Genomic DNA, 144,179 nt, shown 5'->3' with positions numbered 1-144,179 from the left:
TCTTTCCCACGGGCTGCAGTTCTTCAAGGACTGTTCCAGTGTGGGTCCTTCCCATGGAGTGCAATCCTTCACGAACAGACTGCTTACTCTGTGGAGACCCATGGGGTCACCTGTCCTGCCAGAAAACCTGTTCCTGCATGGGCTTCTCTCCACAGGCCACAGTTCCTGCCAGGAGCCTGTTCCTGTGTGGGCTCTCCACATGCTGCAGCTTCCTTCAGGGCATAACCACCTGCTCCAGCACGGGGTCCTCCTTGGGCTGCAGTGTGGATATCTGGTCCCCTGTGGATCTTCATGAGCTGCATGGGGACAGCCCGTGTCCCCATGGTTTCCTCCATGGACTGTAGGGGAATCCCTGCTCTGGCACCTGAAGCACCTCATCCCTCCCTTCACTGACCTTGGTGCCTGCAGGGTTGATTGTCTTACTTTTTCTCACTCCTCTTTCCCAGATGCTGTTGTGCAGCATTTTTTACCCTTTTTATATATGTTACCATAGAGGCACTATCAACATCACTGACTGGCTCAGGTTTGCCCAGCTTCAGGTCCATCTTGGAGCTGGCTGGAACTGTCTCTGTCCAACATGGGGGCAGCTGCTGGTGTCTTTGCACAGAAGCCACACTTGCAGCCCCCTCTGCTACCAAAACCTTGCGACGTAAACCCAATACACCAGTACACAAAAAATTATGCACAAAGCTGTACATTTTACACTTAATCTTCTATTTTTGATCTATATTCTAAATTTTCTTAACCAGAAATTCTAGACTTTCAAATGCACAGTTGGGATTTAGAGCCTAGTTGTGCTAAGCACTAAATCTATATAAACAAAAGTCAAGTGCTTGTTCCAGAGAACAATTAGAAATCCCAATCCGTCAGAGTGTACTACATTCCTCACAAGCTTCAGTGCTTAGCACCTTCAACAGCTGTTTTGATGATGCATGTATTATGAATTTTTTTACCTAATGGAGATTTTTTAGTGGGATTTTTTGTTGTTGTTTTAGGGGGGTTTTTTTGGTTTGGGTTTTTTTTTTTTTTTTTTTACTTTTGCAGTTTTCTATAAAGCAAAAGAAAATCAGAAAAAAGAATTACTTCTGAGCTGAAAGGTACACAGCTATTTAACACAGCTATTTGGCCCAAGCTATAAATAACTTTTCAGGAACAAAGAGTCCATAATATAAGTTCAACTTCAACATTTCTTATAAGAACAATAAAAAATAGAAGGAGTAAATACTTCATTTGGCAGTTTCAGGCTGATGAACAAATGTGTAACATCAGAGGCCATAAGATCCATGATGGATTTAATAAAAGCAAACATTTAGCATCCTCTAGAATGCTTTCAGCTGTCTACTGAGAAATGGTACTATGTCTCTCAGAAAATACGAGCCTGCAGATATGAGAGATGACTTTGTAAGTAGTAACAGCTTCCCTGGACTTTAAAAGGAGCACTCATTTTCTTTTTTTTTTTTTTTTCTTTTTCCTTCCCCCTCTCCCTTCCCCACAGAACAGTGGCATCAGATTATTTTATTTGCTTCCTTTTTGTTTTGTTTATTTTTTTTTTTTGGCCGGGGAAGGGGGGAAGGAGTTAATGAAATGAGATTTGGATATTTGAGTTCTTCAACCTAATAGCTTACAGCCAGAAACTATTGAGATTTGCACTCAACTTAAGTGTATTTGATCAAGGCTTCTCTGGGATGTTCAGCAGTTCTGAAACAGCTAGTGAACACAAGCACATCCAAAGAGTCATGGTTCAATGTTTGCTTGATAGTCCATTGCAGAAATCAAAACAATGAAAAGGCTTATTTTGGGTTTATTGTTGTGGGAAACAAGGAGGTAAAGAAGGCAGGAAGCAAGAAAGAATGAGGGAGAAGGAGGGAGAGGAAAGAAGGCGGGAAAGAGGGAGCAAATCCTGATGAGATTATTATTTCCGAGGTTATAAATCAAATAAAATTATGTTAGTTGTTAATAAAGTTACTACACTAGGATAGAGCTTAGATTATTATATATATATATATAAATATATTAAAGCTGGTACATTCTTACTTTTAATCAAAAACTTACAAGATCCCTCTCCTGATACCCAAGTTCTCATAGTGTTTTCCTTCCCAAAGGCAACACAAAGAAGGACTGTAGCTTCATGAAGCACGAGCATCCTGACACTGTTGACACTACTGGAGTTGGAATATAGTGCTTCCAGGTCCCAGAGGCTGCCATATATAATGATACAGGTTCACAGCTGCTGGAAGAAATATCAGGTTGTGTTCTGCTTCGCTTTCTGTTTTGGCTTTTCAGAATTTTGAAACAGGTCTATATTTATTTGGCTGAATAAAAAAAACCAAAACCAAAACCAAAAACCCCAACCAAAAAGCAAACCAAAACAAACTCAAAACCAAAGAAGCTAAGATTTCCCTCAGGGCCTATGAGTTTGCTGCTTCCTCCACTTTTTTTCCCCCTACCCAAGACTGAAAAGCCTAATGCTGTTTGGTCAGGAACATGCTGGACTCTGTATGGCATTTATCAGGTGGTAAGCTAAAGGCAAGAAGGATCAACAATCTTGCTCCTGAGAATCCCAAATCTGTGTTATATACTTGTGATGTATTTTAACTTTGACTACCTGCAATTTAGGCCCATGAACTGAACAACCACTGGGCACAGGAGCACAGATCACAGAGATGGAGAGTACAGATAGGGTTACACCGGAGACAAATCCAGTTTGCGTGTTTCAAGACTATTCAATGACAAGAACCAAAGGATGCTGTGTGGGTGCATTTGGGAGTCGACTTCTGACCCAAATGGAAATGCTCTTTTAGACCATGCACAATCTCTTTTTTTCATCCCAAGGGTAAAAGCTAATCAGCTTCAAAACACTTGCAAAGTACTTTCTTGAAAGTAAGGTCCTATAAATTGCAGTTGATCCTAGCAACTATTCTTTTGGCCTTTTAGTCATGTTTGCCTGCTTTTCGCCTTTTCTTTCTTTCTGCTGTACATGACCTGTTCTTAAAAACCTTACATGATGGGGATTTATTTCTTAGTTTACCTAAACAATATCTTCAGTCACTGTGAGAAAGAATAACACCGCTGAATTATGTATTAACTGCTACAGGAAACAGAGTTCTGTCAAAAAAGAAGAAGTAGCAATCTGAACAAATACTTAAATGAGAAACTATTTACTCCTGTCTAGGTTCTTTTTGAGCGATTGAAATCATAGCTGTTACTGGTATCATTACGCTGTAGCTGGCTTCAGAGAAAAGTGTAATATTTAAATTGTTTTTTTGCATCATGAAACCATGCTTTAAGAAGCTCCTGAAAGACAGCCTTAAGCTGTTTTCACTATTATAACAGTTAGAAAATAATGTTAAAAGGAACCTCAAGGGGTCATTTAACTTCAAAGGCGAGATCAAGTTTGCCTATACGCACAAATACTTGCCTGGTTAATACTTACAAACCTCCAGCAGTGGAGGTAGAATTTTATTGTTCAGGCTATGCTAAGAATTAACTATTTTTAACCTTAGAAAAATTCCTAACATTTGAAATGTCTTCACAAATCCCCTACCTAGTTCATTATCTCTGCTTAGGAAGCTTCCTTCTGCTCAGTAAGCAAGGGGAACAATAATTCCTTCCTTTGGGAGATGGCTGGCAAAAATATTTGAATATAGCTGTTGAATGGCCTTTGATTTTCCATGGACTATGAACTCCAAATTCTTCAGTCATCCCTAGCTGATCATATTTCCCACATTATTCTCCAAATATGTCCACAGCTTTCTGATAGTTGTGTCCTGAAACAGAATATTTTACTAGAAATTTTCACCAATACTGAGTAGAACAGGAGGATTACTTCATGAGTTCGGCAGATGATTTACTATATTGCAGGAAGATCTTTAGGCTTTCTTGACCAGCCTCCGTCAGATGGGTCTTGGCCTTCATGATCAGCCCACAGTTGAATGGAATGACCGTGGAGGACATACAAACCTGCTGGGTTATTAGTGAGGAGATCATTACCTTAGCTTCTGGGTTAAAACTGAAAGAAGTCCCAGAGAGGTGATAGTTCAAAAATTAAGGAATTGTTGCCAACATTGATTACAGATGTATGAGCCCTCAGTGATTCAGGATCTGATGATAACTGGGAAAGGTGATGTATTACTAGTTTCCAACTAGTCTGATCAATAGATCAGATTTACATACAACAGTACCTAGTTGTTTTTGGAGTAATTTTGGTTAAATGTATGTTAATGAAGATGCAATACATGTTGCATATCCTAGCAGAGACCAGGCTTTGTACTTCTCATAACACTGAAAAGTGTGTGAGAACATTCTGGATCCTGCTTACACACAACAGGCAATTTCTACGTGATTTCAGTTTTAGCTGTCCTAGAGTTAACTGAGCAGCTTTGAGTGCCTGTCTTGTCTTTATTGTTTTTAAAAGAAAAGAACCACACAACAAACCTTATAAATGGGTTACAAACCACCCCTTTCATTGTCAATCTGAGATGCTAGCAAGAGTGATAGTCCAGAGGTATTTTTCTGTGACTGATTCACACAAGATTCACGATCTTGTCAATCTATAAATGCCCTTCACTTTCTTTCCTGCATTAAACAGGTTTTTGGAAAAGTTATAGCTGGGTCTCCAGCCAGAATAAGAAGTCAGAAAGAAAAATTTAGAATCTAATCTAAAATCTGCCAAAAGATGGGAGGATTGGAAATCCTTCTTAGTCCTGCCTTTCTGATACAGTTTCTTGGCCTACTGTGAATATAGTAGTGACCTTTTTAAGCATATGATTCATATTTCCAGGCTTATCTAGAAATATCATAATTTATTTTGATTTAAAAAAAAATAATAAAGCAATCATCATATTTCCTGGTCCTTTCAAAGACTACACAGATTCCAAAAGGCAGTTTACTTCTGATAATTCTATTCAGCATAGAAAAAAGTCAACTGTTAGTAAATATGTTACTGAGATTTTTTTTTTTTGAGATTTCAACATTATGAATATTGAGATGGGCTTATAAGTTCAACATTACTAGTGATGTATTAACATAGGAGCTTTTGAATTTAATCCAATCAAGGAAATACCTCTGAAGTGTTACTGGTTGTTTGCTATTTATCTTAAAGTTTGCATTTAAATAAAACACAACAGTAAGATCTAGCAAAAAGTTTTATTTATCTTAGTTTTTTTTCTAACATATTTAGTATAGCATGAGTAAGTATAGAACCTGGATATTTTCTGGGTTAGCTTGTAAATTAAGTGATATGATTTCTGTTAATGGATTAATGGTAGAAATTAAAATTGTAGAAAATAATTTGTGATATATTTTAAATAGGTTTTTTTTTTTCCTATTGCTTACTATTACACTGGTATCATACCCAAAGATGCCACCTGTGTACAGGTAAAGTAATAGGATGTTTAGAATTCAGTACTCTGCTAAGCAATTAGTGAAATCACAGTAGGTTGACATCAATGCTTTATGATACTTGCAAAGAAAAAGCCTGACAGCGTTAGGACTTAAGTAATGTAAAAATACCTATTCCATTGCACATTATTATCTTTGTATTGAGGTAGGTGTTTCATGCATACAAATAAGATTATCTAGAGGTTATAAAGATCTTGTTAAAAGAGGAGCTGTTTTCAAGAGATGAGACTGATTTATCTCTTGCTTTGTTTTTGCAAAACCAGAATGATTCTGAGTATTCCAATGGGCAGAGCTTTATTTCAAAGTGAGCATTAGAATATATACTTGAATAGATCTTAAAGATTGTATCTTGTTGCTTCCATTGTGCAAGTATATTGTACATTAATTTAATTTTAATATGACTGATTAGAATGCCAAAACTAACACAGAATAAAATATAGATCAGTGTGGTGGGTTTACCTGGGCCAGCAGCTGAACACCCACGGAGCTGCTCACCCACTCCCCAACCTCCCCCACCCACCATGGGATGGGGGAAAGAACAGGAAGAGCAAAGTGAGAAAACTCATTGATTGAGAAAAAGACCATTTACTAAGCAAAGGAAAGAGGAAAACGGGCAAGCGATGCAAAGGCAAGCACTCACCACCTCCCACAAGCAGACTGATGCCCAGCCAGTCTCCAAGCAACAGCCACGTTGGAAGGCACAACACCCCCTTTCTCTTCCTCTGTCCCAGTTTTATTGCTGAGCATGACGTTATATGCTATGGAATACCCCTTTGGCCAGCTTCGGTCAGCTTTCCTGGCTGTGTCTCGCCCCTGCCCTCCCACTCACTGGGCAGGGGTAGGGCCGCGTGTGCGCAGAGTTAGAAAAACAATGCCTAGAGTCTGTGTGAGCACTGCTCACCAATAGCCAAAACATCGGTGTGCTACCAGCACTGGTTTAGTCACAAATGCAAAGCACAGCATCATGTGGGCTGCTGCGAAGAATGCTAACTCTATCCCAGCCAGACCCAGTACAGTCAGTTCAAAGCTATTTAATTATCAACGCTATTAATGTGTAAAATATGTGATTATTGTGTGAACATTTTAGGGGGTTTTGCACACTTTAGCACAGAAGTAGAATAATAGTATGTGCCAGTATTCATGTGTCAGATGCAATCAATGCTGACAAAAGTTATGTTACCAGTTGAAATAAGTGATATAGCTTAAAGTAAAAGGCAAAATCAATTCAATTCCCATGGAGCGTCACAACTCATTTGAAATTAGAAAATGAGTTTAATTATAGTAGACTTCCTAAAATCAAAATAAGTCAAACTAGTTAATCACCACGAAGGACTTAAATTCTGATCACACATTCATTCATTTAAAATAGCAATTCTTCCTTTGACATTGCTGAACTTAGGTTAGTCATCTGTGTCACGCTTATTTAATATCAAACAATGGATTGGGAAGTATTAAAGGATCATAGGAGATGTTTTCCATTCTAATCTTGTCAATATCCTTTCATTAGACAGGAAAACTCTTTTAGCTAGAATATTAACAGTACTGGTATTTGCTGAAATTTGGAATACCTAGAATTTTACTTTGATTTCAGTGCTTCTCATGTTTCTTATGAAACTCTCTCCTTTCTATATTTCCAGTTCATTTTGATATAATAAGAAATTAAAGATCATCCTTTCAGACATTGAAGAAGAATGACTACACACACACAAATACACACATAAAGCCAAAGCTTCTTACCAGTTAATTGTTTTCCAATGCTCTTTAGATGCTGTATTCATCTTTGTTTTTCAAAGAATGAGAAGAAATGTAACCAGAACTTGTAAAAAGGAGCATTAGGACTTGGTTTGTCCTGAAGTTACACTGTAGCAGAGTACATTGCAACAGAATGGAGAATAAGGTCCGTAGGGAATTAGCTATGGCAGCTGTGTAAACAAGATAACTGTAATTCTCAGTTTAAAAGGGAGTGATAATGAGTTTCTTTATGTAGACTGAATGAACAAAACAAAATATTTGTGCAAATCGTTAGAGCCATGTAGCCACCCAAGCAGACAAGACTATGAGGCGGAGTTTGCAAGAATTTCAGCAGAACTCTGAGCCAGGGAGCTATGCTGCACTGACAGACCCATCAGTGTGGTATCCCGCTATTGTTGACATTGAGGAACACCTTCTAGGGCAGCCAGTAGACCAACATTATCCTTAGTGCTAGACGTGTGAAATGGATTGGCCCAGCTACCTGCACAAAAAGTTGTGCCTGTTCTTTTCCTTGTGCTACACGCAACTCAGTAGATCGTCTGTGTGTGAGTGAAATAATAAGAATTCATAGGTGTTAGGGTGGTGGCAACTCTTTGGAAAAGAAACAGAGGACGTACATTCTTACATCTTAACCCCATGAAAACCACCCACCTCACTCTCTTTCTTCTATAGAGAGAAGGAAGATTTGTAGTTGTGGAAAAAGAGTAAAAAAATTATTGAAAGTTTAATTGCAAGAAGTTTTTGAGCTAACCTACTAATTTTGAGCTAACCTGCTGCTGCTTTTACAGGAAGACTTCTACACTATGATGCTCTTCCACTGAAGCCAAAACACCATATTCTAATACACAGTTAAGAAGTGGCCAACTGAATACTTGAAAAATCAGAAAGAGTGGAAGATTGATGTAGTAATTTAGGAAAACTATGCACAAAATATAAACCCTTAAATTATGAGCTATCTGGATACTAAAACATTTCCACTATAAACTAACTATCTCTTAGGACTGCTTTTAATCCAGATCATTTCAGCGATCTACTTTAAACAGCTATGCAAACAGTCTTGATGGGATGTAAAGCAGATGTGGAAATCAGTGGCCAGAATCAAGGGAAGTGTCCAGAATTTCTCTACTTTTCTCCATTGCTGAAGCCAGCACATTAAGAAACCATAGTATAATTGCTTGCTTTATGTGAGACTATGTACATCCTTCATATTCATTCTGTAAATGGGAAGAGAAAGAGAAGTCTCTTCATACTGGGACTATGGAAATACAATATGAAGAATCATTACTGCATAAATGGATCTTTGATGACAAAATATTAAAGGAGGTCTTCACTCCTTAGGCTCTTCAAAATTGGCTCTTTCTACATAGAGAAATTAACTAAAAGTGGCCTTACCAGGAAATTATTCCAGTGACTAGCAAAGAGTCAGTAGTTTAATAATATAATTTATGTGATCCATTAGTATTTTTTTTGTGCATAATAAAATAAATATATAGAAAAAAGGGTGTGTAATAAAATTCTATGTCTTTTCAGTTTCTTCCCTGTAATAATTCATTGCTAATCTTTCTGTTTAATGTGATGGAGATTCTGTTGACTAAGTGGGAAAATAATATCTATAAATATCATATACACAAACAATAGATATGATTGTCATATGGACAAAATCTCTTTATAAATCACAGTTGTTGCTCTTTTCGTGCTAATTTGCCAGATACCTTGTCAATGCTTGGCAATATTATTAATTTGAAATTTTCAGGGTCACCAGTATTTCCTTTGAGTTATAATTCTCACCATTTACCAGTAAATATACTGCCACAGATTGTGTTCCAAAAACGTTTTAGATCCTCTCTGTTAAAAGTTAACCTTTTCCATTTTTTCTGGTTTTTAATAACATCCATCTGAAGGTTTAGAGTGCCTCCCTTTTCATCTCCTTTCCTTTCCTTCTCTTCTCTCCTCATCTCTTTCTGACCCAGAAACAGTAAGAGCACCCACGGCTGGTATTCACACAGGGAATTTTCCATTTTGTTGTATCTGTCTCTACTGGATCCTAAATGCCTCAGTAAAAACTCAGGTTGTTTTTACACCTATGACTAGCACCACTAAGGGACTAATGCATGAAGATGTACTTAGAGCAGTTCAAGAAGTCCCTTTCAGTCGCAGAAAGCTGGCTGAATGAAATAGGGGGACATCAATTTCCATACAGACTGCATTTTCTGCTAGCATTAGTAGGGAGGTTTAGCACATTCTTATAGAGGATTTCATTTGGATAAAAACTCCATACAGAGCAGAAGGCTGTTGTAGAAAAAAATAGTTAATAAATATGCTGGAATAGCAAGTTATATGAAGTTATGAGATACACCAAAGCACCAAGCTAGTTCCACTGTCTCAGCGCTGAGGTACCAAGCACGGCTGCTGTTGCTTAGATACACTCAAACTCACTTGAGCCAGTTTTTCTCGCTACTGATCTGGCCACCTGATTTAGCGTAACTATTTCATTACACAGACAGACTCACTGAAGTGTAGCCTTTGGAATATATAATTTTTTGGACAATATTGTAGAGAACAATCAGAGGATCTTTGGTATATAAGGTCCAGATTCAAGAACACTAATAGAAGTGCCAGCTAGAACATCTGTTTACAGTAATTTATATATCTTACATCTTAAACAGAGCATTTTTTTTTTTTATTTATATCTATGTCTACCTATCCTCCCATCCACAAAGACACAATTTTAGGAAAAAAAAAATTGATTAAGAGGATTTTTTAAAAATGGTTTTCAAACACATCTAATGAAATTTCTGTCAGTTATTGTTGCTGTTGAACAGAAGAACAAAATCTGTGTGATTCCTAATCTATGGTGCAAATATCTACTATTGGGTAGTCATAATTCACAGGCTGAATACTATGGTAAGGCTGTGTGGACAACTAAGGAATATTTCGTATTCTTGTTGCAGTTCTAATCATCTCAGATACAAGGTTACTATATTTGTGCAATGTATGTATTGTACACACAGAACAAAGAAATGGGACGGAGAAAAAAGTGAGCTTTGGAGACTGCCACTATGAAAGCAACAAAATGGACAAAGCCAAAGAAAGAGAAAATGTGGCCCAAAGTAAAGACTTTCTCTTCCCATTAATTGTAGTTAAAGAATGTAAAAGGCAGTGGTCCAGAAACAGGGGAGAGATTTCTGGTGATCAAATTTCTAACTGCAAATCTTAGTGACTGAGAGAAACAAGCAAAAAAAAAAAAAAGAAAAATTAGAAATAGAAAAAGTAAAATAGAAAATAGAAAAATAGAAAAATAGAAATAGAAGGTCATAGGAGACCTTGAATAGATCAAAGGTATGTTAAAAGATATATGATGGGAAGGGAAAAGAGTAAGCTTGAATCACGTTTATCCTAGGGCTATAAAAATGAAGAGAGACATTGCATCTGGCAGTTTCTCAAGCAAATGGAAATGCACAAGGGCAGGGTGGCTAAAAAAGGTAGGAAGGAAGATATCACTAAATACTTTCATTGAGTTAACTAGAAATGAGGTGGAGAATCACCAATGCTTTGCACCTTTGACCATCTCCTAGTTCCCAGCCTACCTAAGACCTTGAACCAGAAACAGCATTTATAATTGCAACTGCTGTTCTACTGCTTAAAGCCAGAAAACTGTATTTCCACATAAAGACCAGATTACATACCACAGCTGCAACAATCTTTGGGAGTTCACTGCCAAAAGAAGTCTTATCTGACCAGATCCCTCTTTGCTTACTCCTCTTCTTACCTCCAGATACATATTCCTGCCACCTCCCTTCTGCTGGATCTGGTGTTTGTTGGACTTTCAGTGGGCTGATTCACCTCCCTGAAGAGAAAATCAATCCAGCAATCATCACTATTTTTACGGCATGCCGAGTTGCTGATTTCAGTAAAGGATCGCACAAGAGCCAGAGCAAGGAGGGAGAGGATCGATGTGCTGGAAGTGCAGAGGGCCCTGTCAGCTGCCTTGTGTATAGTAACATCTGAGTAAATACATTCTGCCATTTTCTTAGCTAATTACTGAGAGCAATATTCAAGTTTTGATGGGTTTTTTGTGATGAGAAATGAAGAATTTGAACTGAAGATAATGCCTGTGATAAGTATTTAACAACAGCAGGCATAATGAGAAGCAACCATGCAAAGAGTCCCCTCTTGTTTCAGAACAGGCTTCATAAAACAGATGGACAATAGGAACTCTGCTGATCTGATGGCCTACTTCTTCTGTAGAAATCAGTGCCAGCTACAAATTCCACTGTATAGGTTACGTTTGAATGGATATGAACATGAAAAATGTACATCATATCTGTTTCTGTCTGCCACTTGAAGATGTAAAGTAGGTGTGGATTATAAAGGAAGGGAAAGGAGACAAATGAGTCTGGGGAAAATTTTCAATTCATGAGACATAGGCCCATTCCTTAAATAATTCAGTGTAAGTCTCTAGCAAAAGGAAACAATGCCAGAGCTGATATGCATGTGGTGGAAAATGGATATTCTAGGAAGAAGTCTGACATTGCTTTGCTCTTTTCAGGAACTAAGGGAAAACAGATTCTGGTTTAAAAAATTTAAGAAGTATATTCCTTCTTATATTATACTCTCACAAACAATACCAAGATAATTTTATTGACAGGAGTCCTTTCCCTTAAAAGAAATAATTTTTATTAACTTTATCTTCTTGTCCAACTATCCATAACATTATCAGTTCCTGCATAACACTGCGTAAATTTGCTGCATAAATTTGAAGTGTTTAAGTAATATCCAAAGTTATCAGTAAATTCTGTCATTACATGATGGTCTCAGATGAGATCTTTTCAGTACCAGTTCTTTTATAATGGTATCCAAAAATGATTCCTTAATCACTCATTGGTCACCTGATACATGTTCTGTCAATTTCATATAGAACTAAAATGAAGGTAATAAAGTAAAAATGTTTGAAGCTAGAATTATAGATTAAAAATGGCTTTATTTCAATAAAGCCATAAGCTGCTCAGAAACTTCAAGAGCTCTTATGCTTTTTTTTTTATCATTCATCATCACAGAATGCTTCAAACTCAAAAGTTAACAGCACCAACTGCCTCCCTAGTTTCAAAAGTGTTATAAACCATATTTTAAATAAAAATGGAGTTATTGGTTTTGAGTTGGGATTTTTCGCCACTCATTTTGAACTTTCTGATTTTGACAGGACTTTCAGAGTGATATGGAAGGATTTATATTGTTTATAGTCCACCCAAAGCAGAACTCATGTCCTAGAACTCATCCCAAAGGATGATCCGGTATCTAAAATTCCACTATGGATGAGATGAACCTTCAACTTTTTAAATTCCCACCTTAATAAGGAATCTATATGTCATCTAGATATTTTGGGGAATTGTCAGCTGATGTAGTCAAGGTATTTATTAATGAGTGAATCAAATGAGAAATCACCTCCTTTTATTTTAAACTGTCATTGATTTTAGCATGCTTTGAGTCAAGAAATTGTAGGACATTTGTCTCTGTTAAAAAATGAAATATTCTAGATATGTTAACTCGTGAAAGAAAATCAAGACTGTGATGTAAAACAAAATAGAACCCTAATATCTATAGTTCTCTTGAATACTCACAAGACAGTTGGTGGGGTTTTTTTATCTGCACATATTTCCACACCAGACTGCAAAAAAAGAGTTTGTAAATAAAGATTGTGATTGTAGACCAAATCTGAGCTCAAGCCTTGTTTTCTTACTTTGAAAGCTCAGAAGTTCATGACTGGCTAACGGAAACTTTATCTCTTTGCCTTTTGAAAATGTAGACCTTTCAAGGGCTCCAACTCAGTAAGAATTCAAAGCAGTTTATAATTCTGTAATAGTTACAACCTGTGTTACCGACCCTGTAGTGAGAGTAGAAGAATGCAGTTTTATTAGGGCCGGCATCTTTGAAAGTGAGTTTCTCAGTGCCACCAGAAGAGAGGTGGTTTGGTGCAACAGTATTGCTCTACCTTTGCACTCTCCGACTTTGATTTCTGACTTTTGAAAAACCTAAATGATACCAAGATATTTGCTACTACTGTATAAAATGTTCATCTGGCCATCTCATCTGGATTAAACCACTTAACTGGAGAAATTTTTAGAAACATGCATAAAAAAAAATAATGTGATTTTAAAAACATTGCATTGCAAGATCTAGACACAGACTTTGTATTTGAGGTAACAGGAAGGAAGACTCAGAAAATATATAAAGGCTGTGGAAACTAGTGGCAAGGAGGTTAGTGTTATCAGCCACCAGGAGGGCCAAGGGGAATTAAGTAAGAAAAGGACTTCAATCCCAGAACACAAGTTTCATCTCTTAAGTTTAAAGTTTGTCTGAACATTCTGTGTTAACCACTCTGAATCAATGAGTTTCTCTTGATAGTTCTGAAAAAGGATTTACTTATTTTCAAGCTAGTCAAAAAAGATCCATAGACCATTTCAGCCTGACATTGAATCTTGGCAATTAAATTTTTTTTGCATTTTTATCCTAAGTCATTTAAATCCAGACTTTAAACAAAACACCAGAACTAGGAATATAACAAGCAAAGAGATTTGATTGAATTGCATAGTATAACTTATACATGAAGATTTTACAATTTCTAGTCATGTTTCTTTTTCATGTGCGTAGGCAACCACTAAGCAGAGAGGGTTCAATTAAAAGTATGTCACTGTCAAAGTGGTGGTGCAAATACTAACCTGAAAACCTGAGTTACTTTCTCATTAGCATGCCTAGTTTGAGATGTATTTCTCTAAATTGGGGTAGGGTTAAACTGGTGAAAGTTCTTAATCAGTGAACAGAAAAATCTTGGATTTTACCTCCACCATCCTGAGGCTTGAATGGTTTTCAGAACAGTCACTCTATATTTTAGTTCAACTATATCTTGTCTATGAATTTCCAGAGGTCTGGTCACCAGATTGTCTTGTTTGGGATCAATTTCTGCAAGGAATGAACACCCTCTGCCAATTAGTGGCTCCCCAGTTAGATTAATATTTTGGATATCTGCTGAAGATATTATGCTTGACATTTGAACAGTGTCTTTATATTGAATGTAAAAAGTGTTTTGGAAAACTAACTTCACACAAGTCAACAAAAAAATCTTCTAAAATATAAGAAAGTCCAGTGCAAAAGGACTTGAACAGTAGACCTAGGCACTGGCAGACATTCCTTTGTATGATCTGGGATACCAGCCTGGATGCTCACTCTCACTGGTAGATATAGTTTTGAATTAGGGAGAATGTTTTCCAGCTGACTAGCATTCCAATTGCCAGATATCTTTATCAAAAGAAGGCTATAAACATGGTGTGTTTTAGGGTGCTGGAAAATCTGGAAGTTGTTTGTTTCCATCCTTGAGGGAAAAAAAAATATCTGTAAAGAACAGTTGTCAATTTTATAAACACAAACAAACCCTTTTTGCTGCATTCTGTGTAACTGCATAGCTGATGGGGTTCAATGTTCAGATTATTCTTGTCAATATCCAATGTTAAACAGTGAGGAACATGATCTGCTCTCCTTCCTCTTTCCTCGTGTGATGCTCATCTATCCTGATAGACTGCTGCTCTCACTCAAGTCAGCTATAAATACTGTTGGCATCCTGCCTTGCTGATAGTTCGCAAATCCCCCCCCCCCTTTTTTTTTTTTTGAGGATCACTTGACCTCATAACATTTATTCCTTCAAAAATTTCTGGGTAGCTCTAATGCTATCTAAATTATAGCTGTTTTAAATATTTTATCAGGTTATGCTCTAAAAAGTCCAGTCAAATTAGATATCTTTGTCTTTGGATCTGTTGTTCCCCTGTGCAAAAGACATACTTTTATCATTTCTGTTGAACACTCCATAATTTGCTTTACTCCTAGCCAATATCAGTTAAAAATAATGTCTCATACAAGATTCAGCCTACGTACTATCAATTAGAAAAGCACGTTTGCAAGGCTTAGTTAATTGAAATTTGCCCAGCAGGATTACTCTGAGAACAATGATATATTTTCACTCTCAGTTCTTGTTAATTAGTAGGCCATAAAACAGTTCTTACTCACCATAAGCTCTTTGAAGTTCAAATCACTGAGATAAATTTAATTCAGCTCATTGTTCTTTCAAGTTTTAATCAGCTAAAAATGCTGCTTATTATTTTCCTTACCACAATGTGTACTTATTTCTAACGCATATTCATATTCATTTGCATATCACAAGGATCTGTTTGAATGATACTTTATCATCCTTTTACAAATATGCCACTTCTGTTAGCAGGTAATAAATTACATTAAAAGATGTACTTTTTCTGATACAATTATTTTGCAGGGAAAAAAATAATGAAGTGTCCTGCCAGTGGTGCATAACCCCCTCTTACTTAGCACTCCACATAAGTTTGAAACTATTTTTCTTTTTTTATTGTATCAAAAAGAAAAAAAAATCTTTTATCCAAATCAGTGCTTTAAACACAGCACTGCTGTGAGCCTTGAGGATAACACAGGCTGGCACTGACTAATACATCAGCCCACATTTTGCAGCGGCAAGGTTTCTGTGTCTGAGAGGGCTTCAGTAGAATTTCCACATAACTTATAATACAATAAAATATGAATGATTTTCTGAAATTAAAATGATTAATTGTATTGCACAGAGTGATACAGTATCATGATTTTACTTATTTTAATACTAAATACATTTGATTTGATTTTTACTTCAATTTTTTTAGTTTGTAGAGAACAACAGATTTTTGAAAACATGACACAATTGCATGGCTGATGTATTCAGAAAAGTTGCTGAAGTTTTGGTGTGTGGAGAAAAATTAAGTACATAAAGAAGCTGTGGCCAAGAATGGAGTAGAGATAGTATGGAATTAACACATCAGCTACAGGATTGATAGCTTGACCAGTTACCTCAAGAAGCACAGAGGGAGTAGTATCATACCAGTAATATCTACCATGGAGATTCAAATACTCTACAGTTTTGTCCAGTAGTAGATTTTTTTCCAAAATAGCTATTACCCCTGCTAATCTTACTGTAAATCTCACAAAAGGTCTTGCCTATGCTTCATCCATAAAGTTACTTACTTATGTCTTTGAAAGCTGGACAGACTTTAGAACAATTGTTAACAATTAGTTGAGTAAATTAACTACTCTTCCTCCAGGGCAGAATTTAGGGTTATTGAAACTTTACAATTTAGTAAGATCACTTTAGCAGAGCATTTAGCACAGACTTTAGTTCACTCGGGAAGAGTGACAGCATTAACACCTGCTCAGCCAGGAAGAAAGTAGGTTAGTAATATACTGGAATCCCCACTGATACTCTGACAGTCTGCTTCCCTTCTCCAGTACCAGCTCTTTGGTTAGAATTTTCATTAACTTGTTGAAATTAGGATAAAAAGTTTTCCTGGCGAAAGAATGTCAACAAGGACTCCAAGGTTTCTTTGCCTTCATTTTAGCACCTTCACAGAGGTCCATTTTTCTTTCCCAGCCTTCCCAACTTCTTTTCCTCATTTTACCCACCACTGAAGCAAAACACAGAGACATTGCATTTCATGAAACATATGCTAGGAATATTTCACGTGCCCTTTTAGCTGGAACATCTCTCTGTTTCCAGGACTCTCACATCTGTCACAAGCTGAATCATCATCCTTTGGCTGCACTTGCCGCGCAGGCACCTTGTAAATTATGTCAATAAAACTCTGCAATGGGATTCTCATAGCCCTCCCAAAAAGTGGCCTCACTTTGGCTAAGCTGGTAAGAAATCCATGTATTTCTTAGCTGTCAGCTACTTTTCGCCAAGGTCCACAAACTGCAGCTTAGGAAGTGACGCGTAAGATGGCCTTTGTGCCCTTCTGATCTCAATCCACCTGGCTCCAGGCTGTTTCCTCATGTGACCTGGAGGTTGTTACCAGTTGAGCCAGCTGGCAATGGCCTCAAAGAACTGGTATTTTTTCACTTTTAATTAGATCTGAATAAATCCCTTGCCAAATAGGCCTCTATCCAAAACCATGGACATTCTTTGAAATGTACTTGAAAACCCAGTTTACCAGCTAGACGAGATAGAGCAGTGGTAGGAGAGGCTCCCACCAACAGAGGTTTCCGTCAGGAGCTAGGCCCCTGTAACATGTTCATCTGCATAGCACTGTAGCAGCTCAGTGCCTCTGTGGCATTTCCTTATCATGATAACCTAAAGATAGTGAACTGTGTTTTGTACCAAAGGTTTTGGAGAATACTGTAATTCCTTATGACATGAACAGGAGTCTGAAAGAAGATGGCTCCTATTTGACCTGGTGTTTGAGCTGGCTTATGACTCTCACAGATTTTTCTACATTCTCCATAACTGACTGCCATGCACATGGCTACTGATAGCAACGACCTTCTGTCTAGAAGGATCTATAAAACTAGGAAAGATAGTGGAGCAGAGACACGTGAGATGCATGTTGAATGACTGTGATTTATCTATCTATTACATCCACAGAAGAAAAGAGATTGTTATATCACCGGTACTACTGCTACTGATAGTCTTAATCTGTCTTGATAAATAGGGAATAATTTTCTCCTATCAACTTATAATATAAATAGAAAATAAAAAAAGTAGTATCAAGTAATCTCACAGGTGCATAGTATCTTACATACAGCCCACACATAAATGCAGAGACTGGAAGTACTTTCCTGTCTGTACATCACAGCAAACACCTCCACCGATTTCTGACTTCATGCCAGTGGACTTTCACCGGTCCCAGCCCATTCCCCATACAACAGGGCGCTGGCAACAGAAGTCACTCAATATATTCCAACACACATTTTTTTGTTGCCTACACTTCATCCAAGAGAAAGGTTTATATGTCTTGTTTGTGTATCTGTTTCCTCTAGCTATATGTTTTGGTCTAATAGGAGATATTATCTCTCCCTACAGTTATTCTGCATTTATATTCTCAATGATTGCAGCTAAACAGTTGTACTGCGGGTGTCATGACAGATTTGGTGCACGAATGTGTGACTTTTTTGTGAAATACAGTAAAGCCTTTGTTTTTCAGTATAGCAGTTTGTTGAACTCTGTGTGGAGTAGAAAGTTTAACTTTATTTAGATCTTATTGGTTCAGAAATGTAGAGATGAACATCCAGATGGTATAAAGGTACATTATACATTAAGTCTTTAATACTGAAACTTAATGGCCCGTCAGCTTTTCTTCAACCAACAGATTCTTTCGATCACCCCAGATGCTTTTCAAGTAGGGCTCATGCCACATCTCTAGCTTTCTCATGGGGCCTGTCACATATTCACATTTAATTATTTTCATGCTGGTTGGCTTTGGCTGTGGGATGCCCTAAGCAGTGGGAAGTCAGTAGGAAGCAGCAGCTGAGGACATTTGTGCTGTATGGCCTGTTCCAGTGATGTGCTGTTGATTGCCTGTTGTTTGGCAGTGATGGTGTAAACACGCTCACTCCAGCTGGAATCGTTAGGGCATCTTGTACCCCATGGGAATGAGCGTTTAAAAAAAAAAAACCTGTGCTGTTCTTTGATGAGGTTGCAACTCCAGCTGATAAAAATAAGATCATTTTAGCTATGTTCTTCAACTTCTCTAAGGTATTTAATTTATTACAGGATGATAATTGGGTTAGAAAGAAAAACAAGGGCTAAAGAATATAAAACTGGGACACATGAAAGTAGATTAGAGGCTGAAAGAGTCACAGGCTGCAAACCATAACACCTTGCTGGGAAATGTCAACCAGTTAGAGACTTCATGTATTTTTCTGAAAGCAGTTCTTGCCTCATTTTTACTCAGTATTTTAATTCATAAACTGGAAGAAAATCTGAAATAAAAATAAAGATTGTAGATGATAGATGGTGGGGCTTTAAATTATAGTTGTGAAATGTGATAGAAGATAAAAAATATTAAGTCTTTCTTCTTACAGTCTTACATTAGGACAGATATGGGCGGGGCAGAGCTGGATCATAGCTCATAGGAAGGAAAAAAATGTATCTTGCTTTGTTTCTTACTATCGGCTCAGTGGAAATGTTCAAAATTCAAAAAGCTAATGTAAAATATTTTTAAGTGGATTAATATTATCTGTTAAAAAATTTAACCAAAGAAAACATTCAAATACTTACTTCTTGTATAAATCTTCAGCATTAGACATTTGAAAATATATTTTAGAATAAAAAAAAGACAAGAATTTCAACACTACAAGTGATTTCTGACAAAAAAATCCATAATATCAAAATATGTTTTCATTTTTGCAAGTGAATTAATCTAACACCTGATTAATTAAACTACATCAGTGAAAATAGTGTATATTTGCAAGATATTTTACTAGCATAAAATCTAATTTTTCCTAGATTTAAAATTATGGGAATTATAGGTATTTCACACCTTAAAAAGAGCATAAAAACTTATTTTCAGTAGGAAAAATACTCTCTTGAAGAACTGCCAGCAATCAGTGATACATTAGATATGTGTTTAAAAGTGAAAGAAAATATTAAGTAGTAAACAGGTTAGAAACTTCTTTATGAAAGAAATTGTAATGCTCTTAACCTTAAAAGTTTGTGGAAAGGTAAGTAATTTCTTTGAAGTTATTAATTTTGAGTCCTACAGATTAAGTACCTGGTACCTACTTTAGGAACTTTTTTTCAATTATTTTTTTGTGTGCAATGACATTTTTTTCTGTATACAGATTGTCAAAATGTGTTGAATACTTTCATAATCTGACAAAAATCCAAAGATCTTACAAAAAAGAAGATGGTATTTCTGATATTTACCTTACATTTTGAACCAGTGAAGTAACACACTTGAAAATGATGTGTATTTCAACATTAAATCAAAGTGACACTAATGTTACGTGTTGTCTTTCAATGTGTTCCATGAAAGAATACGTTATGTCTGCTACATACTGCTGTATAAGCTTTTAATTTTCCATGAGTTTCAAGGAGATACAAGACTTCTATTTAATAGAAAACACCATTACATTACAGTTTCCATTGACTAGCAATCCTACTATTTCTTAGACTGCTGGAAACTTTATGTTAACTTTATATTGGCATCACTGTTTAAGTTATGAAGTCAAATGGTCCAATTTACAAGTCAGTTAACATTTAGCTACGTAGATGTTACAAGCAAATCGCCTGTTCAGTAGGGCACATCAGATCGGAGCAGGTAGAGCTGTAAGGGACCCGAAGGGGTCACCTAGACCTTTCTCCTGCTCCCCTGAGCAGAATCAGCTTATGTCATTCTTAGCAGGTGTATATACATCTACTATATCCTTAAACACTCGATAAGTGCCATAGGCAATCTGTTACGGTGTTCACTTTTTTTGCTGATAGATTCATTTTCCTACTGCCTAAATTAAATCTTCTTTGCTGTAATTGTGTGACCGTTACTTGTTGTTTTATGCAACTTAGACACACAAGACAGACAATTCCTTTATTTTCTGCAACAGCCTACTGCACATTTGAAGACAACTGTCCCCCTTCTGGAGGTGGATGCATTTTTGAACTGACATCTATGCTACTGTTTCTAGTGCTTTTCAATACTAGTCTCATTTTTCCCACTTTAGTAGACTTATGTTATAAAACTGATGGTTGACTAAACAGTCCTATATTTATGTCTTCAAATATGATTCATTACTCCACACACCCACATAGCCATTGGCATATGAAATTAAATATATAAACCGCACTACTATCAGAACAGTTTGAGGAAATGTTGCAGAATAATGCGTCCATTTGAAGTGTCCCTTATTAACAATATATGAAGTTGGTGGGGTTTTTTAATAGTTTACCTCTCTATAATGTCATTTGTTACATTATCCAATGCATGGTTTTCTATGCAGACAGAAGTATTTGTCTTTGTTATAATCTTTCTTTCTGTCTCTAGAGAATAGATTTCCTGAAGGATATGTCAAAATATATGTCAAACTATTTATAATATCAATATATGAAATATGGACTTTTTATTCATAAGTATACTTTTATATACACCTTTTAAGGAATTTATTTTAGCCTTCAATGAAAAACAGAAACACAGGCCTGCTGCAAGATACAGAGAAATTTATGCTGAAATGTGCATGGTCCCTGTGATCTAGAATGTAGAGTGTTTCTCATATGTATAAGGACCTCTATATCGATAAAACAGTCTTCCAGGGTTTTTTACAATATTTGTGATCCATGAAACAAGCAAAAAATATTCCAGTTTAAGGCAGTACTCATGAGCACATGTGCTCCCCTTCCTTTTTCCCTTCTCCCACCCCATTAGATATGATGTCTGTAAAAGAACCAGAAATGACAGGGGACACTGTTATTGGTAGTGTAGAATTTATTTATTAATATAGAATTTAATTCCATAATTTAGTTACTGAGAGATAATATGCTGCAGGAAGAATAGGATTTTTTTGAACTATTAAGACAATAAGAAGCACACAGAAGTATGTGAAAAAATGCCTTTACAGATAAAAAGATCAAAGTACTAAATAGAAAAAATCTGGTTGTCAACTTAAATGATCTGATATCTTGTCTTTATCTTACTACAAATCTTTTCTAAAGGCAGAACCTATTAGATTTAAAGTTGAAAATAAAACCCCAAATAGTTTTTAATGAAATTTATTCTAAAGGACAGTTTTTAATGAAATTTATTCTAAAGGACCTTCCTTCCTTCCTTCCTTCCTTCCTTCCTTCCTTCCTTCCTTCCTTCCTTCCTTCCTTCCTTCCTTCCTTCCTTCCTTCCTTCCTTCCTTCCTTCCTTCCTTCCTTCCTTCCTTCCTTCCTTCCCAAAGATCTAAACATGATCCTGCAGGGTGAAAACTTTAAGCATCTCGCGAAGTTTCAAAGCAACCGTGAGTGTATGCGATAAGTCTAAGTGTCTTCAGAGTAAGAGCAGTCACAGGTATGTATATTATATAGTATGTTATATTCCTGAGTTATGCATATATGCAAGTAAATGAGGGCTTTAGGATGATCAGATGCTTACCTCCAGGTCCATTTACTCTAGTAGTCATAACAACAATAACATTTGAATTCTTCAATTAAATATACCCCACTATAAATATACAAAGCACTATTGTACCTGAAGTAATTTAAAGAGCCCGTACCTTCTCTAAAATCCTTGAAAACTCTATGAACAAAACCTACTGTATTGACTTTTAGCTCCAAGACAAACAAGGTGTCCTGTATTTGAGATACTTTTCTTATCTCTGTTGAATGTGAATTAAGAAGACAGAAAACAGTAACTGAAAAATACCCTTGAGATCAGTTTTCAAAATGTGGCAGTTCCCTTCTGTTGTAAACAAAACGTGCTTTTACTAGCATTTGCATGGGCAAATTAAACAACTTTATGCCCAAAGAGATATATTCATGAGCAGAAACTAACTTCCATCTGTTAGGGGAATCCAGCTGAATCCAGAAGCCTGAGAGAGGTGATGCTGGTGCAGCTCCATTCCCCAGGTCCAAACAGTAGCGAGGCTGAGCACGGATTCCCGGTAAGCACAAACACGCATGTATGCACACACACTTATGTATATGCACACGTACATACATGACTGGCCATATTAATAAGATACAGACATACACATCATTCATATGAACACCAGCAACATAAGTAGTGTCATCCTGTTCCTCTCTCTGGCTGAGCAGTGGAAGAGAATATATATGTACGTATGTACAACATGCACATGCAGTAAAGAGTCCCTTACTGGCAAATAAGGAGATGAGACAGATGGTGGTTATCATCAGACACAGGGCATGGCCAGACAAGCCTGTTCGCTAGGCCCTGCTTCTGCACAAATGGACCTTTTTATTCCCCTATCCCTCTGCTTCCCACACTTGCTCTTCTCCAAATCACCTAAAGCCCTCCCTTTTCTTGCCTTTGGTTCGTCCCTTTAATATCCTATAATAAACCCTGAGCAATCCCAAGCTGCTCTTCCCCTGCATTCCATGTGTCCCACATAGCCCACACTCCTGGGCAGTGACTTCCCTTTAGTCCGAAAGATGAACCAAAGAGCTGCTCCTAATGACTCAGGGTGATGGGCTCCACACCTGGACACTGGCACAGAAGATCTCCCGGGACAGTTTGGGGAGGGGCCTGGACAGGGTGTCCATTCCTCAGGAGTCTGTAATTTGGGTTCCTCTCATGCCACTGTGCCCCTGTGCTCCTCTGGGCTTGTGGAGATGGGCTTTTTTATGGGCTGGTGGCTCTTAGGATGGTCCTGGGAGCAGCTGGTGCAGGTTATTGAGTTACTTCTGCCATCATTATTTCTGTACCCTCTTTGTGTATGCAGATGAACTTCTTGTCACTTAACCTACCACCATCCATTAGGGGTTGTATCATGTTTTGACCTTAAAATGTGGGTGAACATATATGTGCTTAGTTTTTCACATGTAACTCAGCTATCAGAAGAGTTTTTCTAATTTTCTCATGAAATGTGCCATAATTTATGCAGCTGTAAAATTTCTTTAAAAAAAAAAAAAAAGAAAAAGAAGCAGCAGCTTATCCAAGACAATGCAAAATATTTCAGGACATTCAGATGGAAAAGTGGAGGGAGGACAGAGGACAAAGGAAGTGGAAGTGGAAAAGATATATATATATATATGTAAATGTAAAGGTCAATTACCATTTTTAAAGTATCCCTAGTATCTAAAATATACCCTAGTCAATTATTTCTTTATTTCTCCCCACTCCTATCTCTAGTGTTCTCCTCTATCAAATTACTATCATTTGCCAAACTGAAGTTTCTAATACACACGAATTTGTTATCAATAACCATTATAACCATTGAGAAAATATCACAATAACATCTTGATTAAAATCACCTCTGCAAAAAATATTGTGTAGTCCAGTAAGGGATATTGAAATGTATGATTAGGTATAGAAAGGAATGAAGTATTGAAAGATGATGATATATTGTTACAGCCATTAACTTCATACAGAAACAAGAATACAGTATTTACCAGAGCATGATTTCAATTTCAATTTGCTTATCCTAAAATGAGCACAAATCAGCAAACTGGGAATGTCTTACTGAAAAGTGTTCATGGAAAATACTGGTTTTGTGTAGGAAAGTTTCTAGTAAATATGTTTTTTTGCCATCTTTACCATTAGGGCTGAAACAGGATACTTTGCCTTAGATCAATCCATGTCTCTGTGTCCATCAGAAATTCTGTGCTGCCTTAAGGAATTTTCACCTTGGATATTTGATCTCCTAATATTGTTCATTGACTTTTGCAGGGGTGTGAAGGAGTCCGTGTTAAGATTCACACATAACTCATTTCTGCCTAAATTAAGAATTTCAATGGCTGAATGCATCTTCTTTTGTCGTTTATGAGTGGTAAGTTAATGCAATTCATAGTGACCAACAGTTTTAGAACTATTCAAAATGGCATTTTTTCAGAAAAATGATAGCTGTGCAATAGAAATCTTCAGACATAAGGTTCAATATTCATGTGTGCATCTTTTGTTTTTAAATGTAAGTAAGTAAAGTCATATAACTCAGTGAAATATAATACTCTGATATTAAATTTGGATAATGCATACTTTATCAAATATCATAACGGATATTTAATCAAATGCAAGTTATTTCTTAATTCTTGTAGAATGTGATATTGTATGAATTTTGGAAATGGGAATGACTCGAACTCTGCAGCTCTTTTACCTCTGTTTTTTAGTTCAGTAATCTGTTTTAGCTTCATAACAGAAAAAAAAAGCATCTATCTGGACAAAAAATCTTCAAATGCTAATTTTTCTTTGAACAAGGAAGTCTCAAGTGCATTTGCTGCTTTTTTGTTAATACTACTTGCAAGACAGAACCTCCACCGTGATAAGGATACAAGATTCAAACTACAGGAGGATAGGTAACAAGGGTGCTTAAATTCAGTTTTTGCCTTTTTTTTTATGACTATGGATAAAGTGAATCATGAAAGTGAGCTCTAGAAGAGAAATTATGCAAGGGATCACCTTATATTATCAAATGTTTAAACAATATTCTATATAGTTAATACAATTTTTTTTCTTCTTCTTTTCTTTCTTTTCTTGAATAAAAGTAGCACCTGTACAAAGTCACTTCCCCCACAGGACTTATCTTTTGAGGCCCACATATTTGGCTTATATGTAATGAAAATTAACTTCTTTATGGAGTTCTTCCTTTCTTCCTCTGTACCATAGGTGAATTATAGGAAACATCCTGAGACCTTGAGTTAAGAAGCAATAAAATATTTTGTTATGACCTCCTGAAATGAATATGCTAGAAGATAGCCCAGTTGGAGCTCTGAACTAATAAAGAGCAACAACTATGATAGACCTTTTAATGTGGAAAGAGAAAGACATAGATAAATTATTTTAGAAAAGGAACTGAAGAGAAGATAACGTCAACATTTCTATCTGCCAAAGATCCTTATTGAATACATTATATTGCATTTTGAATTAGTGTATATAGTAGTCATTGTTATTACTGGTGTGTCAACAGTTATCCTTGAATAGATAAAATGACAATACAGTTATGTATAATGCTAGAGGTTTTTAGTTTATTAGATAGATGTACAGTAAAAAGCAGGCTTGAAGTAGCTCATGAGAAAATTAGATCAAATGGAAGTAAAGCTATTTTTCTTTTTTTGCTTCAAGTTCTTTTGCAAAATTCTATCAGAAATGCAGCCATTTGCAGTTACTGTCTTTTTTGCCTCCAATAAAAATATAGCAGCTGTCAATAAAATGTAAAAAGTTCAGGAAATAAAAAAAAAAGGTGCAAAAAATTCCACAGCAGAGAAAATAAAGGAGCTGTAAATGAACAGACTTAAACTTGCATAAAAGATTTGGAAAATGAATCCTGCATTTTACAAGAGCTGGTCTTCCAATACATATTGTTCAGTGACAAATGCACTGTATGGTTCCTAATAAGCTTTTAGTACTACCTGTGCCAGCTGAACCCTTTCCTGTTTAATACAAAGTTACGGCAAAGCAATTTGCTTTGTGGAATAAAAAGGAATCTGAAGAGCCCAGACAGAGAAATCCAATTTCATCTCCAGACAGCCACAGCGCTATATGCCTTCCATTTTAATGACTGACGGATTCTATTTCTCCTTTCCTGGCATCACAGAAGAAAATGGCTTTCCTGCCTAGTGAAGAATCAGTTAAAAAAATCAGTGCTATAGTTTTGGGGTTTATTTGGTTGCACCATGCACATACATTTATTAATACCTCACTTTCTTTTCATTAATTCAGCTAAAGTACAGTTGCCAGGTTAATCAACTGTAGGCTTATATAAATTCTCTCTATTGCTCCATCAGCCTTTTCTGATACTATGCCATCGATCCATCAAGTGTGAGCTGATTGCAGATTTCTAAGAAGTAAAGCATCTTTTACTTTAAGATTAAAGCTGTATCTAAGCCTCTGAAACACCCATGAGGTTCTCTATCAATCTATAACACATTTTAAAAAGTATATTTTTTATTTTTCCTCCTTCTGTCATAGAATGTCAAAGTCGAGGGTGGGGGGTGGGGGTGGTGGCGTGATGTGATGTGATGTGGGGGGTGTGTGTGTGTTAGGTTGATCAAAGTCTGTCCTCAGAAGAATGACTCCAGTTTTGTATGCCAGCTACAACAAAAGAACCAGATTTGACCTGATGTTGGAAACAATTTTTTGGAGGAAAATTTACAGATTTAGGAGGCAAAACATTCCTTTGATTTACATATACTGAAGTCTCTTTATCTTGTAAGTACAATAAAATTGCATTATTTTATTCCTAAATGTTTGAGGAATTTTTTATTCTTTTTAAAGGTGTTGTTCAACTTTATCAGTAGTAAAGACTCTATTTTGCTACACACTTTACTATTTACATATACACCTGTATATGTGTTCAGACCAGAAATAACTGGACTCAAAATTTCCATTGCATGGAAAATTAAAAAATTCTAAAAAAGGCAAAAAGAATTGCCCTATTAAAAACAAAAAAGAAAAAAAAGTAAATTTTCTCTTAGTGAACCGTGGATGACAAGGATTTAATTAAGCAATAATTCAAACTGGTTTGCATAGAAATGTTCTTAATGAAACAGAACCTTAAAACCTAAACTCATAGGCTTTGATCTATGATTTTTAAAAAAGGATTTCTAAACTTCTAGCTACCATTGAAGTGTCTGAGCACTACTGCCAAGAAACTCCTGGATCCCCCCAAGGATTTCCAGATCTCCAGATTCAGTGGCACCAAGTACAATTTGATATTTGGAATTCAAAGCCCTGGGATTTTGTGGCAATGAGCCTGGAGCTTCTGGCTTCTGAGCCCCAGCCCCTGCATAGCTTTGACCCTGGCAGCCCAGAGAATTAATAAGTGATGTATCCAGAAAGCAGGCAATGGAAAATTGGTGGATTTCTTAGAACAATGTTCCACTGAACATGATTCCTTCAAAAATTTAAATGAAACTCAATTTTGCAAGCAAAATAGAAGCTGAATAATGTGATTTTAAATAAATGAACATTTGCTACAATTGTGGTCAATGTAGTATTACCTTTCTCCTTTTTCAAACTGTTCATGAATACTATATCACTTATTTCTTGACTGCAGAAATTGTCTTAACTTGCATACTCACCAGTTGTTTTTTTTCAGACTAAGATGACTAAAACCTCATATGATATTTAAACTGAACAGTTGCTATAGTTCAGTCTTAAATCTTTTTCTAACCTGACAGTAGAGATCCCTAACTTAGTAACAACTTATTAGTCTATCAGGAAAAAAAAAATTGGGAATAAAAAATAAAAATTGGGAATGTCACAATACACTTTTTCATTCTGTAATATATTTTCTTTGTATTATATTTGTTTTATTATGCAATGCCATATGTTACAGGAAGAAAAACACATGAACTTACAAACCTGTGACACATCTAGTTAAATGCCAACGTGGAAAGAAGTTGAAGTTTCACTTGCTCCACTTGCTCATATGCATTTTCTGGAATTTCCCACTATTAGAGAGCAACTGAGTACAAATTAAATGGGTTTTTGTGGAGGGTTTTTGTTGTTTGTTTGGTTGGTTGGTTGGTTGGTTGATTTGGGGAGTGGGGTTTGGTTTAGGTTTTTTTCCTACTGTTCTTCAGTTTCCAATGAGAAAAAAGAAAAACTAGAAATCTATCGATGATTCGCTCACTGAAGAACTTTTCTGTTTTTTCTAAAGGTTTCACTTTGAACTACATCAGTATGAGTGATAAGCAAATCTCTAACTATCCCTAGCCACCTTCCGCACATGCAGAAAGTAATCTGGTATCAGGTCGTATGCAATACACGTATCAATATTTCATTGCTCTTGTTTTGGGACCTAAAACTTAGGTCAACATACTCCCAATGGAATCCTGGAGGATATCATTAACATTCTGAATGTTATTTATTGACTATTATACACATGCGAAATGAAACTCATTCAAGTTAGTAGAATCTTAAGGGATGTCAGGACATTTGGGTTTGAGCAAGCCAAGAAGTGTTTATATTTGAAACGAATCCTGTGGTTGTACTCTATTTCACTCCTTATTTCTTCTTCTGGTTTTCTGTTCCACTTCCTGCCTGATAATTTCTTATTTTTTTCTCTTTAGCTGTAAGGAATGCACTCTGCGGGTCATTGGTGGTGTCCATTTGATAGCTCACCATGGTATCTGCCTGAATTTTCCCCTGTATATTGGCTTCACAGTATATAATCTTTGAGCATTTTATTTTTTGCCCTGGCAGCTGATTGCTAGCACTGATAACTTTCAAAAACTCTTTCTTATCTTCTCAAAGTCTTCGAAGTCTTAGGAAAACCTTTTTTTAAGTAACATTGTCTCTTTTGGCATATTCTTCAATAAATCTTGAACTGTTTATATTATTTATTGCTTTTATATATCTTTGTGGCCATCATCTGGAAAATGCTTAATCTTATCAGCTTTATTTTATTGCCAAACTCTAGTTCCAGTGAAATTAATCAGGGCTTTGTTGTTTTAGTGTACTGGGACTGAAAATTGACTTTTAGTTGAAAAATTTTGGCAAAAATAGAGGTACAAGAATGAACTCCCAAGTTAGTGCAAGTTTTCCTAACACAGCAACTTAGATTCTGAACTCAGAGCTCATCAATGCCTAACACAGTTTTAGGACTAATCAAGCTTACTATGAGTTAGTGAGACTGTGACTCTTAGAACAACCTTTTGTTAGCAACTTGAAGCACGACTGTGATCACCATAATGCGGTCTGATGAGAGTCAAGAAGTGGGCTGACCAGATATACACCAATCGTGGTCCATGTAGCTGGTGCTCGTATTATCGCCACTTTTCCCACATTAAGATTTTGAAATGGGCACAGTGGTACGCAGTATCTCAATGGAGCTAAGGATTACTGTTATAATTAACAGACTGCTTGAACTGCCAGTAATTAACAGACTGCCATTCCAAATTACCTTTTACGAAGAAGCCTGCGCATAATACTGTTATAATACTGCTAAAATTGCTATATAGAATATCTGTGTTATTAAATCCCTGATTTGTGTAAATAGGTGGCTCCTTGACAATAGTGAAATTATGGACTTGCAGTAGCTGAGAATCTTATCTAACATGTTTTCTAAATTTCAGACCCGTGCTCTTTGCTGAGTCTCATATCTCTTAAGTGGCGTGATGTGTCCAGCTCAGCTTGTTACTTAATATCATCCCTATATTTAACAACCTACTGACATCCTTCTACGATATCTTAACATTTATGCATTTCAGAAAGTGCTATTTTATGATGGGAGTGTTAAACATGCCATAGAGGAAAAAAAAACCAAAACCAAACCAAAACAAAAAAACCCAACAAAAAAAACCTCAACCACAAAACCAAACAAAAAAGCCAACTCCCAAAATAAAGAAAAAAACCCCTCCTACCCTGACCTCATCCACAAAATGTTGCTAAAGTGTATGAGAAGTATTTTAAACACTGATGAAGTGGCCTTCTGCAAACTTGCTTCTGATTTCTTCTTCTTTGGATGGCTGGTGAGGAGACCTTTTTTGCTTTAAGATACTGTGAATAAAATACAAGACACTATCTTATGTTTTATTACAAGTGTAATAATGACAATTTAAAGGTGGACACATTTTTAACTCGCTAGTTTTGGCAGTTCTGAATATAGCAGTTCTTAAAAATATGACCATTCCTGAGAAACATTCATCACAGTGTTCATTTCCAAAATGAGTTCCAAGTGATAGTGGTTATACTTATAATAACATTTTAAAGCTATCTGCTTTTCAGTTCCAAGGGAATAAACTTCATGCTGGCATCAGTCTAAAAGATGATTTGAGAGTTCATCCTTGTTTTCTTTTAAAATTGTTGCTTCTTCAGTATGACTTTTCTAGAAACGAAGCAAACAGGATACCTTTACCTCATTTTATACTTTGCTAAGCACATCTTAAATGTAAAATATGAACGCTTGAATTTGCCAAGAGCAACTCCTCAGGTCTAAGTGGTAGAGCATGGTTCCTATTGTACACAGAGTGCTATGTCAGAAAGCGGGGGAGTAAATTTGCAGACAATTCCGGAGACAGGCTGGATACACCTTAGTTTGCAAACTAAGCTTTGCATAGACTGTGAAAAGTTCATGTGCCCTAAGCGTTTGCGGTTAGGTCTGTTGTTTTCAAAAAATAATCTTTACCTGAGCTTCCTACACCCAGTTCAGACTTGAGGATATGTGCTTTGGTTTCAGTCTCTGGCCTTGATCCAGCTACAACAGTTTGAAAGTGTTTCATTCGAGGGAACGCAAACCAATTCTGAAAAAAATTGGTCCAAAAATTTCATTGTCCGCTATGGTCTGGTCCAGAAATACAATTCTGGTAACTCTTCAAGACTCCAGAGAGCTGAAGGTGACAAGAAACACAATTTAACTTTCAGACTTCCCTTGCAGTTCTTTTTCTTTTGCCCAGCTTGAGCTCACTAACTAGAGTCTCCAGGTGTCTGAGTTTTATAAAGAACAGAAATGAACATCTGTTTAGCATGTCACAAATGTAACGCTGTTTCTAATAACAGGCCTATAAAACAAACAAACAAACAAGTTCAAAGCAAACAAAAAGATAAATGAATGCATTACAAGACTGAGTTGGCACAAGTGATGCGTGTTCTAAGAAATCTTTTTCTCATAACAATCTTGAGTAACTTCTTTTCATCTTTAGAATCTGAGAATTTTGATCCTTAATTTTGCAGGCCTTATCACTGCACATATTGTTGGCCCTAAGTACTGAGTGGTCCTGCTCAAATCTCTACAACTGTAACTGGCGTGTTAATTCTCCTGCAAGAAAACATTCAACAAAATTCAATAATGTGTTTCCTGTTTTTATTATTTTTTAAACTGGAGTGAGTCTAATTACTGTAAAATATTTCTATTGATGTAGCTTCCAGCTGTTAGTTCTGGGGAATAGGTTTTTACTGAGTAAATAAAATATAGGAAGTACCTCTGATTATCTTGGATGTTGTGAATTTCATGCTATAGCTGTCAGTTCTATGAATTCCAGTCCCGTATACCTGAAGGTTGAGACTGACTGTATAGTCAAATATCTATGTAAGTGATGAATTACTCCCCTCAGGGAAAGTTTTCCTTCTTTTTCTTTTCTCCTTTTCTTTTCTTTTCTTTTCTTTTCTTTTCTTTTCTTTTCTTTTCTTTTCTTTTCTTTTCTTTTCTTTTCTTTTCTTTTCTTTTCTTTTCTTTTCTTTTCTTTTCTTTTCTTTTCTTTTCTTTTCTTTTCTTTTCTTTTCTTTTCTTTTTTCTTCTTTTCTTTTCTTTTCTTTTCTTTTCCTTTTCTTTTCTTTTCTTTTCTTTTCTTTTCTTTTCTTTTCTTTTCTTTTCTTTTCTTTTCTTTTCTTTTCTTTTCTTTTCTTTTCTTTTCTTTTCTTTTCTTTTCTTTTCTTTTCTTTTCTTTTCTTTTCTTTTCTTTTCTTTTCTTTTCTTTTCTTTTCTTTTCTTTTCTTTTCTTTTCTTTTTTCTTTCCTTTTCTTTTTTCTTTCCTTTTCTTTTCTTTTCTTTCCTTTTCTTTCCTTTTCTTTCCTTTTCTTTCCTTTTCTTTCCTTTTCTTCTCTTCTCTTCTCTTCTCTTCTCTTCTCTTCTCTTCTCTTCTCTTCTCTTCTCTTCTCTTCTCTTCTCTTCTCTTTTCTTCTCTTTTCTTTTCTTCTCTTCTCTTTTCTTCTCTTTTCTTCTCTTCTCTTCTCTTCTCTTCTCTTCTCTTCTCTTCTCTTCTCTTCTCTTCTCTTCTCTTCTCTTCTCTTCTCTTCTCTTCTCTTCCCTTCCCTTCCCTTCCCTTTTCTTCTCTTCTCTTCTCTTCTCTTCTCTTCTCTTCTCTTCTCTTCTCTTCTCTTTTCTTCTCTTCTCTTCTCTTCTCTTCTCTTCTCTTCTCTTCTCTTCTCTTTTCTTCTCTTTTCTTCTCTTCTCTTCTCTTCTCTTCTCTTCTCTTCTCTTCTCTTCTCTTCTCTTCTCTTCTCTTTTCTTCTCTTCTCTTCTCTTCTCTTCTCTTCTCTTCTCTTCCCTTCCCTTCTCTTCTCTTTTCTTCTCTTTTCTTTTCTTCTCTTCTCTTCTCTTCTCTTCTCTTCTCTTCTCTTCTCTTCTCTTCTCTTCTCTTTTCTTCTCTTCTCTTCTCTTCTCTTCTCTTCTCTTCTCTTCTCTTCTCTTTTCTTCTCTTTTCTTCTCTTTTCTTCTCTTTTCTTCTCTTTTCTTCTCTTTTCTTCTCTTTTCTTCTCTTTTCTTCTCTTCTCTTTTCTTCTCTTCTCTTTTCTTCTCTTCTCTTCTCTTCTCTTCTCTTTTCTTCTCTTCTCTTTTCTTCTCTTCTCTTCTCTTCTCTTCTTTTCTTCTCTTCTCTTTTCTTCTCTTTTCTTTTCTTCTCTTCTCTTCTCTTCTCTTCTCTTCTCTTCTCTTCTCTTTTCTCTTTTCTTTTCTTTTCTTTTCTTTTCTTTTCTTTTCTTTTCTTTTCTTTTCTTTTCTTTTCTTTTCTTTTCTTTTCTTTTCTTTTCTTTTCTTTTCTTTTCTTTTCTTTTCTTTTCTTTTCTTTTTTCTCTTTTCTTCTCTTTTCTTTTCTTCTTCTCTTTTCTTCTCTTTTCTTCTCTTTTCTTCTCTTTCCCTCTTTCCCTCTTTCCCTCTTTCCCTCTTTCTTTCCATGGTCTTCATCTTCAATAAGATGAGATTGCTAATACATTGATACTGCCATGGCCTTTCAAATGTAACTTACTGCAAGCAGGGGATGATCAAGAATGATTCTTCTGTGAAATGGAAAAAGACTCCGCACATTATTGATCAACAAAGTTAATCTTTGTGGCTGAAAGCACCTCTGATATATGCATGTATATATATATCTTCTCTTGAATACTAAATTAATAACTCTGGTGTTTCCAGAGCAACAGAGGTGATCTCCTTGTCTTTGTTAACCTGTGCTTACAACTCACTGATATTTTTCTACAGGGATATCATATATGCAGCTGACTGTATGGATGTAAATCATATTATGTTGAAACTTTTAGTTCTATGAAGTATATTCCAGGCTGGGAAAAAACAGAGGGTGCAGTTATATGAGTCAGAGAACTAACTTTTAAAACAAACAAACGAAAAGGCCAGACTAAATGAATTTTAAGTCTCAAGCTAACAGGCTCTCTTTTTGTTATTTCACATTTCTGAGGTGAGGTAAATGAAAGCTCTTTGCAAAACCCAGATAGTAAGGATGACAGCTTCTTAGGATTCTTTTTTTAAATAGTTGCTTTCTGGAAAGTGCTGATTTGACAAAACCAAGCTTTTTATGGGGACCTGCCAGTTTTGATGAATCTTCAGTTAGAAAACATTTCTCAGATCCAGGAGATTTCTCTCCAAAATGAGAGGACCAGAACAACAAATCAATTGTGGAACTCACCTGACTTTGGCAATCAATCTCAGCTACATCTCTCTCACTGCTTTCATTCTGGTCCAATTCCTCTCTGCCTCATCTCCCTGTTTTCTGATTCATGGCTGAGTCTAGAAGGATGTTTTAGGAATTCCTCTATAGGAATACCTAAGATGTTTCCATAAGGGGAACTTTTTCACATTGATTAACAAGAGAAAGAAAACTGCCTTCATTTTTTTAAAGGAAGAACAAAAGAAAGTTGCCTTCTACATGAAATTTTGAGATGTTCGTATGCCTCTTGGATTCACATCTCTAGTTTCCAACTACCTCTAATTATGTGTTCACAAGGGAGATTTTGGTTACACACAAATGGGGATAGACAGTAGGCGGATGGTCATAAGTCTGTGGCAGGCAACTAGTTTGCTTTTGCAAACTCATGACAATGAGGTCAAGAATTGTAATAACTCTCCTTAACAAACAATGGTTGGGGTTTTTTTTCATTATTAAAATAAAGACTATAGAAAATCAACCACTTCCTCAACAGACTGCATATCATCTATCTATAGGGTGGATACTGAGCCTGGATGTTTTTCAAATAATAAAAGAACCAAAACTGACTCCAGTCAATATTTTAAAAAGAAAAAAAAAAGTTTAATATCATGAGATGATGTAGCATACAACTACTTTTTTACCTAAAGACTGTAATGGAAAAAATTTTGGGAGACAAATATTTTCCAACAACATGGAAGGCTAAATATCCAGTGTCTATCTGTTGCAGAAAATGAAAACTTGTTTGAGAAAGAGCTACATTTACCACAAATAGAGTACTCTTTTTTTTTTTTTTTTCTTTCTTTTCTGTATATGTTTAAACAATTTTTGGAACTGTTACAATCCAACATCTGTGCAGGACACAGAATTGTATGACTCAGAGGATGAACTACAGTGAAAGCTGCCTTAAGACACCACCAAGCCCCTGCTGCAAAGACAGCTATGTGGAGACAAAGCCAATTCTGGACTGACTTATAAGACCGCTAATCTGTGCAGAAAAAAAAGAGGAATGCTGGAGAGGAAAAGAAAAATGTGGTTATATATATATAGACACGGAGAAAGAAAAACAAGATAAACACCTTAATTTGGATTTTTCCTTTAATTTAGGAATGAGAGATTGAGTCCATTATTCACAGAATGAAAGCCATATTCAGTCAGCCAGAGCTTCAAGACGGTTCCTGATATAAGCTAATTAAGATGTTGCCTAAAGTTTCTCATGTGATGGCATCATGCAAACCACTGCTGAACATACAAATGTTGCCACATTTATCTGTTAGTGAATGGTGTTAAGACCAGAGAAGCTATAAAGATCGTAGAATACAGTTGTATACCTCTGCAATAAATAACCTTTTAGAGTAATAGAAGGTAATGAAAGGTACCTATCTAAATAGATACATAAAACCTATTCAAGAATTCCCAATCAGGGGACTGGTCTGCAAAAGCGGATGAGATATGCATTCATTTATGAATAAGTTAAAATATAAAAGTAACTAATTGTGAGGTGGTAGGAATTCAGTCTTGCTTGCTTTCCAAGAATGGAAAGCTACTCATATTAATGTAATTGGTAATATGAACAGTAATAGAAATACATGATGTTTCAGATAATTGTTTTTGGATTTCTGAGGTACCCTATGCTCTTTTCTGCTTAGGGTGGTTCAATTATGCAATTGTTTTGATTTATATTAGCAAATTTCTATCTTGATAGAATAGTATTTTTATTTGAACTGTGTTATAATAGGAAAAAACAATATATTTTGGAAGCAAGAAGAAAGTTGAGAAAATTTCAGATTAAACTAGGGAGGATAAAAATATTAAGCTGTTAATAAAACTCTTATGTAATAAAATGGGGAAGTGGTGACAGAAAAATATGTGGGTAAAGTTAATTTCTGTTATTTCCCCTGGGTAGATCTACAGAACAGAAAGCATATGCTAAGAAACAGCTAAGTAAATGAACTCAAAGTAATGGATTTTCTCCAGGAATCTGAACTATCATGAATATTTCTCTTTACTACAGTATACTAAACCCTTTATTACTTAAAACAGGAGTGGTATGAACCTCAAATGACAGAGAGCATAGATGATCCCAGGAAACTTAACTGTGGTTTGAAGACACATGCCCTTTAGAAGCATGTTAATCACTGAGTATTTTTAAAAACGAAACAAAACCCAACCAAAAACCAGGCTTAGAAAAATTATTGTTTCAACTTCTACATTCTCTGACTATGTACTCTGTACTTTACAGAGTCACTGAGCTGATGTCAGTTAACATTTGAGCAGAGAGTGGTCATGGCACCTCGCCCTACTTCAGCTAACTGGATTGAACAAAAAGATAACCTTAGTTGTCTTGGCAATATCAAAAGCCCTCAAGAAAATTCTACAAATAAAATTCTGTAAATAGGTCATTCTGCAAATCACAGTGGTTAGAAAAAGGATTTAGCATGGATGCTAAACATCTCGGAGTTTTCTATAGAGCCACTTACCACTGATGCAGTTTGAGTTTTTAACTTCCACCGTATTGGCTGCCATTTTTCCTAAGCGATATAGTAGCCTTTTCTTCTTTTAAATAGAAATTTCTTGCAAAGGAAATAGGCAGGATGATTAGCCATTTCAATTTTGTGAAATTACACATCTGGTTTACCTAGATAATGCCTCTCTCTTGAGATACTGCAAATCAGAAATAGATTTTTAAAAGTAAATTATTTCTTTCGGTAACTTATTTATTTTCAAATTACTAGCAATAAAGTTAATAATGGAAAGGCATTTTTTTAGTTTAATTTTTTTCCTCCTAGCTCTAAATTATTCTATATTTTCTGAATGGCATACAGGAAGGATATGGTGGATATGGAAGGATAATTTCAGTTGTTTAATTTCAAATGGACAAACATTTTAAAAAATATACAGTATATTATAATCCAAAAAATGAGAAAATATAATCCAATAAATGAGAAATATTTATGATATGGCCTGTATAACAAGGAAGACATTCTCTTACATATTTTGCAAGTACATCTTTGGTGAATTGTTGCATCAGAAATGGTGCTGCAGAAATTAGAAAGTTACTGTAGATATTTGATTATCTTATATATCTAGGCATTGTATAAATAAACTAATGATAATTTCAGTGCATTTTTACATAATAATAGTTGAGTTAGTACTTCATTGTTTAAATCAACATGGCTTAAGTGGTTTCAATAATTTGTTTGATGCCTTCAGTGATGCCTTCTTTCAGCTGCTTTTCTTCAGATTTAAATTTTGTAATTAGTGTCCATAGTTGCCTCTACCCTCTCTTCTGGAGTCCAGGACACACACACACACGCTTTTTTTTTTTTTTTCTTTTAAACACAAGCTACTGGACAGTCATGCTTCCTTTTTTCAATGTCTTAAAATGTACTTTCTTTACGTCAGTTATCGTGGATAGATTTTACAGTACTGTATTGGCTTTCATCTCTTCATCCAGCTGGCAGCTCTCTCAGCATCTTTAAACAATGGCTGTGTAGGATACACACAAATATTCCTATTTACTGTTTGTCTGATGTTCAGCCAGTTGAGTTATTGGAAGGCTTGTAAAGGTGCAGTACTTCAGCTTCCAGAAAAAAATGCCAGCACATTCCTTCACTCAAAACCCAGCAATGTAAATTGTCTGTAGTAGTTGCTCCTTTGAGTAACATTTAAAAATTGAGTGGAGCATTCTTATGTTTTACAACCATGTGGTGTACAATTTGGCAGTGTTTATGGACTTCTTAGCATTTTTATTTGATGAGCTTCCAAAAATTTTCATAAAAGCAGATTCTCTTTGTTATCTCTTTCATATTGGTTTTCTTATAGTGTTCACCAACATCTTCCAAGAGCATGTTAAGTTGCATTGTTGGTATATGTCACGTGTTGTTTATTCTCTCCTGAGAGAGAAGGATGAACAGCATGGGTATTATTACAGTGTGTTTTATAAACACCTATGTCTATACGTGTATGTCCATACAAACAATGTGTTTATGTATAAGTACGCATGTTGCTGAATTTTATGTTTTAATAATGCTGGAGCAATGTGCCTTGCCCTTGATGCAGGAGTCAGGAGATGCTCTCTGTGTGTGTGTGTGTGTATGTGTATTGGCTGGGTATGACAGTGGTAAGAACAGAGGGGAGGATGAGGGAATGGAATATTTATTTTACACTCAGTTAAACCTGGAACAGATGTTGTCTACCACAGATGACCGTGATCCATACCACAGAGAGTTCAACTTTCCACAGAAATCAAATAATCTATTTTGGTTTTCACTTCCTAACCTTTTAAAAGGTGTTTTAAGTTGCCATGGAGGACATAAAGACTGATTTTGTATTCCATGGAAAACAAGTGTGTAGATCAGAAAAGAGGCCAGATAGGTTTGTTATGTCCTGGACCATTGGAGTAAGATATCAAGGTGTTCTGTTCGTTCTCAGAAGCATCAGTAGATTCCCATCCACAACATTACCAATATATACAACTGCTTCTCTGTCTTAGACTTCATCAGTTAATTTAATCTTTCTAGTATACTTAAAGTGACATTATTAACTACTTGTCTGCATTGCTGTTTGGGTTTTTTTACTGTTTGTCATAATAAATAAATAAATAAATAAATAAAGCGCATATATGCTTGATTACAGTAAAGTACAATGAAGTACCAAAGAATGACATAATGCAAAGTGGTTAAAAGAACTGTTGACTTTAACTTTTTAAATGCTATATAGAACTCTATAAACCTTTTTGCACATAAGGACATATTAAATTGACGTGTTTAAACTTTGCATTTAAGCATTTGCTTTTACTCCTTGGAACTGTGGGCACGGTATACGAAAGAACAGGAATATCTGAATATCTTTTGATTCTCAAGGTTTTCTATTCAGATTGTCACATCTTAGACAAAAATAGAATTAGTAAGAATTTTAACATATAATTTTCTGAATATCCTATGAAAACTTTTAAAAAGTATTCTGAAGTAGCACAACCTTTTCTTTTTTTTTTGTCATGTGCTTTGGGGCATATTCATCTCTGGATTGTATTGCTTCTATCTTTATTGCAACTGAATTCAGGGTTTAATTTTTCTTAATCCTTATCTTTTCAAATGTTCACCTATTTCATTTTTTTCCCTAGCAAATAATGATCAAAAATGCATTACTTTAAAATACTTATTTAAAACCCTAAACTTGAAGTATGTAAGTATTTACTTGTAAGGTTGTCTGTGTATAGAGTTGTTTAGTCAAATTAATGCATTTGCAGATTTTTGAGTTTCATAGGATAATATGTAGCCTGATCTAATACTTTTACTTTAAACATTTTATCTGCACTATGTTTGTCTGCAAATAGTTCCATTCACTTTAGTAGCTCCATGAGACACATAAACGATAATGAATTGCTTTAAAGAGTCACCGCCTCGTTTCCCATTCTCCTTTGGAGTAAGTAAAAATGAGAGCTAGTGTGCCCAGCAGTGTATCAGATGTTGTATTTTAGTTGTAAATCCCCACACACTACCACTGGCACTGCAGAAGCTGCTACTCAACGTGCAATGAGATATTCCAAAGACACAACTGGAAATCACAGACCAAGTCGATTTTGGCCTCTCATCTTTGCTCACCATAAGAAAGCATAAGAGCTGTGTTACAAGCTAAAGTCTTAATGCCATAACACTAACAGTTAACTTATAAACCAACTTTTTTGAATTGCTCAAGAGACATCCAAAAGAAAAAAAAAACAAACCCAAACCACAAAACAAAGCAAAAAGCCCCTTGTGCTGTTGGAGTCATATAGTTGGGAATTATAATGTTCTCCGTTCTCAGCAGTCTAAGACTTAACACAGAAGCGCTAACGTATGCAACATATTCTGGTGTGAAAAAGAGTTTGCACAATTTAAATGCTGAGCGTAATGCAATTCTTTCACAACTTGTGATGTTATTTTGTTCAAAGGAAGCCTAGGGAATATTAGAAGGCATTCTTTTTCATTGTGCAAAATAAGATCACTGTAAGAGTGTCGCCATTTCTTTGACAGGAAGGAAAAAAAGAAAGAAGCTATATTTAATGTGTTCTTTTAGAACAAGGTCACTTTCAAAATGTGTGATTTCACATAGGCACGAGTTCACCAGTTTCACCTCTGGCAGCTGAGGTTTCCTGATGGATTAATATCTTCCCTTTGCTTACATTTCTTTGGAGATTGCAGGAGTCATGTTTCCTGTGATGCACAAGAAAACAATTTCAAGGCACAGGGGATTGTTCTGTTCAGACATAGTGGTCAATTTAAAACATATTTTCATAAAAGTTTCTGCCTGCTTTTTATGACCCACGTAAATGAAAAGCATGCATTGTACACACCCTTAAGGTATTCATGATAAGGTTTTATATATCAAGATGAAAAATTTACCTGTTTAATTCAAAATCCAGTTTTATTGACTTCACCTGTGTAGAAAACTTATTTGTAAAGTACAAAAATGCATTATTCTAAGGCCAGTTGTCTATTTATAAAAATACTTAGAAAAGTTGAAAAGTTTAGTAAAAATGTTGATTAATGTACTGTAAAAAAGTTGTTTGAAACCAAAACTGTTTAAAGATTAAGATAATATCTAGTACAGTGTTTTCTAGCATTCATAAGATATTACATCACATTGCAATTTTTCATTCACACTAGAACTTTGTGGGTTCTTCTGTGGTTGGATTTTTTCTAGTGTGGCTAGAAGATGGACTAGGGCAACAATACAGAATACACTGTAAGTATGAGAATAATGTAATGTAGGGTAAACAGGAGCAGATACAAAAGTAGAAAAATACCTGTCGAATGAAGAGCACTGTGGGACCTCATGGGATGCCTTTAACAACTTGCAATATGTGAGCTACTGATAACCATAGAATGTACTGCTGAGGATTTATTTCACCCTAAGGCAGTGAGCAAGCCAGAAGATTTTGTTTTATAAGGTTGAAGGACATCTTATTTCTAGACATTACACTGGACATCATTAATTATAAACTGGTAAAAGAAATTAAAATTCTTTTTTGACATTCACAATAGTGCCTAATTAGAAAGGATTTTCCATAAAGAATACATTTAAAAGTTTTGACAAACATTAATGAATTATACTTAATATCAGATTGTGAGGAATGAAACTGTACTTTTACTGTTGTTCTGAAAACCCTAATCCTTATTTTAAACATTTATTTTCAGGTAAGGCTTTGCAGTGTAAGGTGACCACAAAGAAAAAAATTAATTTAGGGAAAAATATCATGTTCATAAAGTGATAGCTTATTACAAAACACTAGCTCATAAGTATTTTCTAACAGAAAACTTGTTTTTTCCTCCCCACCCACCCCAGTTTGCTGGTGAAGTTGGCAGTATTTTGTGATTTGTCAGTGTAACTATAGGTAAAAAAAATTTCTTCTTAGATTATTTGAATGCTTCTTTCACAAATGCATTAAAATTCATCAAAACCATATAAATATGAATTTTTCTTTAAGCTTGGCACATGGGGTAGAGAAACTGAGGTGAACAGGTTGGAAACAGTATTTTAAATTCTCTTAAGCTTCTTTTTAAAATAATACTTTACACTCATTACACAGCCTGAACAAATCATAACATTAGTGTTGAAACCCTATATAGGAAGGAAGAATACAAAACAAATCTTTAATTTTTAATGATGAAAAAGTGTCTATACAAATAGCACACTTGTTCAGAGGAGGTAGATGCCATAACCATAGTTAGCAAGAAAAAAAATCAAAATTAGGTATACAAGACTGTGGAAATAATGGCATAAATAAGGTAAACAATATTTATTTATATGCTTTTCATCCTCAGGGGCATCAAGTCCTGCTTCATTGGCTGCTCAGGAGAGTCAGAAAAAAAAAATTATTTCTATGCAATAAGCATGAAGTTTGATCCTAAATGGCTAAATAAAAAAAAAGTAGTGTGCTAAGGAAGTCTTTGTGTGAACACAAAATCTCAACTACTTGTTATGTAAAAAGATGTTGAGGACATATTAAAATGATTAAAAGCAATGAAAAATGTACTAGTTATTATTTTTAATAGAAATGTTTGCAATTTTAAAAAAATATTTATAAAAAATGAAAATGAAAATGTAAAGTCTAAGCGTTTCCCAAACATCATCTGGCTTAGCTTCTTAATAATACTAATAAATGTCTGTAATGTGGTTTCTAAAAGTTTCTTAAAAGAGATCTTCATTAAGCAAAAATTAATTGAATCTCTTAAGAATGTATTATATCAAAAAAAGCCTTCAGTGATCACAAAAAGCAAATACATAAACAGTGTAAGATTTCCTACACTCTAAAGTACTTAGTTTTGATCATGCAAAATGTGTGTTCTAACGAAGAAAGCGAAGGTTTTTTCATTAATTTAATTCTCTGTATTTAATTGATAACTTGATAATAGGCTTTCTTATAATGAATATATTTTAAGGCTAAAAAACCAAAAATGAAGGTTTAGTATTAGTTATAGAGGGACCAGATATGAAATTCAAATGACTGAAATGAACAATTATGAAAAGTTATCACAGATTTCAAATTGCTATTATTAATATTTTAATTGATAAACTTTTTTCACTTCATCAGTTAATTTAATTTTGTGACTCCTTACAGGTTTATAATATCCTTTTTTTGTTGGTTTTGTTCTCCAGTGAAATTCAAAGACTTTTTGAGACACTTTAGATGGTAGCCTAGAAGTCACCTAAGCCAGTTCCTTTTTGGCATGGGCATAAAAGTGAATGTCTACAGAACTTTTGGCAAAATGGAATGGAGAAATAATGTGATTATCTTGGGTAAGACTTTGGTGTATATAAAAGAAGCAGGGTTCATGGATCCTGGCTCCATCATCTTTGTACCCTCCCTTCAGCTGTTTATACACATTGTTGACGTTCCTCCTGCGACTTCTTTTCTCTGGGCTGAATAGTCACATATTTCTCAGCCTTCCCTCACAGGAGAGATGCTCCAGTCCTTAATCATCTTTGTGGCCCTTTGTTGGACTCTCTCCAGTATGTCCTTGCCTCTTGTAGCAGAGAGCCTAGAGCTGGACACAGCGCTCCAGATACGGCCTCACCAGTGCTGAGCAGAGGGGAAGGATGACCTCCTCAAATTGCTGGCAATACATAGCATAATGCAGTCCAGGATGCTATTAGACCTCTTTCCCATAAAGACACATTTCTGGCTTATGTTCAGCTTGGTGTCCATCAGGACCCCCAGCTCCTTTTCTGCAAAACTGTTTTCCATCTGGGTGCCCCCCAGTATCTGCTAGTGCATGGATTTGTTCCTCCCCAGGTGCAGGACTTTTTGTACCTCTTGTTGAACTTCATAAGGTTCCTGTTGGCCTGTTGAGGTCCCTCTGTATGGCAGTACAAACCTCTGATATATCAGCCGCTCCTTCCAGTTTTGTACCATCTCTTGTATCATGCAAACTTGCTGAGGGTACACTCTGCTCCATCATCCAGATGTTGAATAGCGTTGCACCCAGTATTGACCTGGGGTACACTGCTAGTTACTGGCGTCCAACTACACTTTGCACCACTGATCACCACCCTCTGGGCCCAGTCATTCAGCCAGTTTTCAGTACGCTGGGTAGTTTCAGACCTTCTCAGCCTGCTCTACAATAGAGTCCCAGTGCTCTGCAGAGAATACCCTTCCTGAGACACAGGCTGATCTTCAGATTTGTGTTCTGTATGAAAGGTGATATTGGACTTGGGTTTGCCTCTAGCATGCAGCAAAGGCATATCCAGTGAGATCTCAGCTTTGGTCACCATGAGAAGGCTGTTTCAAAATGCTTGCCTATAGATTCTTTATGGGTCAGTTTTAACAAGTAAAAAAACAATTATATTGTTCATTTTTTTAAATCCCAGTACTTGTTAGTAAGTTACTCATGCAAGAATCTTGAACTAACAGAAGTTCCTGTTTGGTGAAGTCTCTTGCAAAAAGGGAAAAAGGTGGGAAGAGTATCCTACCCACTAATACTTAAAGCTTTCAGATAGAGTGTTCATTTCCCTTTTCATCCTTCAGTAAATGATGCTTTCCTCAAATTTCCCTGCCTTGATTGGCTGTTGTAAGTCCCTATTTCTGCTTAAAAGTATTTCACTGACTGGAAAGGTGCCCAGAATCCAGCTACTTAGGGTCTTTGGGAGGCTACCTCTGCAGTTTTCCATCATCCACTTCTTGTTAATCCTTTTAAATTGGGGGATGGAAAGCAAGTGAAGGGCCAATTCCTGTTGTGGCATATAGTGAGAGTTTGACAGTCACTTTCCACATTTTGTAGTGACAAGACCTGCTGACTACTTCTGTGTCTGCTGCTTTTGGCCCCGTAAAACTTTAAGGCTCTCTGGAGCACTATGAAATCTCTGTTCTCATATGAGACTTTAGCTAATACACATAGAAAAACTGAGAATAGAAGCAGGACTTAATTAGTAATTTTGGAGCACTTCTGCACTTAATGAAAAACACCCACTACTGCTTTCTAAGAAAACTTTACATTTCTTAAATGGACAATTGAAAATAAAATATGCAATACTGGAAAACAGTTCACTTAGTATACGATGTTGTATTAAGTCTCCAGAAAAACATATGACAGATATGACAAAAAAGTTAATTGAGATATTTTTTCCTTAACATTTAATATGACATTCCAATGGCTATAAAATATTTCAGACAGCGCTTTGCCATTACCCCTGGTTTAACAACAGTTTGGCTTAATTCCAGTTCCATTGTATTGTATTTGTGGTTTCTATGGAGGCGACAGAATATTATTATTAAGGCAGAAAAGGACTGAAACAATACTTAAGAAGTATCTGAAGCCTGATCCAAATGTTTAAGGTATTCATTAGTTATAAACATTTTAAAAAACATGTGCAATGAAACCCAGTAAAGTACAACTGACTTCTTTCATTTGCAAGACAGACCATAAAAGAAAAGGGATTTTTTTATCAGCAGCACTAGAACTAATATCCTAAATCTAGGCTTGATTCATCTTTGTCCAGTTTTCATTTTGGTGATAAACCAGTTCTATCCTGAAGTGGATTAGAAAGAACCTACTAGTGGCCACTGTACAAGACAAAAATCAAGAAGAGTAGTGACGAAAAACCAGAAGAAATTCTTACTCCATCATATTTCACATAACATTTTTATGAGTTTCTATGTGCTATAATCAATATACACAAAATTCACATTTAAACTTTTCAAACTAGAATCAAAAAGGTTATATTTATTGCAGTTCTAGATATACCCTCCAGGTACATCCTTACATTTTCTAGAAAGATCACGTTAAACTCCAAGGATATACAATTTTCATGGTATAAAATAGTTCATTGAGTATATTACCAATTTGTTTAAAACAATTTATTTAAGATAAAAATAGCTGGATGTGTGAGGAAACTATTAATTTATATTAAAGGAAGAGAAACTGAAGCTTGACGTTTACTTTAATAAGAATAAGAAGACCTCTAGGTTTATACATTATGAAAAGTTATTTCAATATCAGATTATTATTCTGTACTCTACTGGATTATTGCCTGTGGCTGTCATGATAGTATGGTTCCATAATTACTCACTTTTGTATGTTGGAATACTGTAAATACTGTGCAGCTAATGCATGTGCTTGATTGGAAACATGACCTGGCTATTCAATTCTGAATCAAGATCAGGCAAACGTGCATCAATATTTCCTGGACTGGGGTCTCTGCTAACATTATTCTTGATTAGTAGGATGAATATGATTTATTTTTTTCTTAACAAAGAGATATTTTCTAGATACAAATTCTATGGCGTCTGCGTTTAATTTTTAAGTTGTTGGGGTTTATTAAAATAATTTGCCTATGTGTTTATTTGCAACAGGAAAAAAAAAGAAAGAGGAAACTCAAAACTGCTTCTCTTGGATATGCTTAAAGGCATCTGTTCTTAAGCAGGTGCTTAGCTTTTGGCACTATAAAAAGTGGGAAAGTATTTTCATGCATTTCATTATCTATTTTTGTTTGTTAGAATACCTTTACTGGCTTTTTCCTCACAGAGGTGATTTTATGAGTTATATACGCAAATCTGAAAAATGTCAAAAAGACTTCTGGAAGTAATTGCAAAGACCTATGACATTTTAATAAAGCAGCTACAAGTAAGTTGATATGGGGTTGGAAATGGTGCCCAAGAAATTTTGATTTTATTGTAAGATTTTATTATATTTTATTTAATTAACTCATGCTTTTTTGAATATTTAATACCATATTTCAATCAGTTAGAAATACATCTGGAATGAATACCTGATGGATTTCCAGTGGGAAAAGGCAACTCTTCATGATTTCTAAACAGGTTTATAAAAATAGACCATCAAATTTTTCATATGAGTCAACAAATTCAAAGTTGGGAAAGAAAAGCAGAAAAATCAAATCCCTGAGATGATATATGTAGCTAAATCTACTAAAATGTTATTACCCACTTAAAATTACAATATTTTCAATGTTTTTTGGACAAGTTCTGATGTAAACATCATATTGAGAATTATGTGTCATCACATCACTATTCAAGGGAATAAATAGAAAACCAACCTACTCAAACACTATACAAACAGGGGTAATTGCTGTTTTCAAGGTTGTTTAAATTTTGTTAAGGACAAACCATTTTCACTGAATGAATTCTCTATGCTTCCCACATAGAACACTGTTTAAGACAGTGATTTTTTCTTTATCTTGTTGCTGCCCATTAAAGGAAAACTAAAGCAGGGGTTTCTGTGACTGGTTTGAGGTTATCAATGTCAGCTGCTTACTTAGTGTGCATACAATTTTTAATGTGTTCTACATCTGAAATACTTTTTGTGGTCTTCTAGCTAATGACAGCAGAAGACACAAATGGTCAACTTATTTCTTGCAATTATAGTTTAAGAAACAAACAAATAAACAAACAAAACCCCCTTGCTTCTCTAAGGTTGCCTTATTTACTGGTAACTATCTCTAATTCAAATTAGCCATTTGGAAACAATGTTAATTAGCTACCAGAGGCTAAACAAAGGTATCAGGAGAACAGGAATAGAAGATCACAGTAAGATCTTTGAACTAAGTCACTGTTTCTGTAGGTAGGCAATGGGACACAGGGACATGGAAACATGGGCTCCTCTGTAATATGGGTCATAAAACAGTGCTTTAAGAAATAATGCAAATGTGTAACCAATGTCTAGCTGAGAAGCAATCTGCAGAAGATAGATTTACCATCATCAGAAGAATTATTCCAGTGGGTTGCTGAAGCTTTTAGTCCTCTCTCATTTATTTAAACAAAATCCAGGTTTGGATTTTGAAGATTTATAGAGAATGAGCTGGATTTCTCATTTTGTATCCAACTGAATGTTTGTCTACAGCACAAAATGTGCTATCCCTTTTGCAATTAAGGGGAATGCTCCTGAGATTTTATTAGGAAATCCAAGGGAAAAATGGGCATAGGAATTATTTGCCTGTATAGGGACATATGAAATAGTGTGGTCCCTTTTCTGTGGTTTGTGAATTGTATACTGCTTTCAAGCTTCTTGTATTGATCGTTGCTCAGAAGTTACTGGCACTGACAACCTAGCCTAATGTGGAAAGCAAAATATTGTTTTTTACTCAGTACTCTTGTCCATATGCAAAAGAAGTTTTTGGTCTGGAGTTCATCTCATTAAGCCTTAGGTGTTTAAAAGATATCAATAAAATTCAGACCAAACTGGATCACCTGAAAGTAAATATTTCTCAGCCTGACAGATGCGTTATCCTTATTCTGTTGAATGCATCTGTCTGAATTCAAAGGGATTTTGGATGCCCAGTCCTTCCAGAAACATCTAAATTTAGCTATTTTATACTTGAACTGGTTCCCACCATAGATGTCCAAGATTTTATGGGTCATCCTCTGTTCTCATCAGAGTTAATTAAACGAAAAGCCACCATCTCTACTGCTACATCTAGCACTCCAAAAATGTGATCTGTGGCTTCCATTTGGCAGGGTCCATGCTTCACAGCATTCATCCCTATTTACTCTGGACAGTCCATGGTGACTATGGCCTGCAACATCATTACTGTTTTCATTTTTTCGGTTCCAACTGCTTAAAATAATAAAAGGTCCACAGGGGGGAAAAACCAAAAACACTCAAACAAAAAACCAAAACAAACCAAACAAAAAAACCCCCAACAAAACCCCACAGCAACCCAAAAACCCAGAAGGAAAAAGCCCAAACAACAACCCAAAAACCAGAATGATTTTTTAACAGCATGAAGCTGAGGGAAAGAGTTGCACATACTGGTTCAAGGCATGAAAACTGGGGATATTTGAGGTAGGAAGACTCTGTGGGATAATGATGGAAGAATATATAGGATGGAGTGGGCCAAATATTTTTTCCGTAGAGATGAGTCTCTGGTGCAAACTATTTTTATGTAAAGAGAAAATTGAAAAGACTGTTCTGTTCACAATATTCAAATACTATCAGAAAGTAAAATTGAGTAGGAAAAATTCCCTGCCTTAAAGAAAAAGCGAACAAACAACAGTGTTTCTGTAATTTAAAAACTACTGCTGAATATATGTTACTACACTTCAAGGTTTATGTGCACCAAAATATCATTATTCATATCTTCTGTAAAAGATTATTGTGTGCAGTATAAGTTCAGTTCTCTTCCTTAACAAAAATTAAATTAACCTAGAGTGACACACTTTGAATTAGTCATCAAATGTACACCATCTTTTGTTGCACTTGGGCTTTTCTTAAAAGCTTCTGTTCTACCAGAGACTAGATGAAACTTGCAGGTTATGTTCTCACCAGCCTGGAGGACCCTCCTGGTTCACAGTTCAAGGTGATAATTCTACTTAATTGTGTTTTATACATTATATTATCTTTAGGAACTATAAATATTCCAATATAACTTTTGACATAAGACTATAATGTGTTTCCAGTATTTGAAAATTTAAGGAGGGAATCAAGAGCGCCAAAGGAAAGTATGGACTTCCTACTCTGTCTCCCAAGATTTAATTATCTAGCAGGCACTAAGAAAGAAAGGAAGGAGAAAAACCAAGAAAATTTCAGATATACAATAAAGTCCTAAACATCTGGGAAAACATACAAGGTAACGCTTGAAGGCTTCACTGGTCTTTACCAGAGTTCACAAACAGGACAGGCACTGCATAGTTGTTCTACTTTTGTCCTTAGGGACTTGACATTTCTTTTTTAATGGCACCTCTACTTAACAGCAGAAATAAGAGAGATTTAAAACCAGCTTCTAGAAATCATTTTAAATATCGGAACAGATCCAGGATGACATATTCTTCCTTTTGATGCATATTTGCCAGTATTGTTATCAAGACCTGCCATCATATACAGGCAAAGAAAGTTCTTTGTTTTTATTTAATTAGTGGAGAATCGTGCCAGGAGAAATAACTATGTCAAAATTTATCAATCTGTACTTCTGAAAGAGTTATTATCCAGGACACTTTCCAACAAAGCAAAAAACATACATAGCTGAAAAAAAAAAAAAAAAAAAAAGCAGCTCCCAAATCAGCATGTGAAAGACAAGGCTCTTTATTTATTCCACAAGAATTTTCAAAATTAAGTCATGTCTTTTCATTTTAAAAAATGCATGTGTGAGGTTTTTCCAGGAGTTTTTGTTGGTTTATTTCTTTATTAATTAGAATAATTATTACACTTATAGTTATTATAGTTACAGCAAACTATATACAATCATTTTGTTCCATGGAACTTTATTTTTTTGTCCAATTTCCCACTCTTCCTGTAACTTCATACAGAGAAATCAGTATTTACTTTTAGCATTTTGTGCCTTTCCCTTTGGGTACAGCACACAACATTTCTATGAGGATAAGTTATGGCAAGCCATAATAAACTCCAAGGTATTTATCTTTCACCTAAAAAATTCCAATGTAGTGATCAGTAAACTAGCTTCTGCTGCACTGCTCTCAGGAAGAAAAGATAAATAAAAGGAAAAACTTTCTGAAGCACAACTATCTCTTGCAAACCAGTTTTTGTCTCCACTTTAGAATTAGGCTATATTGATCTTTAATTGTCATCTGTAATAATGAAATTCATCCTGAATAAGTTGTTCAAGGTATTCTAAAAACTCAGTACGTATACTTGCTCTGTAATTTTCAGCTTTTACGCAAGCTTCAAGCGCTAACAACTGGCTTCTTCAATCAAAGCAATATGGACCATATGTGGTAGCACCTACTTTGACTGGTATGTTTGTCCACTAAAAAACAGTGATATTGTGACACAAATACAAAGCATCCATAGGATAATTCCCCCTAGAATGGAAATTTTACAGATGTATAAAACCCATGGCCTTTCAATAAAATCTATACTGTCTTACACCTATGACACTTGACTCTACCCAAGTACTTTCACAATAAATAACAAATGTAAAAAAACCCAAAACCCAAACCAACCAGGCAGTCAGGCCTGAGGTTTCTTGAATGACATTCTTATAGACAAGCTCTTGGGGGTCTTGAAAAAGTCTAAGAGGTCACAAAGTGAAGTGACTTTTTTTCCAAAAAAGCCTTTTCCTGGGCAAGACAGCTTGAGAAAACGAGTTGTGTCCATAGAACTTCAAAGAAACATAGTCAACTACGTCACTTCACAAATCGACTGACCAATTTAAAATACAAGGAAAGAAGCCTTGTGCAACAAACCCTTTTAATAGGCTTCATTTCTGTACGAAAACTTACAGTTCAGGTTCCCTTTTTCCTTTCTTTTTCCTTTTTCTTCTCTGTGTATATGGAAAATCTTTGTGAAAGGATATATTTTTAAATGAACTCTTATTATTATAGATTCATTAACCATGATCTTCTCCATGATCTGCAATTAGCCATAAGCACAACATGAGACTTTGGATGTAAATATGCAACTATACATATGTATGCATATACTGCAGTCACACTTTTAAAGCTGTCAGTGAAGGTACATGGAATGGCTGACCCACATGAACTACTGTTGCCTAATACCATTACTCACCTAACCGATTAGTTACTGATGTAAAAATCTCTGATGTCGTTTTTGTTCACAACTCCTCCTTTGGCTGTTTTCCCTCTGGGGAAATACCTGTATTTAGCAATCTATAATGTTTAATATGTTTTCCATAACACTATTTTCCCTTATATTGCAATTTTCTTAAAGATGTTTCTACCTTTAACTCTCCAACATCCTGGAGTCAGAACTGTCAGCTTTTTGAAGTTAGGTCTTACATTTTCATATATTTGTTTGTTGGTTGGTTTGAAGTGAACTTTATCCCTAAAAAAGTATTACATTTGAGTTCCACCTCAACCCTCTCTTAAGTAACACTGCAAAGATTCTGTTTCATCCTTCGTATCTTCTTGATACCCCCAAATTCTTAGTGCCTTTTTTCATTTCTTTTGGAAATAAAGCAGAAATGAAATATCAGTATCTCCTTAGGGTTTTATTTCACCAAAATATTTCTTTAAAAAATTTGGTTTCAAATAATTTTTTTGATGATAGAAACATTAATTATGTGTTTTAGCTGAAAACAGACTGCTTCTGGTCTGCTATTTGAAGCCATGCAAATTGCTGCATATAAATAGGTCTGAGGAAGAAAACAGCATCTTTCCTTTGCCAGATAAATGTGTGTTTGTTGCAGGGGCAGATTATGATATTCCAGATCCAGCAGTCCTCTTCTGTATCTCATATAATCAACCAAGAACTGGCTTCATATCAACAACTAATTGCATGTGTACTCAGTCTGAAGGCACTACTTTTTCTGGCAAATGTTAAGTTAATTAGCTTTGTATAAAGCTAATTTAAATTTATAAATTTGTATATAGACTGTAGTCTACAGTATATAAAGAGACTTTGGGGCAATTTTACATATTATTAAGTAGTAGGTTGAAAACGGGTAATCATATATACTATTCTTGCAGGTAATCTCAGTAAGTAGAAAGGCAGCTGCAATACTCATAGCACCAAACATAAGCACATAACAGAAAGTCTTCAAACTATGAGATTATTCATTCTGAAAAAAAAAAAAAATTGACATTGATAGATTGCAGAAAATAAATCATTTAAATCCAAATAAATGTCTCAGCTTTTTTTTCCTTTTCTTTTCTTTTTTTTTTTTTCCTTGTTTTCTTCCTTTTCCTTTTCCTTTTGAACAGTATATCTGGGCTTCAGTGGAGCTTAACTAATCAGTTCCCTAAGTTAATGAGAACCCATGTTAAAATGCTTTTAAGCTGCCTCTCAATTTAACTTAAACTTTTTTTGTTCTCGTATTATTAGAAAGAGCAAACAAGAGCCCCTGGTGTGCCTACTATACCTTATCTATTATTTGGCATAACTCTGTAGTTTCCCCTTTTGTTCCTCTCTCACAGGCCTGTTCTGAAAGCCAGAGCTGATGAAAGTCTTTATATGAGTTCAGTGGCCTCTGGCTCAAACCAAGTCTTCCTAGTCACTCTTAACATTGATGGACATCATTGATAAAAGTACATTTGTGTTTCTGTTGAGCTGAATTAGCTGTGTTAGCTGTGTCTTTCTGCTTTGTTCAATCCCAGGGGCTTCAAAATCACTTCACAGAGATAAGCTTGAGAGGATACAAGGCAACGTATTCTCTGAATCCTAAATTTTACTTTGTCTTGATGATAGATATCCTGTGGCACACTGGCATCACGTTATAAAAACACCAGGCAATAAAAGCACACAATTTTCATGGAGAATGTAGGATGTCCAGCTGCACCATTCAAAGTTGCTTTTGTATCATTTGCTTTCAGTAAGCATATAAACCATGAAACCTACAAAAAATTACTACAACAATTATGTTTGCATGGAACTAAGTCCTTTTTTAAAAAAACCCATACATTTATAATCTACAAAGTCTGTGATAGTCTGAGGGCTCTACTTTTTGTAATTAAATTTTTTATTTATCCGATGAACATGTTTTAATAATATTCATTGTGTGAAATGTGATCCTTTTAAAAAGCCCTTACATCAGGAAAAAAAACCCCAAAAAAACCCAAAACCAAAACTACCAAAACCAACTCATAGTTAAATTCAACCCTCCTAGTTTGTCAGAGGTCATGTGTTATTTGAAGCAGAAAAGCTGCTCCTGCTTCTTATTTCTAATTATCTTCTGAAAAGTTTTGAGCCAGAATCTTTAAGAGAATAAAAATGAGGAGAAGGAAGAAAAAAGAAGTAGTCTTTAGAAATGAGATCAAAAAGGGATTTATATATTGAAATTTAAGACAATACATTTCTTTCACTGAACTGAGTATAAGACACTGTAAGTAAATTTTTTCTCTGGAATTAAACCAGTATTACCAGAAATGCCTCCTTTGCATATTTAAAGACCTTATCTCTCTCAGAAAAAAGGTTTGTCCATGCTTTACTCTTCTGAAGGTTAGGATACAGTGAGTACACTGAGACACACGTGGTAATAGCATTGAATTAATCAATACGTGTAACATAAGAAGGAGGATTTTCCTGGGGACTTCCACCTGACTGTCCTCAAGCATCATGCTGAGGATGCTGGGTTAGTGTGGGCTGGGAGGAGACACTTTCTGCTGCTGGTCGAGGGGTGGCCAGTGTGGAGCTACTGGTGGGGTTAGGGGAAAGGGGAGAAGGTCTCACTCAGCACTCAGATGAAGTTGGGGGAGCATCTGAGGTTGCAGTTCCTACTCCTTGGAAGTGCATCCTCTGCTTAAGCATTCAATAAAAACCAGAAACAATTTTGGAAGCAGGAGCTCATACTCTGCGATTAGGGGTTTAGCCACAGGCCTTCCTTTTTCCTTCGCTCTTCTGCTGACTCCTGTTCTCTCCAGTGCACTGCAGAAGGGGACTGCACAGGTTACAGTCTCATGGGCAAGGCAGTCTTCAGTTGTGTGAGAGTCTGAAGATGAAACGACAAACTGGGTCTCTCCCTTCTCAGCCAAATGCCCTAACCAGCAGGCGGGTGCACGCACGTGTGCGCGCGTGTCGTTCGAAGGAGCTTGTGAGGCGGCAGCAGCAGACTGGTCCTTGCAGAGCACGGGAGTGGAAGCAGGCTACATCTCCTGCCTGTAGGTTTTTAATCTAGGCAGGGAGCTGCTGGCTCTCTTTAACACCCGGGTTTGTTTCTCAAGTGTCCACACAGCGCAGCGAACAAGACAACCTGTCAGCGCTCTGCTGCCTTAGGCTTAGGCAGCTGGCTGTGGGAAGAAAAATCTGACTTTCCAAAGGATTTAAAAAAATGACATCCCACTTTGGTTTCAAAGGATTGTAGCATCTCTTTTTGATTTCAGAAGGGTGGACAATCCTCAGGACTTTCTAGCAAAGTTTTGTCGGCTCTTATTTTTGGTGATGCAGCTGAAAGCATACATGGACTCTAATGAACAGGATTACTTTTGGGAAAAAGAAATGAAAAGATAGAGAGAAAAACCAAAGGTAAATTTAAAACTGTCCCTTGTAAACATGCAGGAAGACAGGCAATAAGGCAGGGGAAGTGTCCCTTTGAGGAGCATCTTCTCCCAAAGTCTTCTCCAGAGAAGCATATGATCCTACATAATACTTTTCCCATAGTAATGATGTAGATTTTATCAGGATCTGCTCAAAATCCCTATTGGCCGTTCCTGCTTGTGCTGCTGCTAGTGCTGTTTGGAGCCTATTTTTGATAAGGGACAGGTGTTGCTTACTGATTAGTTGCTAATTTTTTTGCAAATATACTATTGGGTAATACTTACAGGATATTTAAGTGATGGTTGTATACTTTACTTTTTTTCTTAGTCTCGTTCCTCCTCAAACATAAACTGAGAGCTACAAAACAAGGTGTAAAAAGGGGGAAAGGAGAGAAAAGGCTTATTCTCACATCAGTGGCAATTACTTAGCATGAGAAATCTGCCAGAACAGTAATGTCTGGGTTTGCTGGTGCAAGATTATGAGAATAAGACCATGAGAACAGGAGAACAAGAAAAAAACATTGTCACAGTATCTTCAGAAAAGCACTATGGTGGCAACTTAAGTAAAAGATTGTGGAGCTGCAAGTGAAAACAGGCTGCAGAGCTACACATGAAAAACCTCTAGTGTTACAAATGATGGGGCACTTGCTGTCCTGTGTAACTCTGGACTGGGATAATTCTTTTGGAAAATTCTTACAGAAGTTTTTCTTCACAATGTTCAGTAGATCAGGCATTTTTATGCAAGTATATGTTGTGAATAACAATCATATGTGGTCCTATGCACTTGAAAGACACGTTTAAAAAAGATTTTGAAAGTGATAGTGAGTCAACATTATAATTTAAATATAGAAACAGTAATAACATTGAAGATATAGAAAAATGTTTTTTCCTCTGAGCTAATATGTGAGACCTGAAAGCAAAAGAAATGGAACGTGTGGCCTTAAGGCAGCACATAACAATCCAATAGCAGTGTTTAGCCTAAATAAGAAGAATCAGTATATGGTGAAATTGTTAATATAAATCCAAATTGTTGTTCATCTGGAGCACAGGGAATTAAATATTTTCCATTTATTGATTTTCATTCAGTTGATGTATATCACAATCAATAAAAAAACAATCTGAGACACTTAATACTTGTCTCATGCTCCCACAGAAAGAAAAAAAAAACCCAAACCTGAAAAATAATAACCACTCCAAATCATTGTCTTAGTATTACTGCATATTACAGTTCTCTAAAATCATCAAATGAAGAAACGTGATATTTCCAAGGATCAGCTTTATAGATCAAAGGAAGAATAAACTACAGAGTTCTGGAGTGCTCAGATGTAACAGTGACAGACTCTTGACCCTGGACTCAGAGCAGCTCTAGTTCAGCTATTGTTAATGGCACCAAGCACAGGAGTAGGACACAAAAAAGATGGAAACCCCTCAGATTTACGGGTGCCAAGCTACATGCAGAAGAAAACTATCACCTCTGAAAAACTTAAAATAGGTGTTTCCCTTCAAAGAGATCAGGACAATAATCTACTTGCAAAGCAGCCATCATCTCCCTTCAGTTGTTTTTCAAGTGTTTCTTTAAGCATCATATAGCAACGACCAAATATTGAATTACTTATATCAGAACAGCAATTGCATGATCACTTCTGAGCAATCGTTCCTGCTGTTTCTTGATCATGATGAAACAGCTGAGGACCATAAACAAGCCCTTTGAATGGAGATCCAGATAACCTACTGGCTGTACCTCTTAGTACAGAGACAAGTATAAACCCTCCATATTTTTTTTTTTTTGCCACTAACCTAACAACAATCATCTTGAAAGTTCTGCATGTAGATTTAGCTTTATACATAGTGAGCAGCTTCAGTGACTTTATCAAAAAGAATTAAATCCCATGGTACAATTCTTACTGACCTCACCGAGGTTGAGATGTGAGCCCTGGAGGTGAGGCCAGACATTTAGTAACCTGTAAATCCTCTTTAAACTTCTCACTGGCAGCATCAGGAGTGTTATATATGGAGTGCATGTGATGCACATGCAAATGGAATGTGAAAACATGTGCTGCCCTTTTTTTACTACTTTTTTGTCTCTGTTTGAGGCTGTGTCTTTTTCTTTGACCTAGCTCTTTCTATTTCTTTCAGAAAAAAAGTCATCTGGGCTACAACTGGCAATTTAAGTAAGGAAGTCAGAGGCTAAATGCTGTAATTATTTACTATTATACTAGATAGGCAATTTATAGTTTTCCCAGTGTCAATAAAAGGGAACGGAAAAGGAGAGGGAAGAAAAGGAAAGGTGAAAACCCCCATTTCTCTGAGGACAAGTCTTGCCTGAGGAATGACTTGTATCTCTGGTGCTGGAAGATTTCCTAAATTTGGCAGAGATGACTACTAATTTTTACACTGTTTTGGGTTTAGGTGTTTTGGTTTGGTTTGGTTTTTTTCTTTCCTTTTGGATTGATTTATAGGATGTGCTTGAAATATGACCTGCCTCTGGTTAGGGAAAGAGAAATGCCGCATTTGTCACATTTCTCAAAGAAGAAACAATGCGTCTGAGAAAGTTCTCCCGCTGCTCAAAATTGCCCTGTGGCAATGACATAAGAAGGGAATAATTTTAATGCAATTGCCAGTGATATAGGAAAGCAATGAGTGAAAGGCTTATTTCCTAGGCTAGAGAAACAGTTCCAGGAAGTACTGGGCAGTGAAATAGTTCTTCTCCCAGTCACCACATCTAACAGCTCCCTATTCTTCCAGCAAATGATAGAGAATTAATCTGTGTGCTGCAACCATGATATGCTCCAGCATCACACTCAGTTTCTCTAGAGGGCATGGTGTAATACTTGAGACATGTTTTCTTCAGCAAATAAACTTACTTTGTGATCTTCAACAAACCAGTATATTTCTAGATCTTACAGTTGGTATTGCTTACAGGGATTTTAAATTATCTCTGGCTGTGGTGAAAATGTAGGGTTTTATCCTGAGGAGTGCTTTTCCTCTTCTTTATTATTATGCAGACCAAGGGACTTAGTGGGTCACCTTTCCCTTTTTCCCTTTCCCTTTCCCTTCTCCCAGCGGTTTACATCAGGAAGGGACTGAGCGGCAGGACTTGTCCCTGGAGTGGCATCAGGGCGCTCCCGTGGTCAGGGTGCTGTGCAGTGAGCTGAGGGGAGCAACGCAGGTGCTGCGATGCCCTGCTTCTGCTAACAAGCCCTATTAACTGCAGCAGCCATTATCCAGCAAAGCTTACTGTGTCACCACACACAAACCTCTTATGCAGATCCTGCTTGGGACTCAGCCCAGGCCTGGCAGGTGGAGAATACAGGAAGAGTGAGTTGCTGCACCTTGCAAAATGCTGTCTGCAAGTGTCTTTTTGACTCTTTCTTACCTGTTTCCCTTGTGATATGAGGCACTTGGTAACATACTTGCTTTGAAATTATCTACCTGACAAGTCTGAGGAGTGTACTTGATGCCTGAGCAGCATCTACCTGGTAGTCTGAGCAGCATGTTCTGAGAGTTAATCATTCGTGAATGAAATGGTCCTCAGCGCTGTTACTGGTAGCATACTGTTATTGTGGAGATCCAGCTCACTGTGGGAAAGCAGTCATGTGTTGTTCTTCGGTCTTAAAGGGGGCAGATAGGAAACCCACGTAACCATCTACTGGGACAGATTACCAAGGGATGTATGATATTTGCCAGTCTTTCAGTCTTTGATTCCTCTTCTGTCTTTGAGTCTATATTACTCTGAGTCTCAATCAACATTACTGTCTTTGAAGTGCCCTTCAAACATAAATTCCTAGGGTTGTGATAGGAATTGGTCGATGAAACTATGTGGCCTGTGTTTTACTTCAGGGCCAACAAGATCATTGCAATGGTTCCTCCTGGCCACAGAAATCTGATAAGGGCTGAATAATCAACAGGATCCTTAGATGTGAAGTGAAGGCCAGGTTAAGGCACTTGAGCTCCTTTCCTGAGCTCTGAGACTCTTGCCTAGAAGACTCAGATAAAGGTTTAGAGAAAAGCCACCAGTCTGCTGTGTCTCTGGTCATACAGACCTGATTCAGGATGAAATGGTCAGCCAGGGGAACATCATGCAATCATGGAAGTACACAAATGAGCTTTAAGCTTCCTTCATTCACTTCTTCCTCTGGCTTGCGCTGTGTTCATCTTGGCTATAAAGTTATAGGATTAGTTCAATATGTGGAAATAAGTGTTATCAAAATTATGAGCAAATACTGAATCCCTTTGCAGTTTTTACAGTAATGTTGACTTAAATTATCCATATCACATTAACGAACATTAGAATCTTTCTTTCTTTTCTGAAATACTGTGTATACTAAACCCATGTTTCAGTTATGAATTTGGTAAAAACAGCCCAGAAACCTGTGTGGCCAAAAATACTACAGAAATATAAGAAACTGCATGCACACTTCGCAAAATGGATTGTTAACGTTCTTTCAGTGTACTGCAAAATCTTTTTTCCACATTTTTCAGGTTCAAAAAACTTACATCCATACCTATGTCTTGGATGGATAAAGTCACTATGAAACCAATAAGACTTAGACATGTGCCAAATGGGCTTTCTTCTTACTTCAACTATTTCCCTAGATATCTAGATATCATTTCTAGGGATTTTACCCTTCCACAGCAATTCCTAGTAGAACATGATGATTTTGACCCGACTTCAGGAAGTTGTATCCCAGATTTTATTACACTGTCTTATTGAGTTCCAAGTTTCATGAGAGTTTTATTTGGCATGCATTGTTGTGTCAATATGTGAATGTACTCAAAATGAGGTATCTACTGGTTATTGTATAAGTTCACATGCTTCTATGCTTTCATATGCTAAAGGGTATGTTTTTATACATACTTGATTTTATTATTCCCTGATGGAGATATTAAAAGAGTTTATTACTTGCTAGGAGTCCAGGTTTTTCGTGGTGTCTGGTTTAAAATCAGTGAGGAGGAGATGGGAAATCCTATTTATCAAAGATGCTGATTATTTTCCCTAACCATTAATTATAACTCAGACTATCTGACATCAGGACAGGGTGAGAACATATAATGTGACAAAAAATTCCACTTAACTGTTTAAAAGTATCTGCTCTTGGAATTAGCTTACTTTAGAAGAGTAAGAAGTGTAAAACTTTCACTCCTCCCATGCCCTCCTCCATAATAAAGTGAAGAAAATAACTTTGAAGCTGGTAGGGGTACCTTCCCTATCCAGGTTCCATTTATAGAATGCTTGATGAACTATTATTTGTTCTGTATGAGATGTGAAGTTCGAGTCACCTTATTTTTATTATATGTATATTTATGTTCCTTAGAAGGAAAAGTGTTCCATTCATATGACAATAGTTTATTGTTATATGTTCAGCACGCAATGCTGCTTTTCTTAATAATCAGAACCAGCTGGCATAAGTACAACAATGATGGCAATGGGTCATGCATGCCTGAATTAGATGCAAGCCAAGAAAGCCTAGCTCTTTAATTCTGTCTCACTTTTTCATGACTGATGTCTTCTGCGAGGAAAGCTTGCACAATTCTGTACCCTTGAAATTCTGCACTGACATTTAACAGATGCTGAAACAAAATACTCCATTGTCCACTTTTTAGGAAGCTATACTTTATACCATCAACAATTATGGTGGTGAATAAAATTTTTTGTATTGATATAAATGATGTAGCACAGGGAAAGAAAAACTGATTTTTACAGATTCAAACTATTAGAACACTCTTAAATGCATTTGGACAGGCACGTATTTTATGTAGTAGAAATCCATACCCTTCCCACTGTATGAAACTTTGACAGCTATACTACAAAAGGTACAACAGAAATAATAAGCATTTACATATAACCAACCAATATTTCTGAAACAATTTTACATCCTCCTGAGTATCCATCTATAAAAAGCAAAAGTATAAAATTTGCTAAAAATTGAGAATCTCAGAATATCTCCTTTAAATGACTGTATTTTTGAAAGCCTTTATAAACCATCATTTATATTACACTTTATTCTTTTTAAGTGCTAGTAAATTTTAGAGGATAAATTGCCTCAAACCTCATGGCATAGGTAAGGAGATTTTTTGCATACCTTTGCATGGATAAGTGATTTGGCAAAATTCGCAAAGAAAAAGGCAATATAAAAGGCATTATCAAAGCTTTGGGTCCTATTCGGGATTTCACACAACTACATTTAAATCTGATGGCAGTATTCAGGGGCAATAGTTAAAATTAGAGCAATCTTTAATATCAATTTTACTAAAACTAAGATTTTACTTCATAAAGAGTAAAGCATTCACTAGCACTATCTCCTGCTCGTCTAAATTTGACCTTCTGGTTTGCCTAAATTTACTAATTTTACAGATGCATATGGCCTTCCAAAGCTTACTCCTTCCCCTATATTACATACAGTGCACTGTATAATGGCAGCTTTTGCTTCTCCTCTGAGCCTAAGTTGAATCTGGCAATAGCCATTGAGGTGGTAAAGCACGTTTGAAACTACCCAATTTCCCAGCAGGAAATCTTAATTTTGTGAACTAAGTAATCTGCATTCAAGGCCAGGAACTAGTTCCAAGAGACACATTTACCAATTGCTTAACTAGGTCTCAGGCCAAACCACAGTAACATACTTGCATAAAATATAGTTTTGCTGTTGCAGATAAACGTGGTGTCATATGGCGGCTTTATCATTTGTAATCATTATTTGTGTTTATTCCTAAAAACTTGAAATCAAGTATACTATTGCAAAATCTGTGGTCTAATATCGCAGCGTGTCAGTCACTTAAAATGTTAAGAAAATACTAAAATCACTTTGGCTAATAGAGGTGGTTAATATGTAGCAAAAAATAGCAATTGAAGAGAAGGTAAAAAGAATGCACTAAACATCTCCAGTTAGATTAATTTTATTTGATCTTAAGACTTCTGCATTGTTCTGAATTTAGGTGTATTTCAGAGTGCTGAAAACCATAGAATTTCACAGTATCAGCTAAGTATGGAAAATCTAAGTAACTTGATCCTCGAAAATCTTTAAAAATTAGGTATCAAGTTCATCTCTATAAACAGTGTGGAACTTCAATTTCATGTTGTCTTTCTTCCTAGCAGCAAACTAGAGGGTACATCTCAAATCTGCACTGGAGCTAAAACAAACTCTGAATAAGAGTCTATTATCAGATCTGAGATTTAGATAATATAGAGGGTATCTATTTCACACAATAATCCCTATGTTTATAGCTTCAGATGCAGCCTAAACTAATTCTTCTCATTTAATTATTGTTAGTTTGTCATTAGTTATATGGCTTCTTACCTCATGAATAATCTCATTCCCTGTAGCTCAGAATTCACTATGGGTACGACAAAAAATAATAAATCTCCTGGGTTGAGACAAACTGAGGTCATACATTAGCTAAACATTTCTATAGGAAACACAAGAACAGATTTCTTTAATGGTAATCACAGAACAGTATTGCTTGTCACAAACTGTTTAGGTCTTGATAACCCTGTCTTGAAGCAGGGTGAATGAATCTCTTGGAAGTATATTCCACACCTAATCTATGCATTGTCTGAAGAAAAACAAGGTTGAAAGCCATCATTTTGGTCTCATTTGAAATACTTTTGATCTAGGCTATTATGATTATAAAACGTAAAAGTTAAAAAATTTAAATGTATATTCCCCAAAACACTGCCAGAGTTATTCCCTAAAAATATGTTTTAGGAGAAAAATGAACTATACATTCCAGTCTTAATTATACTCAGGTGTAGAAATGCTTCTTTAATTAAAGTTGAGATCAGGTTTTCAGTAACACCTTGCCATGTGAGTGGAAGGCAGTCCCTACTAAAGATTTATATATTACATATAGTATGTTTTATTGCCTGATGGTGAATATGTGAATATGCTGAGGCACTCTCTATTAGTGGAAACTTGCTGTATGGGTTTTAAGTTAATAGTTAAGAGCTTTCCTTTGGCCTGTTTTTCTTTGCTTTCCTTGCATTGGTGGATGTCACACCAGTCTTAATCCCTTTTAAATTACATTTCTGATTATGGAACAGAATTGCATGCAATTCTCCTACTGTACTATTAATATATAATCTATGAGCTTAGTTACAAGGCCAGGGTTTGGTAACTATTATCCTTAACAACTCTATTTAATAAAATTCATTTTAGAAATTATTTTGTATGTATATGTTCTGTTCTATTCTCTCCTATTTTAGTCTTAGAAGTCTAAAAGTATAAATGTAACTTAAAACCAAACACTAAACCGCACTTAACATACATAATTTCTTTATATCTGACAAAGCTGTCAACTAGAATTCATAAACTTTCTAACCAAGATAAAGAATCCTATAATTACCCATTTCTGTGGTGAATCACCATAAGTAACTACTAAAGCATCAAAATAAAATGTACATGAAACATTTATGTAGAATTTTGATCAAAAACAGAGGGCAGAGCATGACTATATTATTTTCCATTCTTTCTGCATTTTGGAGAGATTATAGAACATTTTTCTTGAAATACTACAACTTTCAATGCTAATCATTTTAATGACAGGCTGGGAACACAATAACCTCTACCCAAGAGATACCAAAACCTAGATTTTACCTACTTAGTATGTCCCTTTCGCTTCCGTCATTGTAGCACGTGGGGATCCCTGTTTGTAATGGTAGTTGAGACCTCTCAGGATATTTGACAATCATGACTTTATGAGCAATGTCTACTAGTTCTTTGCTACATCTTTTGTTTATCTGACAACTGCAGAAATGACATTCCAGAGCGTTTATACTTTGGGATAAATCTGAACAGCCACTGGGCATCTGTAATGTATGGTCTGCTTCCTACGGACCTGTAACACAGTAGGAACAGTAAAATGCTGCTTGGTGAGCCAAGATCAATGACCATAGTCCAAAGTTTCTGAGAAGTTATCATTTGAAAATGAGATAATGATATGAAAGTCATGTTCCTTTGTGCTTCTGGAACATCCTGCTGTGAATCATCATTATGATTTAAAATCAACAAGAAAGTATCTGCTCATATGGAAATCAGAAGGAAAGAAACAATTCCAGGCATAGGTTTGGATCCAAAATCACTTCCAGAGTCAGTTTGACAATTTGCAAGTAGATCGCACAAAACCTGTAAATTTCATACTTATAATACAAAAAATATCTGAATAATGTGACCAGTCATTAACATTTTTAAGAACATTTTAAAAAAATTATCAAACAAGGTTAAATGTCTAGCTCTATAATATCTAAGCACAATCTTTCTACACAGAAACAAAAGAACAATTAAGAGAGACAAAGGCTTACATGAAGACCATGTGACAGAGATGAAGGAAAGCTACTCAGAAAGAAACATCTGTTCCAATTTTTTGTTCCAAAATCTTCTTTGTAATTAATTCCCATTTACTTAGCTCTACTCCTCTAGCAAGCATTTCTCCCCAAATTGAGTCTTTCTAGATGAAAGGAAAATCGCCCTAAATATCCATATAACTGTATTCATCAACTTAGGCTCCTTCAAGTCATCTTTCTAAAGCTCAATTCTTTAGTAATGTCTGAATATGACAAGGAGGAGGTGGTAACTATAATTGCTGTTGTTCTTTCTCATAAAAAGTTGTGCAAAAGTTATTGTATTTATTTTTCTGTTTTTCTAACCTCAGCAAAGCCCCTTTCTAGATAAAAGACAATTCACTACAGGCAAATAAGGTCTTTCAAGGAAACACTACCGGACTGTGGGATCTGACCTTGCTGTGCCATCTACTTGATACTGCAACATAAGTTCTAAAAAGAGTAATAACAACAAAAATAAATAGTGAAAGTTGCAGGAATTAAAAAAAAAAAGTGCTGATGGAGTAAATGCTAAATGGAATGAACACGAGGTACTGATATTTGAAAGCACACTGCCAAAAAAATGAAGTACATCACGGAGTTTTATATCTAAATGTGGTTATTGGTATGCAAAATATTTGTGCAGTCACAAATTACTGTAGAACTGTCTTGAACTTGTTTTCCACTGCTGGCACGCAATTGGGGCATTAGTGGCACATAGAGACGTGATGCGCTTGCGGCACAAGCATACTGAGAGCTGCTGTCATGGAAGAACTGAATGCATAGGAAATTGACTTGAAGTGAAGGAAATGAAACAGGGATAAAATGCAGTTTTCATTTTAAGTTAGACAATGTTTCTTGCAGTCTATAATAACTGCTCCAGTGCCAGTCTTGTAAAATTTCATTTCAACACAATTTACAATTATAAATGTTAATAATTTCCTTCAGAAGCATTGGCTACTAAAAAAAAAAATCTCTGATTTATCATCCAAAAATAACTGGGGGACATGTCAGAAAAAAATCTAGCAAAAATTAATACCTGTGAGGTTTATTCCTTATGCCTTAGTGTGAGAGCTCAGTTTCAGATTCAAAACTCAAGTTTACGATGAGCAAAATACAAAAACCTTTTGCATGTATATCCATTTAGAGCCAAATGGAATAGGCACTACTGCATTACTATTGTAAGTTTTATTAGCTTTTGACACAATGACACATTACAGATGGAGGCATGAAGATTAATATACACTACTGGATTCTTTTTACTGTGACATTAGTTACAAGCTAGAATTTATCTGGTTAGGCTTTGCAACTGGAAATGTCAGAACCAGGATTTTACAATGTATGATGGAAAATGTAGTCCTCATAAAGAGCTGCATTCCCCCTCAGAATGAAATCTAGACTTGAATTTCAACACTAAAGCTGTTGCAACTGATTGCAGCTAGTCATCATTAATGTCTACCTGTGAACTGGTCACTCTCGCTGTGACCAGGCTTTTCTATCCTTTGTTAAAACCAGTCCATTAGTCTTTTCAATATTTAAATCATTACTAAAGACTTCCTTTCTCCAGCCCTCTAAGAGTGTTTGTACTCTAGGTGAGCAATATTACACAACTTCTAGTGGGGTAAAAACCATATGTTTGCAAGGTGTTGTAACTAGAGAGCAGGAAGATGTAATTTCTCTGCGAAAGATAAGCCTTCAGTTGATGGTTAGAGTGATGGTGAAAAAAATTAAGAAATACAACTGAAGACAATAAAAAGATAAATACATCTGAATGAAAGTTATGGAGCTGGGAAGCAGCCTACTGGAAATATGTATAGGGATCAAGTTGGGTGAAGGAATAAAATTTTTACAATAAGAAGGTTTAAAGGTAAAAGAATCTTGATGTAGACGAATAGAACCAAAAGCAGTGGATGAGGTAGACTTATCAGTCTCTGGGAAAGCTGCTCTTAAGAGACAAGACACTGAAATCTATGGAGCAATCAGGAATGAACAAAGGTTTCTAAGAAGGTAACAGGAATCACAGTGGGAAGTGAAAGAAGAGGCAAAATAAAAGCAGGAGTTCCAAAATTCCATTGTGTTCTGATAAATAAAAAATGAGAAAGGTATCTTTTTCTGGCATCAAATCTTCCATAATATCCCTGTGGAAGACAAATCAAATGTTTACTTTTAACTGTTTCTATCTTGTAGTATTATCCATTGAATGCTTTGGGACACATGCGAGGGGAAAAAACTGGGTTTATTACCCCGTCATGTGTCATCAACCATGCAGTCATCTGTGCTTAGCCTGCCTAGGCTTCTTTTCCAAGTCAGTTATACCTTACGTATCACATGACTCTAGGGCCCTTTAAAAGGGGCCTTGATGTTTTCCAGCATAAGTACAAGGAAAGATGCAATCTAAATTCAGGCTGCTTTCACTCTCTTGGAAACATAGGTGGCTGAACTACATCTGGCAGCACGGTTGTATAGGATTGATTGTGTCAGGCAGCCCATGCTATTTGCTACTCCCTTCTCTAGCCCAGCAGCAGCATGGATAGAATTTTGACAATAATCTGCAGTTTATTTCTGCGGGGGAGTCTGGTTCTGAAGTTAGACTGAGCTGGGCGCTGAGCAGATTCAGCTATCCCACATACACTCACAACTCTGTTGGATGTGTCCTTGACGGGTGTTGCCTAGTTTACTTTCTGCCCTGTAGTGCTAGATGCTATAAACAAGATCAGAGGAATAACCAGCATTAAACGCTGCTGTTAATCAGCTCAGAAGAGTCTTTTGCTTTATTTGATTGGGGGGCGAAGATAAAGAAAGATGAAATTGATTTTGTCATTTGCTGAAGAGAAAAGGAAGGTTAAGAAAGGATTTAGAGACATTATATACAGGAAAATCTTGTACTGCAAGCCTGAAGACTCAGAGAAATCAAAATTCCCTCAGGATTTTATAGTGGAAAAGAATGACCACTGGGATAAAAGCATGCATGGAGGTGGGCTATGACAGGGCTGTATCCCCATAAACCAACACAAAGATTGACTATAAATACTACAGGTTTCCATTAACGAGGATGGAGATATTACTGACATGAAGAATAGCAGCTTTGCCTGAAAAAGTGAATTTTCTTTGGAAAGGAGCTTCCTTTTGGTGGTGTCTGCAATCCTCTTCTTTCCAAAAATCTTTCACTTAAAATCCTTATTTCATACCCTTCTCCACTGTAATCCCAGCCCTCACAGATGACCAATCACCACGGAGCCATTCTGGCTTCTTCTTAACTGTTTTGATCTAATTTACTGTTTTACTAGTGTTGCTGATAGTGAACTAATTTGTTCCCATTTGCTTAAAAGTTTCCATTTACTTCAATCTATTTCATTCAAGATTTGCAAGCCTGGGCCAACTGAAGAGAACTTTATTATTATCGATTTTTTTTTAAACAGGTTTGCTCACCAGGTGCTCTCTCAGCTCTACTTTATAAAAATGCCGCTTTCCTCTCTTTAAAAATAAAAACATAAAATGTATGTGTCCATTTATCTGGGAGTATTATAGATGTTCATTAATTCCACCCTCCCCCCAACCTTTTTCTCCCCCAGTTTTGATGTAGTTTACATCTGCACATTCTCAAGCAAGTGGGGACAGGAGGTAAATGATTCCATTTCTTATACTCTGGACTAAACTGTACATGTTCTGCTGTTTTTCACATTTAAAGTCTGGAACACTCTCCTCTGCTTTCAAACACATGTATTTGACTGAACTTCCATCAACCCCAACAGTGCAACTGCACTGTAACTCTTTGTGCAGACACAAGAAAACTGTTAGTTGTCAATGAACACCTTGATGTATTCAAGTTTCATAAATAACCAAAACTATTTTACGAGAAAGAAGACTGAAAGAGTAATTTTAAAAGACTCCCTCCTCCACCACCTAATTTCTTTATAAAATAAGGCAGAGCTGATTTCTGCTCTGGTTGAATGGAAGAACATAGCTTGGGCTAAGAGGCATTTTTCAAGCATGCTCTGTTATAGCCTGAGACAGGGAATTACCACAACCACAAATTACATAATTCCCTCAAACTGAGTTACCTGGGGTAAGAAGCAATCGAATCCTGTCCTAACAACTTTTTATCTCCCAAACTTAGGCTTAATTAATTCAGGTTGCTTTTCATATCCTTTCCTGCATCCTCTCCCATATGTTAAGTGTACTCTGTGCTATTAATCTCCAATGGCATCAAAGAAATTTAAAACCATCCTGTGTGGCAAAGGGAACCAGTGAGTTACTATTTTCCTTTCAGGATGAAGGTGCAGGCAGCAGGTCAGAAAGATGGTAAAAGGAGGGATTTCTCATAACTCTGTGATTTCAGATGAGTTAAGGATAGGACTTTACATAGTCCAACCCTTCATTTATTTGTCAGTATTACAAAATACGAAACATATTTTGAAGGTGCATCCTTCTTGCCTTAATTATATGAAATCTCCCAACAGAACAGAGAAAACTCTGACTGTATTTTTAGTACCTGTCAGTCACATGGTTCAGTACTGAGAATCTTTGCTGGAAGTCAGTCTCTGTCCTATCGCTTTCTTAGGTATCACATGGAGAATACTTCATCTGAAGTAGAAAGTGCTGAGGCAGCAACCTCCTTAATGGTTTATCTTCAATAAAATGGTGCTCCCCTGAGACCTTTCCTAATGCAGTGGCACACTGCTAATGTGACCTAAAAACTAACTTAAGTCTATTATATAAGCCCTGGTGTACAGAAACAAGAGGGTTTTTTTCTTTGCTGATATTGTTTATTTGCTGCAGGAAAGTCTGTAGATCAGTCTTACAGACCATTGGCTGTTTGTCGTGTAAGCAAGTTAGAAATTCTTGGCATTAGTTTCCTTCCCCCGAATACCATCTTACATTTCACAGATCAGTAAACATAATCCTATAAGTTGTCTAGAATACTGTATTCACTGCTTTTCTGCAACTGTTTTGGAAAATTACTCCTTCATGAAGTCTGTTCTAATAATTATATGCTACTACAAAGAAGGTAAAGCGATTTAAAAGGTGAAACAACTAAACAATTTTTTTTATATGTAAAGCAAGTTGGTTCTATATTTTCTGAAGACTTAATGACAATATTTATCAAATGAAGCTGTTTCCCAAATAAACTTTTGAGTACTTTTGACTAGATAGGATGACTTAGTTACTTGTGCTGTAGCTATGTAAAAGTTAAAAAAAAAAAAAGAAAAAAATAATAATAAAAAACCCCACCAGAAAAGAAATGAAAAAGAATATTTTTTGCTTGTGATATTCTATGGGAAAAACACCAACAAAACCTTCAAGATTATAATCCATATATACTTCAAGAAGCATGTTTGCATGCTGGTAACCTGAGATTAAAATAAATAAAATAAAATAAAATAAAATAAAATTAAAAAGGAAGAGGAAAAATAATCTGACATGATATAGGAGAAGTCATGATTGCCCTCATGTCCATTCTTAACCCAACTTCTTCATTTCTACCTCTCTGATGATCTCTTTGGGAACAATTACACAGCAAAATGCATTACACTTTCATTTTGTAGTTGTGTTGAGTGATCCACGCACGTTGTTCAGATAGATAGTGCTATTGTTGGTCTCCAACAGGCATTTTACTGCTTATTGGCAGACCTCTGCATTGCTGCAGAGTTGCCCTGACTTCAGGTGCCGAACACTGGCTCAGAGAACCTGAGCTTCTCCATTTAACTCAGCCACTTCTATCTGTTTCTGTAGTTGTTATATAGTTCTCCTATATAGGTATGGCTGGCAGAAGGGTTTAAAATAATTTCTTTTTCCTTCTTGCCCATTCACAAAAAAATAAATTGACTTTCAGCCTGACATTTCCCTGCGTGTTACCATACATAGATGTAGATGTAATCCTGTCTAATGCTGAAGCTACAAACACTATTCCAACATTTGCAAGATATGCTGACTTAAGTGTCAAAGTTAATAGGGCTTTTTGTTACCCGGAGAGAGACTGGAGATCTTGTAAAAATCTACATTTATTTTTGCTTATTGGTAGAATAATTGTTCTTGTGCCACATCCCTTGTTTTGGAAGAATTCTGTGTGTTTTAGGATGCTAGCTATCTCTCTGACATTTCAGATTGCATTTTCCCAAAGAAAATCTGAGAAAAAGGATGCCCTTCCCCCAACACTTTCAAATTAACTTTGGATTCTGCAGGCAGAGGGAACTATTGCTCTTTTCTGGGAAAAAAAAGTACCTTTTTTTTCTTCCCCACCCCTCCCACCCCCAATCTCTGTCTAAGCTTCAGGGATCTCCTGACAGTTTACATTCCTGGATATTTTGGTGGTAAACTGTAAACTTCCAGATAATCTAAATGCAGACATTGAATATAGGAATGAGCAAGTATAATTTAAAAGCCAAATTTTCCAAATGTATTGTAGAGAAAAAGAGATGCTCTGATGTACCATTTTGAAATACCTAAAGTTAAATGACTGATATTAATAAATGTGGTAGTCTTATCTGCAATTCTACAGTAGTATTTGTTTTAGTGTCTGGTAACATTAGGCTATGGGCAAAGATCTAAATAAATGAGATTTCACGAGAATGAAATTAGCATTAAGTATAGAGGGAATGGGAAAATTATCTAGATAATTATTTCTTTCATTTCAAAGTAAATGGCTACTTTTCACTCTTGAAAAATGTAAGTATCAAACAAGGAACCACATAGGCAGGAAGCAATACTACAGTTTCAATCTGAGAATATCTTCATTCTAATGGTTGCTTTTTTAAAATATGAATAGTCACAACATCTCAGAATGGTCTCTTGGGCTCTTTCCTGCTTGAAGGTATGACCTAAAAGGAAAGAACATCTGGAGAACTGAGGATAGGCTTTGATTATGTGATTATAAACTGTTAATCAATCATGAGAAAGACTGCAACCAAAAATGTTGCTTGTTGAAGGAAGTAATAAAGGCAAACTAGAACTTATCATTCAACACTCCAACTTACTATTCTGGAGTATTAGTATTTTTCCAGATCAGTTTGCCAATAAATCAATTTCAATAAATCAGATCATAATGTTTAAATCAAACTAAGACAGAATCTTATTTCTTTGAAAATGCTATCTCAGCTACAAAGCTTTTGCAGCAACTGATCAAATAAAGTCATGGTTTTAAAAGTTTGCATGGTTATTCACAGAACTCTGACTGATCTTTATGGGAGTCATGTGGCTAAAACACTTGTGTAGCACCTTGAAAGCATACTCTGTGGTGTCTTAGAAAAAGGGCTTTGCATACTGCAAGAAAGGTTACTCAACAACACGTGTGAGGTTAAATCAATATATCACTGTATGAATGCTTTATTACCCATAAGAGATAGCAAAAATGCATTGCCTAGAGGCTATTTCCAGTTCTTGTGTGGCAACGATAAATTAATCAGGTCTGTTTTGTTATTTTAGCTGCATTTCATTAAAAGTGTAACAGAATAAAAGGGAAGTTTTAAAGGAAATATAAAGCTCCAAAGGCAATGTGACAACAGATGAGATGTATCTCATTTAATCAATGTGTATTTGACTGCAAAAAAAAAGGTAGATGTAACAGTCATTAGCTCCTTTGAGCTTTTTGAAGAGGGGATCCAAAAAACAAGGTATTGATCAACTGCAGCCCCAGCTAGTCATTTAATTTTAAGGTAGGACACCAGGAACATTTGCATTTGTCCCAATGTCTACATGTAGCAGACCAACAGCTAATGAGCATGGAAAATACAGTTAACTTAGATGAGATAACATTAGTGTAAGAAGAACATTAAGAAACTATACCCTCATTATTCAAGAGTTAGCTACTGTTTAGAAGAATATTAAGTGCATAAATGCATTTGAAAACCTGTCGTTTTCTTTTTTTTCCCCTAGTTGCAGGCGAGAGTTGGATAGTCACTGACCTTGGAGGGGTTTGTAACAAGGCCACTGCAGTCTTAGTGCAGCTAAGAAATAAGTGATATATACTTTTAATTTTCCTTAAGATTTATTTGATGATACAGAGTGTTATTTGTCCTTATTTTGTAATAATTTCCCTGTGTGCATATACCAGACGAAGACATGATGTTAAACAATTTATAATAGGCAGAAATGAGAGTTCACAAAATATTGTATCCCAATAACTACCATGTGGGTGTCCTTATTTCTAACATATCTTAATGTCACTAGAACATGAATATCTGCTCATGGATGGGAAAATATAGTGCAATTCATAACAATTTTTATATAAACTGAACATTGTTCTTCAAACAACAACATAAAACATACTGCATATTCACCAAACTGGTAAGAATATTTTCTACATGGTAAAATAGAAGTCAGAACATTTTTCTGAATGGAACATTTACAAAATGTTCCTTTCAAAGATTAATTTTTGTAATTATTATAAATCTGCATTGATTAATGTTTGGTTAGCTATAATTCAAAGGTGGCTAAAATAATTAGAATCATCATATGTCTAGGGGAAATGACTAACATCATATCATGACATGAAAAATGCCATACTGATTTGCTCAGTCTATTCTGTAATTATCTAATTTGTCTGAAAATCTTGAAGAAGTATTAAACAAACAGCAAAGAGAGAGTTCTGTCAGTACAAAGGAAAATGCTCTACAAAACCACAATTAAATAACTGCATATTTTTATCCTTGCCTGTGCTGTCTTACAGAAAAAATCACAGACAGACTTTACCATTTGAAAAAGCGTATATGCTGTATCACTTCTTCCTGTATGGAAAGTGTTGCTTCACTGAGACTTCTATTGTCTTTTGTGAACTCTGGATCAAAGACATTAAAAAGGATTCCTTCATTGGAAATAATATCTTTATGGAACTCAGAAATTTCTCTGAGGGTGATCCATTTAGTCAATTTACTGACAGAAAATATGAGCAAAAGCAAACAATTTGCAATGTACACTCTAATCATTCTGTCATTAATACTGCTTCTACATTGTAAAAAAATCTGATTTGTTTTACTTTTTGTGTTGTACATAATGCATAGCTAACAGAAATCTGTTGTGACAATACACTTCTACATTTCGATCTTTATTGTTCCTTCCACTGGGATTGCACACCCCGAAACCAAAACATCAGCCTTGAAAATTTTTTGCAATGACAAAACCCCATGATCTCCTAATGAAAATTGTTTCTCCTGTTTTTTTTTTCTGAAACTGACAGAAATCCCAAGTGAGTTGGTTTTATTTTTCAGGCAAAGTTTCTTGGAGATCTCAACTGAGAACATGTGCTGTGAAAACCACTTGAAAAGCGTCTATGCGCATGCAAGGAAGACATCTGTGCAACATGCAGCTGACCACCGGGAAAGAGGCAGAAAAGAAGAGGCTAAGCACGAAAAAGAGTAGGAAGGCTTTGTCCCCAGATGGCTGCTTTGATATTACCTACAATCCTTTTTGGGCAGTATCCTAGATCAATTGCAAATTCTTGTGAAATTAATTAGCTTAAGAAGTCTTCAATGTTGCCTGTAGTAGGGTGAGAAAATCGCACACTAACCAAATTGGCAAAAAAAGTAGGATAGATAACTTACAGCTGAGGAGAATTCTAGACAACAGACAAGCAGGACTTTAAACTTAAGGCTCTACTATTACAACTTTTCCCATTTTTTTTTTTTCTGGTCGATTCTTGTGATGATTTTGGATGAAATATTTTTCCTACATAAGCAATGTTTATGTAGAAATAATAACTCAATATTTTTGATAAGAAATCTGATAAAGTGGAGCTGAGAATTGAAATATGCAAAAAGGTTTGTTCTCGTCAAGGTTGAACTTTGACAGAGAAAGGAGAAAAGCATTTACTTTTCTTCAGTAGAACTGTTTTTGCTTTTGAAAAAAGATGTTGTGATCAAGTGCAATACAGTTTCTTAGTACCACTGTCTCCATATTGTTCTTAGATTGAAACTTTTATTGGTATTAAGTCTCAAGATAATTTAGTTTTTTATGCTTTTATATTTAATTCTGAAGCACTATTTAATGATCAAATGAGGCAGATATCCATTCACAATGAAAAAATCTCAAAAGATTAACCATTCAAATAAATATGCTTCAAAAACTGATTAATTTATAAGAACAAGTTTAAATTTATTTGGAAGACCATACTTTCATGCATGGTTGCCAAGAGGCTCTCTTTTAAGCTAAAAGCAAAAAATATTTTTTAGTGACATTTAAATATTTTGGCCTCTAGGAAAAAAAAAAAAGGGGGGAGGGGGGGAAGTTATGAAGGTGTGTGTACAACAGAGCAATAACAAGAACTTCAAGCACACTTTCACCAACCAAGGAAGATTTCAAGTTTAGTTCATAGGCTGTTTTGACCTTAAGTTTTGCTTGAATTTTACTATGTCCAGACTTGTTTATCTATCATTTATTGATGCTAGCTTTGCTTTTCTATCATCACTGATTAAACATACAAAAGCTGTTGATTTCATTGCTGAGGTGCTTTTGTTTCACTGATTTGGAAAAAAATCAACATTTCTCCAGTCATTTTATTTTTCCCCTGGAAAAAAAGATGTACTTTTGAATAACCTTTTTCATCATTTGTAACTCTTATGCTGTCTCTGGAATTCCCTCTAAAATGTACAATTAACCACCTCTGGATAGTAGCACTAATATCCCCTTAAAAAATATGTAAATTTTATGAACCAGATGAAGCTTGAAACAGAACTTCTCAATAAAATATATGATAAATAACTGCAATATATATTACATTGTAAAGCATAGATATCTCTTCTTCCTTTGGACTCTCAAAACTGTAACCATCAAGGTAGCAAGGTTTCTATGCAAATACTGCAGCAAGACAATAATTTTAAAGTAAAATTAAAAATAATTCAATTATTCTGAGTTTTCTTCAGATCTTGGAACTGGCACCTATAGATCTTGCTATCAGTAGCATAATTTTCTGAATGAGTGGCATCTGGCCTCATCTTTACAAGCAGGACTTTGCATTCTCCTAGTGCTTCTTTGGCTGAGTCACCAGTGGAAGATTATTTGGAGGGTGGAAGTAAATAGAGCACTTCTTAATTCTCTCACACACCAGTTCATTTCACAATATAAGCCACAACCATGGGGTTTTGGTACACTAAGCTCTAAAAGGCTGTATTTTGCTTATTCTACAAAATACTTCCCCTCCCTCCCCAGTACTGTTTTGACATCAGTCTCTCTAATTAAATTGATGGCAGTTCTTGATGGGAGAAATTTTCAGTAAGAATCTCTGCAACATATTTCTCTCATGATCAATTTTAAATTTCAGAGTGATATATGATGTATATTTAGTATATACAAGGTTATGTATATTTACCATCCATTTTTCAGTAGTTAGGAAGGATTTACACAGCCTAAATGGAAGTAAGAGGTAATGAAGCAATAAGTATTTTGGTAGATAGAAGATGGGAGTAGACCTCAAATATTGCCTGTTTTGGAGGATTTTTTAAATACATCTAGCAAAAGAATAAGAAATGTTTTGGAAATTAAGAAATAAAAAAGCATCTAAGGAAAACACTAATATTAAGTTGGGTTTTTACTGTCCTGTATATCCAATTAATCATTTCTATACAATTTTTTAAGTTAAACAACAACCTATTCATAGCTGAAGATAAAATTTCAATAAACAACACTGACAAAATGTGCAAGGTTTTCAGTCTCAGGTTCCACCATCCAATAAGTGATATTTTCCTCTAGAAATGTGGTGCACTCATATCCTATTGCTCTGTTACATGCCATAGTTTCTCATCGTGAGGCACCACAAGATCTGAAGAAAAACTGTTGGTCTTATTTCTATTTTTTTATGAATTAACACAGTGACTCAATAACCAAAGTCTTTGCACCTAGGAAGGTACATTGTGAAAAGATATAACAATTGAACTGGGAATCTGAAGATGTAAACGTAACATGAAAATATTTTAAATTTTGAAAATTTTTCTTTTAAAAAATCCTTATTTCATGTAACATTGGGATAATAATGCTCCTAAAACTATAGAACTTGAGTCTTTTAACTCATAAAAGATAATTACTACAGCCATACTAAGTAATGCTACATACATTCCTAGACATGACTGGATTCTCACTCCTTACACTATTGAGATTAATAAATGAGTTCTCATAATCACACTTGAATCATGTCTCTCATTTATTGCTCTACAAGACTTGAAATTCTTCATTTTCATCATTGTTTTACCTGTTGCCAAATTTTTTTTCATACACATCCAGTATTTATACTTGTGTTTCCCCTATTATGGTCCTTAAATACAAAAAATAAAAAACTTAATTAGTAACACACTCTAATAAATTACAGCAAAAACAATCATCTCCCACACCATCAAGATCTAAAAAATAAAACCCAAAATCCCCCAAAACCCCCAAACCAGGAAAAAATTGCCATAAATATTTGGATGAGGACTTTTAAAATCTGTTATAATCGTAGTTCAGTAGCTCTTCTTGTGACTATACCACAAGACAGATACCATTTAAGTTATTTGATATTAGATTTGCTCTTGGAGTTTGTAATTTTCTAAAGTTCTCTTTATGAACAACTAAGCAAAATAATGTATTAACAAAACAGCAAGAGTCAGTCAGAATCATTTAATTTTATATTACCTGCAGGTGTATTAACATCAGGCCACCACACACAGGTGGAAGTGTGAATTTGAGGTTTATTTAATGCTATGGATTTCCCCTATTCACATATAATTACAAAAAACATTTGTGCAAAATAACTTTTCACTTATTCACTGAGAAAACTCCAAGTGATTTATATCCATATACATTTCTTGCAATTCTAACTTGTGGAAGTATGTGTTTTAAACACTGAGCTCTGTTTAAAACATGTGAGAGGGCTGATTCATTTTCTTTCATCCAACGTACACCTGCACAGCTTTGAACTCTTTGTACCTTTACTGTTCTTGCTGACTTTAGTGGAAACAGGATTGGGCTAGATTTGCTTTGATGCATGACTGTGAACAGAGTATATTAACATTGAGCTACAAAGAAAAAATTGAAAAATGTTACTGTAAAAACATGCAGTAATGATGTAAAAATATTAAGAAAAGAAGTCCAAGTTTTTCTCAGGAATCTAAAAGAGCAAGATTTATTTTTTCCCCACAAAATTTGCTAAAGATTAAGGTAGTTTTAAAGTGTTAGGTGCATTTTACATAGACACAGGCAATGAAAAAATCTAGCTTCTGTGATGGGCACTAACTGATATCTGTGGATTTCGACAACGACTTATTAGATATGTTTTATTGTGTTGGATGTTTTATGTGTATTTTAAATAGTAAACTAGCAACAAGAAAATGTTAGACTTGGGTTAGTTTTTGTTTAATCTAATCTTTTTAAGAGTATCAATGTTTTCTGCATTTACATAATATTATCCAATGCCTCCTAATTAATGGAAAATTTCTTTTTCAAACTTTATCTTCTCAGTATTTTGTGTCATTTAGGTAATCATATAATTTAGTTGAATTCACATTCTATGTCTAAAGTTTTCATCTAACAATTTAGGTACATTATAATTCAATATTCAGTGATAGAATTTGAACATATTCGTCCTAAAATTATTAAAAATACAGTAGCCTCTTACCTTTGAAAGTATTTTCCTTTCCCTATGGTCAAAGTTAAAATATTTCTAATAGCAAGTCATATCTAAATATTTGCACTATTCAAGATAGAGGCATTCTTGTAACATATTCTCCTAGCTATTACAGATGAACAATATTGAAATGAGAATTGTTTTAACTAACAATAGTATTAGTATAGCAAGGCTCATAGAATTCTTACATGAAAGATTTTTTCTGAGACAGAAAGCATTTTGCAGAGGTATTGTTAAAAAAGTCACAAAGGTCTAGCATACAGAAAATTGGGGTTTTTTAATACATGGATTAAATTGATTAGTTGTATTAGGCACATTTACTAGGTACTGACATTTTAAGGGAGGTGTAATGAGATTTAAGGGTTTAAATTTGTGATTGAAATGAAGGAAAGAAAATAAAATTCCATTAAAAAAATACTTTTTGTATTTATCATTTCCTATTACAGGAAACCTAAGAAGCATATGGTAAAGGCAAAAACATGTCCCTTGGCCTTTTTTGGGGAGTTCAATAACATTTAAGGGGACAAGTCATCTTTGCTTGATGCCATAATTATCCACTAAAATTTTTTGTGTTCTGCTCATGTCAATTTTACTCTGACATCTATTCATGCATAAACCTATTATAAACCAGTTCTAGCACTCTTTCCTTTTTAAATATATTTTTAACCTTCTATCCTGTTAAGATGAAAAAGGCCTTCTGACAAAAATCTGGCAAAAAGTTTGAAAAAACATGATTATAAAAAAAAAGCCCATGCATTTTACCAGGCTTTAAAAACAGGGCAGAGACGGGGAGGGAAGGGTCTCAATCTTTAGGGTTTTTTTCTTGCAAAAGGTATATTTATTAAAACAAAAGACTAGAATAAAATATTGAAAAGACAAAACCACGTGAGATTACTTGCCTGTGAAAATCTCATTATGAACAAGAATTGAAAATGAAAATTCAATAGTCATTAGAAGTTCTGAAAATTATGGCTCATCTATTAATGTGATTGGTTCAACCTTCTATGTGAGATAGACCGTTGTAGTCTATAACAAATACCTCCCATCTAGTTGGTTTTTTTTTTTTTTGGGGGGGGTGTTCAAAATTACCGAAACAATTCACTAAGATTTCTAAATGCTTTTTCTAAATGTATTTTACATTCCCTCCTTCTCTTTCTTCTATGTAAGTTCTAATCATCTGTACTGACATTCCAACTATGAACACTATTTTTTTTTCTCTGACTCCAGGCAAGTCACTGAATCTCTCTGTCCTACATCTATAAAATTCACCTTGGTTTTGAGTATTAAGAGAATTGATAAATTAAACTTTTGTGGAAATCCTGGAAATGTAAAGCACTACTGTACTATTGCTGACGTATTTTTGTAGCATTAATTACATGTATGAAACTCACAGTCAGGATAATGTTTAAAAGCATTGGGTGGGCTAGGTTTTTGATACAGGGCATTTCAGCACACAGAAAAGTGTTTCTTTCAGCAGATTTTTCCTTTTGAATTGGAGACCTGTCAAACCCAGCAAAATATGTCAAGCCAGTCTGGTTTTTTAGATATTCCAGTAGTCTGTGAAGCTTGGTGCCAGAATAGGTATCCTGTGGCTCACATAAGTCCTATATTGACTTAGTTCCTCCTAAAAAAAAAAAAACTAATTTTTTCTGTTAAAAAAAGAAAATATTTTTTCAGCACTTTAAGACTTTTAACAACATGTAACATCATTTATAATGTGTTACCTTGGCCATAAATGACTTGATGCTGTAAATCATCAATATTTCTTATTTCTGAATGGGAAGCCAGAAATATTGAGTAGGTCTTACTCAGTTTAGGGTGAGTAGATGAGAGAACTGCAGGTTTGATGTTTCACAGTATTTCCAGGGACTGTATGACATTGAAGTCCTTATGTTACCTTCCAGTTAGAAACCAAACCAAATGATACATTAGAAAAACAGTGACATAGACTGATACACTTTTGATAGCTTTCAATTATTTAGGGTATTAGTTATAATTTTAAGTTGCCAGAAATGCCTGGATGGAAACAAGAAATGGGATTACAAACTCATCCATAATGCACATTAATATAGAATCACACTGCCAAGTCCACCACTAAACTACGTCCCTAAGTGCCACATCTACAAGTCATTTAGATAGCTCCAGGGATGGTCATTCAACCACTTCCCTGGCCAGCCTGTTCCAGTGATTGACAACTTTATGGTGAATTTTTTTTTCCTAATATCCAATCTAAAACCCCCTATGCAACTTGAGGCCATTTCCTCCAGTCCCATCACTAGTTACTTGGGTGAAGAGACCAACACCCACCTGGCTACAGCCTCCTTTCTGGTAGTTGTAACAAGCGATAAGGTCTCCCCTCAGCCTCCTTTTCTCCAGGCTAAACAACCTCAGTTCCTTCAGCCCCTCCTTGTAAGACTTGTGCTCTAGACCTTTCACCAGCTTTGCTGCCCTTCTCTGGACACGCTCCAGCACCTCAATGTCCTTCTTGTAGTGAGGGGCCCAAAACTGAACACAGTATTCAAGGTGCGGCCTCATCAGTGCCAAGGACAGGGGGACAATCACTTCCCTAGTCCTGCTGGTCACACTGTTTCTGGTATAAATAAGGGTGCTACTGGTCTTCTTGGCCACCTGGGCACACTGCTGGCTCATATTCAGCTGGCTGTCGACCAACACCCCCAGGTCCTTTTCCGGCAGGCAGCTTTCCAGTCACTCATCCCCAAGCCTGTAGCGTTGCCTGGGGTTGTTGTGATCCAAGTGCAGGACCCAGCACTTACCCTTGTTGAACCTCATACAGTTGGCCTTGGCCTGTCAATCCAGCCTGTCCAGAGCCCTCTGCAGAGCCTTCCTACCCTCAAGCAGATCAACACTGTGCTGCTTTTGGCTGGGATAGTTAATTTTCTTCATAGTAGCTAGTATGGGGCCATGTTTTGGATTTGTTCTGAAAACAGTGTTGATAATATAGATATGGTTTTGTTATATAGATATGTTTTTGTTACTGCTGAGCAGTGCTTACTCAGAGCCAAGGCCTTTTCTGCTTCTCACACTGCCCTGCCAGCGAGTAGCTGGGGGTGCACAAGAAGTTAGGAGGGGACACAGCTGGAACAGCTGACCCAAACTGACCAAAGGGATATTCCATACCATATGAGGTCATGCTCAGCATATAAGGGGCTGGGGAAAGAGAAAGGAGGGGGAGCAGCATTCGGAGTGATAGTGTTTGTCTTCTCAAGTAACCTTAACATGTGAAGGAGCCCTGCTTTCTTGGAGATGGCTGAGTACCTGCCTGCTGATGGGAAGCAGCGAATGAATTCCTTGTTTTGCTTTGCTTGTGAGTGAGGCTTTTGCTTTACCTATTAAACCGTCTTTATCTCAACCCACAAGTTTTCTCACTTTTACCTTTCTGATTCTCTCCCCCATCCTGCCAGGGGAGGAGTGAGTGAGTGGCTGCATGGGGCTTAGCTGCTGGCTGGGGTTAAACCACAACAACTCCCACCCAACTTGGTGTTGTCCTCAAACTTACTGAGGGTGCACTCTATCCTCTTGTCCAGATCATTCATAAAGATATTAAAGAGAACTGTCCCAAATACTGAGCTCTGGGGAACACCACATGTGACCAGCCACCAAGTGGATTTAACTCCACCCACCATAACTCTTTGGGCCCAGCCATCCAGCCAGTTTTTTACCCAGTGAAGAATATGCCTGTCCAAGCCATGAGCAGCCAGACTGGTATAAATGCTGTACCATTAAGAAGCTCTGCTAAGGGAATACAATACTGGGAAGGGAATGAAAATGCATAGCACCTGCCCAAGATAATGGAAGGCAAAACTAAAGTAACCCCCGCCTCGATATTGCCCAAATGATAGGTGTTTTTACAATCTCATTCACACATTACAGACATATTCTAATTGTAGCAATTAAATAAGCCCATAAGTAATATATGTCCTAAAACCTATTTACTCATCCTGCACTGGAATTACTAGTACCTCTGTCTGAATACTTTCTGCATAAACTATCTATATTTTCATACTTATGAGACACATGTTTTCATTTTAAACTTATTTGGTTTTCAACTTACTCAACATATGCCATTAAAACCAAATTTAAGGCATTAAAGTTTGCACCTGATCGAGAAAATACAGGGCATGTAGGTGAGAAAATTATTTTCCTGTGATAAGGAAGCTGACACTCACTTAGAAATTGCTTTAGTTGCATTATAAAACCAGCTGCTCTTTCCACTGTAATTTTCTCAATGAATGCTACATCCTCTTGCCAGCCACCATGGACAACACAAGTTACCTTGCCAAAGTGAAAATCTTTCTGCTTTCCTAACCACCTGGGGCTCCTGACCTGCATAGCTTTCCACTGTTCTAATTTTCACTGTCTAAATGTAAAATAAGCAAGTTGACAGCATATCAAAATCCTCTTTCACACAAAAATGAACCAGTCCTTAGTTCTATGAAATCAAAAAGTCTGTCAACACAGATTTTCATGGATGTATCAGTAGTTCAGCAATAAGATAAGGACATGCAAGGAGAATCATCTGTGTTCTTCCATCAGTTTCTCCAACTTATAGATGTAAACACCTAAACCCCATTTTTTTCATCTCTACTTTTTCAGAGAAATCCTACATTTTCATGTGCATAATAAAAAGGATAGAAAAAAAATTGTCCTTTAAGTTGGATTTCATTCAAAACCTATTGTCTTTCAAATGGCATTGTTGAATTTTGTAAATATGTTCTTATTCATGTCTTTTAAACTTTTTCTAAAGTGTTTTTTCAGAAGATTTTGTTTATTTTCAGAGCAAATGAAAGTTAAATATTCTTTTTAAGTAAGTATTCATTCACTTTTTTCCTATACTTTAATCAGTAATAAAAAAAGCACTAGCTGAGGCCTGATTTCCATAGTTACACTGGCTTTGTCCTGCCATGGTTCCATTTACTTTATTAAAGTTACACCTAATTTACATCACTGTAATGGAATTATTCTTATGCAGTTCTTTTCCAAATCTGTATATAAGACAACTAAGCGGGGAGTTGAAAGCCTTGTGTAATAGGATGTATGCATTTTCCATTGTGACATTTTAAAAAATGTTATTCAAAGCAAGGGAAAAAAAAGAAAAATATCTTTGGCAGAAACAGTCTCCCACTTACAACTTATGTTCCGTTACACAAGTCTGAAGTGTCCGGGAACCGTAATGTATATACTATTTACTCAGCTGGTTTTTGGTTGGGTACTTATATTGGCAGCCTCAGCAGCAGTAACGAGACTCACCACCTGTAGCAGCCATGGAGGGAAATGCTGCTATCATCATCTTCACTAAGCTGGGAACCTGTCATGGGACATATATTATTTTGAAGAAGGTTAAATACCCAATGTGTTACTCATGCCAGTGTATGAGAAACCTTGACATATATTTTATGTCTCTTTTACAAGCCAGTACAATCTAAAAATAACCTTAACAGATATAAAACCAAAATTCAAATCCATTAATATATTGCAATTAAAACTATAAAAGCAAATTATTTAAATTCCCTAACTTTATGTTTTCTTTAATTCTGTTACTTTAATAGTAGGTTTTTAATAGATTTGTTTCCATGTAAGCAGAATCTGTGATTCAGTAGAAGTGGTCTAGTTCTGTACCACCATGTTCAAAGATCCTGCAAGTTAGGTAGACTATAAAATATAGCTGGAGTGTTCTCATTTGTTTATATAAGTATGAACTGTTGTGACATTATGGAAAGCTACAAGGGACTGGAGGAGAAGGAGCAATGGAGCAGAAGACTTTTTCATAATGTCTTTCAGATGTTTCCACTTTAAGCTTAAAGTAACAAACAAGTTTCTTGATAAGCCTTTTGAAATTATTACTCCAGTATGTTGGAAAAAATATATCTTCCTAAAAGGAAAAAAAATTACTGCTTTCTCCAACCTGGAATTTCATAGCAATTGCTTTAAATACATTAGGAAAGCTCTACAGCTTATTCTGACTAGATATATTATATCATGGATGCCAGTATTTTTAACCTAATGCTCTTATCAGAACCCTTTCCAACAACAAAAAAGATTTTTTTTTTTTTATTTTAAAGAAATATGCCAGAAAAAATAAGCCAAACCCATCATTTTCAGATCTCATATCAGTGCAAATTTCTACAATCAGCACTTCATTTTTGAGTTTTGGAAAGCACTATAAACCTCCTATAAACAGGAGAAAAGCTACAGAGACCTTATCAAAATACTTGAAAGTGATAGGTGCTTCTCTTCTGCAATCCAACATTTCTTAAGATAATATAATTTAGCAAGCAGACTGTGAAATTCACTGCAGTCTGTTCAAGACAGTACACAGACATTAAACTAACATGTTCTTCAGAAAAACAGACTGGTGTTATTTAGTAACTTGAATTAACAAATCCGGTGCAGAGCTGCTTGATTCTACGGCAGGTCAGTCTCAAAATTGGTCTTTAAGAGGAAGATGTGACCTAGAAGCTTGAACAGGCAAGAAATTTTAATAAATTATGGTCACATCAGGAGCTGTTAAATGACCTGAAAAATCAAAAAGGTATCACACAAAAATGGAAATTAGGCAAATTGACCAGGGAATAGAACAAGAGCACAGAAACAGAACCAGAAACCCTGAAGTGCAGTGTAAGCTTCAATTAGTAGAGAATACGAAAAGCACCAGTAAAAGATTATATTCATATATTAAAAGGAAGATAAAAATAAAGGGATATGAAAGTTCATTAACTATTGTGAATATGAAATAACAACAAACAATGCAAAATGTTTGAAATATTCAAAATCTTCATGCTTCAACCTTCAAAGGAAAAAGAAAATGAGAAGGAAAGGAACAAGGAAGAACACTGGAAGTAACAGACCAGTTGGTATAACTTTGTCTCCTACAATATTTCTGGAATAAATTATCAAACAATTTGTAATAAACAAAACCATAATGAAGTAGAAACAGTAGAACACAGCCAATACAGACTTTTCAAGAGTGTTCAATGTCAAATGAGTTTAGCTTCGTACTTCAACAGTACCACTGGTCTGATCTATCCTGACAGGATAGACAAGATTTGTAGTAAGTCTGAAATAAAGTTTTGTTGTTAACTTTGTCATAAACACATTAAAGAAGTATCACCTAGGTGTAGTAGTCATTAGCAAGCAGAAAAATACAAGAAAACTGATTCTCAAAGGTGAGATAAGTCTGTGGTTCACAAACACAGTAGAAGGACATTGCAAAGAGCAGATGTATTGTAGGTTGTGCTCAGGTCAATATTCTTGTAAATGACCTAGGTGATGGAGTAGATACAAAAATTACACCTTTGTGCATTAAATGAGGCTGGTTTTCAGAAGGATTGCAAGCTATTTGGAGGATAGTATCTTAATGTGATCTCTTCAAATTCAGACTTCAAATTAAAAAACAATATACAACATAAAGGAGACTTCAAAGAGCTATATTTAGGAAGATGAACATGAATCAACTAGTGCAAAGAAGGGGGAATATCTACCTGAGTATCAATAAAACAAAAAAACCCCACAGCAGTGTGATACAGAAGATCAGGTCCACAATGCTATTGGAGAACATGTATGTACAGACAGAAGTCTGCAACTTTCTTCAGTTGTGGTCATCCAGACCAGCTTTAGCTGGAATACCGTGTCTAGTTTTGACCATTACATTTTCAAAGATATTTTAAAAAATGGGAAACAATCAAGAGAAGCACAAAAATGTTTAAACAGCATGACTTAGTAAAAAATGTTGGAATAAAGACATACATTTTAGTTTAGAGAAGAAAATACAGAGAAGGCATGTCTCTTAAATGTCTCACATGGGCTTTATTTGTTCCTACAGCTGGCTACTGCAAACTGTGAAAAAAATAAATGCTTTGAGCTGTAAATGAAATAGTTATACTAAACACAAAGTTTGAATTACTCATTACATTATACCCTTCTTTGTCTTTCAGACCTTTAGATTTTGTATTTCTAAGCTTCAGGACTAAATACAATTGTCCCTTAAAACTGACAACTAAATTAATACCAGGAGCAACTAGAGTCTTCAAAAGTTTATGTTAGAAAGTTGTGTTATATAAGAAAAGTACAAGACAAGTGACAGAGTAGATTCTTCGTACATTTTTTCACGGTAAGTATGAGCTAAACAAGGGGCCTCTCTTTTTGACTTAAGACCATGCTGCATCTGGAAGATGTTATCCCATTCTCTCTTTTGTCCCCATCTATCAATTCTCAGTTGTTTGTGCTTCAGTTCTGGTAATCTTGGAGCCACAGAATAAGATAGATCATCTTTCTGATGTCAATCAGAAAAATGATCATGGGATCATGGTACACTGAGGGAAGGATGGAAATAAGGGTGGAATTGTGACTTTTAGCAGTAGAGTTTTATATCAGCTTAAAACACCATCCTACTTCTACTCTTTTCATTCTTCATGCAAAACTAACACAGTTCTTTTCTGCAAAAGCTGTATAAATTTGCTATAACTGATCACAGAGGAGTTTGACTGGCTCTAATGATTTCAACTCTAATTTACTGATGATGACTCCCTCAGACCTGTGACTGTGTTCTGCAGAGGTTAGGCTCCTTAAATGGGTTGTATATGTACATCAGTGCCTCTAGCACCCTAAAAGATATTCTGTGACTTTTCAAGATAGAAGATAAAATTTCACTATTTGGGGCAAAACGGTAAAGTTCAGACAGTCTGCTTAAATATCATCATAATGCTCTTTGACTCAGACATTCAGAACAGTCTATTTATTCCTCGTCACCTGACCTGAAACCCACATTAAGATTTCCTAATTCTCTGGCAGTTTTATAGTCAGAAAGCAAACACTGGCAAGCTGATCATAGGCACTCACTTCCTGGATAAGTTCCACAAGATTTATCTGGAAACTGGATGGCAGTTCAAGAATGATGTCATCTGTGTTTCATGTATCTTCGTCTACTGCACAGGGAGACTTTCATGTTGCTGATGCCAACATTTGCAAATGTTCAGTCACGCATCTCACTTCAGCATGAAGCAACCAAAAAGATCAGATGAAAGTGACTGTTCATCAGAACAGAAATGTTCACACCTCAATAAGGAGCCAAGAGGAGATCTGATATTTGAACAATGTATGAGGAAACTACTTATTATGACAAATATTCACCAACAGTTTGGTAATTTCTTACTGGTTTTTGGCACGCAAGTTTGTGAATGGAACAAGAAATATCCACTATGGAATTGTCTCTGGCTAGTTCTACATTTACCATTCCTGAGCAATCTCATAAATTAAACCTGACAGACATGTCACAGCCACACCTCTGATAAGTCATTTTATTAAATCACAACCATGTATGTAACATTCCAGGAATTTATACAATCTATATTGCTTCCTTTTGGCAATGAATCCCTTTGATCAATATAAGCATGATGTAAATGTCCAGTGCATTGACTTCTGTTGTATTATTAAATATTATTAAATAATTTTGTTGAATACTATGCATAGAAAAGTTACCCATGTTAGAACATTTTTAATTATTGTAACCCATATTTTTTAACATGTTGTACTTCAAAATATTATTTCTAGTTTAGATTTTATTTTGTATATCTCTAGATGGAGAAACTGCAGAGAAAAGTCAACACTATGTAAGTCAGTGACATTCAGTTGAGGAAATGATATGTATGAAAACTCAGTTCCATACCACAGTGAACAATTCACTGGGATTATCTCTGCAAAATGGATATTGCAGAGGGAATTGAAAATATATAGGACAACACAGATGGTTCAAAATATGAAATGGCTCTGATATGAAGAGAAACTGAATAAGCTAAGATTCTTCAAAAGCTTTGGAAAACACTGAGAAGTCTATGCAAGACATTATGAACAGTGAATACAGTATGGTTAAAAATTGTTATCACAATTTCTCATGTGAACTCTCTCCAGTAATAGACAGCAAAATCCAACACAACCTACAAGCCCCAAGAAACCAAAGCTGAGTACTTTTCATGAATTGTATGACTATTTAATTCATTGCCATAGGATACAGGGGAAGGCAGAAGAATAATGGATTTAAAAGTGATTAGATAGATTCATGGAGGCTATTAAAATCAATGGTCTATGCACAATCTCTAGATGAAGATATCCCTGAACCACTTATTCTTAGCAGCTGAGAAACACAAAGGGAAAGATGATTCTCTGAACACCTCATACTCAACATCTGTGAACTCATGCAGGCAGGGTACTAAATAATAATGACCTTTGGTCTGACCAACGTACTTCTTCTGTTTCTATAGATCAAAAAGCTCTGACTCAGATTATATGTTTTGGATAAAAAGAATTAGGACTGAATTCTCATTTTATCCAAATCATAATGCTCATCCATGCTAAATGCATTACCCATATTGTCTGATTCTTCTTGCTGTGTTGTTGTTTAAATCACACAGAGAACAGAATAACTCAAGAGAAACATACAGAATAATATAGATAAAAAAATCTCAATAATGAGCCATAAAACTGCTTCTCATCATATGTGAACAATTCTCTCATCATCTGTCTCTGTCAGTGTGGGTTCATTTAGAAATAAGGACTTGCTTATTAAAGTACCATTAAAAATTTATTCTGGAAATATGTTGCATTTCCATCATCTTCATAAAAGCATTATTTTACATGGGTCTAAGAAATCTTAGACAGGACCTTGTGTAAAACTCCATCACACCTTACTAGAAATAAATAAGCAAAAAGTATAAAAGCTTAAAAAATTATTTCTCTGACACTGTTTTGCCATTTCAGTTCTTTAATGAGTTAATCCTCTAAGCATACATCTTCTTGATAATTTTCACATTTTTAAAACCCAAAACTTTACAAATCTGTAAATTCCGTTCCAAATGTTAATGAGAAGCTGACTGAGTTCAGATACTGCAGGAAGCTGTCTTTCAGGAAGTAATCTTTTGTTGCAAATGATGTAACAAATATTCAGTTTTATATAAATCTGAATGGCAAGTTAATCTGGCTCAGATTTATGAGCTATATTATTAACTGCTGTTCAGCACCATTTAACACAATGAACAGTTGCCTGAAATTTCATGCACATGTGCGCACACACACAGACTCTCTCACAGAGAGGGTTACTAAAAGGTTTGTATGCTAATCTTTATTAGCATTGGTTTTTTTGGTACACTTAGCAAAGATACACCAAACTAAAACTGAGGACATTCCAGAGCACTTACTTGACCTACCTCAAGGACATTTGTTGCTAAAGAGAAACCTTTTAAAACATTTCAGACAGTTCCTTGATGGACAAGTGAATATGGAAACTTCCTCTGAGGAACAAAGAAGACATCATGATATTAGTCCCAGTGAAAGCCGGTTACTGTGCTAGGCCAATATGATAATGAATTCCTAATACTTGTGACTTTCAGGTGCACTGGTGATCGCATTCTTAGATGCACTAAGATAAAGTGTAAGTTAACACTTCTTTTGAACACAAAAATATAAACCAACAGGTGCGGAGAACAGTTTTTCTTGAAGATAAAGGGTCTAGTCTGATGCAGGGAGACTATGATTGTTGTTGGAGCGGTGGGAATCCTTTCAGTTCTAAGCACCTGGTTTTGGTTTTAAATATCAGTGAGCACCATCTTCTCCCTGGTGCATTTATGTAACCACTATTAATTTTAACATTTATTTTGTTGTTCTGAAAGAGAACAAACAGTACAAGTAAAATCAGAAAACATCAAGACCAAAATCCCAGAAAGCTACTTTTTTTTCCCATGAAATTGGTTTCAGGAAAAAAAATTATCTGTTATGAAATGATATTTTCCCAGTTTACTATTTGCTTATATGGGAGGCTTTTATGAGTTTTGTTTTCTGTCTATTGTCAATGATTATATTATAAAAGCCTTTTGGGAGGACAACTGAAGAAGAAGCAGTCTTGCTAGAGGAAGGGAATTTTTTTTTTTTTTAAATTTGAGATTTTTTGCTCTCCATCCTTCCATCAAATTCATCTACCTCTCCTCAGTTAGTTGTTTCACATTCCCATGACAAATTTCTTTTCTCCTTGTAAGCAGATGGATCTTGACAAGCTGGAGGTGTGGTCCTGTGGAAACCTCATGAAATTCAGTAAGGACAAGTGCAAAGTCCTGAACCTGGGAGTGAGTAATCTTACACAACAGTGAAGCTTTGGGGCCACCTGTCCAAAAAGCAGCTTTGCAGAAAAATATCTGTGAGTCCGGGTAGAAAACAAGTAGAATATGAGTCAGCAGTGTGCTCTCGTGGCAAAAAGGGCCAACAGCTTGTTGGGGTGCATGGGTAGAAATACAGCCAGCAGGTTAAAGGACATGATCCTCTCCCTCTTCAACACTTATGAGACCATAACTGCCCATATTGTTTGGAGTTCCCAAGTAGAGGAAAGGCATTGGCCTCCTGGAGAAAGTCCAGCAGAGGAGCAACATGGGGAGGGGACTCAAGCACACAGCATACCATGAGAAACTGAGAACTCTATTTCTTCAACTTGAATAAGGGAGGGCTCAGGGGAGAACTAACTCTAACTAGATAAGAGGAAAAAGTCCCTTTACAATGAGAGTCATCAGGCATCAGCACAGGTGTCCTGGTTCTGGCAAGGATAGAGTTAATTTCACAAAGAGCCAGGACAGGTGAGCCAAGCTGGCCAGGGGTTATTCCATACCATGTGACATCATGCTCACCATAAAAGGGGGCCAGTCGGGCAGGGGCAGGTTTGGTGTGGCTCTGGGACAGGCTGAGCGTCAGGTTGGTCGGTCGGTCGGTCGGTCATCGGATCGGTAAATTGTTCTTTGTTATCACCCATTGTGAATATCTGTTATCAGTACTGTTGTTGATTGTTTCCCTCTCCCCTGCTGTCCCAGTAAACTGCCCTTATCCCAGCCCTTGAGGCATTGCCTTGTTTTTCCATTTTCCTCCCCAGCCTGCCGGGGGAGGGGTGAGTGAGTGGAGGCTGTATCGTGGCCTGAATGAAGTCACACTGCCAATGAGTGCTGCTGTGCCAGACATGCTGGAGCTTCAATATGAACTGGAGTCAAAGGCAGCCAAATGGTATGCCACAATTGATACAGCTAATGCATTTTTCTCGATCCCTTTGGCAGCAGAGTGCAGGCCACAGTTTGCCTTCACTTGGAGGGGCGTCCAGTACACCTGGAATTGACTGCCCCAGGGGTGGAAACACAGCCCCACCATTTGCCATGACCTGATCCAGACTGCACTGGAAAAGGGTGAAGCCCCAGAGCACCTGCAATACATTGATGACATCGTTGTATGGGGCAACTCAGCAGAGGAAGTTTCTGAGAAAGGGAAGAAAATAATCCAAATCCTGCTGCAGGCTGGCTTTGCCATAAAACGAAGTAAGGTGAAGAGGCCTGCGCAGGAAATCCAGTTTTTAGGAATAAGGTGGCATGATGGGCGGCATCAGATCCCAATGGATATTATCAACAAAATAGCAGCCATGTCTCCACCAACCAACAAAAAGGAGACACAGGCCTTCTTAGGTGTTGTGGGTTTCTGGAGAATGCACATTCTGAATTACAGTCTGATAATAAGCCCTCTCTACCACGTAACCCGGAAGAAGAATGATTTCAAATGGGGCCCTGAGCAACGACAAGCTTTTGAACAAATTAAACAGGAAATAGTTCATGCCGTAGCTCTTGGGCCAGTCCGGGCAGGACCAGATGTAAAAAATGTGTTGTACACCGCAGCCGGGGAGAATGGCCCTACCTGGAGTCTCTGGCAGAAAACACCAGGGGAGACTCGAGGTCGACCCCTGGGGTTTTGGAGTCGGGGATACAGAGGATCTGAGGCCCGCTACACTCCAACGGAAAAGGAGATATTGGCAGCCTATGAAGGGGTTCGAGCTGCTTCAGAGGTGATTGGCACTGAAGCACAGCTCCTCTTGGCACCCCGACTGCCAGTGCTGGGCTGGATGTTCAAAGAGAGGGCCCCCTCTACACATCATGCAACCGATGCTACGTGGAGTAAGTGGGTTGCACTGATTACACAGCGGGCTCGAATAGGAAGCCCCAGTCGTCCAGGAATTCTGGAAGTGATCACAGACTGGCCAGAAGGGAAAGATTTCGGAATGTCGCCAGAGGAGGAGGTGACACGTGCTGAAGAAGCCCCACCGTATAATAAACTAGCAGAAGATGAGAAACCATATGCCCTCTTCACTGATGGGTCCTGTCGCATCGTGGAAAGCATCGAAGGTGGAAGGCCGCTGTATGGAGTCCTACACGGCGAGTTGCAGAAGCTGCTGAAGGACAAGGTGAATCGAGCCAGTTTGCAGAGGTGAAAGCCATCCAGCTGGCTTTAGATATTGCTGAAAGAGAAAAGTGGCCAACACTGTACCTCTATACCGACTCATGGATGGTGGCCAATGCCCTGTGGGGGTGGTTACAGCAGTGGAAGCGAAACAACTGGCAACGCAGAGGCAAACCCATCTGGGCTGCCCCATTGTGGCAAGATATTGCTGCCCGGCTAGAGAAGCTAGTTGTAAAGGTACGTCATGTAGATGCCCACGTACCCAAGAGTCGGGCCACAGAGGAACATCAGAACAACCAGCAGGTGGATCAGGCTGCCAAGATTGAAGTGGCTCAGGTGGATTTGGACTGGCAGCGTAAGGGTGAATTGTTCATAGCTCGGTGGGCCCATGACACCTCAGGCCATCAAGGAAGAGATGCGACATATAGATGGGCCTGTGATCGAGGGGTGGACTTGAGCATGGACGCCATCTCACAGGTCATCCATCAATGTGAAACATGCGCCGCCATCAAGCAAGCCAAGCGGGTAAAGCTTCTGTGGTACGGAGGCCGATGGTTGAAATATAAATATGGGGAAGCATGGCAAATCGACTACATCACGCTCCCACAAACCCGCCAAGGCAAGCGTTATGTTCTTACAATGGTGGAAGCAACCACTGGATGGCTGGAAACATATCCTGTGCCCCATGCCACTGCCTGGAACACCATCCTGGGTCTTGAAAAGCAAGTCCTGTGGCGACATGGCACCCCAGAGAGAACTGAGTCAGACAATGGGACTCATTTTTGGAACAACCTCATAGACACCTGGGCCAAAGAGCATGGTATTGAGTGGGTGTATCACATCCCCTACCATGCACCAGCCTCTGGGAAAATTGAAAGGTACAATGGACTGCTAAAAACTACCCTGAGAGCAATGGGTGGTGGGACCCTCAAACACTGGGGGACACATTTAGCAAAGGCCACCTGGTTAGTTAACACTAGGGGATCTGCCAATCGAGCTGGCCCTGCCCAATCAAAATTTCCATGCCCAGTAGAAGGGGATAAAGTTCCTGTAGTGCGCATGAAAAACATGTTGGGTAAAACAGTTTGGGTTATCTCCGCTTCAGGCAAAGGCAAGCCCATCTGTGGGATTGCTTTTGCTCAGGGACCAGGGTGCACTTGGTGGGTGATGAGAAAAGATGGGGAAGTCCGGTGTGTACCCCAAGGCGATTTGATTTTAGGTGAAAATAGCCAATAAAATTAAATTGCATGATGTTAATAGCTATATACTGTATCAATGGTATGACCATAAGAATCACCCAAAACTAATGAAGGATGGACTTTGAAACTGAACAAAGTGCCATGATGATGGAACTAGAACTGATTTCAACTGGTGCCCAGGAACTTCATTAAAAATCACACCTTTGACATCCAGACTGTGATCATGGACCACACCAGATACACCGGCCGTGAAAACTCTGGATGTAGCGTGCAACAATCCACGCACCATTGCTCCTGCTCTGAGAGACTGTAATGGCAGATGGAACCCAAAAGCCATGGACTAAATGAACTTGACAGGCATTTTAGAGCGATAGCCCGTAGAGTTAAGGGAATGAGATCTGTGAAATAATCTGGGCATGACGTAGATGGTATGGAATAAGGGGTGGATAATGTCCTGGTTCTGGCAAAGATAGAGTTAATTTCACAAAGAGCCAGGACAGGTGAGCCAAGCTGGCCAGGGGCTATTCCATACCATGTGACGTCATGCTCACCATAAAAGGGGGCCAGTCGGGCAGGGGCGGGTTCGGTGTGGCTCTGGGACAGGCTGAGCGTCAGGTTGGTCGTAGGATCGGTAAATTGTTCTTTGTTATCACCCATTGTGAATATCTGTTATCAGTACTGTTGTTGATTGTTTCCCTCTCCCTTGCTGTCCCAGTAAACTGCCCTTATCCCAACCCTCGAGGCTTTGCCGTTGTTTTTTTCGTTCTCCTCCCCAACCTGCCAGGGGAGGGGTGAGTGAGTAGTGCGTGGCACCCAGCTACCGGCTGGGGCTAAACCACGTCAACAGGTTACCCAGAGAGGCTGTGGAGTCTGTCTCCTTGGGCCAAGACGCTGAATAACCCGATTTAATTGGACCAGCTTCAAAAAGGAGGTTGGAACAGGTGGCCTGAAGTCCCTTTCAACCTGCATAATTCTGTAGTTCTGAGTTTTCATGACATGAAACAGTCAGAGTTTTCTATTTGTACTGCTCGTGTGTCTCCAATTTCATCTTTTTTATCAAAACTGGAAATTTCAACCACAGCTTCAGGCCATAAAGAAGCATCTACATTATCACCTGTCATTACCTACATATCTAGAACCATATTACATTTTACCAGTTATCCAGGCTGTCAAGTGAATCAAATAAGGCATTTTGTTCCCTTGGTAGTTGTACTCTTGTGCGGCATACCACACTAGATGGAGACCTTTCACTGGAAAATTAACAAGTTACATACCTAGGAGATCCTACTGCCAATACATATTATGCGGTGTAGAGGATGGTAAAAATGTTCTGAGATTTCATCTGTCTCATCTGGAAGTAAATTCTTTCCCCTTAATCTAGTTTGATACCAGGCATATGAATAAAACAGTTCATTTAGAGTTCTCCCCATAAGCCAAAAACACAAGCCTATATTGGTGTCCCAGCTTCAAGTGCAACCAGTTTATGATGCTTCAAGACAAATGCATGAACTAATGAAACCAAAGACACAACATAAGCAAATATGTATGCATACTGTCAATCGTGCAGTAAAAACAGATTATCACCTCTACATTAGCAGCCATTGTTAATGATCAGCAAATGAAAATAACACACTATACCACACTTTTTAGTTTTCTTTTAATAACACATTGATGAAGAATGTAAAAGCAAAAAAGAACCAACTAAAAACACGTTCTTAATCTCAAGGATAGGGATTTGTTCTTTTCTCACTAATGAAAACCATCACAAAAACTTCCTTATTCATTCATCCTTGGCATGTCCATCATGAAAATATGTATACCACCCAGGCAGATTACAACAGTAAAGCCCTGATAGGATTTTAATCTAGAGTAAAAACATTCTTCTAACCAAACATTGGTTTATAATATTAATGGTTTACCACATAGCCTCCTACTTTTTTTACCAAATTAATTGTGTGTCATATCCTTGGCTTTATATTTTTTCTTTTGCCTTTTTCCTTTTTTCTTTTTCTTGAATTCATTCCAAAACTTTTTGTACTAAGGCTTATGATGACAATATCCTTTGTCTTTTGAAATCCACGTGTATGTGTCAATAGATTTTCAGATTCTTTTGCAGTCCTTTATTTAAAAGTAAAAAATATTTCTTGGAATATAAAAGCAGCTATTACTTGTTCTGCTGTCTTTTATAGAAGCTGTTTAGAAATGCATTAAAAGCTGCTATGTATTATTTTTCCATTTTAATATTCTAAAATATTTACTTTTCCCATTCCTTTTTCTGTAGCCTCTCTTCTACTATTCATATGATTATCACCTCTATAGACACTGTCCTCAATTCCCTGTTATAGTCAATGGCTCCTCTGAAGAAAAAATAACTTCTCCATAAACTTTGGTTACACCTAGCTTTCCCAACATAATAGTCTTTCACTATTTCATCTGAATTATATCACTACTTTTTTTTCTTTTTTTTTTTTTTTTCCCTCCAAGCTAAAAATATTCGTGGTATAAACTCTAGTCGAGGAAATGGGACCTGATTCTTACCTTGGCTACATTACTAACTGGATAGCTAATTGAGAATAGAATCAAATTGAATTAAATTGGATCAAATAGAATCAAGTGGAATAGAATCTAATAGAATTGAATATTTTCGGTTGGAAGGGACCTACAACAACCATCCAGCCCAGCTGCCTGACCACCTCAGGGCTGACCAAAAGTTACAGCATGTTGGTAAGGGCATTGTCCAAATGCCTCTTAAACACTGACAGGCTTGGGGCATCGACCACCTCTCTAGGAAGCCTGTTCCAGTGTGTGACCACCCTCTCAGTAAAGAAATGCTTCCTAATGTCCGGAAATTGCAGAAATTTTCTTCCTACCATCATCAACAAATTAAGAGGAGAATTTTCCAAACCTTTGTGTCTTCCCTGTGCACAGCTTGGATATTTCTGAAGCTGCCACATCCTACCCTCAGCATTTACAGGATGTTACAAGACTGGCCATCACCTGATGGGGCAAGGAGTTAAGGAAGATTTTAACCAACGTGTTTAGTCCATGTTGAAAGAGGCTTGAAGGATCTTGTCTTCTTTCTTGCAGCATCATAGAATATTAGCTTATGCAAGTATTCACAGTAAATATGTTTTATATAAAAATACATTTTAATTGTTAAATTTATAAAAGCTATGCAATTTTTTTCTTGTTTTGAAGATAAAATACCATATCCCAGAAGCCAAAGAGATCTGTGACTTGATTCTTGCCAAATTCTTGCCACCAACCTGCAGTTCTTTTAATGGAAAGATCTAGTTACATACCTACCTACATACTTGAAAATAATTTCTTCTACAATCTGAACATATGGCAGGACTTGCTGCTTATTTTTCAGACCAAACACAGTGCCTTATATTTGTCTTTTCTTTTAAAATTATTCTCAACACCTCCCAGAAGCTGTTATGATCGAGTATACCTTGTCCTACAGCTCTGATTATATATGTATTGAAAAATGCCTCTGCTCACTATAGTGCATCTCCTCAGGAACCCAAGTATATCAATAGTGTGGTTTAAATGCAGGTTTCTGTGTTATTTATTTTTACTACATTCCTGGAAACAATTGAAGTGCTGTTACATCTTCACCTCATGAGACTAAATTTTAGCTGCCGTTATATGGAGGCCCTTCTCTTCCTTCAGTCCAGATTTTCATGCTTTGAGAGCATTAGAATCTCCTAAAATGGAAAAACCAGGATTCATTCCTGGAAGGATAAATTTTATTCAGAATTGGGATGTTATCATTAAGTACAGTGGAGAAACTTTCCTTAGTGTTAATAGTCTGATGAATTCCTCAGGCACACAGCAGTTACAGGTGGCTCAGCCATCTTAAAAAAGGATGTGGGTTACTGAATAAAAAGTTATTCAACAGCAATCAGGTTTTGAGCATTTTTGCAGAATTTTCTAACTAGTAGGAGCTGTAACAGAAAGAACAAGATGCACATCAATGCACTTCATATGCGTAACTAAGTCTAGTAGATGGTATACAGATTCATTCATTCTCTGAGTTAGCAGCCTATGGAGAAAAAAGATCCTCCAATTAAACAGGTGACAGAAACTGTAAATATATCCAGTTCACATGGGAACAGGTACAGTTAATTCAGTGTCATTTCCAAGCCTTCTAACAACATTGCTCTTCTGCTGCTGAGAACAGAAGTTTTTTGGAGCTCCTAACGGGACTTTCAGAAAGCTCCTATAGTAAGTTCTTAGATTTTCAAATACCTTTGGCTGGATTATTTTATGAGACACAAATATTTACAACGCTACTTGTGTAAAAGGCAAAAACTGTTTAGGTGTTCACAGGACAGGAAGGGACACTCCTGCCTTACCTGTTCCAACTCCTGCTAGCACAATCAGCTGTGGTACACGACACCTTCATAAACTCATCAAACACCATATTAAACCTTTAAAAGTTTTATGGACTCTTCCATTTACTGAGAGGCTGTTTCAGAATCTCACCTCTCTTGGTAGTTAAAAGCTTTCTAGTGTGTAAATTAAGTTTATTCATAACCTTGTGTCAACAAGTATTCTTATGTAAACATGGTTCTTATGCCCAAAATAGCTACCCTAAATAGCTCTGTGGCCTCTTTGAATTTATAGAGGACATCTTTATGAGTTCCATGAACCAGCAGATTCAGGCACTGAGTACACAGCCTAATATTTTCTGCTGTGTTTATTTTCTTGTGGGATGTAGCAGAAGTTGATCTTATTAACCCAGAAGTGAATCATTTAGCCTTCTATACTCTTTGAAGGGTTTTGTTTTTTTTTTTCACGCTGTGTCTTGTGGTCACCCATTTCTTACTGTAAAACCTTTCCATTTCTCTTTTATAGTGAATTGGTACATCCTCTTAAAAGTTATATGGACAAATTCTTACATAAGCACTTGAAAATAGGAGTATAATGATTCTTAGAAACAAATACAGACACTTATAAGAAAACAGATCATAAACACTAACAGAAAACACTTATCTGATTTGCTAAATCACAAAGCCTATGAAATTGCCATTGATTCTTTCAAAGTTCTCTTGCATTTCAAACAATCATGCATGCTTTAAATCTTTACCAGCTTTTTTTGATTCTTATTGTAGTATAAACAGAAAGGAAGAGTGACACAGCCATGATCAATGAGGAACTCCAGCCACTTGTAAGCTGTCAGAAGGAAATCAAAAGACACTTCATACTAAATGATACCTTGAATCTAGTTACATGTAACTCCTTTTATAAATCAGAAGCCAAAGAAATATTCCTTTCAACAGATTTGTATTTTGATACTGTGATTGATAGCTGTTCCAGGAATATGTGACTAAATTATTAATACAAATTTGCAAATATATCTTAGCATGCTAAATTAAGTAAAAACTGCAAATTAAGAAAAAAGAGCATTTGTGAATGACATATCAATCTACACAAATAAATTTTACATAAGTACTTCAAATGCTTCTTGGGGGACAAGGAATGATCTTGAAACATGTACCAGCATGTACTGAGATAATTTAGATTAATTCACTAACTAATCTCAAGCATCAGTTGATATACAACTAAGGAAAATAAAAAAAAGATTGATGAGGGTAGGGTATTGCCACAGAATTATCTGTTACAACTGACCTGGATGGCAGAAAACAAAATGTGTCTTCTTTTAAATTCTAGACATATTTGAACGAGTTTGTGGGGAACTTGTGAAATTCAGTCTGAGAATTTCTGGAATCACAAGATTCTTTCATTTCTTGGTGAATCACATTTTTGAACAAGTTAATAGAAATGTTGGAGAATTATTCTTTTGTATCAACATTGTACTGTTTAGACTTTTTATTTTTATTTTTAAATACTCTTAGTTTATATAATTTGGATTATGTAACTAAACCAAATGCTTCCATTATTGGTATGACTCTCATCACATTTAATGTTGTGATTGTGTTATTTAGGAAATTATTTTAATGCATATCATTAAGTGCAAAAGGAAAAGATGCACTTGCAAGTGAAAAACACCATTTATATATTTTAAAGAATGTGATAAACATTCATTCTATTATGCCAAATTTATATCAACATGAAATCAAATGAGAAATTATTTCAAGGCTTCAAGTGAGAAAATAATAGAAGAAAAATTCAAACAAGAATGAGATTTATGAGTGGAATATTTAAAAAAATATTTTAAAAAACAGAATGAATTTAGTTTATTAAATGTTACAACATTTTCTTTGCTTTTGAAACTGTCATATTTCAATGTTGTTTGCAGAGTTAATTAGGAAATAGCATGACAGAATATGAGCTGTTAATGTTTTCTCTTAGCTATACTTTGGGAACAGACATAACACTAAAGAAAATTCTACAGAGCATTATCTCTCACCACAAATGATGTTTTAATTTAAAATTGTATTTCTTTTTAAATAGAAAATTGTCCTAGGCCTTTCATAAAGAGAAAAAAGCTCCTTTTTTTAAAGCATATATTACCCTTCTTCATAATGATCATATGAGTATTCTCAAGGGCTTTTTAATTTAATCTGGAACATGTTGTCTGCAGGGCAAACAGGATTTTGGTTAGGCTTTATCATAAATATGAAGCCCCTAGGCCACAGACAGCAGTATTTCTGGTGAATGCAATCTCGAAGGAAACCAAAGCATGTCCTAAACCACGAACAGTCTTAGTGAATATATAAAAGTGGAAGGTCTTCTACTATGCATGCTGAAGAAAGAAGAAATCCAAGCAAGCAAAATCGTCTTTATCATTTTCAAAAAAATGATAATATGTTGAGATAGCTTCTAAACAGTTTAACAGCTAGGGTATCATTTTCTGCCTAACTTTTCTACTTGAACTATAAGCAGTGATCCCTCCATTTTGACATTTATGACAAGATTTCCAAACAAATTCCTGTCTAACATAGGAATTAACATAGGAGGGGTTTTTTTTTAAAGGAAAAAAGACTAAAGCCTTCTAATGATTTTTTTTCCCTAACCAAATATATAAAATTTTACTGTTTCTAATACAGTTTTCCTTAGCTGCACACCTGAGTCATTTTTACAATTACAGCCCAGTAAATGTTGTACCTGTTCCCTCAGGTTTGATCCATGAGACCTACAGAGAATTACTGCAGCTTTAGGGGATTACATTTATTCTCATGAGGGAAAAAGAATAAAAATATCTCAGAAAAGATTCTATTTTTTCCCCAAAGCTAGGATAATTCAGTATCTTGTTTTTTACAGAGGAAAGAAAAAATCTTGGAAGGAGAGGTTTCCTTCTGTTTCATTTGTTCCTTTAAAAGAATGAAAGTGTCTGCCTTCAGAGGAAAATTTGAGGTTAGAGATGCTAAGAGACAAATCTTCCTTCCTGCAGCGTAAATGATTTCAGGTGGGTCTGTTTTCACGGCCCATGCCTGTGCCCAGTGTTGCGCTCTGAGCAGATTTGTTCTGTGGAGCCCACTCTTGCAATTCTATCCCAGAGCATTTCAAAGCCTAAGGGTCCTACTTAGACACCTTTAAATTAAGTACTGTGGCAACTCACTTCTAGATGTCATATACACTAGTGATTTATCGATTATTTTTGGTTTCCTGGTCTAATGTTCTGCAGGAGAAGATTGCCTAATATAAGAATATAGTCATGAATTATATGGTGGCATATAACTCACACTGAAATCTGATCTACCTCTGTCAACATTTTATCAGACTTTAAAATCTGTAAGATAGATAACTTTTATTTATATGAAAAGAAAGTATGTATCTTGTAATTAAGTTTTTTTGAAAACTATTGTTTTTCAAGAGTCTATGTTTTACATTTATTATTAAGTCATATAAAGGTAGATGCTTAAAAAAACTATACTGCTAGCTAATCTAGATTCACCTATATGCACCTAGACTCTGATTTCATATTTGGTTGAACTGGTGTCATGCTGGTTTTGGCTGGGATAGAGTTAATTTTCTTCATAGTAGCTGGTATGGGGCTGTGCTTTGGATTTGTGCTGAAAACAGTGCTAATAGAGGGATGTTTTCGTTACTGCTGAGCAGTGCTCAGGCAGCGTCAAGACCTTTTCTGCTTCTCACCCCACCCCACCAGCAAGTAGCTGGGGGTGCACAAGGAGTTGGGAGGGCACACAGCCAGGATGGCTGATCCCAACTGACCAAAGCAATATTCCATACCATACGACGTCATGTTCACAAGAAGAAGGAAGGGAGGGACATTTGGAGTGAGGGCAAGTCTTCCCAAGTAACCGTTACATGTGATGGAGTCCTGCTTTCCTGGAGATGGCTGAACACCTGCCTGCTGAATGAATTCCTTGTTTTGCTTTGCTTGCACATGCTGCTTTTGCTTTACCTATTAAAGTAACCCACGAGTTTTCTTGCTTTTACTCTTCCAGTTCTCTCCCCCCTCCTGCTGGGGGAGAAGGAGCAAGCAGCTGCGTGGTGCCTAGCTGCCAGCTTGGCTTAAACCATGACAAGTGTTATTAAAAGAGAGAGAAGAACATATTGAAGCATACATTAGTGCAGACCTGGTTATGAATATTTGCCTTCTACTGCGTTCTGCTTTTCTTAAAACTGTTATTGTCAAAAGAATTTCTATGTCTATTTCTATACATGCAACTTTAAGCTACTTTTGGTTTGGTTTTATTATTGTTCTTTAAGTGACATGCTTGTGTTATTGTGATTGATGGTGAATATATGCACAGGTAAATCTAAAGAATACATTCTTTAGCTAGGTACAATATACAAATATATGAACTTTCTCTGCTATTAATGCTGATATAGTCTCAAAATGCTTAGATATTACAAGGTCTACTATATTCTGATTTGCATTTGAAATACAACCTTTTATTAGACTGTGTTAGGAGTGAGTAAGGGAGGGAGAAATATCATAGAGAAAAAATTAACCATGTGGTAAAACATAAATAATATTCTAAATGTGAGACCAAGTTTAATGATTTTTTCACCCATTCATTTTCTTTTTATGAAATGCACACAGACATCTTCCACTTCTTAAACCTTTGATATTTTGTACTATCTAAGATGATATTTCATTTTGTTAAGGGAATAGAACATTTTTTAAAGATGCCTTTGAACAGCATTTCTCTGTCTTTTAACTACATTCACCCTATTTTCCCTAATCTTTTTGTATCAGACAACATTGAAGTGAAATATCAAAGTATATCACGTCTTAGGGATAAAATACTATATGCTTATAACGTATTAGAAACAGTGCCAGAGATTTATTTCTTAGGAGAGTTTGAGGATTAGTGATGGAAAAGTACTTCTATACCAAATGTGAGAAGAAGCTAGGGTGGGAAAGGAAATAATATTTCTCAAAAAGACTCTCAACTTAAACTGATTGTATTGGGTTTCCATGCAAGGGTTTGTTAGCGGGGGGTTACAGGGGTGGCTTCTGTGAGAAGCTGCTAGAAGCTGCCCCCATGTCCTACAGAGCCAATGCCAGCCAGCTCCAAGATGGACCCGCCACTGGCCAAGGCCGAGCCCATCAGTGACGGTGGTAGCACCTCTGGGGTAACAGAGTAAAGAAGGGGAAAAAAACACCAAGAGCAATTGCAGACAGAGAGAGGAGTGAGAAGATGTGAGAGGAACAACCCTGCAGACACCAAGGTCAGTGAAGAAGGAGGGGTAGGAGGTGCTCCAGGTACCAAAGCAGAGATTCCACTGCAGCCCATAGAGAAGACCATGGTGAGGCAGGCTGTCCCCCTGCAGCCCATGGAGGTTAATGGTAGAGCAAATATCCACCTGCAGCCTGTGGAAGACCCCATGCTGGAGCAATCTGTTCCTGAAGGACTCCTCCCTGCGGAAAGGCCCCGCGCTGTAGCAGCCCATTAGAAGGACTCACACTGGAGTTCGTGGAGGACTGTCTCCTATGGGAGGGATCTCATGCTGTAGTAGGGGAAGAGCATGAGTAGTAAGGAGCGGCAGAGAAAATGTGTGATGAACTGACCACAACCCCCATTCCCTGTCCCCCTGTGCTGCTGGGGGGGTGCAAGGTGAGAAATCAGGAGAGAAGTTAAGCCCGGGAAGAAGGGTGGGGTGGGGGGAAGGTGTTTTTAAGATTTGGTTTTATTTCTCATTATCCTAATCTGATAGATTAAATTAATTTTCCCCAAGTTGAGCCTTTTTTGCCCATGACGGTAATGGGTAAGTGATCACTCTCTGTCCTTATCCTGACCCACAAGCCTTTTGTTGTATTTTCTCTCTCCTGTCCAGCTGAAAAGACAGAGTGATAGCGCAGCTTGGTGGACACCTGGCATACAGCCAGGGTCAACCCACCGCACTGATACATACTTTCACTCTGTAATGCCTAAAGCATTTGAATTTTGAGATCAGCAGATGTTCATGCTATTCAGCACCGTGGTTGAATGGGATACACGGACCTTGGTTAAAGAACAGCAAAAGTTTAAGGTGCAGGCTTATCCCTGACTATAATGTTATCTCTAGCCCTGACTCTAATCTTAACCTTAAACCTAGATAACATCGCGGGAGTAGAATCTACCCCGCAAAAGAACAGGAGGTGCTTGGAGAGGCCTTTCTCATCCTTGTTGTCTGGACTTTCCCTAAATCATCTGAAACAACTGGGAACTTCCCTTTGCAGGACCACTAAATGAAAGCCCGAGACTGATCTGGTTTTCACTTTCCAACTTGCTGGTTATGTCATGTCTAGATGGGGTGTCTGCCAATATATTCAGGAAAGGGAGGAGGTGACCCACAGAATCCATCCAAAGGAAGTCCCTGAGCAAAAACTTTGGGGAAAAGGATGTGGAGAGAAAGAAGGGCCTGCAGGCAAAAGAGAGAAAATGGGTATCAATTCACCTCCTGTTTCTTTGTGATTCTTTGGCCATCTGAGTGTGCCTTGCTGGATGGAGAGCAAAGGCTGGGATTACGGTTGGGGCAGAGACATGGCTAGGGTAAGACAATGTTATTTTGTTTGTTTTTTTGTTGTTTGGTTTTATTTCCAAAAGGGATCCTCGAGTTTAAGGTAGAACCACTTGAATTTGTTGAACCTCACTGTCTTCATTAAGTGGCTACATGGAGTATCTACCGGCTCCTCAACATCAACACCAGCAATAAAGATATCAGATTGAAGAAGGTCTTCCAGGAAAGGAATTGCCCCTCACCAAGAACCAGCAACAAACTCCAAGATGAGACAGTGTTGCACAGATACTCATGGACAGAGTGTTAAGAAGAAAAAGAAAAAAAAATAAAAGGAGAAAAAACCCCAAAGAAAAAACAATCATGTGTTGGGATCTTCTGCACAGGTTAACACTCATGGGGATTACAATATCAAACAGGATGACTGCTTGTTGTTCAAATGGCAACAAGTATTTTGAATCAATGGATTTGGCAGCAAACCTATTAATCTTTCTTTGTTCTTGCATTGTTATTTCTACTCCAGCAAATGATTCAGGAAATTTTGTATTGTTTGAATCCTCTGTAGAATACCTGTAAGTCTGTACATGCTTGGTATGTCTACCCACTGTAGAGACTGGAAAGATAAACTGATTTTTAATCTGAATGAGGTAAAGAGTTATCAAAATGAGCGATGTTTTAACTCTGTTATCATGAATGTATGGATTTCCTTTGTGGAGAATAGTTGTTCTGAATTTCTTAGATCTCATTTGGTAAATTACGTATAAGCTGCTACGGTTCTGTAGAACATTTAAAAGTCTTGATGACATCCACTGTACCAATGACTGCTTCTTATCAGGTGCAAATTCAGGCTGACATTTACTTCAACATTTAGTGAAATATCAGTTTCATCACAAAGATTTATAATACGTTTGATTGATTACAGCCAAAGCTATTGTTTTGTTAAAGCCAAAACTAAATCCACTAGGTGGCAGATAGCATTTAAAATATGTAGTAAAAAGAAAGGGTCCATGAATTTAAAACATGTTATTCTCCCAATTTGTTAAAATATAGTCTCTGTGGGGCATCTTCAGTACTTGTTTATATAGCGATAGCAGACAATGGGTCAGTACATCGATTTCTTTAAACCTATTCATACTTATCAGTCATTTTGGTATAAATGTAGAGCTTCCTTGGAAATTTAATTTGTGCTTTTCATAACAGCTCTAAAAGTTAAAGAAAAGGCTCGGCACTGCAGTAATGTTTGAGATAAGATGTAGAGAACTTGGTGTTAATGCTGCTCTGCAGCAATATTATGTTTTTGAAGCAATTAAGAACATTGCAAAACTGAAGAATGATGTTTTTATTGTGCAACACAAACTATGTAAGGTAATTAGTTCACTTACATGCTCTGGAATCAAATTCAATTATCTGATGCCTATGCAGCTATCTTGCTGTTGGGTAGGGCAAGGGTATTCTGAGAAAATTGAAAAGCAAACGCTCTTACTTACTATGGCATATTTCCCTCAGCACTGCTTTCTCATAAAGTAAGAACCCAAAGCACTTAAAATTGCGAGGCTGAGGCCCAAATTTATATGGAACTTTTAATCAGTCTCATTTACTTCAAGAGGATTTAAGGATATACTGAGTGTTTTGCTGGTCCAATGTTACAGGCAGACTGCATTTAGGAGAGGTGAGCTTTTTCTTCCATGATCAATTTATCCTCAGGGTTCCTAGCATCAGATAAAAGAATAAATTTGGTGCACACAGGTGTTTGAAGAGTCCTGTGAGACACAGAGAATACAATGGTAAGGTTCTAGAAATAAAACACCTAATACTAAGGGAACAAATGAAAACCTGATACTAAACCAGTTCATTTGCATTAGGGTTCAAAACTTCCTAAGAAAATCAAGACAGGATTATTTGATATATTATCAGATATCATCAGATATATAGATCAGATAGATATCAGATATGATATCAGATGTCATTTTTTAAATAAGTGAAATTTTTCATGTTTACATTTTACACATTTCACATCAATTGATAAAGAGATATAAAAATAGAGCAGTTCAGTTGTATTATTTTTTTCCTCCCTCAAAAAAACCTACTTTGGCAAGATGAATAAATTTAAGTAGTTGAGTAAAACAAAAGTACTTAACATGTATTTGGATTCCTCAGACTTTTGTGAAGGAGGAGCACTCAGTATGTCTTCTTAAAGTTCTCTATCGATCGGGAAGATCATTCCATTTTATTTCATTAAGGACCCAGATGTTTATGCAGGTGGGATACGCATATACCCTAATAAGTGAAAAGAAAGGAACATCTCTCTTAGGAACATGCGCTTCTTCCAGTAATTTCACGATTGTGCATTCTAATCTTTCACTCAATCTATAATTTCTTTTCAGTGATTGCATGACGTGGACTATCCACATACTTTCAACTAGATATAGTGAGGAAAAAGGGTACTAAAAATATTATATATGTCAGGATGACATGCATTCCAAAAACTGATTGACATGTTCCAGATAATGCCAACAAGAAGTGAAGACTGGAGACTTTTTGTCCTTGAATTAAAACAATATGCTTAACTTATTTACATGTGCAGTCTTTGTAAGGTCTAGTCTTCTGTCCAACAATGGACTGGCTTTTTGTTCACTTCAAACTGATCATCTGAATTCATACATTAGGGGACAATCAAAATGCATATTATGTGAGATTTTTCTTTTGGTTAGATGTCCCTATGGTACATTCTTAGGAAAGAAAAGAATTTTATACACATTTAAATATTAACAAGATCTGTACATAACGTAATCATCTCACATGTTTCTAGTGCAGTCACTTACTCCAGTTTTGTCAGTTCCATCTTATAAAAGAAATGGTGCTCAGGACATAGAACATTAACTTGATTATTGTTCTGTAGAAATGTATTTACAGAAATGCAGAATAGGTGGAATAGCAATACATTCATGATTAACAAAACACCTACTTTTTTCTTTTAATTATTTTCGAAGTAAAGAAAAACAGAAAGAAAAAAATATATTTGGAGCTGCAAGTATTCCATCAATCAAGTACCATCAATTCTGTATGTTGTCTGTAACTAAAATATTTATTGAAGCATGTATGATCAGTGTATTTTAATATACCAGTCAGTTATTAATCTACAAGCAAACACCATACAGTAATATTTTCCTACAATAAACATTAATGTATATGTATCTAACCCAATATATGCATAGATATACACACAGCCACACATGTGTTGGTGCTACTGTATCCTTTTTACTTTCATTCACATTTTGCTAATATTCAGAGGGAAATTACCTGTTGTCCTCACTGGGAGGTATCTGGTCTTTCTTTCACACTGAGGAATTTTGTCATTTTGACACCTTCTTTTATCATGATTACTTTCTTAATATATTACAGTTAAAGTGGAATACTGCTTAATAAAGCATAGGAGAAACATGATGTTTGTTATTGTCATGGGTTGACCTTCGCTGGACACCAGGTGTCCACCAAACCACTCTATCACTGCACTCCTCAGCAGGACAGGGAGGGGAGAAAAATAATATGGAAAATACCTCATGAGTCATGATAAAGGCAGTTTAATAAAGCAGAAACAAAAGGCCATGTGTGGAAGCAGAGGGGAAAAAAAAATAAAATAAAGATTTATTCTCTACTTCCCCTCAGCAGGTGATATCCAGCCACTTTCTGGGAAGCAGGGCTTCAGTACGCATAGCGGTTGCTCCAGAAGAAAAATGTCACAAACAATGAATGCCCTCCCTTCCTCCTCCTTTTTCTTAGCTTTTAATGTTGTGCAGTCATCATATGGTATGGAATATCCCTTCGGTCAGTTTGGGTCAGCTGTCCTGGATGTGTCCCCTTCCAAGATCTTGCCCACCCCCCAGCCTACTGGTGAGGGGGAGAATGTTGGAGAGAGGATTGGTGCTGTGCCAGCACTGCTCAGTAGTAGCCACCACACTGGTGTGGTGTGTCACCAACACCTTGCTAGCTACCGATACACAGCACAGCACTATGAAGGCAGCTGTGGGGGAAATTAACTCCATCTCAGCCAGACTCAATACAGTTATTAATTGAGTTTGGAAGATTATCTAGCCTGCACCTGGTATTAAATGAGCTGTAACCTTTATGGAGATTTATTATATAAAAAAACCCACCACAACAACACCCCCCCCCCAAACCACATAAAACCACAAAAAATCCCCAACAAAAAACCAACGCCAAACCCAACCCATTGATGTTCCATGTTGTATTTATTTTTGTTAAGGCAAACTGGTTCCAATGACAGGCCAGCATATTACGAAAACAAATTTTAACATCAAAAAAAATCTTTTGCTTGACTATCTATATAGCATTCAATACTTTTCTAAAAATAGTGGATGTGTTACTATGACATTGATATTGAGACAGTAGACTCCTAATTTATATCATCCATTGTAGAAATGACACTAGTAGGACCAGGGGTAGATTCTCCACATCTGTTTACAATAAACAGCTATCAGCACATTTTTGTTGAATCTTCCACACAGGCATTCTTGTGGAGCAAATACTTTAAGAAATTATGCTACAAATAGTGAGATTGGGTGCCACTTCTGGTGTTTTCATTCTCATTTAAAAATATATATATATATACTTGAACCTTTATAAAAAATTCAGTTAATTCAGTTTCATTTTTACATGCTAATAATGCTCAGTTTTGAAAGCAAATAGCTGCATACCAAAAAACAGAGGAGTGTTCTTCTTGGGAACTTAATAAACTGGAAAGATAATTCCCTATGAGATTATTTTTGCAGACTTTCCACAAAGTAATACTCATCATACTGAAGCATTGACAGAATGGTTTAAAATGAAGAAAAATTAGATGATTTTAAAGAACCTCTTGGAAGTTTAAACCTCAGTATAGTCCTGGAGCAGGGGCTGAAACTTTTAATTTCCTAATTGTACATGCTGCAAAAGCAGAAAAGTAAAATTAGCTTCCCTGCTTTGTAAGGTAAAATGTAAATTCAGCATTATTTGTCATTAAAGAAATATGATTTCTTAGGCTTAATATATAGCAAAATTGGCTGTGTTAGATTAACTGTTGGTATTCTGAGCATCTGCACAAATACAACACTAATGCTATCTTCAATCAAAATTAATTTTGCCTTGGTAAAGACAATGGAAATGTATTTTCCATGAGATGTATTTCTATTTTTTTTTTTCAGTATAGAAGATAAGTCATTGCCAAAACTTGAGATGCATGTTTCAAACACATTGTACATTACATTTTAATCAATCTTATTTTAATTCAAATGAATATTACTGTCCTTTGTATTTTAGTGTAATTTTAATAAATGTTTGATGATAATAAAGGAAAACATGAATTCAAAATTATGTTTATTACCAAAGAGTCTGAACAGTTCTAAACAAATACATAAACTATCCATCTGATAGGTATAAAAGCCATCCTTACTGTTATTGATTGACTAATTGTAGACTGTTCTTATACACAGTCATGTCAATGGTCATCAAAATGTTTCACTAAATTTGCCACTTGTCAATTATATTACAAGAAATGCTAAACAGACAATAGTGGTTGTTTTTTTTTTTTAAAGAAGAGTTGACAAGTGACTTCTACAGAGTGTATCTTGCAACCGAATCAGAAAGGCTGCATTAACAGAAAAGTAGCAAGTACAGTTTTGATCACATCCATTAGTGTCAAAGCCTCCAGAAAGAGAGCAAAGCATGTCCATGTTGATAAAAAGACCTTTCATGCCAGTCAGACTTAGTATGACTTCCTGGGTGGATACATTTTTATACTAAATGGTGTGTAGCTTTTTGGCTGAGTTTAAACATAAGTGACATCAGCATCTTTATCCCAGAATAAGAATGTTCATAAGAATAATAGTTTATATTCACATCTCACCAGAACAATTTACCTGACATAATTCAAGTCAGTATAACTTTCCCATATATATGAAACCTTCAGTAATTTTCCATGTTTCCAGATTCCAAAAGCATCAGTATTCTAAAGGCTTGAAACAAACCTTTGATAGTATGAAGAAAGAGAAAAAAGAGCATAAAATAAATAATGAATGAAGTTCTGTCTGTAAAGCACTCCAAAAGCAAAGGTACTTGATAGTTCAACTTAGTTCATGTTAATAAAATGTCAAATTGACAAGAAAAGTATAAGGTACTATGCTAAAGATTTACAATGCCCTTGGTCTTCATCACACACTTACCCTTATCTTCCATGCCACAAATCAAAAATGTCCCATGTACTTTCCAAATCTGAAAAAGAAGAAATGAATTTCCAGTTTACAGGTAATGCAGGACAATCAGCAAGTGTCTATCTAACTTATTGACTTCTCCAATTTGGATGAGTCTGTTGTTGACCCTAAATTAACAGTCACACTGATGAAGTGTCCTTTTAAAAGAAAGGTGATTATGATTGATTTGAATAGGTAACCACATAGCAATGCATTAGACTGATATGGCAGAAAACAGTGAACTGATTAGAATAGCCTTGGCCTGAACCTGCAATAAAAGAAAATTAAGAGTAATTTTTGGTGCTACTTTACATACAGAAAGCAGATGGGTTTGATACTACAAAGAGAGAGAAAGATAAAACTATAGGAAGATGAAAGAAATGTGGGCAGTAATAAGAAACAGATATCGGAAATGGAATGCAACTGAAATCTTTGTCAACTGGTGAATCTTTTCAATGTCTCTTTCCCACAGCTACAATAGGAGCATTGAAATGGTATGTTTTTCTTATGCATAGATCTCCATATACATATACATAGATCCAATATGTAGCAGCCCTCATTTTATTCTGCTACTTCAGTGGTGCAAGCGTCAGAATAGGGAGAGATAGGGCTTTACAATTTCCTCCTAAGTCTTTATTAAGTCTTCTAAGTTGTGTCACTTGCGACATCTATTCATCCTGTTTGGAAATGGATAGTGGCTGTCACTGAATTCCACACATGAAATTAGTGTGAAAATTACTATTGAAAGGGTAGAGGGAAATGAGCTAGCAGCAAAACAAACAAATAAACAGTCAAGCACTGTCTGTTCAAAATAGTAAAACTATATCTCCAAATAGTATTAGATAAAGTTTATATGTAGACTTAAATTATGTTTTGGATAAAAAGGTAATAAAATATAGATAGGATAGGACAGGACAGGACAGGATAGGACAGGACAAATTTTCAGAACAGTATTGATGTAAGTATTGAAGTTAATCTAAATTTAGCAAATAAAATTTAAATTTGAAGTATAAATTTATGGAACATTGCATTATGTAGATCCTTACTGTTCATATCACTCTCAAGACTTGGAGACAATTTTGCATATTGTTACATTACAGTCTTGTTTAAAGTCTTTCTATTATTGGATAATCCTCAAGCTATTCTACTGACCCAAACTTTGATTATCATATTCTTCCATGCTGGATAGTGTCCAGCAGCTATCTTAAGTTCTGAACATTTTGGAATATTTTTAGTGTAGCTGAGAACTATGTTTGAGACATGGGTCTCTGAATGAACTGCTCCAAGACTCTGAATGTACTTCTGGTTTTCTCCAAAATCCTCATAAAACTGCATATTCTAAGAAAGTCAAGAAGTCATGGTTTCACTCCTGAAAAAAAAAACCAAAACCCCAAAACAAAAAAAAACCCACCAACTAAAATGAGGATATCGAGACTCTTTTTTCCACCCAAATTCTTACATGGGTAGAATGTGAGGATTTCAAAACTTTGGTGTTTTGGATTTTTATTTTTTTTTTCTGGGGGGGTGGGGAGTGGGGTGATGGTATTAGTGGTTTTGTTTGTTTCTTTGTTCGTTTGTTTGTTTTTTTAACAACTCATAGTTCAGTGAAAGCAGTAAGCTTTAAAAGGCGTTAGGGCTTTCAGAAATCCCAGATGAAGAGTCTGCTTATTCCCAGTCGCTCCATATTTCTACTTTTGATCAATGTCTTATCTATAGTCTGCACACAACCAGCAAATAAATCCAGCACAATCAAAAAGTGAATGGTTGCCTTCATATCTGCACAATCATAGGTGATTTCTACGTAATATTTTTGAGGTTCAAGAAAGAAATCTATGTATTCTAGTTTCATGCAAATGTATTTTCTGTTAATGAGGGCTTCTTCCTTGCTCCCAGCCAAATGGCCACATTCTAATGCTCAAGGATATTACCATTTGACAGCAATCAGCTCATTATTTCAGGAAATATTAATTTTATTTTGAATGATAAATCTTTCAGTTCAATGAGTTTTTAACTTTCTGCTGTGAGACCTGTCAGTGTAAGCAAAATACCTCTTATCTGATCTTAGCCATCTGAAAGTCTGAGCTAATCAGTTTACATGCACTGAATCATGCATTTGAGATTCGTCTCTTCATTGTATGGAAGGAGAACATACTAAATTACCTTAGACTACTGCCCTACTTTTACCATCTGAAGTTAGAGGAAATTACTGCTACACAAAAGAACTACTAATACATAGATATCTCAGTCTAATCTGGAGATTAAGTACAATTTATACATCCAAAGTAAAAGTTTAAGGGGTTTTTTATACATATGCCATCTAATACAAAATGTACTCAAACTTGTCATTTTTTTATCTGTATTAAAATATTATAGTAGATGTTAGTTCTAATAGTCAGTAATAGTTCCACAGGGAATGTTACTCAAAATGACTGACACAAATGTAAAATGTACTGACATAAGATTTTGTAGAACTGCTGTGTGTTGAACAACCTTTCATGGTTCTCATCTTAAAATATGAAGAAGAAAGTATAGTCATAAGACTAAAAATTACTGGTGTGTCATAAAATATTTTGAGTAACTATTTTTCTGGGTTTTGTTGTTGTTGTTGTTGTTTTGTTTGGAGAAGTGTTGTTAGGGTATACTTTCTTTCCATTTCTACAGATCAGATATTTCTTTTTGGAGTGTTTGGGAACAATCATAACATTATATCCAGCATTTGATGCCATAGTGCAAGTTGATATTGGAAAGCTTTCTTCTTTTTCCACACCATTGTGGAGGTTAGTGATGTTCTGCTTCCTTGTCGTAATATGCTATTTAAAGTCTACTTCAGGGCATTGCACATCACATTGTGACAATGACATCATAATATTTGCATAGAAAAATCCTGTGGCATGAACATTTTTAAGCAAAATACTGCAGGCTCATGACCCAACAATTTATTAATGCCTGATTCAGAGACTATGGTTGCTGTATTCCACATATAATAAATTCCAGAAAATCAAATGAGTCAAATGTTTAATTGCATCTCCACAATGTTTTGACCTTTATATAGCACGTTTGTGCAAAGACAACATTTATATTTTTCATATAAAAGATACAGCACATTAATTTCTTCAAGTACATATTTTAGAATTACAAGCATTTCAGAATTCCTGAACTTGACGTATAAACCTATTTACTGATACTAACTTTCAGAGGATATTCAAGACAAAAGGTAACTAGACTTAAAAAAATTTAGACTAAATATTCATGTGTGTATCTATTTTTCAAATCCCTTCTCATCTAGCTCCTCTTTCAGAGGCATCCTTATACTCCTGTCCTTTAAATTACTATGATATGTCTTCTGTCTCCTCAGTATCCTCTGTCTAAGATTCAACATTTTTTCCATTTACTCATCATATAAACTTTTTTTGGGGGGAAGCGGGGGGATGTGTGGCAAACTAGTTTCCTTCTGCTGGCTCTTCTCTTGCATGGGCAATCAGCTTCCTCACCTCATGATACTTCCACTGTGAGCTGCTCTAAAAGCTGGCATGCAGACACCTGGGAGAAAATGGGAAGCAAGTAAGCAAGCAGATGGCCTGGAAACTTAAAAGTAACATCGGCTGATTCCTGGCAGCAGGGAGGTAGAGAATTGGCAGCTTTCCCAATCTCCAGTTGCTGGTTTTATTCTCATTATGTGGAAATCAAAGTCTTTCTCTTGGCACAGGTTGATATAAGACAAGATGCATTGCTGGCAACCAGTTATTCATATTTGATGAGTCAGTAGATCACTAGATATTGATGAGCAGGAATTATACCTATTGATGAGAGATTATAAGATTATAGAAAACTTACTGATGTTTATACTTGAATTCTCTGACCCCTGAAGTCAGTGTTTAGGACACCCTTTAAGATAAGGTTTTGCTGATATAATGGTAGGAACTATGGTTTCAGTAGGTGGTGGGCAGCCTGGAACCAAGGCTGAAGGAATCATCTCATTGATTGCCTATCCCTTCCCTTTTCCAGGGCTATGTGCTCTGTGTCAAAGTACTGGCACTTTCTTCAATGTGTATTGTCCTATAGTTCTTCCAAGATGGTACAGGAGAAGACGAATTCTGAAACACAGACTACAGAACCTGCCTTCAACGGTAAAGAAGACAGAGTAACAATAAGTTGTTTGGATGCAAGATTATGTAACAATAGACCAGAGTTTCCTGCTTTCCATGGGAAGAAAACCATACCTGGTACTGAAAAAAAAAATAAAAAAATGTGGTCATTTAGAAACCGTGACTTGTCTAAAGTCAGAGGCCACTATTCTAAGTGCTTTGATGGGCTGAATGGAGAAAGACATGAGCGTGTATCTTTCAGTATTTCCCATTTGACAGACTTTATAGGTCCCTTAATGGTGTTCTGTTTTGTATCATTTACCCTGAACCATCTCCTGCAAGCCCAAATATGAGGAAGATTAAACCATGCACTTGTCTCCACATATCCTTATGCACAATTTAGCTTGAGATGAACAACAGGGCAGCAAGTGTCATAGAATCATAGAATCACAGAATGGTTTGGGTTGGAAGGGACCTCAAAGATCATCTAGTTCCAATCCCCCTGCTGCAGGCAGGGACACCCTCCACTAGACCACGTTGCCCAAAACCTCATCCAACCTGTCCTACCATGTACATATGTTTCTTTTTTTTTCCCCTGTTGAGGTCTATTGCTTACCCCGCTAATTAATCAGATATTTTACTTTTATTCTTGTCTGTAAATTAAATTTAGAAAAAAAATAATCAGTATAGGGACTGCTGCTAGATGATAAGCGTAATTTTTTTTTTAAATTCACAAAATTTTCCAAATTTCAGTTGAAACTCTCAAGAAATAAGAAAAGGTTATGAAATTACATCATAGTTTCATTGATTTGGACTGAGATCCTTCACAAGAATAAAGTTTCATTTTCCCCATAGTTTGGTATATAAACTTAATCGTATCGCGGGTTCATTTTTTTTGTTTTGTTTTGTTTTATTTTGAAGATGAAATCTCTGAAATTGTATTTGAAGTCCCTCTTTTGGTTTAGTACACATTTTACAGTGTTCATAGCTGCCTTGTTCTCCTTTCTCCTTCATAGATTTTCTCTGCTGTTGCATTAGACTTTGTTTCTGCTGCTACTGTTTTTGCTTTTTTATTAGCAGATAATGACTGACATTATCACTTAAAGAGATGTATTACAAAACAACAGTAGTAATAGAGCAATAGATATAAGGTCTAATTTACTCAAAAGTCTCAATGCCAGATAATCGAAATGTACAAATAAAATTTAAATTATTTGCACATTTTGGACAATTAAACCACAAAGATAATTGGCCTTTTCTAATGATAACTGCAGGTTTATCAGCAATGATCTGTTCTTTTTGTCATCAAGAAACAGGGAAACTATGTTGTTCGACAAATTTATTCTGATAGTTTCCAGCTAATAAAGACTAACATATAACTTCCTTTAAATGAAGACTTAAAGTCAATTTACGTTGTGTACAGATACTTCTCTCAGTTTACTGGTTAAAGTAAATATGACTATAAAGTTAATGCTAACACTGGTCAACAAAGATATTCTTGTAATTGCTAAATAAACAATTCTTGCCTACAGAAGACTCCCTAGCTTTGGGAGGGATGAATTTCCCCAGCTTCTTCCCATTTCCATGTTAAATGGCATGCCTCAGCACTGTAAATCCAGCTGTTCTGCAGCTGCTTTGTCCACTAACTAGCTTTGATTCTTTGAACATTGATCTTTTGCTTTCATAACTGTGGTGGTGCTTGCTAAGTTCCTGACACTCTTCCCACCACTGCTCCAGATTCTCTTCCTACCTCCTGCCTTCTGAATAGGGGAATTAGGTGGGATTTCTTGGTAGCTGGTTCTTTGTCTCCTCCTATGTGATAACTTCAACATGCCTATGTTTTCATTGACTAGATTTTATACTATGACATCATGAGATATAAGAAGGCTGTAGCATATATCTACACAGCCACGTTCATCTTAGCTGCACTAACAACAGAAAACATGGGTTCCTTCTAAGAATATCTGTATATTCTACTGATCTGCCCGATTTCCCTCAAAAGCATTACTGTGAAAGCCGTGGTAAAACAGGGTGGTCAGGGCATTAGCGGGGGTACTCTAGGAGTTAGAGCGGGACTGTTTTATGAAATCTGAGCCAGTTTTCATATCTCAGAAGAGTTTTGTATACAATCAGCCCCCTGGGTGATCTAAACCCTTCCCACCTCCTTGTGCAGAAGGACACATATGAGAAATCAGAAGCTATCATAAATATTAATTCGGGCTGGTAACTAAGGTCAATTCACAAAGTCCTTAATCTGTGAAAATTTTTAACTTCAGTGGGAATTTTGCCTGAAGTAGAACAGGTGGGCTCCATATAACTAAGCAATTGGTAAGCTATTTTGTGGTTGACTATATTATGTGAAATGTATTGTTTTCATTAGAATTAGCTCCTGCTGAGAGTGCCGTGTCTTCATAGGCCACCCTGCTATTATATATAAGAAAAATTAAAACAGCATGCTCATTTAGGCTTCATAATTACATTCAAAACATGCAGTTGAAGGAATAAGGAAGGAAAATACATTAGTTCTTGTTGGAGACTTTTAGGCAACTCAGTATATTCTTAGCAATTAAATTTAAATGCCAGATTTCATACTGTTGCATTTAAGGAGAAAAAGAAATTGAAGGAAGAAAGAAAGGAAGGAAGAAGGGAAACAAGAAAGGGAAGAAGGAAAGCTAATTGCATTTTCCCAAAAGATCACTAAAACACAACATGGAATCATCAGGCAGCATAGTGGAGAGAAGGGGGTCATCAGGGTGTTAGTAAATCAGCCAATACCATCCTGCCCACAGCATGAGGCCTCATAAAGATTTTATTTTGTTATTTTGTATAGACATTAACCAAAGATCATTTAGCAGAGTGACTCAGTGGAAAGCAAACTTTGCAGCCTCTTGGAAGAGCTCCTTGGGAAGCCTGGGACAGAAAGGGCGCTGGTTGCTTTGCTTTTCCCCTTTTTCACATGGCTGAATGCAAGTCCGCCTGAGAAAACACAAAGTGAATGAAGTGGTTTCTAGGCTGCCAGCCATGTCAGCCTCAAGATCTGACCTCTTGGTCTTGACATAGCAGGTGACTGACATAAGCAAACACTGGTACACTAAACGCTGATATTAAAAAGGCATTGCCAGGCAGCCCAGCCTTGTCTATAGACACAGTGTTACAAAAATGTTACATCTGCATTTCAAATGAGTCCTTTGTCCATTGTGTAGTTCAAACGTATCTGGAAAGGCTCCAGATGATTAAAGCCAGCATTGTTTCAATTAACACGATGGTGTGTGTCGAGTCATGATTTACAGTCTTTCTGGCTGTCGACAGATAATAACGAGGTGGAGGCTTAGCTTGTTCTGTTTCAAAGACAAGAGATTCCCCAAGCTATGAAACTGCCTGCAAGCAAAACAACCTATACCAAAGAAACATTAGTATGTATGCAACGAAAACTGGGTGCCTTCCCATCGATTAGCATCTTTGTGTCTTCCCTTTTGTAAACTGATTTTTATTGTGTTACCAATAAATGACATTTTTGTTTTGACAAACCATGATTCATGACATGGTATGGTTAAAACCACTAACATTAAGCTGCTTTTAGGGTAAAAGTTTCATATTATAAAGGCTCTCAGAGTTCATAAATTTAGGGATTATTCTGAATAAAAAGAAGTTTCTGAAAAATAACCCCTAAGTAAAACCCAAGTCAAAATCATTTTATTGCAGAAGCATTTTGTAAATATATATTACATGGCAATCAAAATGCTTTCCTTCAGTTTCAGCCTTTGATTTGCTATTATAGTGAAATATAATGCAAAATTAAAAATAATTTGTTTAAAAATTAGGGGAAAAAAGTTTTAATTCCAGAAATGTTAAAATAAAAAGTTTTTTTGGGTACAATGAATCAAAAAAAAAAAAAATTCCTGAATGCAGTTCCTTATACTAATGAGTCACAGCTTTGTCAATTATAGGTAGAAGTGTGATTCTCTTCAAAGAGTGAATCTGTTTCTGACAGCTGTTAGCGGAAATTGTTCTCCAAATAGCTCAGAATATTTTTCTGAATCAACGCTAGAATATTTTTGAAAATAAGTTGGATTCAGAAAACCATGTGCAGCATTATGATAGGTAACTGCCATTTATATTCAAGGAAACTTTCTGTAATAGTATTTGAAATAGCAGTTAAATTCTGTTTAGTTTCATGCATAATAGGTTTCCAGCAACTTGTCAGCAATAGATCACTTTCCTAGTTAAGAAAGGACTTCCAAGTGTTAACATCACAGTTTAGTTATCTGCATGCATTCTAATATTATGATTCTCATATTAAAAAATTGACCTGAAAAAAGAATATTTCATCATCTTCTTTTAGTTGTGCCTTTCGTCAGCACCAGTAACAGTATGATCCTGAGAACTTCTTAAACTTGCAGGGCTTCTGCTGGGGCTGAACTTACTCAGATGCATCATTCCAAAATCATAATAAACAGTAAAGAAGTATTTATATCTTATCTTCTGAAGAAAAGGAGAAAAAGAGGGGGAAACTCAAATTATACCCCAATACATTCCCAATCTATGTCATCTTGATCTATCCCAGTGAAAATAACATGTTACGTGAAGAAACTTCTGTTTTTCGTTGTCCAGCTTTTAGGGCTCCATCATGAGTTATCAGAGAGATTACCTATTCTCAAAATCCGAAACAATCAAATAGCTCAGGCAATGGCTTTTCCCTGGGACTGAAAATACACAGCTTGCACCATAACAGAACTGACAACTCTTACCCTGACAAAGGGGAGCTGTGCCATTTTAATTATTGTATGGTGATGGCAGCCTAGCTCAGGGCAAAAAGAAATATTGACTGCTTGACTACTTGGCATGACTTTGAAATGCTACCGCTTCAGTTTTGAAAGTGGCTCAAGGTATATGTGAGGAGATCAAAATGTCTGCTGAACTCATTAGCCCTAAAGGGCATATTTTGAAGGACATGGAAGAGTGACATTTCAAAGGAAAGGCTGATGTTACTTGTCTTCTTTCCTAAAACAATTATGTATGTAAAATCATGCAGGAAGTCTGCAGACTTATCTCTTAAATTGTATTTGTATTGCATCTTGGGTTGGTTTTTCTTTTTTTTGTTTTGTTTTGTTTTTGTTTTTGTTTTTGTTTTATAAGAATTACTTATGTTTATAGATCTATGAGAGGGACTTTGCGTTATAATTTTGATCAATAATAAAAATGCTCTGCCTAAACAAGGTGAAGTCTTTTGGCAGGTTGCCAGTCTCAACTCCCAATACTATACTTTTTCCATAATTTTTCTGTTATTTATTCAATCACTATAGCTACATGCATAAAACATTTCACACCTGCAAGTAACAAAAAGCCAACTTTCTGATTTTTTGGCATCCATATCTTCAGAAAAAGCCTAGGCCAAAATCTGCTATTGACCCCAAACTCTGCATTGTTTAAGTCAAGAGACCAGATGTTTATGACACTAGTTCAAACCTGGTTTAAGATTTTTGAAGTTTCTTGATACAGCGAACCACAAGTTAAATAAATAAACTAAATGTTTGTGTATATGTGTTTATATATACATATACATGTGTGTGTGTTTATACTTACCTATGTATAAAAGCAGAGAATTTCATAGTATGTCAAGACATTTTGCTTTTTAATACTGATGAATATTGTGAAATTTGCTGCAGAAGTCCTCAGTGGCTAGCTAGCCAAGACACTTATTATCTCACTTCAGATGTTCAGGGGAATACTATATAAATAATGATAGCTGACACTGTAGGACTTCCTTGCAGCTAATGAACCCCAGATTGAGGTTTAACCATCATTTTATTAACTGTTTACACATGAAGACCAAGTTCATCACACAGATTTTATTGAAAAATATTTCTTGAGACAATTATATATGATAAACTTTTTATATATTGAACTATATTTTCTTTCTATTCTGTCACACAGTTATTTTCTACCCATTGTCCTTATTTTTTCCATACAGTTTTATAAAAATTTGGAACACAGCAATAAGAAAAGAGAAAGTCAACAAACAATTTAAGACAAGTTTGGGGAAAAAAGTATTAAAAAAACTCTTCAATAACTTCAAAAATGTTTTTCCAAACTGGAAAGTTTGAAAAATCTAGGAGTTATATTTGTTTCTTGTTCATCTACAAGATTGCTTCTTGTTCTTTTTTTGGTTTGGTTTGGTTTTTTTAAAGGAAAGGTTTTACCAAACTTTCCACTGTTCAAAACTCTCCTAGACCAAGATTTTAGATTAGAGTACCCTAGAGAATAAGGAGCACTAAGAAAGAGCTTGCTAGAAATGCTGCTTGGTTTTAAGGCATCTGTTTTACTAACTGTATAACAGGATGAGGTAAAAATGGACAAAAATATTTGATTCCCATCAGACTAGATTTCACAGAGTTAGGTCTGGTATATTTACTATGTCTGACCACTTGGATGACCTTCTCCAAGCTGCCTAGAGAGCGTTTTTTAACTGTCTGTAAAATGCATAGCATAGGGAAAGACAGAAAGGAGAACCTCTAGGGCCTCAATCAAACCTGCTAACTGTAACGAATATTTTTCCTGAAGTGAAAAGATTTTCTTACTGCAAATAAGAGAGATTCTCTTGTTAGATAAGGGACTTGTAAACTCTGGGAAGGGGAACACACTAGCAGTGAATAAAGCTACTCTTTGTGAAAGTACTTTCCAGCTAACACTTTGCAGTCTTAAACTATTCAGGAGGGTAAATCAGAGCACCTCACTGGAAAAATAGCTCTGCAAAAGTGTGAAAGGTGTAAAACAGTAAGCAGACTGTTAGTGGGCACTGCATTAATTTAAATGCACCACCAAAACCACCCTCATCACTAAATCTTATTAAAATAAAAATGACTAGAAACTGTGGGTAACTGGAAAATGCGTCTGACATTATGGCTTTTCTATTTGTTGAAAACATTCCGTAGCACCTAGTGGTCTAGCTCCTGATGTTGGTCATTCTCAATGTGCTTTACATGTCAGAAGACAGCAGCTTGGAGGTGCAACTAATAAACTTTGTGTTGGATGGGAAATGTCATATTGGAACTTACATTAGAAGAAACTTAGAAAAAACTCATGGTCAAGACTCGGGAGAAGATCCATGTTTGTATCCATTTCCGCCAGTGTACAATACACTCTGTGCCAGTTGCTACTGCCATAAGATGATGATAAGTTACCTACTTTGGCAAGAAAAAAGATTACACCTGTTCCCTGGAGGATCAAAATATAGGTCCCACCAGTGCACAGTTTATTTCTTTTGGACTATATTTCCTTCTACTTTTGTCTTTAGTAGCTGCTGCTTCTCCGAATTATTTCAGATCAGCATTCCTCTGTAAAATAAACATCATCAAGAAAAGTTTCCTCCTGCCCAAGAGAATAAACATGGTCACAGTACACATGGGAACTGTGCCTTCCAAATATATCTTCTTTCGTGCTTTTGTCTTGGGAGACTACATATAATGTAAGGAAATAAATTGCCTAACCTTTTATGACAAGGTAGTCTACTAGCTAAAAAACAAGACATGAAAATAATACAAATGTCATGAGATTTTCTAATCTCATCCTTTTTGTTTGTTTGTTTTTGAAAACAATCTGGTGATTGCCTTTCTTTTCTCAATTTCTTTTGGTTTCTTTTGAGCAAAGTCAGCTGGCCTATATTGGCAAAAATCCCAGGAAGAAAGGTTAATTGCTTCACTTACTAGTGGATGCTCAGCTGAAGAGATTTAGATCGGTGGCTTTACAGAAGCAGAGTGGCAAAACCAACTTTAAAAGAATTTGAAGTAGGACCCTACAAGAAATAGAAAAACTTCTTTGCTTTCAATGCTATGTGTTTGAAAACAAGAATACTGATCTGAAGAATCAGAGCCAACACTTGGTGTTTCGAGACAATCAGTATACTTTCCCTGTATTTTGCACTGTATGAGTGGAAACAGTTCAGCTTCTCATATATTGTGCTGGGCTCATTTCACCTGATATCAGTTCATGTTGATTACAGCAAGTAATCAACACTGTATTTTTCTATGAAGAACTTAACACATGCCAGACCTTTGTGTGAGAGTTCTCTACTCCTTGCAGACAGCAACATTATAAGTAGCATGAGTAAATGTAATATTAACTTTATTTCTGCAAACACAGTGAATGTCTTCATGGTGTTTTGTATTTTTGAGCATATTTCTAAAAATAAATGATTGTTCCCCTCTCCTTTTTTTACATTTCTTCTTCCACACGGAAAAAAAAAAGAATCTAGAAATCCTAGTTTGATTCTTGTCTTCTTTTGGTTTGTTTGCAAAACCATCTATTTGGATGAGAGTAAAATTCACTTTACACTTAGATTTTATAAGCTAGTGAGTTTTATGTGTGTTATTTCAAGTTTCCTTCCCCAGCATTTAAAGACACACCCAGATGGAAATCCCTCCTATGCAATTAGCTTCCCTTACTGCACTGATGCACTTTATTATTTGTTTATTTTGCATCATTTTGCTAAGGAACAAATTTTGCCCTTGGATGCACGAATGTGGCTTCCATTAGCATAATGAAAGTTGCATGTGTGCATCCAAGGGTCAAATCTTTCCTTAAAAGTGAGATTTATCTTCAAATTAGCTACTCTAACAGCCCTGGCTAGGGCTTCAACTACATGAATCAATTTTATTAAGAAAAGATGAACTGTACTGGAATTCTTTTTAAATCCTACTTGCTAAAATGTGCAGAGATGAAATTTAGATACCAGCAGAAGTCTAACTCTATACACATTTTCTCTGGTGTAAATCTGGATCATTTCCAGTGATTCTTTCTGACACTTTGGCTCCAATGACATATAGGTTGACAGTCCTAGAAAACAACTGAGCTTTCTTGTGTCTTTGCAACATCCCTTTGAACTTAATAGGAATCCATCTGCATAAACTTCCTTTTGCAAGATTAGAGCCTAAATAACCAATGAATTTGGCTGGATGCCAAGGACAGTATGAGAAAAGGGGATTTCAAATTCTTCTCTAGATATTTCATTTTCCTTTATATTTCTTGGGAAAGACCTAGAATTCCTCATTTTTGAGATATAAAGTGTGACTACTTAGTGATTTTGGGTAGATATATGAATATATTTAAATAAATGTAATGTATATTTATATATTTATAATAGTCAGTTCTGGCTATTGAACTAGTAAACATCACTGAATTATAATATTTTTAGTTACAAGAGCAATGACTACTTCAGGAATGAGGCATATTTTCAAAACCGTGCGCAGGATCTACTATTATCAATAATGGCCAGAACAGTTAATTCCGGGCTTACTATGCTAAAATAAAAATGACCTCCAAATTGTCACAGTAACCAGATGGTTCACATTTAGAAAATCCTTTCCTAAGCATTACTGTGTCTTTTAAATGAAGATCTTTCTTAAATTCTTTTCCTCTTGTGCAGATAGTTTAAGCTATTTTTTATTCTTTCCTGGAATAGTAATATATTATTATATACAAGCAGACACAAATTACAAGGAATTAAGGGGTGGGTCACTTTTTATAGGTATCTTACTCAGAAAGTTAAATAGTTGTCTTCTGTTTCTGTCCTTCAGCACATAATTTACTTCTGAACAACTTGTACTCTTGCATTTATTTTTTCTTCCATCAAAATGTCACTGACAGCTAAATTTTAAATCAAGCATATTTTTCCCCCTTTCAGTATAAGTTACTTCCCAGCATTTTAGTGGGTTAAATATTTGACCTATAGTGAACTCCAGATTCAGTGGTCAGAACTCAGATTACTTTCTCCTGCAAGCTCAACAAAGACAGGCAGATTCATTCTTCATTTCACCTTGGATGCTAAGCTGCACGTGAAGGCATGCGAATAGGAACACTGGATATATTAATGACAGAACCATGGTTTAATTAAGGAGGAAAATGAAAGACTGACTCTTCTTATAAATTTTATCATTATTAGATCCTCGTCATTCTTTGAAATGACGAACCATAAATAAAATGCCTGTACACATGAATAGAGTATACATATCTTGTGTTTCATCTTAGTTATTATATTTATAGCAGAAGTTTTATTCCTTTGTTGGACATATGCTCAGTTCAGCAAAACAATTTTAAATCTTTATCCTGAAAGCCCAATTTTTAATCACGTAGTTTCAGTGGATATAAACACGTTTGCATACTTGCTGCTGGGACTAACCAAAGCATATACTTAACAATATTCTTGGGGTCATAATTTTTTTTGGAAGTGGATTAGAAGGTAAGCATCTCAGACCTAAGGGTGATGATAAATGAAAGGGGGAATTATAATAGAACAGTCTGTTGAAAAGTCTCCTGAGGCCCGTTACACTCTCTTCATATGTTAAACCAGTGTCCACTTTGCTATTAGCATAGACTCAAGACATTACACAGCAGTCTGTCTCAGAGTTTCTGAGCTGTGCTGAGGCAGGAAGAAACAGGCAGTAACAGAATCAGAGTGGTGTGATGGGGCAAAGTACCCCATGTAGCAGCTGGAGAGAGAAGCAATAAAATTGCAGTTTGAATACCAAATGGTCTCTAAGGTTCCTTATACTTCATTTTCATAATTACACTAAAAACTATGAGAGGTCAATTTCAATGGTCAATGTCAGTTAAAATGTAAGAGTGCATGTCATGGTTAAGTTTAGGCCAAATATACTGCCCCTGCCTTATCCCCATACTTCACTGAATCAAGGCCTGCTCTCTCATTGTCCATTTATGGCCTGTCTCATCATATCTCATTCCTCTGCTCCACAACCTCCAGACAACTGATTTCTGAAACAACCTTCTCACCTGCTTTCTATTCTTCTTTCACTCAAATATACATCACCCCTTTCATTTACTGAGATTTTGAGAATTCATTCACAGTAATTAAACTGCCATTAAAAAGAGTGTAAAATAAAGGTCAGAACACGTAGGAAATACATCTCTATGGAGTACTTACTAGAATACTGAATTTCAATGTATCCTACTAAAAAATAAACAGAACCATTTTTATCTCCAAGAGTCTTTCAATTAACAAGGAAGGATTAGTATTTAGTAGACCTGGGTAGACCTTTTATGTACTTTCTTAATCTAGTTAGTTATCTTTTAAGACAAGAAAATACAGTTTCAGTTTTTAGAACACTGGAAAAGTTTTGTGTATCACACAACTAAATTGGGAAATCACTATTTTAAGTCATAGAATCATAGAATTATTTAGGTTGGAAGGGACTTTAAAAATCACCTAGTTCCAACCCCCCCTGCCATGGGCAGGGACACCCTCCACTAGATCACGTTGCCCAACCCAGCCTTGAATGCTTCCAGGGAGGGGGCATCCACAACTTCTCTGGGCAACCTGTTCCAGTGCCTCACCACCCTCACAGTAAAGAATTTCTTTCTAACATCTAATCTAAATTGACCCTCCTTCAGCTTAAACCCATTACCCCTTGTCCTGTCACTACACTCCCTGTTAAACAGTCCCTCTCCAGCTTTCCTGTAGGCCCCTTCAGGTACTGGTAGGCCACAATTAGATCTCCTTGGAGCCTTCTCTTCTCCAGGCTGAACAACCCCAACTCTCTCAGCCTGTCCTCACAGGAGAGGTGCTCCAGCCCTCTGATCATCTTTGTGGCCCTCCTCTGGACTCGCTCCAACAGCTCCTTGTCTTTCTTGTACTGGGGCCCCCAGAGCTGGATGCAGTACTCCAGGTGGGGTCTCACAAGAGCGGAGTAGAGGAGGAGAATCCCCTCCCTCGACCTGCTGGGCACACTTCTTTTGGTGCAGCCCAGGATACGGTTGGCTTTCAGGGCTGCAAGCGCACACTGCTGGCTCATGTTGAGTTTTTCATCAACCAACACCCCCAAGTCCTTCTCCTCAGGGCTGGTCTCCACCCATTCTCTGCCCATCCTGTAGTTGTGCTTCAGATTGCTCTGACCTGCGTGCAGGACCTTGCACTTGGCCTTGTTGAACTAGTCCTTTATATGTATGCAACAGAAAAGAAAGCAGATTTTCTAACTGTGCATATTATTTCCATTGTCTGCCAGCATATGTAGAGATTTACAACAGTTCTTGACCAAATGATATTTACTGAGAATTTAAAATGAAACTTTTGAATAGATTTGTATCTATTTAATTATATATTTGAGGTGTTAAGAATTTGGGAGTTTAAAATGGAAGGCATTTAACTCACACATGAAACTCTTACAATTATTATTCAATGTTGTCTTTTAAGGGTTAATTCTTATGGCTATTTAATGCATGCAATATATCTAATGTAACTATCTTTTTATAGAACACTGACTGACAGACTGTAATAATTTCATGGTGGCTAAAAGCCACCGTCCGGGATGAATTAAAAGTAGTTCGTTTTATAACTAGTCTCAAAAGATTAAAAGAATATGTGGTAATTTTCAAACAACAAATGACACCCTCACTGAAAGGACTCTCAATACGAAACTTCTTAGATAAGGAAGGGGTTTTTAGAAGCCAGAAGAAAGAAAAAAAAAAAAAAAAAAAGAAAAAGAACCCAAAGCCCAAAGAAGAGTGTTGTGGAATTTACTTAACATAAGAATATTAAACTGGACATAAAGACTTGGAGCAGGGACTGTAACTAGCTCTAACCTTGTGTCCAACAGCAGTTATAAGCATATGCCTCTGGATGAGTAAGAACAGGACAGATATATTACTGGCCCTGAGTATTCTCCCTGTGCCTATTTGCAAAGCTAGATGTTGATTTCACTTCACAGCCCACGGTGGATTTCCTTTGTCCAGTCTCCTCTTGGACCTGTGTAAAATACAGCACCTTTTGCTGAGAAGGGCCTTGTACCATATCACCTACTAGCATTTCTACTTCCACATTGTCTGCTAGCCATTGTAGAAAATTCTGTAAAACCAGAGGAAACCTACTGACTCTGCTAGTTGTTATTATTCTTATCTTGCTCAAAGGATAACATTCTCAATTCTTCTCATCAGTTTTTGATCTATGATATCAAAACAACTTATCAAGCCAACTGTCTCCCACACAAGATGGACATGCAAGGACAAGTGCAGGAGCACTCGTTTGTAAAAAAATCTGCTAGCGTTCCTCTGTAAGCAGTGATCCATTGATAAGATCTGAGCTTCAGAAGTAATCATATTGCAGCCATGTCTGTGGCTATTAGGTTGTGTGCCCCATCCACAAACAGATCGCTCCCAAGACAGATGATGAGGTATCCCAATGGGGGCAGTGTTTGTGGCCAAAGGTAGTAACACCAGTATAGCATGTCGGAAACAAAATTCTAACTTAAAAATCTTCAGAATGCACAGGCAAGCAGCTTAGAAACAATAGATCATCCTTTGGCAGAAAGGTTCAACTCCCACAGCCTTCAAACTAATAGAATACTGATTATTAGGGTCAAAGAAGAAGTTTCTGTGGAAATAATCGTTCAGCAGAAATACAGTTTTCAGAAACATTTCCAAGGAGAAGAAGGAGAAAGTTCTGCTGTTTTATTGGTGTTTTCCTTTCTACCTTTATTTCTAAATTGGGTGGACCTCAAATCAAAATATTTTTGAGAGTTCTACAGCCTCAAAAACACTGGTTCAAAAATTAATCTCATTTCCTTCTTTTGTCTTAATACAACAAAGACGAAACTCTGATTTTCTTCTGAAGAATAGGCTCCTTGATTAGACTATATGTTGTGTGACACAGTAGTCTCTTTTTCTGACAAAATGGCCTGTGGTATTTTGGGAATCACATGGCTGTAAATATAGGAGGAAAATACAAGCCAGCCAAGAAGCCAATTTTATAAATGAAGAAGAGAACACTTAGTAATAAGAACTGCAGTTCCCACGCAGAAATTTAACCTAACAGAGAGACTGAGTTTAACGACTTAAAAAAAGATAAATTTGCCCGGTTGCAGCGTAATATTCTTTCTATATTTTCTATATTCTGTTATCTGAATAATTTTTACTGGAAATTTAAACCAATGAAAAAAATTGCTGTAGTATGAACTTCCGCTCCATTTCAGAACTATTTCAGTACGTGTTGATGTACTTAATATCCCACAAATTTGTAAATTCACACTTTTCGGTTATCTCTGACAACTGAGAAGACAATGGGGAAAAAAGCCATGTTACAGGGCTGTTATAACTGAGGGAAGACTATATTTGTCAGATGGTGGGATGTGAGTGAGTCTGAAGTTGTGACAGTTAAATGTGGATGTCTGTATAGATGTGTCTATGCTTCAGCCAGATTCTTAAGCTCTCACTGTTCACTGAAGATCTTATCAGTATGATCAATGTAACCTAGTGATCTATCCAGCTGACCCAGTCAGTAGATATAAACTTCAAGATAAACTTAATTGTATTGTATACTCCACTACTGTATTGACTAGAGGCTTGAGTTAGTTGTATAAATGTAGTGAGATATGAGACACTGCAAAGTATCTGAGAAATCTGCAAAAGGATGGCAGGTACAACAGAGAGACCCTGGAAGAGTTTCTTAAGTGGCATTTGGAAGCCAGGCAGGTTACCTTGGGGTAACTTAAAAGTCATTGGACATCTACATATGGAAGATTGATCTCAGAGGTGTTTGATGCTATTTAAGATGTTCATAGGCTCTGTGAAGGTTCCACATGGGATTAGACCTGACAGAGGACCCACAGGAGACTAGTGCTGGCCGGAGCAGCAGCAGAAGAAAAGGTGATATTTTAGGGCATCTCAAGTGGCGTGAGAGCCTGAGTGGTGGCAGCTGAATTGGACTATTTATCTCAGGGTGACTCTTACATCTACTGACTTCTATGGACATGTAAATTCATGGACAGTATGTCCAACAGCAGACACCAAAAGAGTATACATGGATGTACCCTCTAATAACCCTCATACAAAAGCAGTGAATTATAGGGGATTGAGAGAGCAATGGACTTCAAGCAAAAAGCAGCCAGACTCCTATGCTCCAGGATGTGCCACACTCCCCTATTAGCCTGCACTAGTGCTACCACCAAAGACAGAGCACTAGGATAGGTGGGTCATTGGTGTAAGCCTGTAGGAAGTTTCTTTTGTCAGTGGAGTCATTCTGCATGGTGTATCAGCTGTGCTCACTAAATCTTTCTTGACTGTATGAGAAAGTGATACTTAGTTTACATACAGATGTTCACATATGTACACATATTTTTGGATGTTTTAATCTGAAAGTGAATGCCACAGTCCATGGCAATGAGTGGCTTGGAAGAATAGAAATAGAACTGTTACTCTCACCCCCTGCTTTTCCTAGATGGGATTTTTCCATTTGCAGAAAATTTTAAAGATTTCATTAGAGACATTCATTGGGCAGTAACTAGTAGCATACTGCTCCTACGGGACAGACTCTAGTTGGCAAGCAGTACATAAGGTGTTTCAGCTGAGGCAATGTCCCTTGAGTTTAATGCGTGTTAGAATGGAATTACTTTTTTTCCCTCCATCTTTCTCTCTTTATAATAAGTGAATAATCACATACTGTTTTCTATTATTCACAAATGTTATTGCCTAAGCATGTCAGGTTTATTTAATGCTACTATAATAATACAAACAGAAATTGCTTTTGCCCTTTCAGAGATGTATTTTAGGAAATGAAACCTGAGGTATCTCTCTTCCACAGCTATGCAATTCTAACCCTAAATTCCCAGTGCTGATGCTCACAGAAATTTTCCCGGCACATTTGTGACTCATTTGTCTCAGAACTCATTTTTATTTAATTGTGACCTGTAGTTTTCATTCCATAAAGTCATGTAGTCAAAGACATTCATTCTGCTTTCTCTTCTGAATTGTCTCTCTTGTACTTTAATAATTTTTAGCCTTATTGTGATGTAATTCATGTGCATATTTTATTGGACAGGGACTTGAAAGCTAGATTCCTGCATTATTCACTTTTTAGAGAAAAATGAGATGTTAGCTATTTACTAAAAAAAAATAAAATAGTTTGTATAGAAAAACTGGTATTATATAACCAATATGCAAGATACATAACCAAGCGATTTAAAACAAGAAAATAAAGCAGAAAGCCTATTAAAAAAGTTGCAAAAGAGTTCAACCCTGGGTCTGAATGTTGATGGGGATAAATCATTGCTCAGGAGTTTAAGGATTTCTACATAATAGCGAACTGCAAAAAAATTAGGTTTCTATTGTTAGCTACAGAATTTATGAAATGATAACAGTATGATTGCAACAAATCAAATAAATATAATATCTCCAGGCCAGTTTCAACAAAACCTCCATCTGGTTTCTGCATTGTGGAAGCTCATGCTAAGTCCAGAATGTTGATGGGACTTGGAGGTAGAGTGAGTTTGTTCAACCTTGTGCCAGTTTCCACAATGTGACAGCCACAGTTTTATTTAATCTGGCTGGTAGCTATTACAAACCAGGATAAATTGATTGACAAGCACAGAACCCATCTGTCATCTTTGTTCCATGCTTTAATCATTTAATGTCTGATTATAGTTTAAACAACAAAATGAAAGTGCTGTTCTATAAATGTGTTGGAAACCATTGGCTTGATCATTTAGCTACAATTCTGTTAGCTGTGGGTTTTTTTCAGCCTTAATTAACTAATTTTTCTTTTTTATCTAGTTTCCGTAATTCCTTAAGTAGTTTGCATTAATAACATATATGATCATCAGTTTGTTAATAGCTGGGGGAGAGGGGAAAAGTGAAGGACCATGTGAATTATTATTCAATTTTTTTTAAGTTTAAAATAGAGCTCACTGGTGATCATACAAATAAATTCTTACAAATGCAAAAAACCTAATTAGTGTGATCTATTGTTTTCATGCAACTGCAGAAAAGTCTTTTGAATTTACTCAGCATTGAAACCTTACAAGCTATGTTCATATGTGGAAAAGAAGTTTCATCCCCTAACAGTTTTTTCCTCTCTCTGAAGCACAATATTTATTTTATATTTGTATCTTTTTCTCTAAAGCAGACATGAACAATTTAGTTGGGAGATTATTACTAGAGGGCCATTTTTTCATTAGCACAAGAATTGTCTTGTTAAATCACTTTTAGCTGTAAGGAAAAAGAGTTAGACATGGATTGAAGGTCAGACACAATAAAAGGTCAAGTCTAACCAAGTCCCGAATATGTGATTTCTCACAGAACTTTCATTTGTTCAGTTAAAAACAACTTTCAGACTCCTGAAAATGATGCCTGAAGCCCACAACTTCATTCCTAGCTTACTGTTCTAACCACGACATTGTTTCTGGTCTTTGGAACTGGCTGTGCATGTTGTTCTCTGCTCAGACCTGTGTTCTCCCTTGCCTCTTGCACACATAGAATTATGTAGTCTACTGTCTGCAAAACTTATTTTATGGTCTCCCACACAATAGCTGAATGCTTGTTAAGCCTGGAGAAGGTAAAACTCAGGGAGGTTGATTGATAAGACTGTCAATGCATCGATGACTGTCAGTGTCTGAGATGGAGTAAAAAAGATGGAGCCAGAATCTTCTCAGTGATGCTGTATTGGGCTTGTGTGCAAGTTTTTTGTAGTGGAGTACTACAGGGGTGGCTTTCTGTGAGAGGCTGCTAGAAGCTGCCTCCATGTCCTACAGAGCCAATGCCAGCCAGCTCCAAGATGGACCCGCCGCTGGACAAGGCCGGGCCCATCAGCAATGGTGGTAGCACCTCTGGGAGAACTTTGTTAAAGAAGGGGGGGGTGGGGGGTGGGGGGTGGAAAAAAGATCAGGAGCAGTTTTCAGCCAGAGAGAGGAGTGAGAAGATGTAAGAAACACTGCAGACACCAAGGTCAGTGCAGAAGGAGGGGGAGGAGGTGCTCCAGGTGCCAAAGCAGAGATTCCCTGCAGCCCATGGAGAAGGCCATAGTGAGGCAGGTTGTCTCCCTGCAGCCCATGGAGGTTAATGGTGGAGCAGATATCCACCTGCAGCCTCTGGAGGACCCCATGCCGGAGCAGGTAGATGCACCCAAAGGAGGCTGTGACCCCATGGAGAGCCCACACTGGAGGAGGCTCCAGGCAAGACCTGTAGCTCCATGGAGAGAGGAGCCCGCGCCAAAGCGGGTTTTCTGGCAGGGCTTGTGACCCTGTGGGGGGCCCAATGCTGGAGCAGTCTGTTCCTGAAGGACTGCACCCCATGGGAGAGACCCACACTGAAGCAGCTCATGAAGAACTGCAGCTCATTGGAAGGAGCCACATTGGAGAAGTTAGGGGAGGACTGTGTCCCGTGGGAGGGACCCCACGCTGGAGCAGGGGAAGAGCGTGAGGAGTCCTCCCCCTGAGGAGGAAAGAGCGGCAGAGACAACATGTGATGAACTGACCACAACCCCCATTCCCTGTCCCCCCTGCGCCATTTTGGGGGAAGGAGGTAGAGAAATCAGGAGTGAAGTTAAGCCGGGGAAGAAGGGAGGGGTGGGGGGGAAGGTGTTTTAAGATTTGGTTTTATTTCTCATTACTTGACTCTGATTTGATTGGTAGTAAATTAATTTAATTTTCCCAAGTTGACTCTGATTTCCCTGTGAAGGTAATTGGTGAGTGATCTCTCCCTGTCCTTACCTCGACCCAGGAGCCTTTCGTTGTCTTTTCTCTCCCCTGCCCAGCTGAGGAAGGGAGTGACCGAGCGGCTTTGGTGGGGACTTGGCCTCCGGCCAGGGTCAACCCCCCACAGATGCCCTGTGAATGGACCAGAAACAATGTGCAGAAAGTGAAATAAATGCTTTAAACATAAGAAAACACTTCTATTGTGACAGTGATCAAACAGTAGAACAGGTTGCATGGAAAGGTTGTGGAGTCTCCGTCTTTGGAGACAGTCAAAACCTGACCTGACATGGCCCTTCGCAACCTGCTGTAACTGACCCTGCTTTGAGAGGTGGTCCGGACTAGACAATCTGCAAGGGTCCTTGCCAATTTCAAATCTGTGATGCTGTAATTTCAAAATAATACAAAAAGTGTATGACAGCCTGACCGATGTCATGTTTAAAAGAACAATCTGAGCCAACTCTATTTCTGAAAGGAGTAAAAGTGCCTGAGAGGACTCTTAGCTTTAAATCTAGAGTGGAGAGAGGCACTTGACTGGTAGGATTTCTGACATACATTTCCTGTGGGCCAGCCCTGTGATTCAGTTTTGATAAAGATTATAAAGAAAGCAGAATAAAGATGCCCAAATTCCTGTACGGTGTTCTCCAAAGACATTAAAAACTATAGTAGCAGCAGCCCAGCTCTTATATTAGAGCTATGAGGTGAGATCATTGTTTCAAAATTTTATCCAGGACCAAGGAAAATTAACATAATCCAAAATTGTCCTATATTTTCTGGACATTCCATAGTCTTCAAAGTCAAAGTAATTTGCAAAAAAAAAAAATAATAAGAAGAAGAATCTGCCATGTTAGAAAAGCTTGAATGACTCAAAAGATGCAAAAATTATAAACTCATAATTCCTTTATGATAAGGAGTATGTATATTGTCAGGTTTTGGCCTTTTCATACTTAATAATGAAGCTATATTAAATAAAACTTATTTTAAATGTCGTATAGGCCATGTAAGTGTTCATATATATATGGTCTATCCATTATGTAGTATGTTTTTATAGAAAATGCAACTTCAGACTTTGTAGAATCATTTACAGGCTATATATGTATATTTTATTTGCATCATGAAGCTCTGAAAATACAATAGTTACCTGCAAAGAGTTACTTCAAAGATTTATCAAAGATAAATATCAGTAATATGATCTACTCATTTCTCCTGACAGATAATGTTATTATATTATGAAAAGAAAATTGTGTTCCCCTGACAACACTGATAACATTTTTTATTCCAACGAACCCCCAGTTTCACCTCTTCCACATTATCAGATTTGTCTCCATACATTCTTCTATGTCACCTAGGAACCCAGCCATATTTTTACATTAAATAACCAACTCCAAATCCCTGCTTTAAAAAAATGTTAAAAAAATTCTCACCAACTTAACTGTACACATGCTTTTGAACCACACAGAGTAACCTTAAATGGGAATTGAGGAGACACATTTACATTTGTGCCTGAACAACATAATTGTCTTAATACTGAAGAAATGACTAATGCAATCAAACACAGACATTAATGGGTGAATGCAAGTTACAGCCCAGAACTGGTATATTGTACCAAACTTCCTTGACATTCTTCCAATACTGACATTTTAGTGTGGTTTTTTTGTTTTGTTGGGGTTTTTTTTGGGGGGTGGGGTTTTTTGGTTTTTTTACAGGAGGCAGAATAATTTGAGTTAATCCAGATAATGGTCATAAGATTTGTACAAATACTCACACGCTTGCATTGCAATCTGCTTCTTAAAGTAAGTTAAAAAAAAATCTTCTGGAACATTCCTTCAATCTTTTTGTTAGTATTCTTTCTCTTTTTGTTAGTATTCTAGTTTTAATCCATATCCTCATTTTAATAGCTTTCTTGATTGTCTCCAAGTTACAAAGAAGAAGAGGATGATGAAGAAAAACAAGAAAGTTTTATAAACCCTATTGCAATAGCCTGATACCAATTCTTTCCACTTTTGCTTGGCACTTTATGAGTTTTTTACCAAAATGACACTTTTCTGATCTGTTTTCACCTTATTCTCTAACCCCTATAACCCTTGGGCCGAGAGAGTCAGTTTTAATCTCCAAAGATGTAATAATAAATAATGAAGTTGCTAAGGTTACCTCTCTGTTTTCTAATGGCACTGACCCAATTTTGGCTGCTTGTGCAGGGACTGCTTAAGCCTTTGGAGGAAGTCTCAGATGTGGGATTTTAGGCAACAGCCTTTCCCTGTCAATTCCCACCTCTGTCTTGGCTTCTTCTCTTGATGAATGTATAAACAATTTGTTTTCTTTTCCCTTCCTTCCCATTTTGGTGTCATGTTTAGAAAAATCTTTGAGCTGTTTCTTTTGAATCAGGAGAAAAGAGGGAAAATATCAGACTATTATACCAAAATCAGGAAGGCAATTAGAACAGAAAAAGTTTTAAATGGGCCTAGGCATGCAATTATTTCCGTTAAAATGATGAATTTACAGTTAAACAGTGAAGATGGTATGGAGAAATGAGCTCCCCTTTCTCTTACATGTTAGACTCCAGATATATGAATTCAAAGAATAATAAATCCTCACTTCACATAAAGAGAAATAATCTGAACTGGTATGCCAGGAATATCATTTATACAGCAGTTACATTAGTGAGCTTCCAACAGTCCTCAGGAGGTTTTGCATTTGCTGGAATGAGTTCATCTATAGAGGGCTTAGAAAATACTGTAAGTCCTGTATACACTTGCAGGTCTTTCTTATAGTCCCAGTGATTTTTGGTTCCATTTTCCTCTTGATCTTAGTGGAGCTATTCACATCAAGATTGTGGGACCGAGCTTCAGATGTTATTACAAGGTCATTAATGAGTATAATACATTTCATATAAAGAAATATAGAGGTTTATATTAGGTGGAAATTTCTAAAGCCTTAATGACCTATCATATAATAGACTAGATAGGAATTTCCAGGAATAGCAGAGGTTATTGGAATACCTACTAAATCGGTAATACAATATTTCAAGACAGTTGTATAAAATTTCAAATTTCTACTGTATTTTTGGAACAAAGTATTTAGTCACCTTTCATCACCCTTAAACTCATATATTAAATCTCTGGAGCTTTACAAAGACGCACTGCACACAGACAGCATTTCCCCCCCACACTATGTATTTAAGGAGCAGTGTCACAGGCCGCACTCTGTACTTCCCAGCATTGCAGGAAATATAATAATTTCCGTAATTTTTACTTTCTTTTAATGCATCCAATCAACTATCTGATAAGCACTGTTGAAAATGCTGCTGGGAACCTAGTCTGTATTTTTAAACAGAATAAGGAACACAGGACCGAGAAAAGCATCCTGTATCACTTAGGTTAATCTGATGAACTTTATGCATTTAAATTAAGTAAATAAGAGGTAGATTATTGTGGTCTAATTAATGAACCTTGTGTTAAGCTGTTGATTCACATGAAATTCAGTCAGCTCTTCAATATCAAGTTAAGTTTCAAATATTAAATGGTAGAAACACAATCCTGAGCCTGGTCCTTAACTATCACAAATCTATCCTGTATTTATTCAGGTCCATTCTAATCATATTTTTCCACCTTGTCATTTCAGAAACTATCCTAGAATCCCACTCTTTGACTGTTTGAAACTTTCTTCTGCTTTGTAGCCTGAACTCATTCCAGCTTATTTTATACCTGCTTGATCATCCAAATCTGCCACAGTTGTAAACTTTTCATTGAATAGAGTGACTTTGTGGGACTAATGAACAGATAGTTTGCCTTTGCCAATAAACTTTCTTATTGTTATGGTGTGGGGAAAATGGTTATGATGAGAAATAAATATGGAAGTACAAAGATTTTCTGTATATGATTCTCACTCATTTGCATTTGGAGAGGACCACCCATGCATAGGAGACTGGAGGTTGTCATCAGGCAGAGCTCTACTGCATCTACAAGAAAAAGAAAGGAATTGGGTGGCCAACATATGGGTTGTTCAGCTATCAGCTGTGTAGACTTCCCCAGTGTATTCAACACTATTCCAGGCAATGGATCTGGGAAAAGAAGATTTCAAAGATGTGATACCTTCAAAACGTTATTCTTCCAAAATATTGTTAATGTGGTTCAATGCTAAGTTCTGTAAAAAAATATATTCTGAAGACTAGTAGCTGTGTTAGACAGTTGCGAAAAGGATGACTGGTGAAGTGGAAAAAAGAAATAGTCAATAAAGGTTGATAAGAAATCAATCCAGATGAATATGTGTGTACTGAATTATTTTATAAATGTGTGCTTGGATAACTTTGTATGGTATGGTACTTGTTCACTGAATTTTTAGTTCATATATTATATTACAGTTGGGATTCAAGGTATAAAACAAAAGATAACAGCTGAGAAAAAAAGAAAGTTAAATCCTCTTTATTTACTGGATTCCCAGTTGCAGCTTAGCTAAAAAGCATGTTTCCTTTTCCTTTATTCTGGGCCAAATATAGCAGCCACTGTCTTGGAGTTGTCCTTTTGGGCTGATAATTGCAAGTGATTAACAAGCTTGGGTCATGCCTCTTCCCATGCCATAACAGTGCTGACAGTATATATAGATGGTAAGGCTAGGCTTTCTTCATGGAGTACACATGGGCTTCTTCTTCTACCTGCATTATTCTTCAGGCCATTTGTGTGGGGTTTGTGTGGCAAGGTTTTGGTAGTGGGGGGGCTACAGGGGTGGCTTCTGTGAGAAGCTACTAGAAGCTCCCCCTGTGTCTGATAGAGCCAATGCCAGCCGGCTCTAAGACAGACCTGCCGCTGGCCAAGGCCAAGCCAATCAGCGCCTCTGTGATAACATATTTAAGAAGGGAAAAACACTTAGAGAGAGAGCTTTTGCAGCCGGAGAGAGGAGTGAGAAGATGTAAGAAACTCTGCAGACACCAAGGTCAGTGCAGATGGAGGGGAAGGAGGTGCTCCAGGCACCGGAGCCGAGATCCCCCTGCAGCCCGTGGTGAAGACCATGGTGAAGCAGGCTGTCCCCCTGCAGCCCATGGAGGAAGGATGAGGGGGTGTAGAGATTCCACCTGCAGCCCGTGGAGGACCCCACGCCGGAGCAGGTGGAGGCACCTGAAGGAGGCTGTGGCCCGTGGGAAGCCCATGTTGGAGCAAGTTCCTGGCCGGACCGGTGGACCCGTGGAGAGAGGAGCCCACGCCAGGGCAGGTTTGCTGGCAGGACTTGTGACCCCGTGGGGGACACCACGCTGGAGCAGTTTGCTCCTGAAGGTCTGCACCCCGTGAGAGGGACTCCATGCTGGAGCAGGGGAACGATGAGAGGAGTCCTCCCCCTGAGGATGAAGAAGCAGCAGAAACACTGTGAGATGAACTGACCGTAACCCCCATTCCCCGTCCCCCTGTGCCGCTGAGGGGGGAGGAGGTTGAAGCCAGGAGTGAAGTTGAGCCCGGGAAGATGGGAGGGGTGGAGGGAAGTGTTTTAAGAGTTGATTTTATTTTCTCATTCCTCTACTCTGTTTTGCCTAGTAATAAATCAGATGAATTCCCTCTCTAAGTTTGGTCTGTTTTGCTCGTGACAACAATTAGTGAGTGATCTCTCCCTGTCCTTATCTCGACCTGCAAGCATTTCGTTATGCCTTTTCTCCCCTGTTTAGTGAATGAGGGGAGTGAGAGAGCGGCTCTGGTGGGCACCTGGCCTCCAGCCAGGGTCAACCCACCACAGTCTTTTGCAGGGCCAGCTCGATTGGCAGATCCCCTAGTGTTAACTAACCAGGTGGCCTTTGCTAAATGGGTGTCCCAGTGTTTGAGGGTCCCACCACCCATTGCTCTCAGGGTAGTTTTTAGCAGTCCATTGTACCTTTCAATTTTCCCAGAGGCTGGTGCATGGTAGGGGATGTGATACACCCACTCAATACCATGCTCTTTGGCCCAGGTGTCTATGAGGTTGTTCCGAAAATGAGTCCCATTGTCTGACTCAATTCTCTCTGGGGTGCCATGTCGCCACAGGACTTGCTTTTCAAGACCCAGGATGGTGTTCCAGGCAGTGGCATGGGGCACAGGATATGTTTCCAGCCATCCAGTGGTTGCTTCCACCATTGTAAGAACATAACGCTTGCCTTGGCGGGTTTGTGGGAGCGTGATGTAGTCGATTTGCCATGCTTCCCCATATTTATATTTCAACCATCGGCCTCCGTACCACAGAGGCTTTACCCGCTTGGCTTGCTTGATGGCGGCGCATGTTTCACATTGATGGATGACCTGTGAGATGGCGTCCATGCTCAAGTCCACCCCTCGATCACAGGCCCATCTATATGTCGCATCTCTTCCTTGATGGCCTGAGGTGTCATGGGCCCACCGAGCTATGAACAATTCACCCTTACGCTGCCAGTCCAAATCCACCTGAGCCACTTCAATCTTGGCAGCCTGATCCACCTGCTGGTTGTTCTGATGTTCCTCTGTGGCCCGACTCTTGGGTACGTGGGCATCTACATGACGTACCTTTACAACTAGCTTCTCTAGCCAGGCAGCAATATCTTCCCACAATGGGGCAGCCCAGATGGGTTTGCCTCTGCGTTGCCAGTTGTTTCACTTCCACTGCTGTAACCACCCCCACAGGGCATTGGCCACCATCCATGAGTCGGTATAGAGGTACAGTGTTGGCCACTTTTCTCTTTCAGCAATATCTAAAGCCAGCTGGATGGCTTTCACCTCTGCAAACTGGCTCGATTCACCTTGTCCTTCAGCAGCTTCTGCAACTCGCCGTGTAGGACTCCATACAGCGGCCTTCCACCTTCGATGCTTTCCCACGATGCGACAGGACCCATCAGTGAAGAGGGCATATGGTTTCTCATCTTCTGCTAGTTTATTATACGGTGGGGCTTCTTCAGCACGTGTCACCTCCTCCTCTGGCGACATTCCGAAATCTTTCCCTTCTGGCCAGTCTGTGATCACTTCCAGAATTCCTGGACGACTGGGGCTTCCTATTCGAGCCCGCTGTGTAATCAGTGCAACCCACTTACTCCACGTAGCATCGGTTGCATGATGTGTAGAAGGAGCCCTCTCTTTGAACATCCAGCCCAGCACTGGCAGTCGGGGTGCCAAGAGGAGCTGTGCTTCAGTGCCAATCACCTCTGAAGCAGCTCGAACCCCTTCATAGGCTGCCAATATCTCCTTTTCCGTTGGAGTGTAGCGGGCCTCAGATCCTCTGTATCCCCGACTCCAAAACCCCAGGGGTCGACCTCGAGTCTCCCCTGGTGCTTTCTGCCAGAGACTCCAGGTAGGGCCATTCTCCCCGGCTGCGGTGTACAACACATTTTTTACATCTGGTCCTGCCCGGACTGGCCCAAGAGCTACGGCATGAACTATTTCCTGTTTAATTTGTTCAAAAGCTTGTCATTGCTCAGGGCCCCATTTGAAATCATTCTTCTTCCGGGTTACGTGGTAGAGAGGGCTTACTATGAGACTGTAATTCGGAATGTGCATTCTCCAGAAACCCACAACACCTAAGAAGGCCTGTGTCTCCTTTTTGTTGGTTGGTGGAGACATGGCTGCTATTTTGTTGATAATATCCATTGGGATCTGATGCCGCCCATCATGCCACCTTATTCCTAAAAACTGGATTTCCTGCACAGGCCCCTTCACCTTACTTCGTTTTATGGCAAAGCCAGCCTGCAGCAGGATTTGGATTATTTTCTTCCCTTTCTCAGAAACTTCCTCTGCTGAGTTGCCCCATACAATTATGTCATCAATGTATTGCAGGTGCTCTGGGGCTTCACCCTTTTCCAGTGCAGTCTGGATCAGTCCATGGCAAATGGTGGGGCTGTGTTTCCACCCCTGGGGCAGTCGATTCCAGGTGTACTGGACGCCCCTCCAAGTAAAGACAAACTGTGGCCTGCACTCTGCTGCCAAAGGGATCGAGAAAAATGCATTAGCTATATCAATTGTGGCATACCATTTGGCTGCCTTTGACTCCAGTTCATATTGAAGCTCCAGCATGTCTGGCACAGCAGCACTCATCGGCGGTGTGACTTCATTCAGGCCACGATAGTCTACTGTCAGCCTCCACTCTCCATTGGATTTCCGCACTGGCCATATGGGACTGTTAAAGGGTGAGTGGGTTCTGCTGATCACTCCCTGACCCTCCAGTTGACTAATTAGCTCGTGGATGGGAACCAGGGAGTCTCTGTTGGTGCGGTATTGCCGCTGGTGCACAGTTGTGGTAGCAATCGGCACCTGTTGCTCTTCAACCCTCAGCAACCCTACAACAGAAGGTTCCTCCGAGAGACCGGGCAAACTAGACAATGGTTCAATTTCCTCCGCTTCCAAAGCAGCTATTCCAAAAGCCCACCGGTAGCCTTTTGGATCTTTGAAATACCCTTTCCGGAGGTAATCTATGCCCAGGATGCACGGAGCCTCTGGCCCAGTCACAATGGGGTGCTTTTGCCACTCATTCGCAGTTAGACTTACTTCAGCCTCCAACAGAGTCAACTGTTGGGATCCCCCCGTCACACCAGAAATAGATATCGGTTCCACCCCTTCATAGTTTGATGGCAGTAAGGTACACTGTGCACCAGTGTCCACTAGGGCTTTGTACTCTTGTGGGTCCAATGTGCCAGGCCATCGGATCCACACAGTCCAATAAACCCTATTGTCCCTTTCCTCCACCTGGCTGGAGGCAGGGCCCCTCTAATCCTGCTCATCATAGTCACTACTCACCTCTTGCAAAAAGGACTTAGAAGTCCCTTCAAGAGGATCATAAGTACGATCGGGCCTTTCACTTGGTCTGGGGGGCTGCCGGGTGGAAACTGGAGCGGCATTCTTTCTGGAAGAGTCCCTTTTTACAGCTGTCTTGCCTTGTAGCTCATGTACTCGTGCCCGCAGGGTTGAGGTAGGCTTCCCATCCCATTTCCTCATGTCTTCTCCGTGGTCATGCAGATAAAACCACAGGATATCTCGTGGGGTGTATGCTCTGTATCCCCTCTCTGGAGCAGAAAAAACGCTTACTCCTAACAGCTGCAATACGGGTCTGTACAGGTGGGGAGTAAGATATATCCTCTTTGAGTTGCCGGACGTCCTGGGACAGTTTCTCCACAGCCGAGACGAGGGAGGAAGAAAGGCTCTCTTCATATTGCCGGAGTCGGCCAGCCACTTCGTCCGCTGTGGGTGCCTCTTCACTTTTCCAGTCGATGACTGCCAGTGAGTTGGCGTACGATGATGGTGCACTTCGTACAAATTTTCGCCACATGGGTCGGGTACACTGGACTTCATCGGGGTCTGTGGGCAACTGTGCATTGTCCGGATCATAATAAACCATCTCCCGCACAGCTAATTCCCTCAGATATTGGATACCTCTCTCCATAGTGGTCCACTTGCCTGGCCGACATACGACATCTTCGCTGAAAGGATACCTTTCCCTCACACTTGACAGGAGTTGCCTCCAGAGGCTGAGGGCCTGTGCCTTCTTCCCAATTGCCTTGTCAATTCCCCCTTCCCTAGACAAGGAACCTAGCTGCTTGGCCTCCCTGCCCTCCAGTTCCAGGCTACTGGCCCCGTTATCCCAGCAGCGGAGCAGCCAGGTAATAATGTGCTCCCCTGGAAGGCAGCTGAAATCTTTCCGCATATCTCGCAGCTCACTCAGGGACAGGGATCGGGTGATCACTTCTGGTTCTGGCTCTTCTTGTTCTCGTGATGGTCCCGATTCATCATCATCTTTCACTAAGCGAACCGATTTCCTTGTGTATTTCTTTTTGTGTATAGGGGCGACTGATACTGGTATGGGTTGATCTTTTGGCTCGGCTACAGTGCCTGTTGCAGGGGTTTGGGTAGCTGCGGTGCCTGCTGCGGGGGCCTGGGCAGCTGCGGGGGCCTGTGGGTCTGCTCTCTCCCTCTGGGTGGTGCTGTCTACACTCAAGCAGTGTTTGATAGATTGTGGCCAGGGCCCAGCACAGTGCAGTAAATTGTGTCTCCTTAGAATCCCCACAACATTTTCCTTTCAAATATTCTACCATTTTATCAGGGTCTTGCAGTTGTTCGGGAGTGAAGCTCCAAACCGTTGGGGGTGAGAAGGTCTCTAGATAGCCACCCATAGTCTCCCACATGCCATGCCAGCCCTGACCATTCAGCCTTGGGGAAGATCCTTGGGTCTTGTTCTTGAAACAATTTTTGCTAACCCTGAACAGGAGTTGGAAAGCATGCAGGAGACATAGCAATAGGAATATACTGGCCTGAACATTCCAAGGGTATTCAAAATTCTCAAAAATTGTTGTAACCAACCAAAAGGGAAAAGGGGAGGTGAAAGAGTGAGAGAAGGTATCCCCCCCGTCTTTCCCATATATTGGGTGCAATTATTAATCAGTTCTGAAAGATACTGACCGAGGTACGGGCCTGACAGAAATGCTACGTACAAGTACCAGCTCAGACTCATGACCGTCGATATCTTATCATAAGTCATTATCACACAATACAACAACATGAGAACATACACCCCTCTCCCAGAGATGATAAACGGCGCCGCACGGATTACATAGAGTAAACACAGGTTTACAAAACAGAGCCATGTGACCAAACAGAACATCATTATGACCAGCAACTGTTTCAATAACAGTATAGATGCGTATAACAACTTTGTTTTAACACACTTGGGTCAAACTTGTCGTTATCACAACCCTTCGAGCCCCACGTTGGGTGCCAAAAGGACTGACGTGGTTTAGCCCCAGCCGGCAGCTGGGTGCCACGCACCGCTCACTCACCCCTCCCCCGGCGGCCTGGGGAGGGGAACGGAAAAACAACGGCAAAGCCTCGAGGGTTGGGATAAGGGCAGTTTACTGGGACAGCAAGGGAGAGGGAAACAATCAACAACAGCACTGATAACAGATATTCACAATGGGTGATAACAAAGAACAATTTAGAACAATTTACCGATCCGATGACCGACCAACCGACCGGACGCTCAGCCTGTCCCGGAGCCATGCCGAACCCCCCCCCTGCCCGACTGGCCCCCTTTTATGGTGAGCATGACGTCACATGGTATGGAATAGCCCCTGGCCAGCTTGGCTCACCTGTCCTGGCTCCTTGTGAAATTAACTCTATCCTTGCCAGAACCAGGACACCATTAAAAAAACTTATCTGAAACTTCTGTTTTAATTTACTTATTGCCCATAAGGTACAGGATTTATTTTTGGAGCAAATAATTAAGATATTCTATTAAAATACCTTTGCAAATATGGTAGGGGAGGAAGGCACTGTGACTTTTTTATTCTCTTGCATATTCAAGGGAGGGGATTGCTTCTCCTGCAGAGGTAATAGCAGGTGTCAGTGGAGGGAGCAGCTTTGCATGAAGTTGTACCTGTCCCTCATAGATTAAGCAGGACCAGACAGAGATGGGTTGGAGCAGCAGAATCAGAATCCAACCCACTGTTATCAGACTGGCTCGTTCTGCAGTCAGCAGCAAAATACCCATGACCAAGAAGCATAAACATGCAAATTTTTATGCAAATACATTCTTTGAAGACATTATCCTATAAATAAAATAGGCTTTTCAGGCAGACAAAACCTTCAATTTTATTTATGTGTATAAAATATTTTTCTTATCATGTAGCGATCTTCTGTAGATAGGAAATAAGGTGTTGTTCTTGAACTGGTGTCCCACACTTCAGCTCACACAGGAAATCAAAACTAATTTATCTGTTACATCATGAAAATTGCATGAGATGTAGAATTCCATATTTTCATAGCTCTAATGTCAGTATCATGTCTATTCTTTCTAAA

The sequence above is a fragment of the Grus americana genome, chromosome 1 (assembly GCF_028858705.1).
Source record: "Grus americana isolate bGruAme1 chromosome 1, bGruAme1.mat, whole genome shotgun sequence".
Lineage (NCBI taxonomy): Eukaryota > Metazoa > Chordata > Aves > Gruiformes > Gruidae > Grus > Grus americana.
The sequence above is the reverse complement of the archived record's forward strand: the minus strand, read 5'-3'. Positions refer to the sequence as shown.